The 144,179-nt window shown below is 46.1% G+C and overlaps 1 protein-coding gene across 1 annotated transcript; it reads right to left on the reverse strand.

The window, feature by feature from the left end:
- Positions 1-123,592: 123,592 nt before the first annotated feature.
- On the reverse strand, positions 123,593-124,757 carry LOC124696257. Its single transcript, XM_047229010.1, has one exon. It carries the CDS (start codon positions 124,543-124,545, stop codon positions 124,012-124,014), a length of 534 nt encoding a protein of 177 aa, XP_047084966.1. The 5' UTR covers positions 124,546-124,757; the 3' UTR covers positions 123,593-124,011.
- Between the last annotated feature and the right edge of the window lie 19,422 nt (positions 124,758-144,179).

The following is a 144,179-nucleotide window of genomic DNA, read 5'->3' on the forward strand; positions in this document are numbered from 1 at the left end:
TTTGTTGAATTATGTGAAATGCAAAAGTATAAGGATGTAGATGGTGACATTATAAAATTAAAATTGTTTCCTTTCTCACTAAGAGGAAGAGCTAAAGATTGGTTGCTATCTCTGCCTAAGAATAGTATTGATTCATGGACTAAATGTAAGGATGCTTTTATTAGTAGATATTATCCTCCTGCTAAAATTATATCTTTGAGAAGTAGCATAATGAATTTTAAACAATTGGATAATGAGCATGTTGCCCAAGCATGGGAAAGAATGAAATCTTTGGTTAAAAATTGCCCAACCCATGGACTGACTACTTGGATGATCATCCAAACCTTTTATGCAGGACTGAATTTTTTTTCGCAGAACCTATTGGATTCAGCTGCTGGAGGTACTTTTATGTCCATTACTTTAGGCGCCGCAACAAAGCTTCTTGATAATATGATGATTAATTACTCTGAATGGCACACGGAAAGAGCTCCACAAGGTAAGAAGGTAAATTCTGTCGAAGAAACCTCCTCCTTGAGTGATAAGATTGATGCTATTATGTCTATGCTTGTGAATGGTAGATCAAATTTTGATCCTAATAATGTTCCGTTAGCTTCATTGGTTGCCCAAGAAGAACATGTTGATGTGAACTTCATTAAAAGTAATAATTTCAACAACAATGCTTATCAGAACAATTCTAGTAACAACTATAGGCCATATCCTTATAATAATGGTAACGGTTATGGTAATTCTTACGGGAATTCTTACAAAAATAATAGGAATACACCCCCTGGACTTGAAGCCATGCTTAAAGAATTTATTAGTACACAAACTGCTTTTAACAAATCTGTTGAAGAAAAGGTTGGGAAAATTGATATACTTGCTTCTAAAGTCGATAGTCTTGATGCTGATGTTGATCTTTTGAAATCGAAAGTTATTCCTAATGAAAATAAATATATTAAGTCATTTTCTACAGCAAACGCCATCCAAATTAGAATTAATGAGAATATAAGATTGATGGCCGAATTGCATGCTAGGTGGGAGAAAGAAGAAAATGCTAAAGATAACAATGTAGCTAAAGTTTGGACTATTACCACCACTAGCAATGCTAATGCTTCACATGTTGCTACACCTCCTACTATTAATGGTAAAATAATTGGTGTTGGCAATGTTTCCACTTCTAATGCAAAGCCTGCAAAACTGCCGGAACCTGCTAAAACCGCTCGAAACCGCTCGTGATAAAACTCGCTGAAATTTTTTCTAATGTTGGGGATAATGATCCCATTGCTTTAGATCATAATGGTTTAGATTTTGATGATTGTCACATCTCTGAAGTTATAAAGTTCTTACAAAAAATTGCTAAAAGTCCTAATGCTAGTGCTATAAATTTGGCCTTTACAAAACATATTACAAATGCTCTCATAAAAGCTAGAGAAGAGAAACTAAATCGGGAAACTTCTATTCCTAGGAAGTTAGAGGATGGTTGGGAGCCCATCATTAAGATGAAGGTCAATGACTTTGATTGTAATGCTTTATGTAATCTTGGTGCAAGTATTTCTGTTATGCCTAGGAAAATCTATAATATGCTTGACTTGCCACCATTGAAAAATTGTTATTTGGATGTTAATCTTGCTGATAATTCTACAAAGAAACCTTTGGGGAGGATTGATAATGTTCGCATTACGGTTAACAATAACCTTGTCCCCGTTGATTTTGTTGTCTTGGATATTGAATGCAATGCATCTTGTCCCATTATATTGGGAAGACCGTTTCTTCGAACTGTTGGTGCTATTATTGATATGAAGGAAGGTAATATTAAATATCAATTTCCTCTCAAGAAAGGTATGGAACAATTCCCTAGAAAGAGAATGAAGTTACCTTTCGATTCTATCATTAGAACAAATTATGATGTTGATGCTTCGTCTCTTGATGTTAATTGATACACACTTCCTGCGCCTAGCTGAAAGGCGTTAAAGAAAAGCGCTTATGGGAGACAACCCATGATTTTACTACAGTACTTTTGTTTTATATTTGAGTCAGGGGCGGAGATGGGCCTGGTGCTACCGGTGCTGTAGCACCGGTCCAGCCCAATATACCAATGGAGCAGATATGAGGTAATCAGGGAAAAAAACTTGCTGCCTGTTAGCTTAGCACCATCTAGCCCATCCTAGCACCACCTGGCCGCTGGCCCATCTAGCACTGCTGGCCCATTCGGAAGCTCAGCAGTCAGCACGATCTGATCGATCGATCGATCGAAACTCTCAGACGAGAGACGACCAGACCAGTCGCGGTTCGTCTCCTCTACCCATCTGTGCGCCTCAATGCCTCATCGCTTCGTTTATTCTCCATTGCGGCGCTGCCCTAGGCGACAGGCAGTCTTGTCCTCTTGAGGCCTTCACCTCAAGCGATTCTCGGCAGGGGACGTCACCTAATCAACGACAGGACAGACCACAGTCCGGCTTCCACAATTTGCAACTTGCAAGTTCCGGTTGTTGAAGAAGCGAAGATCTGCTCGTTCTTGATTGTCTGCTACTTGCAATGTGAGATTTGCATCCCCTTATTCTTTAATGGATATGTAAATTTAAGTTTGATTTTCTGATTGTCCATGTCTAACTATACTGTGTTAAATAATTAGTTCAATTTCTACTTTTCTAGGATGGAGAAATATTATCCAAAAAAAGATGCCTCAACCTCTGGTACGCATTTAGAGACACAAAAAAGAGTTCGCATTGAGCTTGATATGGATGATATAGTTGCTGATCCAGGGCTTCGAAAATCAATTTATGAGTTTGATCCGAACATTAGAGATGAAGCTAAAAGAGCATATTTGTCTATGGGTCCGTGTAAACCGCGTGAGCATGCTTTTCCACGGAAATTGCAAGGGGGTCAGATGAGGGGCTTTATAAAAACATGGTTTGACAGATTTGATTGGTTAGAATATAGTGTGGAAAAAAAAGCAGCCTTTTGCTTTTATTGTTATCTCTTTAAACCTGCAAGGATCGGCAATTGGGAAAATGATACATTCACTAAAGATGGTTCTGTTAATTGGAGAAGGGCAATTGAAACTTTCAATGCTCATGTTGGAGGGCCTGATAGTGCTCACAACAAGGCAAGGAAGTGTGCCGCTGATTTCAAAAATCAGAGAAAAGTGTGGCATATGTGTGGTCAGAGAAAAGCACAGAGAAAGAGGAGAAATATAAAGCTCGCTTGACTATTGTTTTAGGTATTGTAAGGTTTCTTATTTTGCAAGCTCTTGCTTTTCGTGGACATGATGAATCCTCAAGCTCAACCAATAGGGGCAACTTTCTAGAGATGTTGGAATGGTACAAAAATAAAGATCCCAAAGCTGCAAGTGTTCTTGGTGTAAATGCCCCCAAGAATTGTCAAATGATTGCTCCTGAAATACAAAAAGATTTAGTGAAAGCTTGTGCACATGAGACAAGGAATGTAATTATTTCTGAACTAAAAGGGCGTCTTTTTGCTGTGCTTGTTGACGAGTCTCGTGATAAATCAATAAAAGAGCAAATGGCGGTGATTTTGAGGTATGTACCAACGTTTATATTGATGTTTTAGTTCTTCCTTGTTATCAAATATCACTCACTGATTTTTTCCATGAAGGTATGTCAATGGTAAAGGTGAAGTGATTGAGAGGTTTCTCGGGATTAAGCACGTTCCTGATACTACATCATCTTCTCTTAAGATAGCCTTGGATGCTATGTTTATCAAACATGGTTTGTCTATTTCTCAGTTGCGAGGGAAAGGATACGATGGAGCCTCAAATATGAGAGGTCAGTTTCATGGGTTGCAAAGACGCATATTGGATGAAAATCCATATGCCTTTTACATACATTGTTTCGCTCACCAATTGCAACTAGTGGTTGTTTCTGTTGCCAAGTGTTGCACTTCTGTTGAGGATTTCTTCAATAATTGCACTATGCTTGTAACTACTGTTGGTGCTTCCTCTAAGAGAAAAGATCAGCTTCTCCAAGACCATCATGACAAACTTGTGGAGCAGTTGGAGACCGGTGAAATTTTTCCAGGAAGAGAAAAAAACCAAGCCACTAGTCTTGCAAGGCCAGGTGACACAAGGTGGGGTACTCATCACAAAACTTTGGCTCGTCTTCAACTAATGTGGACCTCTGTATTGGAGGTACTAGAAAATATTTGTGAAGACGGAGAGAGCGAGCAAAGAACCAAAGCATCTGGTTTGATAGAAAGGATGGAACACTTTGAATTTGTTCTTATAATGCATCTTATGATTAGAGTCTTGGGGAAGACCCAAGAATTGTCACAATGCTTACAAAGGAAAAATCAGAATATTGTTCGTGCTATTGGATTGATTGGATCAGTATTGCAGAATATGAATGACATGAGGGAAAATGGTTGGGAAGAGATATTTGAAGAAGTGAAGATCTTTTGTGTTGGTAGGAAAATTATTGTGCCAAATATGGATGATACAATACCACTCAGAGGACGATCAAGGGGTCGTGGAGCAAAGTTAGTAAGTTACTATCATCATTTTCATCATGGAATTTTCAATGTTGTACTTGATCAGATTCTAGTTGAGTTAAACCATCGCTTTGCTGAAAAATCAACTCAGTTGTTGAGATGTACTGCTTGTCTTGATCCTAAGAATTCTTTTGCGAACTTTGATGGAGACAAATTAATTGAACTTGCCAAGATATATGCTGCTGATTTCTCAGAATATGAGTGTGTTACCTTAAGGGATCAACTTGCCACATTTGTTGTTGACGTGAGAAGTGACGAAGAGTTCTCAAGGTGCAATGATCTTGGCAATCTTGCTATAAAGATAGTTCAAACTGATAGACACACATGCTACCCATTGGTGTATCGCCTCATTGAACTTGCTTTGATTTTGCCGGTTGCCACCGCAACAGTTGAGCGGGCTTTCTCGGCTATGAATATTATCAAGACCGAGTTGAGGAATAAGATGAATGATGAATGGGTGGATCATAGCATGGTGTGTTACATTGAGCGAGGAATTTTTGCGGACATTGAAGATGACACCATTTTGCAGCGGTTTCATGGTTATAATAACCGTTCATGCCAATTACCCAAAGCCATTAATATGACTTAGCGAGTTACTGGTATGCCATCTATTATTGAGTTCAGCTTAAATATCATTTCTCGTTCATATTCATGATGTTTGTTCTACATATATGCAAATTGATGTCTTAAGTTCATAGTTCACGAACCATGGCGATGATGTGTCAACCATGATGATATCTCAACGTCATGATGGTATTCTACAGAGGATGCATTTATTTATATTTTTTTATTAGTTACTCAATTAGCTACTTATATGTTTTGTCTAGAATAACAATATACTTTTACTATGGAGATATTTCGTTGCAACAAAGAAGATTTTTTTTGCAATTAGTTAGCACCCCCCTTTCTGCGTTTCTGGCTCCGCCACTGATTTGAGTCTTGGAAGTTGTTACTACTGTAGCAACCTCTCCTTATCTTAATTTTTCTGCATTGTTGTGCCAAGTCTTTGATAGTAAGGTTCATACTAGATTTGGATTGCTGCGCAGAAACAGATTTCTTGCTGTCACGAATTTGAGCAGTAGGCTCTGTAGGTAACTCAGAAAATTCTGCCAATTTACGTGAGTGATCCTCAGATATGTACGCAACTTTCATTCAATTTGAGCATTTTCATCTGAGCAAGTCTGGTGCACCTAAAAAATTCGTCTTTACGGACTGTTCTGTTTTGACAGATTCTGCCTTTTATTTCACATTGCCTGTTTTGCTATGTTTGATGGATTTCTTTATTCCATTAACTTTCAGTAGCTTTGTGCAATGTCCAGAAGTGTTAAGAATGATTATGTCACCTCTGAACATGTGAATTTTGATTATGCACTAACCCTCTAATGAGTTGTTTTGAGTTTTGTGTGGAGGAAGTTTTCAAGGATCAAGAGAGGAGGATGATACAATATGATCAAGGAGAGTGAAAGCTCTAAGCTTGGGGATGCCCCGGTGGTTCATCCCTGCATATTTCAAGAAGACTCAAGCATCTAAGCTTGGGGATGCCCAAGGCATCCCCTTCTTCATCGACAACATTATCAGGTTCCTCTAGTGAAACTATATTTTTATTCCATCACATCTTATGTGCTTTACTTGGAGCGTATGTATGTTTTTATTTTTGTTTTTTTTGAATAAAGTTGGATCCTAGCATTCATTGTGTGGGAGGGAGACACGCTCCGCTGTTGCATATGGATAAATATGTCCTTAGGCTTTACTCCTAATGTTCATGGCGAAGGTTAAAACTGCTTCGTTAATTGTTATATGGCTGGAAACGGGAAATGCTACATGTGGTAATTGGTAGAATGTCTTGAATAATTTGATACTTGGCAATTTTTGTACTCATAAGGATCATGTTTAAGCTCTTGCATCATATACTTTGCGCCTATTAATGAAGAAATACATAGAGCTTTCTAAAATTTGGTTTGCATGATTGGTCTCTCTAAGGTCTAGATATTTTCTAGTAAGGGTCGAACAACAAGGAAGACGGTGTAGAGTCTTATAATGCTTGCAATATGTTTTTATGTGAGTTTTGTTGTACCGGTTCATACTTGTGTTTGTTTCAAATAACCTTGCTAGCCTAAGCCTTGTATTGAGAGGGATTACTTCTCGTGCATCCAAATCCTTGAGCCAAAAACTATGCCATTTGTGTCCACCATACCTACCTACTACATGGTATTTCTCCGCCATTCCAAAGTAAATTGCTTGAGTGCTACATTTAAATTTCTATCCTTTCTCTTTGCAATATATAGCTCATGGTACAAATAGCCTAAAAACTATTGTGGTATTGAATATGTACTTATGTATCTTATTTCTTATTAAGTTGCTTGTTGTGCGATAACCATGTTCCTGGGGACGCCATCAACTACCCTTGGTTGAATATCATGTGAGTTGCTATGCATGTTCATCTTGTCTGAAGTAAGGGTGATTTATCATGAGTTGAATGGTTTGAGCATGCATATTGTTAGAGAAGAACATTGGGCTGCTAACTAAAGCCATGATCCATGGTGGAAGTTTCAGTTTTGGACAACAATCCTCAATCTCTTATGAGAATATTATTTGTTGTTGAATGCTTATGCATTAAAGAGGAGTCCATTATCTGTTGTCTATGTTGTCCCGGTATGGATTTCTAAGTTGAGAATAATCAAAAGCGAGAAATCCAATGTGAGCTTTCTCCTTAGACCTTTGTACAGGCGGCATAGAGGTACCCCTTTGTGATACTTGGTTAAAACATATGTATTGCGATGATAATCCATGTAAATCCGAGCTAATTAGGACAAGGTGCGGGCACTATTGGTAATCTATGCATGAGGCTTGCAACTTGTAGGATATAATTTACATAATGCATATGCTTTATTACTACCGTTGACAAAATTGTTTCTTGTTTTCAAAATAAAATCTCTAGCACAAATATAGCATTCGATGCTTCCCTCTGCGAAGGGCCATTCTTATACTTTTATGTTGAGTCAGTTCACCTACTTCCTTCCATCTCAAGAAGCAAACACTTGTGTTAACTGTGCATTGATTCCTACATACTTGCATATTTGCACTTATTATATTACTTTATGTTGACAATATCCATGAGATATACATGTTACAAGTTGAAAGCAACCGCTGAAACTTAATCTTCCTTTGTGTTGCTTCAATGCCTTTACTATGAATTTATTGCTTTATGAGTTAACTCTTATGCAAGACTTATTGATGCTTGTCTTGAAAGTACTATTCATGAAAAGTCTTTGCTATATGATTCAGTTGTCTACTCATTGTCTTTACCATTGATTCGAATCGCTGCATTCATTACATGTGCTTACAATAGTATTGATCAAGATTATGATGGCATGTCACTTCAGAAATTATCTTTGTTATCGTTTACCTACTCGGGACGAGTAGGAACTAAGCTTGGGGATGCTTGATACGTCTCAAACGTATCTATAATTTCTTATGTTCCATGCTATGTTATTGACAATACCTACATGTTTTATACATACTTTATGTCATATTTATGCATTTTCCGGCACTAACCTATTAACGAGATGCCGAAGAGCCAGTTGCTGTTTTCTGCTGTTTTTGGTTTCAGAAATCCTAGTAAGGAAATGTTCTCGGAATTGGACGAAATCAACGCCCAGGATCTTATTTTTTCACGAAGCTTCCGAAGTCCGGAGGAGATACGAAGTGGGGCGACGAGGCGCCCACACAACGAGGCGGCGCGGCCAGGCCTGGGGCCGCGCGGCCCTAGCGTGTGGGGCCCTCGTGGCGCCCCCTGACCTACCCTTCCGCCTACTTAAGCCTTCGTCGATAATAGTTCCAGTACCGAGAGCCACGATATGGAAAACCTTCCAGAGACGCCGCCGCCAATCCCATCTCGGGGGATTCATGAGATCGCCTCCGGCACCCTGCCGGAGAGGGGAATCATCTCCCGGAGGACTCTTCACCGCCATGGTCGCCTCCGGAGTGATGTGTGAGTAGTTCACCCCTGGACTATGGGTCCATAGCAGTAGCTAGATGGTCGTCTTCTTCTAATTGTGCTATCATTGTTGGATCTTGTGAGCTGCCTAACATGATGAAGATCATCTATTTGTAATGCTACATGTTGCGTTTGTTGGGATCCGATGAATATTGAATGCTATGTTATGATGATTATCAATCTATCATCTATGTGTTGTTTATGAGCTTGCATGCTCTCCGTTATTAGTAGAGGCTCTGGCCAAGTCGTTACTTGTAACTCCAAGAGGGAGTATTTATGCTCGATAGTGGGTTCATGTCTCCATTAAATCTGGGGGAGTGACAACAACCCCTAAGGTTGTGGATGTGTTGTTGCCACTAGGGATAAAACAGCAATGCTATGTCTAAGGATGTATTTGTTGATTACATTACGCACCATACTTAATGCAATTGTGTGTTGTTTGCAACTTAATACTGGAGGGGGTTCGGATGATAACCTGAAGGTGGACTTTTTAGGCATAGATGCATGCTGGATAGCGGGCTATGTACTTTGTCGTAATGCCCAATTTAATTTCACACTACTCATCATAACATGTATGTGCATGGTCATGCCCTCTTTATTTGTCAATTGCCCAACTGTAATTTGTTCACCCAACATGCTATTTATCTTACGGAGAGACACCACTAGTGAACTGTGGACCCCGGTCCATTCTTTTACATCGAATACAATCTACTGCAATACTCGTTTTACTGTTTTCTGCAAACATCATCATCCACACTATACATCTAATCCTTTGTTACAGCAAGCCGGTGAGATTGACAACCTCACTGTTAAGTTGGGGCAAAGTATCTTGGTCGTGTTGTGCAGGTTCCACGTTGGCGCCGGAATCCCTGGTGTTGCGCCGCACTACACTCCGCCGCCATCAACCTTCAACGTGCTTCATGACTCCTACTGGTTCGATAACCTTGGTTTCTTACTGAGGGAAAAACTTGCCGATGTACGCATCATACCTTCCTCTTGGGGTTCCCAACGGACGTGTGCTTTACCATCACAAGTAGCTAGCATCAGGTGGACGAATCACTGGAACAAGTCAAGCAACTTAGGAAGCACTGGGAGGACAAGATCATCGAGGCTCAACAGGAGGCTAATAGAATCAGGCGAGAAGTTGTAACTCCTCGCAAAATCACCCTCGCAACTCCCACCGAGCAACAGCCATTCACAACTCCAAAGGATAATATGAAGAAGGCTGTGGAGATCTTGAAAAAGAAGGACGAGGAGATCGACATCAACTACGTCCAGACGCTCGTTGCTTCAGCAATGAAGCAGCAGAGCAAGGCAGATACTTCGCGCAGGTTGAAATCCAACCCGGATCTTTGCATGTCTACCGCACAGAAGGACGCCTACGAAAATCGCCATCGCGATAATGAATCGCGGACCGGATCCTCGGAACGCAGAAGAAAAACCAGAGAACACCCAAATCCAATCCCTGTACCATCAAAGACACCTCCGTCAGATCCCAAGAAGGGAAAGGATGCGATGTACACTGGCAGAGACAAGTACCGAAATCCATCACCTCCGCCCAACGGTTACCCGCGTCCTCCGCCTCCCCGCCACCGTAGTCCAACCGGAAACCCCAGGCCCCACGGGCCTGGTGGAATCAATATCCGCGACAATGTGCCTCCTCCGAGGAATAGGAACAGGGAGCGTACGCTGGAACCTCGCCGGAGCCGGATCAATGATCGCGAGCCCGAGCCCAGGAGGAGTCGGAACGACGAACGCGAACCAGAGCCCCGCCGAAGCCGGAACGACGAAGGTAGCCAGCACCAAGGTGAGGGCAGCCACCGAAGCCGGAGTCAGCATCGCGACGGGCGAGGAGAATCAGAAGGTGGAAGAAAGAGGTCGCATCGGTGCCCTCGCAGATCTCCCTCCCCACCACCCAGCGGTGGAGGCGGAGGTGGAGGCGGAGGTGGTGGCCGGAGATCTCGCTCAAGCTCAAAATCCCCCCGCAATGGCTCACGTGATGCGCGGGAACGTCTCAATGAGTACAGAACTGACTACATCGGCCCAAAGTGCTTTGGTAGGATTATTCGAGAGGAACCAAAGCTAAGGATGAACCTCAAGCTACCCGGAAACCTGAAGCATTACGATGGCACCGAAAGGCCGGTGACAAGGTATCAACTTGTCAATGCATACGGATTGTAGACTAGGGTTTAGTTGGAAGTAGAGGGCAAGTAGATCTCGAAGGTTTCAGCCGAAAAGTACTCGACGATTATGAAACTAGGGTTTGTCAACAATGATTCGATGATTTCTGCGTCCCTCGACTCCCCCTTATATAGGAGGCGGAGCCGAGGGATTCGTGCCGTACAAGTTACAGAGTCCGGGAAGGTTTCTAACTCATCCCGCAAGATTACAAAATAAGACTTTCTATTACAACTCTAGCTTTCCTTAATAATATCTTGGGCTTCCGAATCTTCTTATTCTTCGGGTAGTGGGCCTTCAGTAAACCCCGGGTACTATCTTCGGCAGGCCCATTTGGGATGCCTATGTCAGTAGCCCCCGAGATTTTGCTTGAATCGCAGAGTTAAGGAAAATCTCCACTGTTTATTTTTATTCGACAACTTCAACTTTTCTATATTTCTTCTCATAAACTTCTATATTGTACAGGGATAATGGTAGTTGGGGCTAGTTCATCTGACGGATCAGGTACTAGTTAACTGCTCTCGTGGCAATCCGCAAAAACCTACTTCAAGATCATGTCCCCGGACATGACCTCGGGATACTGGTGTAAACTTCGACAGGTGCCGCTTAAGGTCTTACCATTCTGTCGAGTCCCAGTAAAATTTATCGGGTACCTAACGCGTCCGTTAGGATTTTTCTTCGTATCTGTTGATACGGATAAAAGTAACGAGCGCAGTCTTCGGCGATGCCACGCCCGGCGGAACGGATCCGGGGTCTTACCTTCGCAAATTTGCGGCATTCAGAAATTGATCGCAACTTTGGCGTTCTGAGAATATATTGTCGAGTGCTTTTTCGGCTGTTGGAATGGCACATTTTATCGAGTCAAAGATGACTTTATATTGCTCTCCCGATGGGAGTATATGCAGAGTTATTTATAACTCGAAATATACTCTTTTGCTCTGCTATCTTTCTTTTTGCTCTTTCATTCTTTTCTCGTCTTCTTTCTTCTCTCTTTTTTTTATGATTTCATCGGGCACGCGAGCAGCGTTCCCGATGGGAGTAGCCCCCGAGGCTACAGCCAAGGACTTGTGCTTGGTTGTAGGCTCCACGCCTTATGCCGCTATTTTTTCTTTTTATCTCCCGAAGTTTTATAATTCCTCGGGTGCGCGAACAGCGCTCCCGATGGGAGTAGCCCCGAGGCTATGAGCAAATATTTTGTATTTGATCATAGGCTCACGCCATTTCTATTTTGTCTTTCTGGATCTTTTTTCTTTTTTCCAAAGTAGCCCCCGAGCATTTGATCAAAAACTTGTATTTGATCAAAGGCTCAGCATTATTTTTCCATGTCGCCTTTTACGAAATTGTAGAGTCGAATTTCTTCCTCTGCCAAGGTGACGTTATTGCTGACGATAGCCACGATTGCGATCCGAAAATCGCGAGAAGCCTTCTCCCACTGCCTTGCGGGCCCAATTGATCCACTATCTTGACACGTCGTGCAAGTGGGGGACACACGTCCTCCGCTTTTTCTGGCGCACGTACCGTAACTTCCCCAACGTTGAATTACTTTTTTACCCTTGTTGCCACGTGGCTATCATCTGCCACACATTTTCCTTATCCAACGGTCCGCCGGTTCACCGCACCCCTATATAAGATCGTCTTCTTCCTCCTCGAGCACTTCCGCTCGCGCCGTCCTCCTGCTCTCCTCTGCAAACCTCCTCCTGCGATCCACAGCCACCTAAGCTCCTCGTCTTCAAGCTGTGAACCTTGCGCCATTGTTGATGCCACCGCGTCGATTGACGAGGCACAGCACGCCGGAGTCCTCCATGGCCGCGGTGGATCTGGGGGCGGCGGAGTGGGAAAGATCGAAGATTTCCACCCAGGACATCAACATGCTGAAGAAGCTGGGGATCAGCAAGAAACCCAAGGCACTGTGCTTCCCCAGTGAAGAGAGCTACCCAACCCCTCCAATGGGGTACCGGGTTAGTTTTGTCGACCACCTCATCCGCGGCCTTTCCGCCCCCATTCATCCTTTTCTCCGCGGACTGCTTCTTATCTACGGTCTGCAACTCCACCACCTCACGCCAAACTTGATTCTTCATATCTCCATTTTCATCACCCTTTGCGAGGCCTTCCTTGGCGTCCAGCCTAACTGGGCGCTATGGAAGCGCATTTTCTTCTGTCGCCGTAATGGCTCTCCCAATGTCTCCTATAATATAGGCGGCGTTGTAATTTCTGTTCGGTCCACTGTCGACTACTTTGACGTTAAACTCCCTGACTCAATTCAAGGATGGCGCAAGAAGTGGTTGTACATTCAGGAGGAGAACCACGGATGTGCTGAGGACAACATCCCTCCTTTTGATGGCGCCGAGAAAATCTTTCGCCGCCACTCCTGGGACGCAGAGGCTACCGAAGAAGAAAAGGCGTCGACAGAAACCTTGATGGCTCGCATCCATGAGTTGCAAAATACTCGCGGCAAAGAGCTATCGGGTATCCAAATCACTGCATTCTTTCTTAGGACTAGAGTGCAGCCACTCCAAATCACTGGAAATATGCTGGCGAGAAGGACGCAGATCGGCTGTCGGTGGATTTGGAGGTCAAAGACTTGGAAAAACTTGTCCGAAAAATCTCGTCTCTCAGCAAAAAAGATCCTGTTCCTTCTTCTTGTCATGTAAAACCATTTAGCGCCGCCAATCCACTTCCCAAGGTAATCTTTGTCGATTGTTTTGTTATTGCTTTGCTATCTTTATTGTAACTCCTTTTCTGACATATTCCCCTGTTTTATTTTTGTTTTGTACAGAATCATCCAGACCTTGTCTCGCTTCCTCCTCTTCCTGAAGGTGGAGAAGTCGAAGAAAGGGCCATTGTCCCTGATGACAACCAAGAGGCTCCCTCTTTTGTGAATGAACCCGTGGATTCTCTAAAATCTGCGGGTTCTTCTGAAAAGACGGTGCTTCGAAGGTACCTGCATCGAGCGCAATCTCCTCCTCCTGCTGTTTCTCCAAGGAACAAATGGAAGAGGAATGATGTCGAAGATTCCGGCACCTCCAAAGCCAAAGAAGTTGATCCTTCACGTCAGAAGGCAACTTATGATCCCTATCTTGAATCCCTCGTCAGCTCGTAAGTCACTTTCATTCCCCCTCATTTCTGTACTCGAAGATTTTTGTCTCATCTTGCTTTTTATGCTGTTGATCTTTAATCACAGTGATGATGAGGAAGAAGTACCAACTCTTGACGTGGCTCCTCGAACGAGCATGTCACATACTTTAATTGTTTCGGAGACGCCAGTTGAGGGAGAAGAATCCTCGCCTCCTCAACAAAACGTCGTCACCACCACTCCTCCTTCAAGCCCTGTTGCTCCTTCACCAAAAAGGACAAGGGTTGAAACGATCGTGGAGCCTGCCCCTCAGTTGGGTAGCTCTTCTAATCCGCTCTTAGATGATGTAAGTTTTTTGACTTTCTTGCCAGTATCTATATTTCCTCTGTTTGCTTCTTTATGCCTTCATATTTTTCTTGTACCGATGTTTTCTTTCTTTGTTCTTCTTTGACAGCCCATGATCAAAGAGCTTGTTCGCATTGGATCCCAATTCATTGGGTATCGTGAATATGCCGAGCAGGACTGAAGGTAACAACTTTTTTGCTGCCATTGTTTCTAATCTTCTTGCTCCTATTTTTGTCGCAATTTTGACGGTTCTTTTTTATTTTGACAGAGAAACTTGCAGAGGCCAACAAGCTTGCCGACACTCTTGCTCGGAAACTGGAGCAAAGTGAAACGGCTCGCAAGAAAGCCGAACTTGATGCTAGCCAAGCCAAGGCAGAGGCTGATGAGGCCAAGGCAAAAGCTGCTAGTGTCGAAGAACTGCAGAAAAAACTTGAGGATGCTGAAGCTGCTTTAAACGAGCACAAAGCCGCATAGGCTACTCGTGAAAAGGGAATCCTCAAGCGCTTGAACACACAAAATCGTCGCTTCCTCAGTAACTTTGTCAATCCCTTCTATTTTCCTTAGGACTTGCCTTCTTTTGTTTTTGCTTGCTGTTGACTAACATATATTTTCTATGGCAGGTCAAACAAGCCAAGAGTTTGATCTTGAGAATCCCACCAATGATCCTCTGCTTGACGCACTTTCTTATATGGAGTTTCATGGCAAGAAATTCGCGAAGGCGTGGTGAATGCGGACGCAGGATTGTCGAAACTGTTCCCCTACTTCTTCCCCAAGAAAGAGGAGCCCAAGACTTTCCTTGCCCTTGCCAAGGACTTCAATCCACCGGAGGATCTTGGACTGAAGATGCGCCAGGAGAACATGAAGATCGCTGTTGAGAGCACTGTCGCCTTGGTCGCTGACAGCCAGCAAACTGTTGACTGGATGAAGGTTGGCGACACTGAGCAGATAGAGCAAACAAAATGGCGATCGTTGATCAAGGCAGCCAAGCCCAACACGAAGAAAATCCTGGCCTATCTCGGGATCAAGCCATCTGCAACTCCTAGCTCATCAAGGCCGGAGGTCTAGTTGAATGCCTTTTCTCTTTCTTTCCTTTGCTTTCTCTATTCTTTTGCTGTTGTCGCCATTTTAGCTTTGGTGACAATTATCCTGTTAGTCTTTGGAGAACTTCTTTTGTAATGTCCATGTAAACTTTCCAGAAATCAATGAAATTCTTCTTGGCACTATCATTGATCCTGGGACTTTCTTTTCCAGTTAATATTTGATAACTATTCGACCAACCCTTGCTCTGCCGATGCTTCACCTGCTTCTTCCTTCTCGAAGAAAATGCTAGTCGATGATAATCCCCTCGAAGGTTCTTCAAGCAAACATTTGTCGGAAAATTTGCAAGAACTTCGACAACAACTTCAATCCATGAAGAAACAAACTCTGGCAATGATGGAACAATCTCGAAAAGCATCTGAAAAAGAGAAACTTACTCTCCAACAAGCCAAAGAAGCTATGGCTGCCAAGGATGCTGCTGTGTTGGAGGCTAAGGCAGCCACTACTCGAGAAAATAGCATGCTCGAGCTGATGTCTGAAGCTAGCTGCTTGATACGCGTACAGCACGCGTCCGTTGGGAACCCCAAGAGGAAGGTGTGATGCGTACAGCGGCAAGTTTTCCCTCAGTATGAAACCAAGGTTTAATCGAACCAGTAGGAGCCAAGAAGCACGTTGAAGGTTGATGGCGGCGAGATGTAGTGCGGCGCAACACCACGGATTCCAGTGCCAACGTGGAACCTGCACAACACAAACCAAGTACTTTGCCCCAACGAAACAGCGAGGTTGTCAATCTCACCGGCTTGCTGTAACAAAGGATTAGATGTATAGTTTGGATGATGATTGTTTGCAGAAAATAGTAGAACAGTATTGCAGTTGATTGTATTTCAGTAAAGAGAATTGGACCGGGGTCCACGAGTTCACTAGAGGTGTCTCTCCCATAAGATAAACAGCATGTTGGGTGAACAAATTACAGTTGGGCAATTGACAAATAAAGAGGGCATGACCATGCACATACATATTATGATGAGTATTGTGAGATTTAATTGGGCATTACGACAAAGTACATAGACCGCAATCCAGCATGCATCTATGCCTAAAAAGTCCACCTTCAGGTTATCATCCGAACCCCCTCCAGTATTAAGTTGCTAACAACAAACAATTGCATTAAGTATTGCGCGTAATGTAATCAGTAACTACATCCTCGAACATAGCACCAATGTTTTATCCCTAGTGGCAACAGCACATCCATAATCTTAGAGGTTTCTGTCACTCCCGGATTCACGGAGACATGAACCCACTATCGAGCATAAATACTCCCTCTTGGAGTTACAAGCATCTACTTGGCCGGAGCATCTACTAGTAACGGAGAGCATGCAAGATCATAAACAACACATAGACATGAATTGATAATCAACATAACAAGTATTCTCTATTCATCGGATCCCAACAAACGCAACATATAGAATTACAGATAGATGATCTTGATCATGTTCGGCAGCTCACAAGACCCGACAATTAAGCACAATGGGGAGAAGACAACCATCTAGCTACTGCTATGGACCCATAGTCCAGGGGTAGACTACTCACACATCACTCCGGGAGGCGACCATGGCGGCGTAGAGTCCTCCGGGAGATGATTCCCCTCTCCGGCGAGGTGCCGGAGGCGATCTCTCGAATCCCCCGAGATGGGATTGGCGGCGGCGGCGTCTGCGGAAGGTTTTCCGTATCGTGGCTCTCGGTGCTGGGGGTTTCGCGACGAAGGCTATTTGTAGGCGGAAGGGCAGGTCGGGGGCCACACGAGGGGCCCACACTATAGGTCGGCGCGGCCAGGGCTTGGGCCGCGCCGCCCTATAGTCTGGCCACCTCGTGGCCCCACTTCGTCTCCTCTTCGGTCTTCTGGAAGCTTCGTGGCAAAATAGGACACTGGGCATTGATTTCGTCCAATTCCGAGAATATTTCTTTACTAGGATTTCTGAAACAAAAAACAGCAGAAAACAGCAACTGGCACTTCGGCATCTTGTTAATAGGTTAGTTCCAGAAAATGCACGAATATGACATAAAGTGTGCATAAAACATGTAGATAACATCAATAATGTGGCATGGAACATAAGAAATTATCGATACGTTGGAGACGTATCAGCATCCCTAAGCTTAGTTCCTGCTCATCCCGAGCAGGTAAACAATAAACAAAGATAATTTCTGGAGTGACATGCCATCATAACCTTGATCATACTATTTGTAAAGCATATGTAGTGAATGCAGCGATCAAAACAATGTATATGACATGAGTAAAAAAGTGAATCATATAGCAAAGACTTTTCATGAATAGTACTTCAAGACAAGCATCAATAAGTCTTGCATAAGAGTTAACTCATAAAGCAATAATTCATAGTAAAAGCATTGAAGCAAAACAAAGGAAGATTAAGTTTCAGCGGTTGCTTTCAACTTGTAACATGTATATCTCATGGATATTGTCAACATAGAGTAATATAATAAGTGCAATATGAAAGTATGTAGGAATCAATGCACAGTTCACACAAGTGTTTGCTTCTTGAGATGGAGAGAAATAGGTGAAATGACTCAACATAAAAGTAAAAGAATGGTCCTTCAAAGAGGAAAGCATCGATTGCTATATTTGTGCTAGAGCTTTGATTTTGAAAACAAGAAACAATTTTGTCAACGGTAGTAATAAAGCATATGTATCATGTAAATTATATCTTACAAGTTGCAAGCCTCATGCATAGTATACTAATAGTGCCCGCACCTAGTCCTAATTAGCTTGGACTACCGGGATCATCGCAATGCACATGTTTTAACCAAGTGTCACAAAGGGGTACCTCTATGCCGCCTGTACAAAGGTCTAAGGAGAAAGCTCGCATTGGATTTCTCGCTATTGATTATTCTCAACTTAGACATCCATACCGGGACAACATAGACAACGAGATAATGGACTCCTCTTTTATGCATAAGCATGTAGCAACAATTAATTTTCTCATTTGAGATTGAGGATATATGTCCAAAGCTGGAACTTCCACCATGGATCATGGCTTTAGTTAGCGGCCCAATGTTCTTCTCTAACAATATGCATGCTCTAACCATAAGGTGGTAGATCTCCCTTACTTCAGACAAGACGAACATGCATAGCAACTCACATGATATTCAACAAAGAGTAGTTGATGGCGTCCCCAGTGAACATGGTTATCGCACAACAAGCAACTTAATCTTTACTATTAAATTCGTATCCGTTGGTACGTACGTCGTGCAGTTTTCAGGTCAATCGGTCGTACGTCCTGGCTAGCCAAATCATCTTCGGTCTCGTTCGATCCAAAGTTAACAAAGCTTGGTGTCCAATTAACGGTCCATCGTGTCTTCTAAATATTTGGTCCCGGCCCAATTAAGAGCTGGCGCCTAACGCATGAGCTTATACCGTCTCGTTCTCGAGTTGGAGTGGATTTGATATAGCAGGTGTCAGCAACAGATTGAATCCCATATTTCCAATTGTCCGACGAGGGTCCGTGTGTGTCGAAAATGCGTCTGCTAGCGCTCCAGCGGGACGACGCTTAGTGACCGGGTCGTCCGCAGCGACGCAAACACGATCCAAAAATGCGTAAGATTTGCGTCTCTGCGGATGCTGCGCGGACGCTGACGGACGCCACAGTGACCGCTCGCTTTTCCACCGGGCCCGCCTGACAGTGCATCGTTTCACGGGCATCGTTCCCGCGTACGCCATCGACTCCGACACGTGGCGCACCTGGCACCAGACCGAGAAGGATTCGAGGAGAATGGCGGGCTTCCTCGGCAACAGGGACTTCTCCTTCGACCATCTACCAGCGCCTCATCGTCGAACACGGCAGTCGCCGGCGTCTGCACAGGATGACGACAACGAGGAGGAGTACAACGAGGCACTGACCTACCACAACGAGGAGGCCAAGGACGACAACAACGACTATGTCGCCTGCATTTTCCAGGAATGAAAGTTGGTCATGGCGGAGAGCCGGAAGTTCGACCCGGAGGAGATAACAGATGACGAGATCGCGAGGCTCGGCGTCATCGTCTCGGAGGTTTAAACATGCAAAGCATACTGTCAATTCATCATTTTTTTTAAAATTGTTTAAGTTATTGTTGTTTCGCGGCAACGCGCGGGCATAGTGCTAGTAAGAGATAAAGTGCATAAGTACATATTCAATACCACAATAGTTTTTAAGCTATTTGTCCCATGAGCTATATATTGTAAAGGTGGAGAATGGAAATTTAAAGGTAGCACTCAAGCAATTTACTTTGGAATGGCGGAGAAATACCATGTAGTAGGTAGGTATGGTGGACACAAATGGCATAGTAGTTGGCTCAAGTATTTTGGATGCATGAGAAGTATTCCCTCTCGATACAAGGTTTAGGCTAGCAAGGCTATTTGAAACAAACACAAGGATGAACCGGTGCAGCAAAACTCACATAAAAGACATATTGTAAACATTATAAGACTCTACACCGTCTTCCTTGTTGTTCAAACTCAATACTAGAAATTATCTAGACCTTTAGAGAGACCAAATATGCAAACCAAATTTTAGCATGCTCTATGTATTTCTTCATTTAATAAGTGCAAAGTATATGATGCAAGAGCTTAGACATGAGCACAACAATTGCCAAGTATCACATTATCCAAGACATTATAGCAAGTTACTACATGTATCATTTTCCAATTCCAACCATATAACAATTTAAAGAAGAAGAAACTTCGCCATGAATACTATGAGTAGAGCCTAAGGACATACTTGTCCATGTGCTACAGCGAAGCGTGTCTCTCTCCCACAAAGTGAATGCTAGGATCCATTTTATTCAAACAAAACAAAAATAAAAACAAACCGACGCTCCAAGCAAAGCACATAAGCTGTGATGGAATAAAAATATAGTTTCAGGGGAGGAACCTGATAATATTGTCGATGAAGAAGGGGATGCCTTGGGCATCCCCAAGCTTAGATGCTTGAGTCTTCTTGATATATGCAGGGGTGAACCACCGGGGCATCACCAAGCTTAGAGCTTTCACTCTCCTTGATCATGTTGTATCATCTCCCTCTCTTGATCCTTGAAAACTTCCTCCACACCAAACTTAGAACAACTCATTAGAGGGTTAGTGCACAATCAAAATATACATGTTCAGAGGTGACATAATCATTCTTAACACTTCTGGACATTGCACAAAGCTACTGAAAGTCAATGGAATCGAAATATCCATCGAACATAACAAAACTGGCAATGCGAAATAAAAGGCAGAATCTGTCAAAAACAGAACAGTTCGTATTGACGAATTTATCGAGGCACCAGACTTGCTCAAATGAAAATGCTCAAATTGAATGAAAGTTGCGTACATATCTGAGGATCACTCACGTAAATTGGCATAATTTTCTGAGTTACCTACAGAGAATTTTGCCCAGATTCGTGACAGCAAAGAAATCTGTTTCTGCGCAGTAATCCAAATCTAGTATGAACTTTTCTATCAACGACTTTACTTGGCACAATAAAACACTAAACTAAGATAAGGAGAGGTTGCTACAGTAGTAAACAACTTCCAAGACACAAAATAAAAACAAAGTACTGTAGTAAAAACATGGGTTGTCTCCCATAAGCGCTTTTCTTTAACGCCTTTCAGCTAAGCGCAGAAAGTGTGTATCAAGTATTATCAAGAGACAAAGTGTCAACATCATAATTTGTTCTAATAATAGAATCAAAAGGTAACTTCATTCTCTTTCTAGGGAAGTGTTCCATACCTTTCTTGAGAGGAAATTGATATTTTATATTACCTTCCTTCATATCAATGATAGCACCAACGGTTCGAAGAAAAGGTCTTCCCAATATAATGGGACAAGATGCATTGCATTCAATATCCAAGACAACAAAATCAACGGGGACAAGGTTATTGTTAACGGTAATGCGAACATTGTCAACTTTCCCCAAAGGTTTCTTTGTAGAATGATCAGCAAGATTAACATCCAAATAACAATTTTTCGGCGGTGGCAAGTCAAGCATATTATAGATTTTCTTAGGCATAACAGAAATACTTGCACCAAGATCACATAAAGCATTACAATCAAAATCTTTAATCTTCATCTTAATGATGGGCTCCCAACCATCCTCTAGCTTTCTAGGAATAGAAGCTTCGCGCTCTAGTTTCTCTTCTCTAGCTTTTATGAGAGCATTTGTAATATGTTGCATGAAAGCCAAATTTATAGCACTAGCATTAGGACTTTTAGCAAGTTTTTGTAAGAACTTTATAACTTCAGAGATGTGGCAATCATCAAAATTCAAACCATTATAATCTAAAGCAATGGGATCATCATCCCCAATGTTGGAAAAAATTTCAGCAGTTTTATCACAGGCAGTTTCAGCAGTTTTAGCAGTTTCAGGCAGTTTCTCGCGCTTTGCATTAGAAGTGGAAACATTGCCAACACCAATTATTTTACCATTAATAGTAGGAGGTGCAGCAACATGTGTAGCATTAGCATTACTAGTGGTGGTGATAGTCCAAACTTTAGCTATATTATCTTCTTTTTCATTTTCTTCTCTTTCCCACCTAGCACGCAATTCGGCCATCAATCTTATATTCTCATTAATTCTAAATTGGATGGCATTTGCTGTAGTAAAAATTTTATTATGATGATTTTCATTAGGCATAACTTTCGATTTCAAAAGATCAACATCAGCAGCAAGACTATCGACTTTAGAAGCAAGTATATCAATTTTCCCAAGCTTTTCTTCAACAGATTTGTTAAAAGCAGTTTGTGTACTAATAAATTCTTTAAGCATGGCTTCAAGTCCAGGGGGTGAATTCCTATTATTGTTGTAAGAATTCCCATAAGAATTACCATAGCCGTTGCCATTATTATAAGGATATGGCCTATAGTTGTTACTAGAATTGTTCCGGTAAGCATTATTGTTGAAACTATCATTTTTAATGAAGTTTACATCAACATGTTCTTCTTGTGCAACCAATGAAGCTAACGGAACATTATTAGGATCAACATTTGTCCTATCATTCACAAGCATAGACATAATAGCATCAATCTTATCACTCAAGGAAGAGGTTTCTTCGACAGAATTTACCTTCTTACCTTGTGGAGCTCTTTCCGTGTGCCATTCAGAGTAGTTGATCATCATATTATCAAGAATCTTTGTTGCTTCACCAAGAGTGATGGACATAAAGGTACCTCCAGCAGCTGAATCCAATAGGTTCCGCGAAGAAAAATTCAGTCCTGCATAAAAGGTTTGGATGATCATCCAAGTAGTCAGTCCATGGGTTGGGCAATTTTTAACAAAAGATTTCATTCTTTCCCATGCTTGTGCAACATGTTCAGTAGCCAATTGTTTAAAATTCATTATGCTACTCCTCAAAGATATAATTTTAGCAGGGGGATAATATCTACCAATAAAAGCATCCTTGCATTTAGTCCATGAATCAATACTATTCTTAGGCGGAGATAGCAACCAATCTTTAGCTCTTCCTCTTAATGAGAAAGGGAACAATTTTAATTTTATAATGTCACCATCTACATCTTTATATTTTTGCATTTCACATAGTTCAATAAAATTATTAAGATGGGCAGCGACATCATCGGAACTAACACCGAGAAAATTGCTCTCGCATAACAAGATTCGAGTAAAGCGAGGTTTAATTTCAAAGAATGCTGCTGTAGTAGCGAGGTGGAGCAATAGGTGTGCATAAGAAATCATTATTATTTGTGGTTGTGAAGTCACACAACTTAGTATTTTCAGGAGTACCCATTTTAGCAATAGTAAATAAAGCAAACTAGATAAAGTAAATGCAAGTAACTAATTTTTTTGTGTTTTTGATATAGCAAACAAGATAGCAAATAAAGTAAAACTAGCAACTAATTTTTTTGTATTTTGATTTAGTGCAGCAAACAAAGTAGTAAATAAAACTAAGCAAGACAAAAACAAAGTAAAGAGATTGGGATGTGGAGACTCCCCTTGCAGCGTGTCTTGATCTCCCCGGCAACGGCGCCAGAAAAAAGCTGCTTGATACGCGTACAGCACGCGTCCGTTGGGAACCCCAAGAGGAAGGTGTGATGCGTACAGCGGCAAGTTTTCCCTCAGTATGAAACCAAGGTTTAATCGAACCAGTAGGAGCCAAGAAGCACGTTGAAGGTTGATGGCGGCGAGATGTAGTGCGGCGCAACACCGGGGATTCCGGCGCCAACGTGGAACCTGCACAACACAAACCAAGTACTTTGCCCCAACGAAACAGCGAGGTTGTCAATCTCACCGGCTTGCTGTAACAAAGGATTAGATGTATAGTGTGGATGATGATTGTTTGCGAGAAAACGGTAGAACAGTATTGCGGTTGATTGTATTTCGATAAAGAGAATTGGACCGGGGTCCACGAGTTCACTAGAGGTGTCTCTCCCATAAGATAAACAGCATGTTGGGTGAACAAATTACAGTTGGGCAATTGACAAATAAAGAGGGCATGACCATGCACATACATATTATGATGAGTATTGTGAGATTTAATTGGGCATTACGACAAAGTACATAGACCGCTATCCAGCATGCATCTATGCCTAAAAAGTCCACCTTCGAGGTTATCATCCGAACCCCCTCCAGTATTAAGTTGCTAACAACAGACAATTGCATTAAGTATTGCATGTAATGTAATCAGTAACTACATCCTCGAACATAGCACCAATGTTTTATCCCTAGTGGCAACAGCACATCCATAATCTTAGAGGTTTCTGTCACTCCCCCAGATTCACGGAGACATGAACCCACTATCGAGCATAAATACTCCCTCTTGGAGTTACAAGCATCTACTTGGCCAGAGCATCTACTAGTAACGGAGAGCATGCAAGATCATAAACAACACATAGACATGAATTGATAATCAACATAACAAGTATTCTCTATTCATCGGATCCCAACAAACGCAACATATAGAATTACAGATAGATGATCTTGATCATGTTCGGCAGCTCACAAGACCCGACAATTAAGCACAATGGGGAGAAGACAACCATCTAGCTACTGCTATGGACCCATAGTCCAGGGGTAGACTACTCACACATCACTCCGGAGGCGACCATGGCGGCGTAGAGTCCTCCGGGAGATGATTCCCCTCTCCGGCAGGGTGCCGGAGGCGATCTCCGGAATCCCCCGAGATGGGATTGGCGGCGGCGGCGTCTCTGGAAGGTTTTCCGTATCGTGGCTCTCGGTACTGGGGGTTTTGCGACGAAGGCTATTTGTAGGCGGAAGGGCAGGTCAGGGGGCCACACGAGGGGCCCACACTATAGGTCGGCGCGGCCAGGGCTTGGGCCGCGCCGCCCTATAGTCTGGCCACCTCGTGGCCCCACTTCGTCTCCTCTTCGGTCTTCCGGAAGCTTCGTGGCAAAATAGGACCCCGGGCGTTGATTTCGTCCAATTCCGAGAATATTTCTTTACTAGGATTTCTGAAACCAAAAACAGCAGAAAACGACAGCTGGCACTTCGGCATCTTGTTAATAGGTTAGTTCCCAGAAAATGCACGAATATGACATAAAGTGTGCATAAAACATGTAGATAACATCAATAATGTGGCATGGAACATAAGAAATTATCGATACGTCGGAGACGTATCACTAGCTACAGATATGTTAGGTGTTGTGAAGTGTATATGTGAATTGCCTAGCCCTTTCCATTAGTTCGGACTTTTGATTCAAGTGGCTAGTGCATGAAGCTTAACATGGTATCAGAGCCCCAGGTCTCGAGTTCAAATCCTGGTTTTCGCAATTAAGCCTAAAAATTGCTGTTGCCCCCCTCTTTAGCCACCGCTGTGTTTCGGTGTGCTCTTCTTCTTTTCACGTGTTGACTCTCTTCTCCCGTCACACGCGAGTGGGGGTGTTGTGAAGTGTACAAGTAGATTGCCTAGCCCTTTCCATCAGTTCGGACTTTTGGTTCAAGTGGCTAGTGCATGAAGCTTAACATTAGGTACGTTTTTCCAACCTCGTACTGGCTCTTTTTTGCTTTACTGTGCCTCCCCTTAAATTTCTTACCTTGTCGCTTAATAGGCTCAGTTCTTGATGCTGCCGCCGAAGACCAAAGAGTCAACGAGAGAACGAATCTTCTCGTCAATCTTTACCTTAACCATGGGTGTCTGTTCTGGGCCACCCCTGAACGAACCCAGCAAATTGTCAGGTTCCAAGATCGTGCTTGTCAGGTGCGCGAATTTCTCAATTTTTGCACGACAACGTTAACCCTTGTTTACAAGACTTTATTTCCTCAAAATGAAGTTCCCAAAACTCTTCCTGAGTTGCTGGAGACATTTAGAGATGCTCCCCGCATCCATAATTTTGTGCGAGCTCAATTGACTGCTGGAGCAAGGTTCGCCATGATTATGATAAACATTTGCCATCCAAAGTTAGACCTGATGAAGATTGTTGCTGATTGCCTGGCCAAGAAATCGCGGCGAAAAAATGATATTGACACAATCAATGAGATGGTAACTCCTGTGGCCGAGTCGATGATAGATGAGCTTCTTCGGATGGACTCAGAGTTCTTCGTCAAGGGGTCCTATGCTGAACATAAGACAACCAGAGGCTTGTCCATAGATAGTATTTTAGGCTTTGGTCGAGTTGTACTATATTGCAAGACATTGTGTCTGTATCTTTTTTGATTTCTTTTTTATTTCCAAAGAGATTTGTTGTATATTGTAAGGTGATCTATATTGTTGGAGCCCCCGAGCCTCTGGCTAGAGTTTGTACTGTTTTGCTATCTCGAAGATTTTTCCTCTTGTCGTAAGAAGATGTCTTTATTTTTCCATTGATAAGTTGCGAGGTTTTCAGACCAAAGCAATGAGTATACTATATTTATAACTTGTTAACTTCCGATGTTATATTTGGCGAGGTATTATTGTACCAAGGCGAAATATTTCGGTAAGCCTAATTTATCTATATTGTACTTATTTTGAGATTTGAAGGCGTTAAGCCCCCGAGCGTATCGAAGAATAAGAAGTATATCTCCACTATCTTTATTATATTGCAGCACCGCGAGCCCGCCTCATTAAAAACCTTTCCGGCCCCACTCGGTGCCCCGAAAAGGAAAAGAGTGCGTCTGAAAACTCGCGGGCGTTTCAGTACATTGAATTTTTACAGAGGAGGACTATATTTCAACTCTAGGCGTAGAATCGCCTGAGCTGCGCCATGTTCCAGGGGTTTTTCTCGGGAGCCCCTGTCTTCTTGTCCTTGATCCTGTATGCTCCTCCGTCGATGACTTCCGTGACAACGTAAGGCCCCAACCATGGTGATTCGAGCTTCTCAGTACTTTTTTGATTTAACCTTAGGACCAAATCCCCGACCTGGAAAGATCTGGGCCTTAACCGTCGACTGTGGTAGTTTTTGAGGTCCTGCTGGTATTTGGTGACTCGTGAAAGTACTTCGTCTCGAGCTTCGTCGAGTGCGTCCATATCATCCTCCCGAGCTTTTCGTGATGTTTCTTCGTCATACTCTGCTACTCTTGGAGAATCATGCTCTATTTCAATTGGTAATACTGCTTCAGCTCCGTGGACGAGAAAAAACGGAGTTTCTTATGTCGCCGTATTTGGTGTTGTTCGGATACTCCACAAAACACTTGGCAATTCCTCTGGCCAGGTATGTCTAGCCTTTTCAAGTGGTCCTAGCAGGCGCTTCTTGAGGCCGTTGCAGATGATACCATTGGCTTTCTCGACTTGGCCGTTGGTTTGCGGGTGCCCAAGCGACGCAAAGTGCAATTTAATGCCTACTTCGCGCGGTACTCCTTGAATTCCTTGGACGTAAAGTTTGACCCGTTATCTGTAACAATGCTATGAGGCACTCCAAACCGAAAAACGAGGCCTTTCACAAACTTTATTGCTGACGCTGCATCTGGTGAATTTATTGGCTTCGCTTCTACCCACTTGGTGAATTTGTCGACAGCGACCAAGAGGTACTCATATCCTCCTGGCGAAGCTTTGTGCAACTTGCCCACCATATCAAGTCCCCATTGGGCAAAGGGCCACGACAATGGTATTGGTGTTAATTCTGCCGCTGGAGAGTGAGCTTTTGCGGCAAATCTTTGGCACGCGTCGCAGGTTCGTACTATTTCCTTGGCATCCTCGATTGCTGTCAACCAATAGAATCCTGCCCAAAAAACCTTGGCTGCAATAGCTCGACTACTTGCGTGGTGGCCACATATTCCTTCGTGTACATCCTTCAGAATTATTCTTCCTTCTTCGGGTGTGACACACCTTTGCAGGACGCCTGAAATGCTTCGCTTGTATAACTCCCCTTTGATCACTGTGAAAGCTTTGGATCGTCGAATAACTCGCCTTGCCTCAACTGGATCATCGGGTATTTCTTTCCTGAGGATATATGATATATGTGCTTGCATCCAAGGAACTTCTACCATCATCACAAGCTCTTGGTCCTCTTCGTCCTCCGTGGTTTCTTTGAGGGGTGCCGAAGTTTTTCCTTCCTTTGCTTTTTTCTGCACCTTTTTCGGCTTCGTGGATCTTTCCGCTATTTCTTCCCAAAATACTCCTGGCGGGATTGGGAGACACTGTGACCCGATGTTTGCGAGAACGTCGGCTTCATCATTACTCAATCTACTGATGTGATTTACCTCGCACCCATCAAACAGCTTCTCGAGCTCATTGTACACCTCTTTGTATGCCATCATGCTATCATTGACTGCGTCACATTGGTTCATAACTTGCTGAGCCACCAATTGTGAGTCGCCAAAGATTTTTAATCAAGTTGCACCGCAAGCTTTCGCCATCTTCATCCCGTGTATGAGGGCTTCATATTCTGCTTCATTGTTGGATGCGTTAGGGAACGTCATCCGAAGGACGTATTTTAACTTGTCGCCTTCAGGTGATATAAGTACCACTCCTGCGCCAGCTCCTTCTACTCTCTTGGACCCATCGAAGTTCATGGTCCAAGTTCTCGACAAATCTGGGGGTCCCGTGTTTTGCAGCTCCATCCACTCTGCAATGAAATGCGGCAGAACTTGCGACTTGATTGCTTTTCTTTTTTCATACGTGATGTCCCGAGGGGAAAGTTCTATGCCCCAAAGGGAGACACGCCCTGTAGCTTCTGGATTGTTCAGTATATTTGAAAGTGGTGCTTCGTTGACTACTATTATCGAGTGTGCCGAAAAATAGTGGCGCAACTTCCTTGCCATTGCAATCACTCCATATGCTAGTTTCTGGTACTGCGGGTACCGCTGTTTGGAAGGCGATAAAACTTCACTGATGAAATATACCGGCCTTTGCACTCCATGGAGTTTTCCTTCTTCTTCTCTTTCAACAACTAGCACCGTGCTAACCACTTGGGGCGTGGCTGTGATGTACAGCAGGAGAGTTTCCTTTTCCTTCAGCGCCACCAAGATTGGTGGTGTCGAGATTGTGCGCTTCAGATCCTCGAAAGCTCTGTCAGCCTCTTCGTTCCACTGGAATTTCTCTCCTTGCTTTATCAGAGCGTAAAATGGTAACGCTTTTTCTCCCATCCTGGCGACGAATCTACTCAAAGCTGCGACTCGCCCAGTTAGCTACTGTATTTCTTTCAATTTCATTGGTTTCCTCATTGTTACGATAGCTTGTATTTTGTCGGGATTTGCTTCAATCCCTCTTGCTGAAACTAGAAACCCCAGAAGTTCTCCTGCTAGGACACCGAAAGAACACTTCGTCGGGTTCAGCTTGAGGCAGAATTTGTCGAGGTTGTCAAAGGTTTCCTTGAGATCCTCGATCAGCGTCGCCCCCTTTTTTGACGTTATGATGACATCGTCGATGTATACTTGCACATTTTTCCCAATCTGTGTTGCCAAACACTTCTGCATCATCCTCTGATATGTTGCTCCCGCGTTTTTCAGACCAAAGGGCATTGTTCTGTAGCAAAACACGCCATAAGGTGTGATGAACGCTATCTTTACTTCATCTTCTTCTTTCAATCTGATCTGGTTGTAACCAGAATATGCGTCCAGGAAGGAAAGACGTTCACATCCAGCCGTGGAGTCGATAATTTGATCGATCCTCGGGAGGGGAAAGTGATCCTTTGGACAATGTTTATTGAGACACGTAAAGTCGACGCACATGCGAAGGACCTTAGTGTTTTTCTTCGGCACCAACACAGGATTTGCTACCCATGTGGCTTCTGTGTGCAGCTCCTTGATAAAACCAGCTTCTCGTAGTCGATCGATTTCTGACAGCATAGCCTTGCGGTTTGGTTCCGAAAAATGCCGCAGAGGTTGTTTGATTGGTCTCGCTAGTGGATCCAAGTTTAAGTGGTGCTCGGCAAGTTCCCTGGGTACTCCTGGCATGTCAGCTGGACACCATGCGAAGATTTTCCAGTTCTCACGGAGGAACTCGACGAGCGCGTTTTCCTATGCGAGGTCCATGTCGTTTGCGATGGACGTCGTCTTTTTCGGGTCTGTCGGGTGAATCTGAACCTCCTTAGAATTTTTCTCAGTATTGAAAGTTGATTCTTTATTTGGCCTTCCAACGTCGGGCAGCACGTCGTAGTCAGTCATACTCTTTGACGCCAAATACTCAGCTTGCATCCCAAAAGTTTTCTATATCCGATGAAAATCCTTGTCGCACTTATCGGCTAAGGCGAAGCTTCCTTTGACTGTGATTGGTCCCTTAGGTCCAGGCATCCTCCACAACAGGTATGTATAATGTGGTACTGCCATAAATCTAGCATATGTTGGTCGTCCCAACAAAGCGTGATACTGCGACGGAAAATCCACGACTTCAAACTCCAGCTTCTCGATTCTATAATTCTCTCGGGTTCCAAACTGAACGTCGAGATTAATCTTCCCCAGTGGATAACTTGGTTTCTCCGGTGTGATACCATGGAATCTCGTGTCTGTTGGCTTCAAGTTTGCTAAGGATATATTCATCTTCCTCAATGTATCTGCATACATAAGGTTTAAGCTGCTGCCGCCATCTATGAACACTCGAGAGACATCAAATCCCGCAATGACCGCTGGTAAAATAAGTGCTGACTGCCCTGGTCGAGGAACTTGCTGCGGATGATCTGCTATGGTGAAGCCAATATCTTGCCCTGACCAATTAAGATACTCGACTGTTGGTGGAGGCATTTTTTCTGCCATGAACACCTGTCGCGAGATTACTTTCTGAGCCCTATTGGATGGCCTTCCCTTCTGAATCATCGACACCGCTCCGTTGGAGTTAGGATCAACGTAAGGTGGTGGTGGAGGTGCTGCCGCTATTCTGAGCTGATGTCGATTGTCTTCCGTAATCGCGGGAGGAGGTGGCAAGTGAATCTCGCTCCTGGGTTCTCGAGGATTTCTCTGTGCTGCTCGAGCGTTAGCATGCTCTGCCCACCTTAACATTGCCTGGAAATTGCGGCAATCTTTCTGCAGATGTCATGACTGTCTTTTCCCGTTGCTATCGAGGAAAAAGTGCATCTGACACGGCCCATTCATCATCTCTTCAGGAGAGACGAAAGGCCTCGGGAACCTAGGCCCGCTATTTTGCCTGTTGTTTCGAGAGTCATCTCTGTTGTCGCCTCGCTGCTCATTGCTTCTCTGATAATCATCTCTGTTGTTTCCTCCGGTGTTTGCTCGAAAGCCTGCCAAAATTTGTCCTGGGGCATCATAGCTCGGGTACTACCGAGGAAATCGTCGCCTCGGTTGATAATTTCGGCCACGGTCCTCTTCTGGCGACCTGTGCTGTTTGTTGTGAACAGCATCTTCTCCATCTGCCTATCTGTTTGCTATTTCCATTAACGCGGATACTGTCTTTGGGTTGGTCCTCCCCAAGTCTTTGACAAAATCTCCACGCCTGATTCCTGCGACAAATGCATCTATCGCTCTCTCGTCAGATATATTTTCTGTCGAGTTTTTGATGATGTTCCACCTTTGGATATATTTTCTCATTGGCTCGTCTGGCTTTTATCGGCATGCTCTCAACTCCTCTAATGACGCAGGTTTCTTGCACGTGGACCGGAAGTTCTTAACGAACACATCCTCGAAGCTTTCCCAGCTGTCGATAGATCCTGGGGGGAGTTTCTTTATCCAAGATCGCGCGGCTCCACTCAAATGCACTTGGATGCTTTGCATAGCTGTTGCTCTGGTTCCTCCTGTGAGCTTCACCGTCTCGAGATAATCAACTAGCCAATCCTCTGGATCTTGAAGGCCGTCAAATTTTTTGAAATTATCAGGCAACTTGAATCCCGAAGGTACTCGAGTTTTCCGCACTCTCCTCGTGAAGCACGGCAACCCACACATATCCTCGTCGTTTAACTCTGGGGACTGCCGATGTTCCCTTCTGCTTTGTCGCGCTCTGTTGACCCTTGCTTGTGCTGCCGTATCTCTTGCTCCACTTGGTCCTTCAGGAGCTGCTGCTGTTGCTGCCGCAGGTCGTGGACTATTTTGCCTTGCTGTTCCTTCGGGAGGTGTTGATACAAACGCAGTCCCCATGGCTCCAACTCCTGCTATCGCCATGTTGTACAGTGTTTCCCTTGGATCTCCTGGAGGTGGTTTAGATGCGAGGATAAAAGCATGTGTCACCATATACCCAGCCTCTGGTGTCTTAGGGATGATGTTTCCTCTTGTGTCTATTGACATAAAAGACATGTCGAGGTTTTGAACCAGGTGCTCTCTTTCTGCTTCGGGTATGTGTTGTAACCTTGATCTTGCTCTGTTCCGAGCCTCTCTGTGGCTATCACCCGAAGTTCTAGATTGTCGACTCAGCTCTGCCCTTCTCCTACTGGATGCAGAAGCTGCCTCCTGATGACCCACAAGTATAGGGGGTGTATCGTAGTATTTTCGATAAGTAAGAATGTCGATCCCAACGAGGAGCAGAAGGTGTTGACAAGCAGTTTCGATGAAGGATTCACTGTAAATGCTCACGGACAAGTATTCGGGGGTTTTGATGTAACAGTTGAATAAAGTACGAGTAAGTAAAGTGCGAGAGTAACAATTGCAGTGAGTGGCCCAATCCTTTTTAGCACAAAGGACAAGCCGGTTTGTTTACTTATAATGACCAAACGTTCTCGAGGACACATGGGATTTTAGTCTAGTGCTTTCGCTACATACGGCTAAATAATCTTCATTGTTATGATAAGTGTTGTGTGGGTGAACCTATGCTAATGTACCGCCCTTCCTAGGACTAATACATACTTGTGATTATACCCCTTGCAAGCATCCGCAACTACAAGAAAGTAATTAAGATAAATCTAACCACAGCCTTAAACTGCGAGATCCTGCGATCCCTCCTGCATCGATATACCAACGGGGTTTAGGTTTCGTCACTCCGGCAACCCCGCAATTGGCAAACGAATACAAGATGCATTCCCCTAGGCCCATAAATGGTGAAGTGTCATGTAGTCGACGTTCACATGACACCACTAGAAGAATAACACCACAACTTAAATATCATACCATTGAATATTACTCAACCATAGTTCACTACTAACATTTAGACTTCACCCATGTCCTCAAGAACTAAACGAACTACTCACGAGACATCATATGGAACATGATCAGAGGTGATATGATGATGAATAACAATCTGAACATAAACTTGGTTCAATGGTTTCACTCAATAGCATCAACAACAAGTAGAGATCGATACCAGGAGAGTTTCCCTATCAAACAATCAAGATCAAACCCAAATTGCTACGGCGGTGACGGTGTCCAGCGGTGGAGACGGCGGTGATGATGGTGGAGATGATGATGATGGTGATGGAGATGATGTCCAGCTTGATGACGGTGACGATGGCGTCGATTTCCCCCTCCCGGAGGGAATTTCCCCGGCGGATTCCTGCCCGCCGGAGAGCTCTTTTCTCTCTGGTGTTCTCCGCCCCGCAGAGGCGGCTGTAACTCTTCGCGAGGTACCCTCTCTGGCTTAGGTTTTCGGGACGAAGGATTTCGCGAAGAAAAGGAGGCGAAAGGGGCTGTGGGGCCCCCACACCACATGGTGGCGCGGCCGGGCCATGGGCCGCGCCGCCCTATGGTGTGGGCCCACCCTGGGTCCAGGCTGGCTCCTCCTTCGGCTTCCTTCGTCATCTTGAAAAATAGGATTTTTGGTATAATTTCCTTCCACAGTTGATCTTCCGAAATATTGCGTTCGACGGTGCTTTTTCCAGCGAGAATCCTGGCTCCGGTGCTTGATCCTCCAATAATGATGAAACATGCAAAATAGATGAAATAACATAAGTATTGTGTCCCAATATGAAATATATCAATGAATAACAGACAAATTATGATATAAAATAGTGATGCAAATTGGACGTATCAACTCCCCCAAGCTTAGACTTCGCTTGTCCCCAAGCGAAACTGAGCTCGATAAACAGGACCACATGTTTATGGAGTGAAGAGTCGATAAATAAAATACGGACAAGAAGCATCATATTCATTCGCACAAGACATTATAGTGGACAACTTCCTCTTACAACTCAACTTGAAACAAGTATAAGGTAATCACAAACAAAGGTGCATAAGAAATCATAATTGGTGATGGCAAACTTCGTTCTTGGTCAGAGAACAATTAACAGATTATACTTATCTCATTGAGCAGCGCTCTCATGTTAAAGTTTATAAGGCACAACTTGCATACTCAATCATAAAGGTCCCTTCATGATCATTGATAACTTGCAAAGCTATATTCATTCAGATAAAACTTGTACTAAACTAGGAAGAATAAAAGACATGATGAAGCAAATCACAATATAATGGTTTGATCACAACTACTCAAATGCTTGCTTGAGATGGAGGGAAATAGGTTTACTTGACTCAAGCATAAAGTAAAAGACAGGCCCTTCGCAGAGGAAGCGAGGATTAAATCATGTGCTAGAGCTTTTTTCAGTTTTGAAATCATATAAAGAGAATAAAAGTAACATTTTGAGAGGTGTTTGTTGTTGTCAACGACTGGTAGCGGGTACTCTAACCCCCTTGCCAGACAACCTTCAAAGAGCGGCTCCCATTTTATTTTTATTTTGTGTGGCACTCCTTCCAACCTTTCTTTCACAAACCATGGCTAACCGAATCCTCGGGTGCCTGCCAACAATCTCATACCATGAAGGAGTGCCTTTTTATTTTAGTTTTATTATGATGATGACACTCCCCCCCAACCTTTGCTTACACAAGCCATGGCTAACCGAATCCTTCGGGTGCCGTCCATCAATCACATACCATGGAGGAGTGCCTTTTTAGTTTAATTAATTTGGGACCAGGAATCCCATTGCCGACTCTTTTTGCAAAATTATTGGATAAGCGGATGAAGCCACTAGTCCATTGGTGAAAGTTGCCCAACAAGATTGAAAGATAAAACACCACATACTTCCTCATGAGCTATGAAACATTGACACAAATAAGAGATACTAAGTTTTTAATTGTTTAAAGGTAGCACATGAAGTATTTACTTGGAATGGCAGAAAATACCATGTAGTAGGTAGGTATGGTGGACACAAATGGCATAGGTTTGGGCTAAGGTTTGGATGCACGAGAAGTATTCCCTCTCGGTACGAGGTCTTTGGCTAGCAAGGTTAATTAGCAAGCATAAGAGTCGAGGGAAACAAACAAATATACATGTGATAGAAACAATCATGCATCTTCCTTGTAAGCACAAACAGTTTTAACTTCAGAATAAAAAGCTATGAGCTAACAAGAAAGAAAGACAATGAAACATCTACATGTATTTCTCTTTTCTACTTAAACCTCAAAGTGTTGTTGCTATTGACCAATGCTAAGTTTGCCAAAACCAAATAGATTTATTCAATGCTCCCAAAGTGATACCAATACTAACAACAAGGTAAATCATATGATAGAGATTGCAAACTAGAATAAGATGTGCAATATGTAAATGATAAGACTTCTCATTAATATTCCATAACGATAACTCACACCAAGGGATACATAGATAACCAACTAAAGGAGAGATACTTCCAAACCGCAACCCATCTTATATGATAACTTCCCTACTCATGATATGACACTACTTGACAATAAAAAGTAAAAGGTAGTGATGATGTGATACCGCGGCACTCCCCAAGCTTGGAACAAACCAAGGGGATGCCAATACCGATGATGAATTACTCCTTCGGCGATGGTGGTGATGAATTCCTGACAAGCTTCTCAATAAGCTCCTGAAGCTCATCAATCCTGTATGTGAGATTGCGAATCATCTCTGAATTGTGCTCGACGCGGTTAAGGAGTCTGTCCGACGGCGAGTCCCAGCTCTTGGAGTTATTTCCCCACTCTTCAGCCTCAGGCTCCTTCCCTCCTGCAGTGTTAGAACGATCTATATCCCACTGGCTAGGCAATGCTGCCTTTGGAGTCCCTTCAATTTGATTATTGAAAATTAGATTGTGGAAGGGATGGTGAATGCCTGATAGAGATGTTTTCGGAGCTAGGTAATGACGTGGAACCGCTCCTCCAGTGCGAATTCTTGCGCTCTTGTTTGCACTAAAAGGGTTGTCCACCACCTTGATGCTTGCGATGGTAGCACGCGGGTGTGCGCGCGAATCTTCCTCCACCTCTTCTTCATCCTCTTCCTTGACGTCCTTGTCTTCCTCTTTCCACCCAAGATCTCGATCATCTTCATCCGGAAACTCCTTGCCCTTGTTCTTGGAGACCATGGTGCTTCTAAACTGAAAACAGATCCTGGCAGAAACAGCTCGAAACAAAACACGTCGAGAAAACGATATACGGACCTCCAGGGGTCCGGGGGATTATATAGCAAATATTTTCACGACAAAAGGAAAGTACCAGATCGAACCAGAGTCGGAAAGGGGCGACGAGGCGGCCGTACCATAGGTCGGCGCGGGCCCAGAGTCGGGCCGCGCCGCCCTATGGTGGCCCCCTCGTGCGTCCTTTCCACTCCGTTTCGAACTCGTAATTTTTCATATTTTCCAAAAACAGCAAAAATATTGTTCGGAAAGTAAATTGTGTACTTTTCATTACCAGTACTGTTACCTATTCAAAGTTGAGTTCTGGCGGACTGTCAATTTTCCCTTTGATGAAAGCCTCCGGTGTTTCCACTTGAATAATATCAACATCAACATTATAAGAATCACCCGAGATATAATGCTTGAGTCTTTGTCCATTCACCACTTGCGTAGCATTGCCTTGGAGAGAGCTAATTTTGATTGCTCCTGAATGATACACCTCCTCGACGACATATGGTCCTTCCCATTTCGAGAGTAATTTCCCTGCAAAGAATCTGAGACGAGACCGATACAATAGGACTTTATCCCCAATATTAAATTCTCTTTTGATAATCCTTCTATCATGCCATTTTTTAACTTTCTCTTTAAAGAGTTTAGCATTTTCATAAGCTTCACTTCTCCATTCATCTAGAGAACTTAATTGCAACAACCTCTTATCACCGGCAAGTTTAGGATCTTTATTTAATTCTCTAACAGCCCAATAAGCTTTGTGCTCTAGTTCTAAAGGTAAATGACAAGCTTTCCCATAAACCATTTTATAAGGTGACATTCCCATGGGATTTTTATAAGCAGTTCTAGAAGCCCATAGTGCATCCTTCAATTTACTAGCCCAATTCTTTCTAGTTTTATTAACGGTCTTTCCCAAAATAGATTTAATCTCTCTATTTGATAATTCCACTTGACCACTAGTTTGAGGATGATAAGCGGAAGCAATTCTATGATTAATACCATACTTAGCAAGAGTTTTTCTAAAACCTCCATGAATAAAATGAGAACCTCCATCAGTCATAATATATCTAGGCACTCCAAATCTAGGAAAAATAATGTCTAAAAGCATTCTTAAAGAGGTCTCACCATCAGCACTTTTTGTAGGTATGGCTTCCACCCATTTAGTAACATAATCAACGAGCAACAAGTATGTGAGTGTTACCTTCGAAGACGGAAAAGGTCCCATGAAGTCAAATCCCCAACAATCAAACGGTTCAATAACAAGAGTATAATTCATAGGCATTTCATTACGTCTGGAGATATTACCAACCCTTTGGCATTCATCACAAGATAAAATAAACTTCCTTGCATCTTTGAAGAGAGTTGGCCAATAAAAACCTGATTGTAGAACCTTTTGCGCGGTTCTTTCTCCGGCGTGATGTCCTCCATAAGCACTACCATGACATTTACTCAATATCTCTTGTTGTTCATATTCGGGAACACACCTTCGCATAATACCATCCACTCCTTCTTTATATAAGTGTGGGTCATCCCGAAATAATGCCTCAAGTCATAAAAGAATTTCCTCCTTTGCTTGAGCTGAAAAGGTTGGAGGCAAGTACTTGGAAACAATAAAGTTAGCATAATCAGCATACCAAGGACTGTCCCGCGAGCTCACCTTTATTGCAGCCAATTGTTCATTTGGAAAACTATCATTAACAGGAACAGGATCATAAACAATATTTTCCAATCTAGACAAATTATCAGCAACAGGATTATCAGCACCTTTCCTATCTACAATATGTAAATCAAATTCTTGCAAAAGAAGTACCCATCTAATAAGCCTCGGCTTAGCATCTTTCTTTGTCATAAGGTATCTAATTGCAGCATGATCAGTATGAATAGTAACTTTTGAATCAACAATATAAGATCTAAATTTATCGCAAGCAAATACTACAGCAAATAATTCTTTTTCAGTTGTAGCATGATTTCTTTGAGCAGCATCAAGAGTTTTACTAGCATAATGAATAACGTTCAGTTTTTTATCTACTCGCTGTCCAAGAACAGCGCCTACAGCAAAATCACTAGCATCACACATAATTTCAAATGGTAAATTCCAATCAGGAGGTTCAACTATAGGAGCAGCTTGTTAAGGCTTTCTTTAGAGTTTCAAAAGCTTCCTTACAATCATCATCAAAAACAAATGGTACATCTTTTTGAAGAAGATTGGTAAGAGGTTTTGAAATCTTGGAGAAATCTTTAATAAATCTCCTATAAAACCCAGCATGACCAAGAACACTACGAATACCTTTAACATCCCTAGGATAGGGCATCTTCTCAATTGCTTCAACTTTAGCTCTATCAACTTCAATACCTCTCTCGGAAATTTTATGTCCCAATACAATTCCTTCATTAACCATAAAGTGGCATTTCTCCCAATTAAGAACAAGGTTAGTTTCTTCACATCTCTCATTCCTTACCACTTCCTTCATCTTCGGAATTAGACGACGCTGAGGTTCAACAACGAAGCTTTGCATCATCTTCCATATTAATAGCATGTTGGCAAATAGAAGGAGAAATCCCTTTCAAATCATCAAGAGTGTAGCCAATAGCGCCTCGGTGCTTCTTCAATATTTCCAATAACCTTTCTTCCTCAATCTCCGAAAGCTTAGAACTAATAATAACAGGATATATTTTCTTATCATCAATATGAGCATATTTAAGATTATCGAGCAAAGGCTTTAATTCAAAAACAGGATCTTCCTTTGGTGGCGGTGTTGTACCCAAATCTTCCACCGGTAAATCATGCTTGAGAATAGGTTGGCGAAGAAAAATTTCCTCAAGCTCATCTCTTTCTTTCCTAAAAACTTCACTCTCGCTATCCTCCAAATGTTGCTGCAAAGGATTGTTAGGAACAAGAACAATAGATGCACACTGTTCAATTTAAAATCATCACTAGGCAAATCAGCTTTATAAGGAGTTTTGGTAAATTTAGAGAAGTTAAACTCATAAGATTCACCAGCAAATTTAGTCAAAATTTTCTCTTTCTTGCAATCTATAATAGCTCCACAAGTATTTAGAAAAGGTCTACCAAAAATAATAGGACAATAATCACTAGCAGCGAAACCAAGTACCAAAAAGTCAGCAGGATATTTAATCTTACCGCATAAAACTTCCACATCTCGAACAATACCAATTGGAGAAATAGTTTCTCTATTAGCCAGCTGAATAACCACATCAATATCTTCAAGTTCACAAGAATCAATTTCGTGCATAATCTCCGTGTAAAGCTCATAAGGAATAGCACTAACACTTGCACCAATATCACATAATCCATAATAGCAATGATCACCAATTCTAACAGATAGCATAGGAACACTAGCTTGTTTGGGTTTATTGGGATGTGAAACAATATTAGAAGCATCTTCACAGAAAATAATATGACCATCCTCCACATTTTCAGTCACAAGATCTTTAACTATTGCAACAGCAGGTTCAACTTTTATTTGTTCTTCAGGTTCTACGGGTTTCTTTTCACTTTTATGAACCGCACTATTTATAACAGAGTACTCCTTCATTTTAGCAGGGAAAGGTGTTTTTTCAATATAAGCTTCGGGAATAACATGATCGGCGAGCTTCAACTACAACGCATTTATTAATAGATGAATCAATTTTATCTTTATACGGTTCATGATACTTATCAAAATTCTTCTTTGGCAATTCATAATGAGAGGCAAAAGCTTTAAAAAGATTTGCAAAGCAACTTGAGAATCAAGACCATATGTAGCACTCATATTACGAAATTTATCGAGTATCCATAAAAGCTTCAATGCATTTATAATCATAAATTATACATGATTCTCTATCCTTGTCGTTCTCCCAACCTTCGGTATTTTCTTGGATCCGATCAAGAAGGTCCCTTTTAAACTCTTCTTTGTTGCGTGTAAATGATCCGGAACAAGAAGTATCCGAGCAAGGTCTTGTCTTGAAAAGAAAGTCTTGCATAGAAATTATCAATAATAACATTACCAGGAAGCTCATGAATGGGGCATTTGAGCATTAAAGACTTCAATCTCCCCCAAGCTTGGGCAATACTCTCTCCATCATGAGGCCAAAAATTATATATGCGATTCCGATCCTTGTGAATTTCACTTGGAGGATAGAACTTAGAATAAAACCGGGGCACAATATCGTTCCATTCAAGAGAATCCCCATTATCCAGTAATTTATACCAATGTGCCGCTTTACCAGACAGCGATAAAGAGAATAGTTTCTTCCTCACTTCATCCATAGCAATACCTGCACACTTGAATAAACCGCATAATTCATGTAAGAACAATAAATGATCTCCAGGGTGGACAGTTCCATCCCCTTCGTAGCGGTTATCCATAACGCGTTCAATAATTTTCATAGGTATTTTATATGGTATCACTTCCTCACCTGGCGCCTCATCCACTACCGTTGCAGTAGTAGTAGATTTCCCAAATAAAAATTGAAGAGAAGATCTCTCCATAATGACTTATAGCAAGCGAGCAGAAATAAAATCAGCACAAACGAGTAAAGGTTTTCCTTACCAATTCCACTTACCAATAGCGCTTCACTCCCCGGCAACGGCGCCAGAAAATAGTCTTGATGACCCACAAGTATAGGGGGTGTATCGTAGTATTTTCGATAAGTAAGAATGTCGATCCCAACGAGGAGCAGAAGGTGTTGACAAGCGGTTTCGATGAAGGATTCACTGTAAATGCTCACAGACAAGTATTCAGGGGGTTTTGATGTAACGAGTTGAATAAAGTACGAGTAAGTAAAGTGCGAGAGTAACAATTGCAGCGAGTGGCCCAATCCTTTTTAGCACAAAGGACAAGCCGGTTTGTTTACTTATAATGACCAAACGTTCTCGAGGACACATGGGATTTTAGTCTAGTGCTTTCGCTACATACGGCTAAATAATCTTCATTGTTATGATAAGTGTTGTGTGGGTGAACCTATGCTAATGTACCGCCCTTCCTAGGACTAATACATACTTGTGATTATACCCCTTGCAAGCATCCGCAACTACAAGAAAGTAATTAAGATAAATCTAACCACAACCTTAAACTGCGAGATCCTCGCGATCCCTCCTGCATCGATATACCAACGGGGGTTTAGGTTTCTGTCACTCCGGCAACCCCGCAATTGGCAAACGAATACAAGATGCATTCCCCTAGGCCCATAAATGGTGAAGTGTCATGTAGTCGACGTTCACATGACACCACTAGAAGAATAACACCACAACTTAAATATCATACCATTGAATATTACTCAACCATAGTTCACTACTAACATTTAGACTTCACCCATGTCCTCAAGAACTAAACGAACTACTCACGAGACATCATATGGAACATGATCAGAGGTGATATGATGATGAATAACAATCTGAACATAAACTTGGTTCAATGGTTTCACTCAATAGCATCAACAACAAGTAGAGATCGATAACGGGAGAGTTTCCCCTATCAAACAATCAAGATCAAACCCAAATTGCTACGGTGGTGACGGTGTCCAGCGGTGGAGACGGCGGTGATGATGGTGGAGATGATGATGATGGTGATGGAGATGATGTCCAGCTTGATGATGGTGACGATGGCGTCGATTTCCCCTCCCGAGGGGAATTTCCCGGCGGATTCCTGCCCGCCGGAGAGCTCTTTCTCTCTCGGTGTTCTCCGCCCCGCGGAGGCGGCTGTAACTCTTCGCGAGGTACCCTCTCGTGGCTTAGGTTTTCGGGACGAAGGATTTCGCGAAGAAAAGGAGGCGAAAGGGGCTGTGGGGCCCCCACACCACATGGTGGCGCGGCCGGGCCATGGGCCGCGCCGCCCTATGGTGTGGGCCCACCCCTGGGTCCAGACTGGCTCCTCCTTCGGCTTCCTTCGTCATCTTGAAAAATAGGATTTTTGGTATAATTTCCTTCCACAAGTTGATCTTCCGAAATATTGCGTTCCGACGGTGCTTTTTCCAGCGAGATCCCGGCTCCGGTTCTTGATCCTCCAATAATGATGAAACATGCAAAATAGATGAAATAACATAAGTATTGTGTCCCAATATGAAATATATCAATGAATAACAGCAAATTATGATATAAAATAGTGATGCAAATTGGACGTATCACCTCCTTTCTTCTGTTTAACTCAGCTGTCTGTTTTTCCAATTCCCTTGCAGCTCGTGCGAGCCTATATTGATATGCTTGTAATTCCTCTGGCGTGGCTGTGGTGGCCATTGGTTCTGAGCCGTCGATAGCTCTCGCGGCTCTATCCCATGCTGCTTGCGGGAGTCGAACTCTGTGTCATGGCTGTGGCCCGACGTATTTATTGCCCAGGCCTCGTCACAGATCGGAGGGATCGACGTATGGATTTCCCAGATCGTCGAAAGCCTCAGATGTTTCCTCTTGGTCATGGCTTGGCTCTCCAATGACATAAATCTGATGATATTTTCTATTCAGATCTATGTTGGGTTTGGTGACACCATCGTTAAGATTGGTGAGGACCTTGCCCACTATAGTAGATTTGTCGATGAAGTCGTAACTGTCGACACTGCTTGAGCCATCGCTTATATATGAGTCCGCAGATGACTCAAACGACATGTCGCTGAAGATCTTGGCGAGTTTCTCTCTTGCCCTGGTGCTGATGTAGCGTGACGACGAAGTTTCTTCTTCTCCTGATTCGGTTGACGATGTATAGCTTGAAAAATCGGAATCGACCGCCGACGATCCCGACGAAATCGGAATTTCGACACGATACGATCCTTCTTTCTCGACGCGAAAGTGAAACCTTCCGAACGTCATCTCCATAGGCTCCGCTAGATACGCATATGCATCCAAACGGGAGGGTGGGTGAGGAACAAAATCAACAGAACCAGTAGCGATCTATTTACCTCGATCCATTACGTTGCTTGCGATTGATGAAGTCGATGGTTTTGCGGTTGATGAAGTCGATGATCTTGAACGTGCCATCGAGACCAGATCCTTGACGCCTCTAGTTCCCACAGACGGCGCCAATTGACAAGGTATCAACTTGTCAATGCCTACGGATTGTAGACTAGGGTTTAGTTGGAAGTAGAGGGCAAGTAGATCTCGAAGGTTTCAGCCGAAAAGTACTCGACGATTATGAAACTAGGGTTTGTCAACAATGATTCGATGATTTCTGCGTCCCTCGACTCCCCCTTATATAGGAGGCGGAGCCGAGGGATTCGTGCCGTACAAGTTACGAGTCCGGGAAGGTTTCTAACTCATCCCGCAAGATTACAAAATAAGACTTTCTATTACAACTCTAGCTTTCCTTAATAATATCTTGGGCTTCCGAATCTTCTTATTCTTCGGGTAGTGGGCCTTCAGTAAACCCCGGGTACTATCTTCGGCAGGCCCATTTGGGATGCCTATGTCAGCCGGATACCTGGATTGAGGATTACTACAATGCAGTAACCTTTGCCGGAGGGACCCCTAACATTGCCTGTAGCATGCTCCAGCTGTACCTTGTAGGCCCAGCCCGGATCTGGCTCAGTGACCTCGAGAAGAACTCTATCTTTTGCTGGTTTGACCTGGAGAACGCCTTCAAAAAACACTTCAGGGGCACCTTCAAAAGACCTGCCACAACAAGCGATCTACATGCATGTATCCAGAAGAAGGGTGAAACATCAAGGAACTTCCTCACTCGATGGCTAGCAACCAGGAACGAGTGTGAGAATGTTGATCACACTACAACTATGCACGCCTTTATAGGTGGATTACAGAGGGGAGGATTGCTGCTGCACAAGCTCACTTGCTTGGCTAACGCAAACAAACTGACTTTGGATGACATGATCTCCATTGCCAGCGATCATACTGCCGCCGATGATTACGCGGGCGGAGATCTCGCAGCTACAGCAATACCCCTGCATCAGCAAAAGAAGAACCGTGATAACGGTAACAGCAGCGGTAGCAAGCGGAAGAATCCCCCCGATGACCAAAAAAGTGGCTGATCCGACATGGTCGCCATGGCTTTCCAACGCGGAGGTCAAGGAGGCGGAAGAGGCGGAGCCGGCAGGGGCCAGCAACGTGGTGACGAGGTCACCGCGGCCGGATCCCGCGCTGCCCAAACTTACGAGGAGTACAGAGACATGCGCTGCCTGGCCCATTTGGATCCGGTTACGGGGAAGTCCACTCACACTAACCGCAACTGCAAGTGGGTCAATGATCTCAAAGCTGACCCGGAAGCAGGATACAAGCGAGCCCGGAAGCACCGCCCACGCGGCAAAGGAGGCAAGGGCAAGAACAAGGACAAGGAGGAAGACAGTTCTGAGGCGATGGATGAGGATGACGCTTCGCCCGATCCCAAAGAAGGATCCGCAGCTAAAATCAACCCCTTCAACAAAAAGAGTGTAGGTGCATGATACGTCCAAAACGTATCTACTTTCCCAAACACTTTTGCTATTGTTTTGCCTCTAATTTGTGTATTTTGGATACAACTAACACGGACTAACGCTGTTTTCAGCAGAATTGCTCTGGTGTCTCATTTTTGTACAGAAATCTAACTTTCAGGAAAATCCCCGGAATTTATGTCGAAGGTCTTATTTTTCCAGAAGAATTACGGAGCCAGAAGGGCAAGCCAGGTGGAGGCCTGAGGCCCCCACACACTAGGCCGGCGCGGCCCAGGAGGGGGCACGCCGCCCTACTGTGTGGCCTCCTCGGCTGGCCTCCGACGCCCTCCTCTGGACTACTTAAGGGGTTTCGACCTAAAAACACGAGACGAGAAGTCGAAGTCGCCAGAAACCCTCCAGAACGCCGCCACATCGCGAAACTCCGTCTCGGGACCAGAAACTCCGTTCTGGCACTCCGCCGGGATGGGGAATTGGAGGAGATCATCGCCATCATCACCACCGACGCCTCTCCATCGACCGGCAATGTTTCCCCCATCCATGTGTGAGTAATTCCCCCGCTGTAGGCTGAAGGGGATGGTAGGGATTGGATGAGATTGGTCATGTAATAGCATAAGATTGTTAGGGCATAGTGCCTAGTGTCCGTAATCGGTACTTTGATGATATTGTTGCAACTTGTTGTGCTTAATGCTTGTTACTAGGGCCCGAGTGCCATGATCTCAGATCTGAACATGTTATTGTTTCATGATGATATGCATTGTTTTATGATCTTACCTGCAAGTTGTATACACATGTCGCTGTCCGGCACCCGAGGCCCCAAAGTGACAAAAATTGGGACAACCGGAGGGGAAGGCGGTGATGTGAGGATCACATGTGTTCACGGAGTGTTAATGCTTTGCTCCGGTACTTTATTAAAAGGAGTACCTTAATATCCAGTAGATTCCCTAGAGGCCCGGCTGCCACCGGCTGGTAGGACAAAAGATGTTGTGCAAGTTTCTCATTGCGAGCACGTACGACTATATGCGGAACACATGCCTATGGATTGCTTAGTACTTGGATACCATTTTATTACTATCTGCAAATGCCCTGCTTTGATTGTTACATGAGTTTCTCTCATCCATGCAACGCCCGTCATCCATCCCTGTGCCTACAGTATTTTAATCCTGTTGTTTACTATAATCACTACTGCTGTCTTTGTTACACTGCTGTTGATATTTCACTACTGCTACTGCTATAAAACTGTTACTACTGATAAACTCTTGCGAGCAAGTCTGTTTCCAGTGCAGCTGAATTGACAACTCCGATGTTAAGGCTTTCAAGTATTCTTTGTCTCCCCTTGTGTCGAATCAATAAATTGGGTTTTACTTCCCGCGAAGACTCGTTGCGATCCCCTATACTTGTGGGTCATCAAGACTATTTTCACGGCGCCGTTGCCGGGGAGCATAGATTTATTTGGAAGTTCACTTGGATTGATATTGTTCGCTGCAAATTCTCCATCATGGGTAAATCTCGCGATCCTAAAGTCGCCATATTACCATCCACTACAATAAAAGGTACAACTCTGAGTATCTCTGCTGCTCTTGATTCACCATCTGTGACAAGTCAACTTGTTTCACCACCGCAAGCTTCACTTGCTGGTACTTCTACTGAATCTGAAAATTCTCATAATATTGATGATGTTTCTGCTGTGCTTGATGATAGTGGTTCATTGGGATCTTTTCTAGATGCTACAATTGCTAGGTCTAGACAAATTGAAAATGCTGAAACTCCTAATGAAAATGCTTGCTACACCTGTTAATTCACCTGAGTCTGTTGATTATTCTAGTGATGATCCTGATGAGGATTATGTGGAGCTTAATGATGATTTTATTGATAAATGCAATGCTATTACTGATGCAAGAAAAATTAAAAAGTTTCTCGCACAACATACTGTTAGATATAAGCTATCTCCTGATCCTAAATTTGCCACATCTCCTATAAACATTAAGGATAAAGATTATGATTTTTCTCTTGATCTATCTCATATAGCTATTATTGAGAAAACACCCTTTTGTGGTACTGAAAAAGAAAGTGATGTAGAACATATAAATGAACTTTCTTCTATGAGTAGCTTGTTTTCTGATGATGTCAAGTTGCGCACATATTTTGTAGCTAAAATTTTTCCTTTCTCATTAAAGGATGATGCTAAAACTTGGTATAACAGTTTGCCTCCTGGTTCTATTAATAGTCCAGGTGATTTGCTTGATGTTTTCTTTCGGAAATACTTTCCTGCTAGTGCTCAACATGCTGCTTTACAAAAAATTTACAGCTTCGACCAGGAAGATGGAGAGAAATTGCCAGAAGCTTGGGCAAGATTTTGCTCTCTTATCAGAGCTCGACCTGGACATGATTTGGAAAAGCATGATTTACTTGATATATTCTATAGTGGACTAACCGTTGAGTCTAGAGCATATTTGGATAGTTGTGCTTGGTTGTGTTTTCGGAAAAGAACTCCGGACGAAGTCGAAGAATTATTGGCTAAAATAGGCCGAATCATGATGATTGGACTACACACGAACCAACTCCGACGCCAATATTGAAGAAGAGGGGTTTAATTAAATTAAATGATGAAGATATGAGGGAAGCCAAGAAATCTCTTAAGGAGAAAGGTATTAAATACGAAGATGTGAAGAATTTACCCCCCATAGAAGATTTATGCAAGATAATTCCCCCTTCATCCATGATTGAGGTAAACTCTGTTCAACGCTTTACTAGGGAAGATATTCCGTATTCAAAACCTCCTTCTCAATGCTTAGATGAGTTTGATAATATATTGTTAAGCAAGAAAATTTTAATATGAGAGTAGAGAATCATCTAATGGAAAATTCTCAAGCTATTAGTAATTTGCATGATATTGTGGAGAGAACCTCCAATGATGTTAAGATGCTTGTTAAACATTTTCAAATGGTTCAAACTCAAATTGATCAACTCACTAAAGTGCAAAATGACTTGTTAAAAAATAATTCTAAAGAGAAACATGCTTATGAAGTAACAACTAGAGGCGGTGTCTCTACCCAGGATCCTCTATATCCTGAAGGGCATCCCAAAAGAGTTGAACAAGATTCTCAACGAACTGAACCTAGTGCTCCTTCTAAGAAAAAGAAGAAGAAACATAAAAATGTTGTAGAATCCTCTGAACCTGTTAATGATCCTAATAGTATTTCTATTTCTGATGCTGAAACTGAAAGTGGTAATGAACATGATAAAGATAATGATAAGGATGATGCTTCTGATAAACAAGAAGTTGAAGATGAACCTGAAAAGCGTGCTAAAAATAAAAAGTATACTAAAGAAGATTTTATTGCTAAGAAACATGGTAATGAAAGGGAACCTTGGGTGCATAAGCAAATGCCTTTTCTTGCTAAGAAACTAAAATCAAAGGAAGAAGAACATTATAATAAATTTTGCGATTGGATGAAACCTTTATTCTTGCAAATCCCTTTGACTGATGCAATTAAATTGCCTCCTTATTCAAAGTATATGAAAGATATTGTCTCTAACAAAAGGAAAATTCCTAATGAGGAGATTTCCACTATGCTTGCTAATTACTCTTTCAATGGCAAAGTTCCAAAGAAGTTGGGTGACCCAGGTATACCGACTATTCCTTGTTCGATTAAGAATAACTATGTTAGAACTGCTCTATGTGATTTGGGAGCCGGTGTTAGTGTTATGCCTTTTTCTCTTTATAAGAGACTTTATTTAGATAAGTTGATACCTACTGATATATCTTTGCAAATGGCTGATAAATCTACTGCTATTCCTGTTGGTATATGTGAGGATGTTCCTGTTCAAGTTACTAATAAGTGCTTGATATTAACTGATTTTGTTGTGTTGGAAATGCTCGAAGATGATAATATGTCTATTATTTTTGGGAGACCTTTTGTTAACACCGCAGGGGCTGTTATTGATTGCAATAAAGGAAAAGTTACTTTCAATGTCGATGACAAGGAGCATACCGTTTATTTTCCCAAGAGGATTGATAAAGTATGTGGAGTTAATACCATTTCTAATGTGAGAACTATCAAAGTGGGAACTATTGATTGTCCTATATATGAGCCTAAAGAAGGATATCAAAATCTTATGATTGGATCCATATCAATACAATTCAAGGTAACATGATTGATTTGAGGTTTATTTCTTCTTATGCTATGTAAAATTTATTTGGTGGCAAGACTTGATCAACCTTGTTAACAAATACTTTTTGTATGCATAGAGGAGGTAAACAACATTTCTTTCCTACTCCACTTGTTCTACTTGTTGTAGCACTTTTGTTTTGTAAAGTTCTTTAGTCAATTATAGTTTTCAAAATCTTTTTCTGCCTAGTAATAATAAATTTAATACCCAGAAATGTGCATTTTTCAAAGTTTTCAAAAATTCACAAAAACTATACCGTTGGTCCTATTTTTCGAAGACGCACCTGGGAGCACCTGGGGATGACCAGTGGGGCACCCCAGGGTGGCACCCCATAGGCCGGCGCGGCCAGCAGGGGGGGCACGCCACCCTGGCGTGTGGGCCCCTCCTTGCCCCACTACTTCATCTTTTCCTCTCACTCTCTTCTCTCTCCCAAAAAAAACTCGCACCAGCTTTCTCTCACTCGCGTTTCTGCTCAAGAGCTCAAGATTTCTCGATCTCTTTGCTCAGCCTAGATTTCTGTCTGAAATTTGGCACATTTGCTCTCCGGTATGTGACTCCTCCGATTATCCAAGTAGAATTTTATTTGGTTGAGTATATCTTGAATATTTTGCTGCTGTAGGTAACATGTTTAGTGAGCTTGCATGCTTGTTCTAAGTTGTAGAAACTAGTTTTGATGCATGATTAGTACCCTAGCAAGTTCCTATAGTAGTTTCCCTCAATTATATGTCACCAAATCAAATTTTATATTGATTGTTGAAAATTTCAGAAAATGGAGTGGAATAGGCATCAACTAAACCAACAAGAATTGGAGGTGCAACAAGTCATGAGAGTTAACCACGAAGAGGGAGTATACCCCTCTTACTACCCATGCACAGATTTCATGAGAAGTGCAGGAATCTTGCGAGATGTTCAGAATCTAATTTCTCGTGTAGGGTTGGATGATTTTGTTGTTGGAGAACCATGCCAATATGCAAAATTGACTATGTCTGTTGTGCAGGATTTTGAATTCAATTGGTCGCAATCTAACCCCATGGTTTGGTACAAAATTTATAATAAAACTGTCAACTTGCCATTCGATGATTTTTGTGCAGCAATTAGAGTGCCGCAATGGGGATCATGCGAGAAGATAAGGGGATCGCCGCAAGAGCTCTTGAACCTCTTCGAGATGATTTGTCATGGAAGAAGCTTCTCAGAGGATGGTGGTAAAATCAGTAGCATTCAACTCCCAGCTATTCGCTACTTTGCTTATTTCATTACTAAGTGCGTTCTTGCTAGAAAGAATGCAAGTAAATTATCTGTCCAGGATTTAGCTTTTCTAGCTGCTGCATTGCAAGGTAATAAGACCTATAATTTGGGTGCTTTGATAGCCTATAGACTTGCTACTAACCGTGAGAAGGGCGGAATTTGTGGAGGTCTCATCGCCTCTCGTTTATTAGCTATGCATGGTGTAGAACCTCACCATCTTGATATTCAGCTTCCCATAGAGAAACTTGACATAGTATCCATGATTAAACATGAATTTGTTTCTGATTCATCTAATTTGGGTAACCTGTCTTACAAGATAACATTTTACAAGAAAACTTGGAGAACAACTAAGAAAACTGAAAAACTATTAGGATTGCCTGCACCTGTTCTATTTAACCTTGATTCCAGGGAGGATTGGTCAGTCACGGAAGGTGCACTGAATGCATACATAGAGGGAGGAGGCCATCATGCAAGAGACAACACGGAGGAGGCCGAGGAACACCTCGACTCGTCATCCGATGCAGCAAGCTCTTCGCATCAACATTTTGGGCATGTGGAGCCTTCACCCTTTTCTTCTGCACCGGGACCTTATTATGACTACGCCATGTATGATCCACCGGAGTGGAACAGCGACCCTCGCTGGGGTTGATCTCCACTTAGGCCAAAAGCCTAAGCTTGGGGGGAGGTATACCGGCATCACTCATTCTTTGCATATTATGGTTGCTGGATACTTGTATATACTTGTTTAGCCTCTTTGAGTGGTTTTCTAATAAGAGGGAGATGATATTTGGGGAGGTGCTGCCTGAAAACAGATTCTGGACTGATACCAAAAAAATTCTCAAAAACAGCCAGAACATTATTTTGCGAAGCCAATTTTTTTCCATGTTCCCCAGGTTGTTATCTAACTTTCATTAGCTGAACACTTTTCGAGCTGAGCAGCGTAAGAATTTCTTAAAAATCGATTACTGTACTGCTGTCAAGTTTGATGAATTCCTGCTGCTTTGTGTTTATGTGACTTTTCTAGTTTTCATTTTCTTGTTTTTGCTTTGTTTCTTTCCTAAAACACAAAAAAGACCAAAAATATTTCTGTTGTTTCTCTTCACCATTTTCTTATTTTGGTTTCTTGCATTTATTTTGCTTTATTTGCTATCGTTGGTTTGCTATAAGAAAATCCAAAAAGATTTTGCTTTGTTTGCTTGTTTCCTTTTGTTCTTGTTTACAATTCGAAAACACCAAAAATATTTTCTGTTCTTCTTTGGTTTTGTAAAGTTCATTTTGGAGTTCAATGGTCTTTGGTGTCTGGAGCGTGGTTTTCATTCCATATTATTCAAGCTACACAAGTGAAAGGCAATAATGACGATCTACGACAATTCGACTGTGGTGAGAGGCTGGTATGAACTCTATTTGTTTTCATTTTTGTACATATACTCATCCATGTGAGCATGCTTAGTTGGTTCATGTGAGGTATATGTCATTTAAGAAAGTCTAGTAGTTCATGATCTCTCATGTTTAGCTCCAATTTATTAATATGAGTAGCATGTTATGGATGTTTGCTTGCATTGTTTTATTCATGAATAGGTATGACATTGTGGTATCCTCCTCTGAATAATTCATTTGAATCGACTTGGCACATGCTCGCGCATGCATATGACTGAACAAAAGTCAATTAAGCCTCAATGATTTACTTTGCCTCAGAGTTCTTGTATCACTTTTATGCCTCCGTTAATTTATTTTGCCGCAAGCATGATTATGACAGTGACTGCTCTCTTGATTTGTCGCTCCCCAGTCTATTGCTAGCCTTCACTTGTACTGAGCGGGAACGCTGCTCGTGCTTCCAAACTCCTAAAAACCAAGTTATTCCAAAGTGTCCACCATAAATACCTATGCATGGCATTTCAAACCATTCCAAGTAAATTCTCATGCGCTACCTTTAAACATTCAAAATGCTTCTCAATTTGTGTTAATGTTTTATAGCTCATGAGGAAGTATGTGGTGTTTATCTTTCAACCTTGTCATTTACTTTTGACGGACTTTCATAATAAGAGCTGGCAACGGGGTGCCCAGCCCCAATTAATAACTTCATTAATAATTCTCTTCACATGTTTTGCTCTGATTCATCAGTAAGCAACTTAATTTTGCAAATAGACACTCCTCCATGGTATGAGATTGATGGAAGGCACCCGAGGATTCGGTTAGCCATGGCTTGTGTAAGCAAAGGTTGGGGGAGTGTCACTCATAATAAAAACTAAAGTACATGTGTAAACAAAAGAGAAGAGGGATGATCTACCTTGCTTGGTAGAAATAACGTCCTTCATGGGAGCCGCTCTTGAAAGTCTGGTTGGCGAGGTAGTTGGTGTACCCATTACCATTCGTTGACAACAACAAACACCTCTCAAAATAATTTGACTCCTGTTTTAAAAATGAAAAGCTCTGGCGCATGTTAATCCCTGCTTCCCTCTGCGAAGGGTCAATCTTTTACTTTTATGTTGTGTCACCATCCTTTCTTTGAGCACTTTCTTGAGAGCACAACTGTCATTCTTAGTATAATATGCTTGTCCCAAAATATGATTGACTGTGGTATAACCTTGATGCTTTTATCTTTGATTATCTCTATTTCTAGTCTTTCCATGAACTTCAGAGGTGCCTGAGCATTTATGTTTTGCTGATTCAAATACGGGCAAGCGAGATACCACTTTATCATACCCTTTTATGAACATTGCAATCCTGCTGATAGACATGGTTCATGATGCTTATTATTAATTTGTTGGTACCTTTCCATGATTGAAATAGCTATTGGATGATCTTATTTGCATGTATCTTATTATGAATTGCCTAAGTACTAGCCCATATCATGAGAATATTTACATCATATGAACAAATGTGTTCGTGAAAGTTCTTTTATCGCACTCAGTTGTTAACTGAATTGCTTGAGGACAAGCAATAAGCTAAGCTTGGGGGAGTTGATACGTCCAAAACGTATCTACTTTCCTGAACACTTTTGCTATTGTTTTGCCTCTAATTTGTGTATTTTGGATACAACTAACACGGACTAACGCTGTTTTCAGCAGAATTGCTCTGGTGTCTCGTTTTTGTGCAGAAATTCAACTTTCAGGAAAATCCCCAGAATTTATGTCGAAGGTCTTATTTTTCCAGAAGAATTACGGAGCCAGAAGGGCAAGCCAGGTGGAGGCCCGAGGCCCCCACACACTAGGCTGGCGCGGTCCACGAGGGGGCGCGCCGCCCTACTGTGTGGCCTCCTCGGCTGGCCTCCGACGCCCTCCTCTGGACTACTTAAGGGGTTTCGACCTAAAAACACGAGACGAGAAGTCGAAGTCGCCAGAAACCCTCCAGAACGCCGCCACATCGCGAAACTCCGTCTCGGGACCAGAAACTCCGTTTTGGCACTCCGCCGGGACGGGGAATTGGAGGAGATCATCGCCATCATCACCACCGACGCCTCTCCATCGACCAGCAATGTTTCCCCCATCCATGTGTGAGTAATTCCCCCGCTGTAGGCTGAAGGGGATGGTAGGGATTGGATGAGATTGGTCATGTAATAGCATAAGATTGTTAGGGCATAGTGCCTAGTGTCCGTAATCGGTACTTTTATGATATTGTTGCAACTTTTTGTGCTTAATGCTTGTCACTAGGGCCCGAGTGCCATGATCTCAGATCTGAACATGTTATTGTTTCATGATGATATGCATTGTTTTATGATCTTACCTGCAAGTTGTATACACATGTCGCTGTCCGGAACCCGAGGCCCCAAAGTGACAGAAATTGGGATAACCGGAGGGGAAGGCGGTGATGTGAGGATCACATGTGTTCACGGAGTGTTAATGCTTTGCTCCGGTACTTTATTAAAAGGAGTACCTTAATATCCAGTAGATTCCCTAGAGGCCCGGCTGCCACCGGCTGGTAGGACAAAAGATGTTGTGCAAGTTTCTCATTGCGAGCACGTACGACTATATGTGGAACACATGCCTATGGATTGCTTAGTACTTGGATACCGTTTTATTACTATCTGCAAATGCCCTGCTTTGATTGTTACATGAGTTTCTCTCATCCATGCAACGCCCGTCATCCATCCCTGTGCCTACAGTATTTTAATCCTGTTGTTTACTATAATCACTATTGCTGTCTTTGTTACACTGCTTGTTGATATTTCACTACGCTACTGCTATAAAACTGTTACTACTGATAAACTCTTGCGAGCAAGTCTGTTTCCAGGTGCAGCTGAATTGACAACTCCGCTGTTAAGGCTTTCAAGTATTCTTTGTCTCCCCTTGTGTCGAATCAATAAATTGGGTTTTTCTTCCCACGAAGACTGTTGCGATCCCCTATACTTGTGGGTCATCAGTGCATACCACACCTTTCTCGGAACCCCAACAGTCCGCGCTAGCAAATCAGCTATCCGGATCCTGAACGCCACAGTTCCGGTTGTGCCGCGGTATGTCAGGTGGTCGGAAACTCCGTGTACGTTTGATAGGCAGGATCACCCTGCTATCATTCCGAAAGCGTGCTACGCCTTGGTAGTGAGTCCCCGCATCGACGGATATGACTTCTCCAAGTGCCTCATGGACGGCGGAGCTAGCTTGACCATCATGTACCTGGAGACTCAGGAGCGGATGAACCTTACCAAGGAGCAGCTTAAGCACAGCACCACTGAATTTCATGGTGTAGTTCCAGGTAAAAAGGCGAATTCCCTTGGCAGCATCAGGCTTCCCGTGGCCTTCGGCGATATCCATAATTTCCGCGAAGAGATGATCATGTTTGAAGTCGTGCCCTTCAAGAGCTCCTACCACGTCATCTTCGGCAGGCCCGCCTACCACAAGTTTCACGCAAGAGCATGCTACATCTACAACAAGCTCAAGATTCCGGGTCCTAACGGTATGATCACCGTATCCGGAGACTACCAGAAAGCTCGGGAGTGCGAGATAGGCGAAGCTACCTTTGCAGAGTCTGTGATATCTGGAGAGGAGATGCGAGGCTATAGAGCCACGGTGGATCCAACAGAAATGCAGACCACCAAGAAGTAGATCTCCGAACAGAAAAACTCGTTCAAGGCCGCGATAGAGACCAAGAAAATCGACTTCAAGCAAGGAGATTCCACTAAACAGGTCTCGGTCGGAGCCAACATGGACCCCAAATAGGAAGACGCGCTCGTCGAGTTCCTCCGCGCTAAGATGGACATCTTCGCATGGCAGCCTTCTGACATGTCTGGAGTACCAAGGGAACTCACCGAGCACTACCTTAACATAAATCCGGGGGCTAAACCGCTGAAGCAAGCTATGCGACGCTCTGGAGATAAGAAGCACCGCGCCATAGGAATGGAATTAGCAAAGTTACTAGAGGCAGGTTTTGTAGTAGAAGTTATCCATACTGATTGGGTCGCAAACCCCGTCCTTGTACCCAAAAAGAATTCTGAAATACTAAGAATGTGCATCGATTACTCCGGCTTGAATAAGCATTGTCCGAAGGATCCGTTCCCCTTGCCTCGCATTGACCAAGTCATTGATTCGACGGCTGGGGCGGAACTTCTGTGTTTTCTTGACGCATATTCCGGGTATCACAAGATCAGGATGAAGAAGTCCGATCAAAAGGCGACCTCGTTCATCACCCCGTTTGGCACTTACTGCTATGTTACCATGCCTTTTGGTTTGAAAAACGCAGGTGCCACCTACCAACGTACGATGCAGCGGTGCTTGAAGGACCAAATTGGCCGGAACGTACACGCCTACGTCGACGACATAGCGGTCATGACCCGGAAAGGATCCGACTTGATCAGCGACCTCACAGAAACCTTTCAGAACCTCTGACGGTACAAGATGATGTTGAATCCACTGAAGTGCGTCTTTGGCGTCCTAGCCGGAAAACTCCTTGGCTTCATAGTCTCTCATAGGGGCATTGAAGTTAACCCGGAAAAAATCAAGGCAATCTTGTGCATAAAAAGACCAACTTGTCTGAAAGATGTGCAACGACTAACTGGTTGTGTTGCAGCAATCAGTAGGTTTGTTAGCCGTCTTGGCGAGAAGGCGCTACCCCTGTACAAGCTGCTGAAGAAAACAGACAATTTTGTCTGGGACAAAGCGGCCGTTGCAACACTCAAAGGGTTCAAGGAAATACTCACCTCCCCACCTATCCTAGGAGCTCCAGAAGAGTCAGAGCATATGCTCCTTTACCTGGCAGCTACCAATAGAGTCATCAGTCTCGTCATCGTCGTGGAGCGAAAGGAAGAAGGTCACGAGTATGGAGTCCAAAGGCCAGTCTATTACATTAGCGAGGTACTGACGGAATCCAAACAAAGATATCCTCACTTTCAAAAGCTAGCCTATGGCTTATTCCTAGGTAGCAGGAAGCTGAGGCACTACTTCCAGGAGCATCCAGTAACAGTCGTGAGCAAGGCCCCGCTCAACGATTCTCAACAACGCTGACGCAACATGACGCACAACAAAATGGGGCATTGAATTATATGCCTTCGACATCAATTACAAAGCCAGGACTGCGATCAAGTCCCAGATTTTGGCAGATTTTGTCGCAGATTTCACAAAATCTCCGGATGCAAATTTGGAGCCGGAACCAGAAACATGGGTTATGCACTTCGATGGATCCAAACAGCATCAAGGCTCACGAGCCGGAGTCACCCTGAAGTCCCCTAACGGAGAAGAACTGCAGTACGTTCTGCAGATTCACTTCGAAGCTACAAATAACATGGCGGAATACGAGGCTCTACTACACGGTCTGCGCATAGCTAAGGAAATTGGGATAAGCACATTATTTGCTGTGGAGATTCCGACCTGGTGGCACAACAAGTAGCTGGAACCTGGAACGCCAGAAACTCCGTCATGGCGGCTTATAGAGACGAAGTTGACGAGATCGCCAAATGTTTCCTCGGATACGAAGTCAAGTACGTCAGGAGAGACGATAACACTGCGGCAGACATGCTATCCAAGCTCGGATCCGGCAGAAAACCAATTCCGCCTAGTATTTTCCTGGAGCACCTACGGATACCCTCAGTGAAGGGCGCTAACCCGGAAAACCCGGATCTGGCAGTATCTCCGGCTAAGGAAGTGATGGCTATCATTCCGGCCTGGACACAGCCGTTCCTGGACTACCTCATTGATCAGAAGCTGCCAGAGGACGAGGTCCTCGCACGACAGATCATCAGACAAGCAAGATCCTACATAATTGATGGACAGCTCTACAAACAAAGTGCAACTGGGGTGTTTCTTAAATGCGTCTCCAATCAAGACGACATTGAAATCCTTAGGGAAATCCATCTAGGGGATTGCGGGCATCATGCCACCCCCAGGTCCCTCGTTGCAAAAGCTTTTCCGCTTGGATTTTACTGGCTCACAGCTAAAGAAGATGCCGATAAGCTGGTAAAAACTTGCCGAGGTTGTCAGTACTATGCTACTCAACCAAACGCTCCAGCCCAAGAGCTGAAGACCATCCCTATCACCTGTCCATTTGCGGTCTGGGGGCTCGATATGGTTGGAAAGTTAAAGAAATCATCTCCTGGCGGTTTTGAGTACCTCTTGGTCGCTGTTGACAAGTTCAGTAAGTGGATCGAAGCAAAGCCAGTGAGAAAAGCTGATGGTGCTACGGCACTAAAATTTGTCTGCAACCTCATTGTGAGATACGGCATCCCACACAGCATAATCACAGATAATGGCACGAATTTCGCACAAGGAGAATTGAAGGATTATTGCCATGACATGGGGATCCGACTTGACCTCGCTTCTGTAGCTCATCCACAATCCAATGGCCAGGTTTAAAGACCCAACGGTCTCATACTATCCGGAATTAAACCACGCCTTGAAGAGCCACTGCGACGCGCAGCTGAAGCTTGGGCTGATGAGTTGGACTCTGTTCTATGGAGTATACGAACTACCCCTAACAGGTCAACTGGATTTACTCCGTTCTTTCTGGTATACGAATCCGAAGTCGTGCTCCCCTCCGATATCATCCACGATTCACCACGAGTCTCTGCCTGCAATGAAGAAACTGGTGACGAGGCCAGACAGCTATCTGTGGACCTGATCGAAGAAGCTCGGAACCAAGCTGACCAACGTTCCACCATCTACTAGCAGAAACTCAGACGCTATCATAGCCATCGAGTTCGGAACCGCTCGTTCATGGCATGAGACTTGGTCCTCCGCCTACGCCAGGTGAAAGATCACAAGTTGCAATCTCCATGGGAAGGACCCTTTGTCATTAGCAAAGTGCTTCATAACGGATCGTACTACCTTGTTGATTTCCGGGAGCTAAAGGATAGACCTGCTAATTGGTACCGGAAACGCAAGCGAGAGGATCCGGGTGACATCTATGACGAGACAGATCGTCCCTGGAATATTGCACAACTACGTCCTTTCCACACTTAGAAATTTTTTCGAGTTACATACTCTGTAATAGTTATACATGATCAATGAAATAAAGCATTTGGTTCACTCTTTGAGTCTTTTACCTCCTTTACTTGTTCATTTTTAGATCGTGTATGTTTTCCGACTAAAACCGCGGAGCTGGATATTTCCGCATAGGCGTGTATGAAAGTTGTGATTTTCAAAATCATCCTTTAGGATGTAAGCTTAAGTTTTCTGGTGGAAAAATATTTCGTTGCGAACTCATGGATTCCTGGTAACGACTTCCGGCACCTAGGCTGGGGGCTTGTTTCCGCGGTTATTGACGGATTCATTGGGCTTCGTCGCCGCAGGCGATCGTTTCCGGCTAAAGGTTTTCTGGCTCGTGGAAGGTCAAGTGAGCAAGCCGGAATATTTGGAAACTAGCATTTGCTTTCTTAACAAACGAAACATGCATTCATAAGTTAAAGGATCGCAGGATAAGTTTCCGCCCACATGCACAACTGTTTCGTCCCTAGCTACTTAAAAATACTTAAGTCTTATTACAAACCCACTCCGGGGACAAAATGATACATCTGTTTTGTTTGCTCAACAGGGTTCACTCGGAGGACTGATCCTCATCTGAAGCAACGTACGCAGAGCCATTGCCGTAATTGTCACCGGAACCCTCTTTGGAAGCGCTTGACCCGGAACCTTCCTCGTCGCCTTCCTCGGTACCTTCTTCTTCCTCATCCTCCGCATCAGAGAAACCCTCGGAAAGATCGTGCTTGTTATACCAGAACGAGTGGTTAACTCGTCCAATAAACAGTCGATCGTATCCTTGGGTCTCCGCGAGAACGGCTCTCATGTTGGTGCCCTTGGGAGTTCCGCGCGCAACATCCGCAAAATTCATGGTTGGGAAATGCGCTTTGCACGTCGCCAACACAAGGGAAGCAACTCCGCGGGCGGAAGACTCCTGCCAATCCTTGATGAATTCCGGCACCTGCCGCATCAGCTTAGACATGGTGTCGATCACCGTGGTTTTGGCTCTCTTCAGGGACAGCGCTTTGGCAACTCCGCGACATGCTTCGAAGAGGTCATCGATTGAGTTCCGCGCTTCATCATACGCTTCAGTCCTTTTGAGGGTTGAATCTTTGGTCCATTCAAAGCCAAGACTCACTGCAAAAAGCACGGTCAGTTTCTTCCGCGGACAAAGCAAAGTATAAGGAAGACGGAGGTAAACAAAAAGGTCCTTACGGAAAATCATCTTGTCAACAGCCTCCGCTCCGCCTCAAGACTCTTATTCTTCGCCGCCAAGGTATGGACCTGATGTCTACGGGTGCTTCTATTCTTGTAGACAGTGTTGGGCCTCCAAGAGCAGAGGTTTGTAGAACAGCAGAAAGTTTCCCTTAAGTGGATCACCCAAGGTTTATCGAACTCAGGGAGGAAGAGGTCAAAGATATCCCTCTCATGCAACCCTGCAACCACAAAGCAAGAAGTCTCTTGTGTCCCCAACACACCTAATACACTTGCCAGATGTATAGGTGCACTAGTTCGGCGAAGAGATAGTGAAATACAGGTGGTATGAATATATATGAGCAGTAGTAACGGCACCAGAAAATAGCTTGATGCTACAATTGGCGTGTGATTGATGGTGGGAATATTGCAGGCAGTACAGATGCAGTAGAACAGTAAATAAGCAGCGATTTCAGTATTTGGGAACAAGGCCTAGGGATTATACTTTCACTAGTGGACACTCTCAACATTGATCACATAACAAAATAGATAAATGCTATACTCTACACTCTCTTGTTGGATGATGAACACCACTAATTGTGTAGGATTACACGAACCCTCAATGCCGGAGTTAACAAGCTCCACAATATTCGATATTCATGTTTAAATAACCTTAGAGTGCATGATAGATCATTGCAATTACACCAAGTACTAACATAGCATGCACCTTGTCACCATCACACTATGAAGGAGGCATAGATCACATCAATACTATCATAGCAATAATTAACTTCATAATCTACAAGAGATTACAATCATAACCTACGCCAAGTACTACACGATGCACACACTGTCACCATTACACCGTGGAGGAGGAATAGACTACTTTAATAACATCACTAGAGTAGCACATAGATTAATAGTGATACAAAACTCATATGAATCTCAATCATGTAAGGCAGCTCATGAGATCATTGTATTGAAGTACATAGGAGAGAGATTAACCACATAGCTACCGGTACAGCCCTTAGCCTCGATGGAGAACTACTCCCTCCTCATGGGAGACAGCAGCGGTGATGAAGATGGCGGTGGAGATGGCAGCGATGTCGATGGAGAAGCCTTCGGGGGCACTTCCCCGTCCCGGCGGCGTGCCGGAGCGGAGACTCATGTCCCCCGGATCTTGGCTTCGCGATGGCGGCGGCTACGGAAGGTTTCTCGTACCGTGGCTTTTTCCGTATCGAAGATTTAGTTCAGGGACCTTTATATAGGCGAAGAGGCGGAGTCGGAAGGTCGACGAGGCGACGACACAACAGGGGGGCGCGGCCCACCCCCTGGCCGCGCCAGCCTGGTGTCTGGGGCCCCCAGGGCTCCCCTCTGGCGGCTCTTGGGTGTTCTGGAAGCTTCGTGGGATTTTAAGATCTTGGGCGTTGATTTCGTCCAATTCCGAGAATATTTCCTTACTAGGATTTCTGAAACCAAAAACAGCAGAAAACAGGAATTGGCACTTCGGCATCTCGTCAATAGGTTAGTTCCGGAAAATACATAAAATCATCATAAAGTGTGAACAAAACATGTAGGTATTGTCATAAAACAAGCATGGAACATAAGAAATGATCGATACGTTGGAGACGTATCAGGGCCCTTTGCTGGCTCTTCTTAAGCTTATCAGCAAGATCTGCCAGTTCCTGAGTATGCTTCTCCAAGAGCTCCTTCTTCTTCGTGGTTTCCTTCTCGGAGGACTCTTTTAGGAAGTTCTTGAGAGACTCATTCTCAGCTTCCAAAACTTGGATCTTGGCGGAGAGGGCGTCGATGGACGGGCGCTTGGCAATTTCATCTGTAAGGCAGAAATCCACACAATTATACACTGATTGTTCATGATAAGACACGCGAGCAACTCAGAGCTCGTACCTTCGTAATTCTTAACGCGGGTCTCCAGGAGTGATAAGGCTTTCTGGCTATTTGCGGCGTTCTGGCGCAGCCCTTCAATCTCTGTCATTTGCTCCAGCATATGGATACGCAAATCTTCGTGCAGTTTCCGCGTGTTCTGAGAAGCAGGCAGTAGTTAGCCGGAAATTCAAAATTACAGGGGCGACGAAGTTTAAATCCTTAGATAGAGAAAATTCTAAATTTCCGCTAAGGTGCGCATTTAAAAGCATTGGCTCACACATGTTCTCGGAAAAATGTCCAACCCAATGATTGGGGGCTAGTGTTACCTGGCGCACGTTCTTGTGCTTGGTGAAGAAAATCTTGAGATCACTTTCCAGTTCGTCCAGTTCTTGCTCTTCCGTGTTCGCAGGCCCCCACACTTGGTCCATCATGGCAGAAATCTCCGCGTGGCGCAGTGAGAGGGGGACTTTTTGCAGAATCGGAAAGAGATGAGGGTGAGTCTGGGCGTGCTAGTGGCACGACTTAGGAGCAACTTCTTAACTTCATCAGTCAGAGCTTCAGCTGAGGTAACTGTAGGCTGATCAGGCGGAGGGGCAGAGCGAGGACGCGCCCTTGCCGGAATCACCTTTGCCAGATTCGGCAGTTGGATCCTCTGGGAGATCATCAAGGTTGATGACATCCTTGGGATCTGGCTTGGCGGTGGAAGAGGCCTTGGGTGGAACCTCCACTTCCGATGTGACGGGCACAGAAGCCGGAGATGGCTTCGCTTTCTTCTTGGGGATCTTGGGGGGCTGGCTTGCGGAGCTTTTGTTGGAAAATAAAACAACAATAACATTAGCATATGTTGATTCACAGTAGCAAAAGAGTTTTCATACGGAAATCAAGTGCTTACTCGGATGATCTAAAAAACTGGTGGATGTTGGGTTGAGCTCGGTTGCTGGTGTCGATGAGCTTGAGGCGCTTCTTCTCCGCCTCCGCCTTTCGCGTAGCCGCGGTGCTAGGCACTTCGCGGGCACGTTTAACGGCTGGGCTGGAGGAAGCAACCCTTTTCCTCTTAGAGGGACGCGGAGCTTTGGGAACTTCCGCGTCGGACGCGACCTCTGGGTCGGTGTTACCCGAGTGAGGGACTCGGAGGAGAGTTCTGAGATCGTTCTCCTCGAGGGCCTCGAGCTAATTAATCCAGCCAACACTTAGACAAATTTAGGAAAAGACTGAAAAAGGAATCACTAGTTGAGTCAAGGAAACATACCGCGGTCCCGGAGCCGTTGGTATGAATATCCATATTGCACACGTGAATCCGAAGATCACGCAGAATCTTGATCAGGAGTCGGATCCGCTTGTCGATGGCGTCAGCGGAAAGGTTGTCCTTGGAGGCGCGCATAGGATCGTCGCGCCCCGTGTACTGGAACATCAGGCGGTCCCGATGCTGAAGGGGTTGGATCCGCTTTGAGAACCAGGACATTGTTAGGTCCTTCCCTGACAGACCATCTTCTGACAGTTTGCCAATCCGCCTAACTGCGCGGGTCAGAAGAGGTGACTCGGAGAGATGAGGACATTGTGTCCAGGCCGGAGTCTCGCTGGCGGGGCCATTCTTGAAGGCTGGCAACACTCTCGTGCTCACCGGGTCGGAAACGTCCTTCAAATAGAAGAAGCCTCCGGACCAGTATCGCGCGGATTCGTGGCGGTCGGTGGGAGGATAGACACGGCCGGGGCGGAGCATGAATGTGATTGTCCCGCAGGTGGCCAACTCGGAAGTTTGAGGAATCTTCTCCTTTTTGACTGAGAAGAAGTACTGAAAAAGGGAAAGTTCTGGGGTTACTCGGAGGTGGCCTTCACACAGAGTCACATGGTTGCTGATGGCCAGGATGCTATTCGGAGATATGTTGTGCGGGTGGTGTCGAGGGTACTCCTCGGCAATGCCCTCCGATTGGGGCTTAGGGTTGACGGAATCCTGCAAGCTGACACGAGACATCGGTTCACAGACAAGCGGGGAGAGCGATTTACCCAGGTTTGGGGCCCTCGATGAGGTAAAACCCTTACGTCCTGCCTGTCTGTTCTTGATTATGAAGATAATGGGTTACAATGGGGTGCCGAATAGTTCGGCTGAGATCTCGTCGAGAGGCTAAGTGATGCGGCAACCTAGCTCTAGACTTTTTGGTGGCTAAGGCTGCTAAGATTGATTGTGTCCCTCGGCAGCCCCTCTCCTAGCCTTTATATAGGAGGCCAGGTCTCAAGAAGTCTAACCGAGTACGACTAGGTTTACAGTAGTTTTGAATCTAATCCTTCCTTGTTCGGCTGCGTCCTTGTCTTGCCCGTCAAGGATTCCTCTGGTGCGCCGCCCAGGTGGCCCATCTCACCTCCAAGTGTCTTCATGGGCCTCCAATTAGTCAATACATGATAGGGCAATGTCGGTTACTGTTGCCTGCGAAAACCCACTGGCGAGCAGCGACGGGCAACACGGAGAGCCGGGAGGCTCCCAGGACTGCTGGTGGGTCCTGGTCCCTCGGGCGACGGCCCGCAATGCTCCGGCACACGTCCTAGCTGGTGCAAGGGCGTGCCACCGACCTATACCTGGTCGGGAAGGTGATGAGTTGCTTCGATTAATTTCCGCATGGCGGACACGTAAACATTAAATACGAGCCTCGATCGGCTCTCAGGTTATCCTGTGAATCGGCTCAAGGAGCCGATCCACCCATGATTCGTATTGGATCTACCATAACATGGTGGTCCTGCTTGATCAATACTAAGCTAAAACGATCTACAACGATTTAGGGTTTTCACCACATAACCGGAACGTCCTACGCGTAGTTGAGCCTGGCAGATGCGAAAGATAACAGAAAACCAGCCCTAGAAAAGGCCTAAAAACCAACATGGAGTTGATTCCCGGAACGTCCCTTCTAGGATCAGCAAACCGTACCTTACGCACTACTGGATCATTCAACCCGTTTGCAAGGCCTAACCATATGGATATCAAACTAATCCTTGAAGAACTAGGAACAACCGTAACAGATCGAATCTACTAAATAAAGATTAAGCAAGATGCTGCCCTTGCACCTAAGATGGGTGCAAGGGCAGCTAGATATCTAGGGGTAGCATAACTAAGCAAATACGTCGAGAAAGTACCAATGCTAGCCCTAACATATCTATGATAACGGTGTTGCTCGCCATCAAAAAGGCTTCAGCACGAGCAACACAAACAACGAATAAACAAGATGCTGCTCAGATCGCAAGATGCGATCTGGGCAGCATGGCGCTTACCCGGAAGAAACCCTCGAAACAAGGGGTGGCGATGCGCCTAGATTGGTTTGTTGTGAACGTGATCGTCCTCCTTTCTCAATAACCCTAGATACATATTTATAGTCTGTAGACTTTCTAACTTGGGAATAAACCCAACCGTGTACGAGCTAAACTCTATCTCTTAATTCTAACCGACACATAACCTACCATAATTTACAGATACACAGGCAATCTAGCCCAAACTCTTATACAAGGCCGATTCATGAATATTTTCCGTGCATATTCTCTAAGCCCATCTCAATCACGGCCCATCTCCGGACTTGGTTAAAATCTGGTGATAACACATGCCCCCTGGTTTTGGCAATGATAATTCCAAAACCACCCTGTTTTTCTTCGTAGGGTCATGTCGTGGCAGAGCAGAACCGTCACAGTATCCGTCATTATGATGCCTTGCCTTCTCAACTTCTCTGCACGATTTGACAGTTTTTTGGCACCACTTCCTCGGAAACCGCCGCAGCATTAAATTTCCACTATATCCCCTTTATTTAACCGCACCGAGCAGTTCGCCTCTTCATCCTCTTCCTCATTAGCAGTCGAAAAGCCCTCTCCTCTACAACCATGTCTTCCTCTTCCTCCTCTGCCTCATCGGGTCTCTCTTTCCAGTCCTCCTCCTCCAGCGAGCCGATACCAGAGTACAACCAAATGGCGCAATACGAGAAGGAGGCTCCCGAGCATTGGGACGAGAGGGAGTGGGACTTCACCGTCAGGGTGAACGACGACCTACCCCTGACCGCCATTGGGTCAGACGACGACCTATCCCTGACCGACGGGGAGGCGGACCTCCAGTTCCTCGTCGATGGGGAATTGGAGGCGGAGAGCGAGGACGACCTCTTCTCCTGGGCCAGCTTCACCTCCTACGACGAGGAGGAGGAAGAGGAGGATGACGCCTCCTCCGACGAGCCGCCGGCGAAACGCTTCCGCGCCGGGTCGGAGGACGACGACGACGACAATGATGAAGAGGAAGAAGCTCCTGCCGAGGGCTACGGCAGCAGCGACGAGGAGCTCGCCGGCAGCAGCGCCGACGGCAGCTACGACGGCGACGACGAGGGCAGCGATGGCCCATAGATTAGCATCTACTAGTATAGGACTAGTAGTAGTAGATTGGTCAGTGGACCTTTCTTTTGTTCTTCCTTTTGCTGAGCAATCGGCTCTTCTCTGTAAAAAAACCCCCTTTATTAATGAAGAAAGTTCCGATGTCAATTTCTGCCGATTGTCAAAGCAAGTCAACGCGCAAAGAGACAATGGCAGCGCATCGGCCTTCGCCATAAAACGCTAGTAAGGCCAAACTTAGTTGCCTGTTCAAACGGTAACCTGCGACCCTTGTCTGAAGGAGTAAACTCAGATCCCCAAACCGCCGCTCGAACAGATCCAATTCACGGCCACGCGACTCTCAGATCTCAACCGCGCCAATTCAACTCCGCAGTAAATCCAATGGCGGAATCATCCAACGCCAACGCTACGGTCTCTGGCCTGAAGGTAATCCTCAACCGCTCCTCGCCATCCGAGCATGGTATTAGAATTAACAGCAAACACCTGAATTAATGCCTCATTCCGTTATTAATTTTAGGTTTCAGACATTCTGCTGCCGCATCCTTCTCTTCCAAATTCTCTCTGTCTTGGCCCTCGTTCTACCGAGAGTCCTACCCATTTGATTTCTTGCGAGGCCAATAGGATTCCCTTTGTCAACCAGAACTTAGATCTAACTTCCTGGGCCGACTGCTTACGAGCCTGGCCTAATCCTCCAGAAGATTGGGTGTCATGGTACAGTAGAGTATCTAAAACTCACCAAGCCACATGGGAAACCACAGGAATAGCCGATGCTTTATCCTTATCACTGTCTCCCCTTGAGAAATATGAAAACCTTCTGAAAACCATCGGCTACTTTTGGTCTGATGCTCTGAACTGCTTCATGTTTGGCCACGGCCCCATGACACCAACTCTGCTAGATGTGGCCATGATCACTGGTCTAGACATTGCATCCCCAAGCCCTTCTGCTTTTATGCTGCCAAAGGTTCCTTTTACACTCTCCTCCAAAACAGAGTGTACAAATTGGGGTGCCTACCTTAGACGCCACATGAAAACCAAAGGCCCTGTAACAGAGAAATAACACACGGCCTTCCTGAATTTCTGGTTGGAACACTTCATCTTCTGTGGCCCTTCACTTGCTCCAACCAAGAACTATCTTTCCTTGGCCTATGAACTTGCCAGAGGTACCCAACTTGGCATCGGCAAACTATTCCTTGGACAGGTCTATCGATATCTCCAACTGATGTTTGTCAACCTGTTCTCCCAAAAGACAGTCAAAACAGGAGGTCCTTGGTGGTTTATTCAGTTATGGGCGCAGCTGTATTTTCAAAACCAGATCCCAAATTTTCCACCTTTGGCCACTTGCACCTTCCCAGATGCTAATGGGAAGCAGATCCGATGCACTAGCTACGGCCAAGCTCTATATAGCCTTCCAGGCAGTAAACTGATCCCCAGGGAAGCATCAGAGTGGTTCAGGATTTTCTTCCAAGGCCTGGACAACCCTCTGTTCTTTCCTTACACTGAATCTGGAAATTTTGAAAATCCAGTCTCCTTCAGGATAGATAGCTTTGCCGATGACCCCAGCACTCGGCACTTGTATTCGATGATGATCCGTCCTTGCTTCCTTCCAGTTGGCATGAGCACCTCAAACAGGATCATCAAACCTGGTTATGAGTCTTATCAGCCGGTCGTAGTAGCCCGACAGTTTGGTCTTGGGCAGGTGTCTCCACACTTCTTCCTCCACCACCTGATAGAGAGCAGAGCTGAGTTGCCTAATGTCCTTACTGGCCAGAGGTGTTACTCTTTCTTTGATGCTCTGGCCATCCCAATCCCTCACAACCTCTCTTTCACCTCATCAACTGACGGTTTTGAGGCCTGGTGGTCTATGTGGAAGACTCATGCCTTCAGAAGAGCTCTGGGACCGTTGCTGAAGCAACTTGATACTGAATATGATATCCCTGCAGAACAGGTACCACCACTCACAAATTTTCTTGCAGCGGCTCACAATGATTTTTTGTAACCTTGCTCTGTCTCTTTGCAGCAACAAGATGGTCCAGAACCTGCACATGATGACGGCTCCCCCTTCAAATTCCTCCCACCAGCTCCGGTGGTCCTTTTCTGCAAAAGCTCTCCTCCTCTGAAGAAGGTTGTGATGCAGAGCCAGCCGATTTCACCCAAATCGGCTCCTAAGAGTAAAGTGTCTTCTGGGCCAGCTGCCCCCCGAGCCTCAACCCAGGCGAGAACAGCAGTGAGGAAAGTAGCTGCCAGGAAGACCTTGAAGCGCCAAACCCCTACTCCAGCTCAAGAAAGTTTGCACGTAAGCTGATCCATGCCTTGGCTGATTTCATTTAACGTTATGGACATGCTTGTGCTTACTAAATCTTCTTCTACAGGCCTCCACTGAAGACAACTCCAGCGAGGAAACCCACTCTAGTCGAGGGAATTCGAGTTCGGGCCACTCTGTGAAAATCACCATGCAGAGCCAGCCAGATTTGCCACCATCGGCTTCGAAGAAAAGGTCAGTTACTGAACTTGTTGCTCCCCAGGCTCCAACCAAAGTACGCACAAAGAGCCGATGCATCAAGAGAGCTCGAAAGGAACCGCAAGCCCCTGTATCAAATCAAGAAGCTTCAAATGTAATTACTCTCCATACTCCCCTCGGCTCATATTCCATGCTGACCCATCACTGCTCGCGTTGGCTAACCACTTCCTTTGCAGACTGATGACACCTCTAGTGGGGAAGTTGAAGAGGTACTGATGCCATCCGCCACCTTGGACCTAACCACCTCTAAGAGTGTAGCTGACAAGGTTGCCAACTTGGCGCAGCCCATAGCAGAAACACAAGAGCCGATCATCTCATCATCGGCTGTCCTCTGGTCTTAGGAGAGGTACACTCCTCTCCCTTGGCTCTACCCTTCTCTTTTGCTACATACTGACGCTGTTCTTGTTGTTTGTCAGGGTTACGACCTCTCAAGCTTGCTAGTGTTCGACCCTGAATCCATCGAACCAGCTACTTCTAGGGCAAGTGAAGAGCCAGGACCCAGCGCTACCCATGGTAAACTCCAGCGTCTCAAAGCCCTGCTCTCCTCCTCAATTGAGACATTGGTTGAAAACCCCGAGGAAGTGAAGAGCATTCTTGAAGACGTCCAGCTCCATCTCCCAGTGCCGTTGCAGGTGAAGCTCTGGCCAGTGGTGACTCTGTCTGTCTTCAGGTCAAGGGTGAAGTCGGCTCATCAGAGAATCGACCTACGCCACGCCCAGCTTCCGTTGAAAGCCGATATTGCAGACAAATGTCAGCGGCTTAATGAGAAAAAGTCAGCCTTGGACGCCAAAACTGACACCTCTGTCAGCACTGCTGAACTTGAGGCCTTGCGAAAGGAGTTGGAGGACCTTGAAGAGAGGGTCCGGGCAACCAAACAGCTCATCCATGATAAGGAAGCCCACATTGCACGCTCCCAAGAGGAAGCAGAAGGCCTCAAAGCTGAACTGAAGACTGATCTGGCCGAGATACGTGCCCTGAACAGACAGCTGGTGACAGGCAAGGACGAAGATGATGAGGCCGAGATCGCCGAGGTGGATCATGTCCGTGCTGACGTGCTTCATGCCCTCGAGGCATTCCTTCAGTAGAGCTTCTCCATGTAATCTGGTAACTGCTCAGTTGAGGTTGTACCTCTAGATTCGATGGCTGTGCATCGGCTTTTTAGTCTGAAGTCGATGTCTGTGCATCGGCTGTACTTGTGTCTTGCTATTTTTGCATATTTTTCTAAAGTCGATGTCTGTGCATCGGCTGTGATTTGTATGTACATTTACATTTTTTTTACTGGCCGATTTTATGCATCGGCCCCCATATTTCACTGTCCGTCATCCCACATGCTTGGGAAATATTTCTTGAGATGTTGACCATTGATAGCTACTGGGAATTTGACACCGTCCAGCTGCTTGAGCATGTATGCATTACCCTTCAAAACTTGGTCGACTTTGTACGGCCCGTGCCAATTAGGAGACCATTTACCATACACTTTATCCTTAGTTCCTAATGGCAATACAGCTTCCCATACTAGATCACCAACGTGGAACTCCTTTGGTCTCACCTTCTTATTATATGCGCCAGCTACCTTGGCTTTGTTCTCTTTAATCTTCTCCAGCGACCAAAGTCTGAGTTCCGTTAGATCCTCAATACTATCACTCATCAGGGCTGCATATTCTTCAGTTGTTAGATCATTCTAAAACGTAACTCGTCTCGATCCAGCCGTAATTTCCCAAGGCAATACGGCTTCTTGTCCATAGACCAGATGGTATGGCGAGGTTTTTATAACTCCATGACATGACATGCGATAAGCCCATAAAGCTTCTGACAATACCTCATGCCAACGTCTAGGGTGCTCGTCAACTTTCCTCTTAATCAGCTTGATAAGGCTTTGGTTGGACGCTTCAGCTTGCCCATTTGCTTGAGCATAGTATGGAGACGATTGGATCAACTTGATTCCCATGTCGTCGTAGAACTTTCTGAACTCTTTAGAAATGAAGACCGAACCTCCATCGGTCGTGATGGTCTGGGGAATCCCGAATCTATGAATGACATGTTCTTTCACAAAATTGATAACATCTCCTGATTTCACTGACTTCATAGGGACGGCCTCCACCCATTTAGTGAAATAATCTGTAATGGCCAAAATCCACTCGTGGCCTTTGCTCGATGGAGGATGGATTTTGCCGATCATATCCATGCCCCAACCCCGAAATGGCCAAGGCTTGACGATGGGGTTCATTGCTGACGCGGGTACCATCTGAATTTTCCCAAACATCTGACACGCTTGACATCCTTTATAGTACCTAAAGCAGTCCTCAAGCATGGTGGGCCAGTAAAACCCTGATCGCCTGATCAGCCATTTCATCTTATGAGCCGATTGGTGAGTTCCACAGGGGCCTTCATGTACCTCGTGTAAGAGCCGATTCGACTCGGCTGGTCCCAGGCATTTGAGAAGTAACCCCTCCAGAGTCATGTAGAACATGTCATCTCCTATGAGGACATATTTCATGGCCTTGTATCTTATCCGTTTAGGTGCCCCCCGAGCTGGATCTTTCAAGTAATTGAAGATATCGGTGATGACCCACAAGTATAGGGGGTGTATCGTAGTTTCTTCGATAAGTAAGAATGTCGATCCCAACGAGGAGCAGAAGGTGTTGACAAGCAGTTTCGATGAAGGATTCACTGTAAATGCTCACAGACAAGTATTCAGGGGGTTTTGGTGTAACAGTTGAATAAAGTACGAGTAAGTAAAGTGCGAGAGTAACAATTGCAGCGAGTGGCCCAATCCTTTTTAGCACAAAGGACAAGCCGGTTTGTTTACTTATAATGACCAAACGTTCTCGAGGACACACGGGATTTTAGTCTAGTGCTTTCGCTACATACGGCTAAATAATCTTCATTGTTATGATAAGTGTTGTGTGGGTGAACCTATGCTAATGTACCGCCCTTCCTAGGACTAATACATACTTGTGATTATACCCCTTGCAAGCATCCGCAACTACAAGAAAGTAATTAAGAATAAATCTAACCACAGCCTTAAACTCTGAGATCCTGCGATCCCTCCTGCATCGATATACCAGCGGGGGTTTAGGTTTCTGTCACTCCGGCAACCCCGCAATTGGCAAACGAATACAAGATGCATTCCCCTAGGCCCATAAATGGTGAAGTGTCATGTAGTCGACGTTCACATGACACCACTAGAAGAATAACACCACAACTTAAATATCATACCATTGAATATTACTCAACCATAGTTCACTACTAACATTTAGACTTCACCCATGTCCTCAAGAACTAAACGAACTACTCATAAGACATCATATGGAACATGATCAGAGGTGATATGATGATGAATAACAATCTGAACATAAACTTGGTTCAATGGTTTCACTCAATAGCATCAACAACAAGTAGAGATCGATACCGGGAGAGTTTCCCCTATCAAACAATCAAGATCAAACCCAAATTGCTACGGCGGTGACGGTGTCCAGCGGTGGAGACGGCGGTGATGATGGTGGAGATGATGATGATGGTGATGGAGATGATGTCCAGCTCGATGACGGTGACGATGGCGTCGATTTCCCCCTCCGGAGGGAATTTCCCCGGCGGATTCCTGCCCGCCGGAGAGCTCTTTCTCTCTCGGTGTTCTCCGCCCCGCAGAGGCGGCTGTAACTCTTCGCGAGGTACCCTCTGTGGCTTAGGTTTTCGGGACGAAGGATTTCGCGAAGAAAAGGAGGCGAAAGGGGTCGTGGGCCCCCCAAACCACATGGCGGCGCGGCCAGGGCATGGGCCGCGCCGCCCTAGGGTGTGGGCCCACCTGGGTCCTCCTGGCTCCTCCTTCTGGCTTTCTTCGTCATCTTGAAAAATAGGATTTTTGGTATAATTTCCTTCCACGAGTTGATCTTCCGAAATATCGCGTTCGACGGTGCTTTTTCCGACGAGAATCCGACTCCGGTGCTTGATCCTCCAATAATGATGAAACATGCAAAATAGATGAAATAACATAAGTATTGTGTCCCAATATGAAATATATCAATGAATAACAGCAAATTATGATATAAAATAGTGATGCAAATTGGACGTATCAACTCCCCCAAGCTTAGACTTCGCTTGTCCCCAAGCGAAACTGAGCTCGATAGACAGGACCACATGTTTATGGAGTGAAGAGTCGATAAATAAAATACGGACAAGAAGCATCATATTCATTCACACAAGACATTATAGTAAACAACCTCTTATAACTCAACTTGAAACAAGTATAAGGTAATCACAAATAAAGGTGCATAAGAAATCATAATTGGTGATGGCAAACTTCGTTCTTGGTCGGAGAATAATTAACAGATTATATTTATCTCATTGAGCAAAGCTCTCATGTTAAAAGTTTATAAGGCACAACTTGCATACTCAATCATAATGGTCTCTTCATAATCATTGATAACGTGCAAAGCTATATTCATTCAGATAAAAATTGTACTAAACAAGGAAGAATAAAAGACATGATGAAGCAAATCACAATATAATGGTTTGATCACAACTACTCAAATGCTTGCTTGAGATGGAGGGAAATAGGTTTACTGACTCAACATAAAGTAAAAGACAGGCCCTTCGCAGAGGGAAGCAGGGATTAAATCATGTGCTAGAGCTTTTTTAGTTTTGCAATCATATAAAGAGAATAAAAGTAACATTTTGAGAGGTGTTTGTTGTTGTCAACGACTGGTAGCGGGTACTCTAACCCCCTTGCCAGACAACCTCCAAAGAGCGGCTCCCATATTATTTTCATTTTGTGTGGCACTCCTTCCAACCTTTTCTTTCACAAACCATGGCTAACCGAATCCTCGGGTGCCTGCCAACAATCTCATACCATGAAGGAGTGCCTTTTTATTTTAGTTTTATTATGATGATGACACTCCCCCAACCTTTGCTTACACAAGCCATGGCTAACCGAATCCTTCGGGTGCCGTCCATCAATCACATACCATGGAGGAGTGTCTATTTAGTTTAATTAATTTGGGACTGGGAATCCCATTGCCAGCTCTTTTTGCAAAATTATTGGATAAGCGGATGAAGCCACTAGTCCATTGGTGAAAGTTGCCCAACAAGATTGAAAGATAAAACACCACATACTTCCTCATGAGCTATAAAACATTAACACAAATAAGAGATACTAATTTTGAATTGTTTAAAGGTAGCACATGAAGTATTTACTTGGAATGGCAGAAAATACCATGTAGTAGGTAGGTATGGTGGACACAAATGACATAGGTTTGGGCTAAGGTTTGGATGCACGAGAAGTATTTCCTCTCAGTACAGGTCTTTGGCTAGCAAGGTTAATTAGCAAGCATAAGAGTTGAGGGAAACAAACAAATATACATGTGATAGAAACAATCATGCATCTTCCTTGTAAGCACAAACAATTTTAACTTCAGAATAATAAGCTATGAGCTAACAAGAAAGAAAGACATGAAACAACTACATGTATTTCTCTTTTCTACTTAAACCTCAAAGTGTTGTTGCTATTGACCAATGCTAAGTTTGCCAAAACCAAATAGATTTATTCAATGCTCCCAAAGTGATACCAATACTAACAACAAGGTAAATCATATGATAGAGATTGCAGACTAGAATAAGATGTGCAATATGTAAATGATAAGACTTCTCATTAATATTCCATAACGATAACTCACACCAAGGGATACATAGATAACCAACTAAAGGAGAGATACTTCCAACTGCAACCCATCTTATACGATAATGTCGTCGTGGTGAACGAGCAGATGCCATAGGATGGCTTAGATTGGGGCCGAATGGACGCTAGAGGATTCGGGGGAGGGTTTGCGATTAGATGGGAAGAACTTCCGGATGCTTTCCTCAAGAACACAACCAGAGGCCGGTATACAAGAAGAGAGACAAGAGGAAGAACTCTGTACTAGATCGCTAGCTTCATTGATCTCAACATGGTTACAAGTTCGATTGCCTAATCCTTCCTGTGGCCTCGCGCCTGTAAGAGGCAGTACCCCCTCTCCTTATATAGGGGAGAGGGTGGCTTACAGAACAAGAAACCCTAATGGCATCTTTGACTGGACAAACTACTTTACAAAGCTACTTTAATCACAGATGACGCCGGGGTCCTCTTTAATCGTGGCTGCCGATGTCCTCCGGCTTCTTTGAGCGTCATCCCTCTCTTTGGCGCCGTGGCTCGATTAAAGCCACTTTGCTTAGCTCATCCTTGTCTTCTTGCCCCGAAGAGAATCTTTGACCAGTCCTCGCCGACGGAGCCCTTCACTCCGGTATCTTCTTAACCGAGTTCTGGCATACCCCTTAAGGATGCCGGCTTGGCTTCACTTAGCCAAACTCCTACCTCTGTTCCGGTAAGAAAGTTAAACCGGTATCTCGATGGCTTAAACCATCCGGTTTGGCATGCCTTTGGCATACCGGGGTTATCCCCCAACATTAGTCCCCGAAGCTGGTATAGTCTGGAGGATTCTATCCTACAGACCATGCCAGGTTTTCATCTTTTTAAGATACCGGTTTAATCACTAATGCCTAGAGCTTGGTTCCGGCACCTTTACCCTTGTTCATTTTCTTCTCTTCGCAAGGCATGTTCCGGCATCTCTCTTTTCCGGTATCATGTGCCTTTACTCTTTCCTCGGCTAAGTCGAGAATATTTCGGGCCCCGCGCCTGTCAGTGACATGCGCACTGTTAACTGCCACGCTAGTGTCAGTTGTCACTTCGCTTCGACTCCCGCGCGGTCATTAAATGCCCCGCTGCGGATCCCACTACCCACTCGGGATCCCGTGTGCGCTCCCGTGTGGCCTCCCCTTTTCTCGCGTGTACCTCTTCGCCACGTGGCGGCCCAAGGCGCGAACCGTCGCGGGCCGCGAGGCGAACCGCCGCGGCCCAGCGGTTTTCAGCCCATCTTCTCTCTCCTTTATAAGCACAACCGCCCCTTCTTCTTCCTCTTCTTCGCATTCCTCATCCTTCGCGCACAGTGCTCCTCGCCTTTGCGCTTCCGCCGCTCTTCGTCCGCCGTCGCTCGCTCAAGCTCCGGCGCCCGGCGAACTCACGCCGTGCTTCCGCCGGACTTCGCTGCGCGGAAATCTTCAGCAGCACCTTCACCGCGCCCGCCGCATTCGCACTTTTTCGCAAGCTTCTCCGCCTCGCCGTCGACGGTGGTCGTTGGCGACCGCAGATCCTCTCCGTCGCCGGCGAAAGTCTTCCTCAGCGACCGCGCCACTCAAGGTTGGTAGCAATCTTACTTTGCTCGCCATCTGCTTGCTTTTCAGATCTTGGGTCTACGGTGTTCTTATTTCCTCTTTTTCTTTGGTTTTCTTCTTACTCGTAGATCTTCACGCGGGGTTCAAGAGTGGGATTTCTGTTTTTCCGCCTAGCCATCCAATGTCTGACGAGGAATCTTCCTCCGCATCTTCTTCTTCTTCTCTTTCCGTTAAGCGCCGTAGACAATCTCCCGGCGAATCCACGGCTTCAGATCCGATGGAGACCGATTCCGGCAACCAGCAGGAATCCGGTAGCCGCCAAGAGTCCGGTGGCCATCTAGAATCCGGTAGCTTTAGCCAAGCTTCCGGTAGCCAAGAAACGAGTAGCTCTGGCCAAGCCTCTAGTAGCTCTAGCCAATCTTCCGGCGCAGAGCCTTCCCCAATCACTCGCGGAGCCTGGATGGGCTCTAACGTTACTGAGTTTGAGATCGACTGGTTATACCGGTCTCGAAGGATTCCGGAAGGAGTCACTTGCCGGATTCCTGGTGACGAAATCGAACCGGACCCCGAACCCGGTGAACATGTTGTTTTCCTTGCTCACTTTGAGCGTGGCTTCGGCCTTCCTGCCTCCCCTTTTTTCCGGGAGTTTTTAGATTTTTACGAACTCCAACCTCACCACCTTCCTGGCAACGCCATCTTCTACCTTTCTTGCTATGCCACCTTCATGGAGGCCTATATCGGCATTCGTCCCACTCGTGAGACGTTTGCCCGCTTCTTTGTTTGCGGATTAATTCCGTCCGGGGCAAGGAGATCCCTAAGCCCAAGCCGCCCGTGGAGTGCGGATCTTGTATCGTTGGCTCCCGCCAAGGAGCACTTTCCTTAAGTTTTCCGGCCTCGAGTCCTGCCGCGCACGGCAAGGAACTTTCTTCTATGTGAAGAACAACGGCCGCGCCAATCTTATCGATCTTCCTCCATACCAAGCGGGGCCTCCTAGCAGAGCCAATTGGAGCTACAACCCAAGGACGGATCACGCTGAAACCAACCGGGTGGTGCGCTTCTTGGCCTCTTTGAAGAAGGAGACCAACATCTGCTCGGATGATATCATCCGCACCTTTATATCGCGCCGGGTGCTTCCTCTGAAGCGCCGCGTGCATAGGATGAGCGAGATGTACGGCCCCGGCGATCCTACCAAGATCACAGGCCGTCCCCTTAGCAAGAAAGATGTCGTTCGCAAGGCTAAGCAGATTTGCCAAACTGCTATGCCATTTGCCTGGGAATGGGGCCTCCTTCCCCTCAGCACTACTAACCCTCCGACTCAAGAAGTAAGAGATTACGCAATTGGGGTTGTTTTTTGCCGATAACTTTCTGCTTTTGTTAACTTTCCTTTTTTCGTGTTTCGAGGCCAAGGACCGCTCCCCCTCATCGAAGCAGAGCGACGAGGAATTTGCCGGAAGCGTGGCCTTGACTCCTTCGACCCAGATCCCTACATCTTCTGGAAGGATCTGAAGATGGGCAAGACTCCGGCCGCGCGCCTTGGCCGGGACCCGCCGGAGCCTACCGGGTCCTCCGATGACCTGACCATGCTCGAGGTACTTTCTTTTCCGGTTTCTTGTACTTTTCCGCTATCGCCCTCTTGCGAATTTTTCCTTAGCTAAGTTTAACTTACAGATCCACGAGCGCGCGCCGCCCCTGCGCGCTGAGGCCGGCCAGGAGTTTGTGGACAAACTCATGGCCCAAGGTCAAAAGAACAAGCAGCTGGCATCTAATGCTTGGTTCCAGCCGAGCCCCTCCCTCCAAGCGCTTCGGGACTGAGCCCTTGGGGAGAAGGAAGTGGGCGTGCGCCGCTACGGGCGCAAGGTGATGCCAACCGCTTCCGGGTGAGTTTTTATTTTCTTGCTTGCCTCTTTTGCCAAGTTCCTTTTCCGGTTGCTTTTCTCCAACCATCCTTCTTTCTTTCTTTCAGCCCCGCGCTCAAGCTTGGCTCAAAGCCATCGGGCTCACGAGGGTTCCGCAAGGACCTCAACCCCTCCTCCTCGCTCAAGCCCGGCACCATCCGTGCGTCACCTCTGCCTCCCTCTCGGGGGCACAACAAACTCGGGGCGTGCGGCCCCTTCATCATCAGATCACCGCACGGAGGAGGATCTTTCCTTTCTCCAAGAGAAACAAGACACCGGCGCCAGCAACATCGGCGCCGAAGAAGAAGAAGCTGCCGGGCGGGCGGAGCCTCCGGCTCCTCCCGTCCTTGAAAAGACGACACCTTCCGCGCCGGAATCTTCCGCGCCGGAAGGCTCCAAATCGGGTGACGCGCCTAGCGCTCCCCCTTCTCCACGAACTATCCTCATGCCACCGCCGGACGGTCCTCGCGCCAAACCCTCCGGGGCCGCTCCAAGCTGCGCCGCCGCCCAAGACTTCGGGGCCGCTCCTTCCGCGCGCCGCCGCCCAAGATTTCAAGCTCATTAAGGGGAAGGCGACGGCCTCCGCGCGCCCTTCCGGCGGCCAGCGGCCTCTGGTGCTGCATGTCTCCAAGGCCGCCGGGGATACCGCCACGAAGGCCACCGGTCTTCTTGGCCGTGTTACCGAGTTCCAACGCCAAGGCCGGGACTCGGGGCATCTCCTGCCCTACGCCCAAAAGTGGAACGCCGCGGACATGACTCCGGCGACCTGCGGTCCGCAGGCAGGACAGGCTGCCGGCACCCGACCTGTCGGGGACCGGTCTTCCGAGGAGCACTTCATGCGGCTTCGCGGCGCCGTGAAGGAGCTCGACAGCCGCGTGGTACGATGCCACGAACAATCTGATGGTATGTTCTACTAACTTTTTTCAATCTTTACCGGTTTCTTTGCTTCCATCTTGCTCTATCTTTTCTTTAGTTCATGCCGGTTTCTCTCTTGTCTATCTTCCCAGTCCCCGAGTTTTGTGGTGAGAGCGCAGCTTTTAGCGCAAAACTTATTTTCTAAAACTTAGCGTGAAACCGGCACTGCCAGTCCCCGAGTTTCGGGTTAAACACCTTGTTTTTAGCACACAACTTATCTCAGAAACGCGCAAAACCGGCACTGCCAGTCCCCGAGTTTCGGGTTGAGAACTTTGTTCTCAGCGCAAAACTTTATCTTAGAAATGCGCGAAACCCAGCAAGCACGTTCTTAGCCTTCGAAAGCATCCGCCGAGTTTCGGGTTAAGAACTTTGTTCTTAGCGCAAAACTTAACTCATTTCTTCTTCTTGAACAGCTCACGGCCGACGCTCGGAAGGCCCTCTTTGAGGAGCTCTTATGGGAGCATCGGGAGCTCGGCTGAGGCACACGATAAGTGCCAAGGTAAGTTTTTGTTCTACCGGCATCTTTCTTACCGGAAACCTTTTTTCCTCCTAACATCCGCAATTTCTGTTTAACAGTGATCCCGGAAGCTTCCATTGACGCTCTCAAGGAGCAGCTCGCCGCCGCCCAACGTATAACTTTTCTACTTTCTCCTGTTAACTTGGTTTCCTTTTCATATTTACTAGCATAACCTTGTTAACATCTTCTTTTCCGGGTTGCAGGGGAGAAAGACCAGCTCATCCGGCAGCATCAGGAGGAGCTGAGCGCCCACAAGACCAGCTACCAGGAGCTCAAGTCCCAGCTCATTCAGCTGGGGCTTGACCACGCCAAGGCCCTCAAAGCCGCTGAAGCTGATGCAGCGGCCAAGATGGACGAGGCTCTGGAGGACGCCAGCAACGCCACCGTTGTACTGCGAGCTGAGCTGGAGGAGCTGGCCAAGGCCCGGAAGGGTGCTGAGGAGAAGGCCGCGCGGCTGGAGGAGGAGCACAAGGAATGCAACCAGTTGATCCTGCAAACTGACACACTTGCCTACCGTGAGTCCTTTTCTTTTACATACTTTGACTACTGCATACGAGCCTTTTTTCTTCCGACCCCATTTTCTTTCCGTTATCTTTCCTTCCGGTCTCTTTTTCTTCCGGATTCTTTTCCTTCCGGCCTCTTTTTCTTCCGGATTCTTTTTCTTAGCCTTTTTCTTTCTTCGCACAGGCCTCTTTCCGGACTCCCAGAGGTACGCTGTCAAGAAGGTTGACGAGCACCGCACTGCCCAAGGCCAAGCGAATCTCGCCGTGCCATGGACGCCCTATGACCATCTGGTCGCGCTGAATGCGCGGGTGTCTCATATGCGCGCCATAGATCGCAATCTATCTGACATTCCTGATGTAGCTACCCAGCTCTTCAGGACCCTGTGGCCTCGGCGAAGAGGTGCCGGATACCTTCTCCCTCATCGCCGACCGTCTCAAGGGCGCCGGCGGGAGGATCCGCGAGTGGCGGTGCTCCGCTGCCCGTGCCTGGAGCGGATTCTGCCCTCCGCGTCGCTTGTTCCCGGTACCCGGAGCTCGACCTGGATGCCCTCACCGGAGTGCGCGAAGGCGCGGAAACCGATCTCGGACCCGATTCTCACCGCTAAGCGGCAGGATCGTGCGTACCATATCGCGGAGTACGCCGAAATGCGCACCTTCATCCCCCCCCTCCTGACGTCAAAGATTATCTTGATGAGGAGGAGGATGAAGCCGAGGAGGAGCCTCTAGACGACGCTGATGCTGGCGACGCTCCTCCGGAAGCTCCTGCTGCCTGATTACCTGCCTTAAAATTTACCCTGTCGTGCTGCTTGGCCCTGCGTGCCTTAAGACAATGTTCTGTTAAATTCTGCCCCGGGATGCCGGGGCTTATGATGTAAAACTTTAAGTCTGCTTGTGGTTGCCGTACAACATTTTATGCCGGTAAGTTATGCCGGTGTTAATTATCTTATGTTTACCTTAGCCTACTTGCTTTTGGTTTTGATTTTATCCTGCACTGCAAAGATTTCCAAATTGTTTCCGCATCCAATTTGATGCACACTTGGTTCTTTTGCCTTGGCTCTGCCTGCCTTCTCTGGGCGTTCTTTGGCGTATGAGCACAAGGTTCTTTCACCAAACAAGCATTTTCTTGAACTTAGAAATAATTTCGAAATTTTGCAAAAAACCGGTTAAACCGGGGTTAGTTAAATTTTCCGGATTGTTCTTTCCTGCTCTCCTCTTCGCAGTTCATGTGCTTATCTCCTACCGGTTTATCTTGCTTGCCATGAAGCCGGTTTGCGGACAGCAGCAGAGTCGAAGACTCCGGTAGGATTTAGCACACTACTAAACCGGAAAGAAAAAACATTCAATAAGCAACCGGTAAACTGAAAAAATAAACAAGTTACATGCAACCTTATTGGGGTAGTCCCCGAGATTCATTCAAGGTTCCGGCATCTTTTATTCATAGCATATAAGGTACAAAAAGGAACTTCTTACACCACCACTTCAAGAGTAGAAAGGACGCAACGAGCTACGTTCCATGGACGCTTGCTCTCCTCTCGGACTCTGTCCGCCTTTCCTTTCTTCCACTCTTGCGCATCGATCAAGTAGTACGCATCATTGTGAAGCACCTTGCTTACAATGAAGGGACCTTCCCATGGTGGCAAAAGCTTATGCCGGCCTTCAGTGCGCTGCACTAGGCGAAGCACAAGATCTCCTTCCCGGAAAACTCTCGGGTTAACCTTCCGGTTATGATAGCGTCTTAGGTTTTGCTGGTAAATGGCTGTTCTTGCCAAAGCCAGCTCTCTTGCTTCTTCTAGCAAGTCCACGTCATCTTCTCTGGCCTCTTTGACCTCTTGCTCAGTATAGAGCTGTACCCTTGGTGAATCATGAATGATGTCGGTCGGTATGACCGCTTCTGCTCCATAAACCATGAAGAAAGGAGTGTATCCGGTAGACCGGTTTGGAGTTGTTCTTATACTCCATAGTACTGATGGTAGCTCATCGAGCCAGCATCCCGGTGACTTTTCCACTGCATCAATGAGTCTAGGTTTGATACCGGAAAGTACCAAAGCATTCATTCTTTCCACTTGGCCATTGCCTTGTGGGTGTGCCACTGAGCACAAATCCAAACGGATGTTGTTGTCTTCACAGAACCTTTTGAACTCACCTTGAGCAAAGTTGATTCCATTGTCAGTGATGATGTTGTGGGGGTATCCATACCGCAAAATGACATCTTTTAAGAATTTCACCGCTGTGTGCCCATCACATTTTGCGATAGGTTTCACTTCTAGCCACTTGGTGAATTTATCCACCATAACCAAGATGTGAGTCATGCTGCTTCTTGCAGTTTTGAATGGGCCAACCATATCGAGGCACCAAACGGCAAACGGCCATGTTAATGGTATTGTCTTTAAACCGGACGCTGGGGTATGATTTTGCTTGGCGTACCTCTGGCAGCCGTTGCACTTTCTTACCAAATCCTCAGCGTTCTCCAAAGCAGTGGGCCAATAAAACCCATGCCGGAATACTTTTGCTACTAGCGCCCTTGATGAGGCATGATGCCCACATTCTCCTTGGTGAATTTCCTCGAGCATTTCTTTCCCTTCTTCCGGTTCCACACATCTTTGAAGGACACCGGTAACGCTTCTCTTGTACACCTCACCATTGATGAATGTGTAAGCTTTGGACCTTCTTTGTATCCTCCTTGATTCATTTTCGTCAGCCGGCAAGGTGCCGTTGATCAGGAATTCCTTAATAGGTTTAACCCATGACGGTGTCTCTCGAACCAAAAACACCGGTGCATCTATCTCCATGCTATCTACCAGCATCATTTCTTCCGGTATGGGTGCAACAGTCCCCGAGCTTGCCGGAGCAGTCCCCGAGCTTGCCGGAACAGTCCCTGAGTTTGCTACAGTCCCCGGGTTTCCTTCATCAATATCCATGGGTACTACATGTGATTCCGGTACGAAAATTGATTCCGATTCTGGACTTGGTTTGATCGATGGTACTCTTAAGTGAGCCAAAGCTATTCCGGGAGGAATTTCTTGCCTAGATGAGCCCAGCTTGGACAAAGCATCCGCGGCTTCATTTTCTCGCGCGTGGCACATGGTGAAACTCACAGCCTTCGAAGAATCCGGCAATCTTTTGCACGTGGAACCGGTACGAGGCCATGTTGGCATCTTTTGCATCCCAATCCCCGGAACACTGCTGTACCACAAGATCTGAATCTCCATAGCAAATGATCCGGTGCGCACCGATTTCTTTTGCGACCTTAAGCCCATGGATCAAAGCTTCATATTCAGCGACATTATTCGATGCCCTGAAATGCACTTGCAAAACATACCGGAGGTGATCCCCTTTTGGCGAGGTAAGCACCACACCAGCACCTAGACCCTCTTTGAGTTTGGATCCATCAAAGTGCATTTTCCAGTACTCTATCCTCTGATCTGGCGGTTTGTATTGCATCTCCGCCCAATCAACGAGGAAATCAGCCAAAGCACTGTGATTTTATGGCATCTCTTCTTTCATATACCGAGCACGTATGGTGATATCTCGGATTGCCCATTTTGCAATCCGACCGCTGGCGTCTTTGTTGCACATGATGTCGGAGATTGGTGCTTCACTCACCACCTTCATGGGGTGCTCCTCAAAGTAATGCTTGAGTTTTGTGGCGGCCATGTACACGCCATAAGTCATTTTTTGGAAGTGAGGGTAGTTTTGTTTTGAGAGGGAGAGCACCTCGCTCAGGTAGTATACCGGCCTCTGGACGGTTTTTCCTTCCTCTTCTCTTTCAACCACCACCACTACGCTCACAACCCGGTTTGTTGCCGCTATGTATAATAGCATAGGCTCTCTTTCTAAAGGTGAAGCCAGTATGGGTGCTGTGGCCAGCATTGCTTTTAGCTCTTTAAACGCTGCGTACGCTCGAGGGGTCCGGACGAACGTGTCGATTTTTTCATGAGAGCATATAGTGGCGAGCTTTTTCTCCCAACACTGCTTACGAACCGGCTCGGCGATGCCAAGCTTCCGGTAAACTTTTGCACATCTTTTAGCTCTCGAGGGACAGTCATTCTTTCTATTGCCCGGATTTTTACCGGATTGACTTCTATGCCCCGGCTTGATACCAGGAAACCGAGCAGCTTGCCGGCAGGGACACCAAAGGTGCACTTTGCCGGATTGAGTTTCATCCGGAACCGTCTTAGGTTGTCGAATGTTTGCCGGATGTCATCGATTAAGGTGTTTTTTACCTTAGTTTTTATCACAATGTCGTCCACATAGACTTGCACATTCTTTCCGATTTGATCAAACAAGCATTTTTGCATACAGCGCTGGTACGTTGCACCAGCGTTGCGCAACCCAAAAGGCATAGTGACATAGCAATAAGCCCCGTGCGGGGTAATGAACGCAGTTTTTATTTGATCTTCCTTTTTCAAGGGAATTTGGTGGAAACCGGAATACGCATCCAGGAAGGACAACAATTCACACCCAGCAGTTGAATCAATCACTTGATCGATTCGTGGCAGAGGAAAAGGGTCTCTTGGGCATGCCTTGTTTAGGTTGGTGTAGTCGATGCACATGCGCCACACCTTCGGAGCTTTTGCCTCCAGGTTCTCATCTTTCTTCTTTTCAACCATTACCGGATTGGCCAGCCACTCTGTGTGCGTGACCTCCACAATGAATCCGGCAACAAGCAGTTTGGTTACCTCTTCTCCTATGATTTTCCTTCTATCTTCAGCGAACCGGCGCAAGGGCTGTCGCACCGGCTTAGCATCTTTTCGGACGTTTAGAGAGTGCTCAGCCAGCTCCCTCGGAACACCCACCAAGTCATCAGTGGACCAGGCAAAGATATTCCGATTCTCACGGAGGAAGCTGACGAGCGCGCTTTCCTATGCCTCATTCATGCCGGCACCGATGCGAACGGTGCGCTCTGGGTAAGCCGGATCCAGCACAATGTCCTTTGTTTCATTTGTTGGCTTGAATGCCGGTGAGCCCAAGTTTCCACTCATTGCCGCTAAGCTCAACTGTGAGGACTGAGCCAGCGCAACAGCTGTTTGCATCCTCTTCTTTTCCTCCGCGATCACCAGCGATTCCGCTAGGTTTGATCCGGCGAGATGCGGTTTCCGGTGAGACTTTATAGTTTCCCACAACGATCAGCGGTCCACGAGGTGCCGGCATCTTCATCTTGAGGTAAGCCGTATGAGTTGTGGCCATGAAGGCTGCCAATGCCGGTCTCCCCAGTAATGCATGGTAGGGACTGTCTAGATCCACCACCTCAAACTCAACATTTTCAACCCGGCAATTGTCACGGCCTCCAAATGCTACGTCCACCCGAACTTTTCCTATCGGGGCGCAGGACAAACCCGGAACGATTCCGTGGAACGTTGTGCGCGTTGGCTGAATCATGTTTTCTGTTATGCCCAGCGTATGCATGGTATGCTTGTACATGATGTTTATGCTGCTGCCGTTATCTATCAGCACCTTGCTGAATTTTACTCGAGCTTGTGGCCCTTTCATGATTGGGTCCACAACAAGAGCATATCCACCCGGATTCGGCATGATTTTGGGGTGATCCTTAGATGACCAGGTAATTTCTTGATTGGACCACATCATGTATTTGGGAACTGCCGGCATCACGGCGTTTACCTCCATGGAGCGGCGATGCACACTTTGCCTGTCTGTTGGCTCAGTGACAAAAACAACACAGCACAGATGCGGGTCTTCGTAAACATTCCGGCCTAAAGGTGCCGGTGGAGGTGGTTGGTTATCGTTTTGCTCCACCCGGTTAACTTGCCGGATACTCGCTGCCGGTTTGGTTGTACCGGTAAGGCGTTTGCCCCGGTAAGCGGCGGTGGTGGCGGTAGCTGTTGTTGCCGCGGCATGTCTTGTGGTGGTTGTACATCTTTTACCGCTCCCTTTTGCATCAAGTACTTTGTCCGAGTACAATCCTTCGTCAGGTGGTTTGACGGGTGTGCCGGATTCGGTGTGTGCCACCGGCATGGTTGGTCCATGGCAGCTTCCATGGTGTATTTTGCGGGTTCTTGCCAGTTTCTTTTCTGGACCCAGGGTTTCTTTTCTACCCATTGTTTCTTAGGACCTGCCCACGGCTGCGATCCGGTTCTTTGCCTCTGACTGCCGCTGGCCTCTGAGTTTTCCTGCACATGACAGCAACTTGCTGCGGACCGTACCTTCGATCCGGAAAATCTTCCCTTCTTTTGTTATTCCGGTTATCCCGGTGTTGCTCTTGGCGTAGCTGTTCCGGCTCAGGTTGCACTGCCGGCTGCGTTGGGTCTCCCAACGCATAGCTATCCGCCACACGTATCATCTCTGCCAAAGTTGTCGGCATGTTCCGCTGCAGCTTTTGCCACAACGGTGAACCTCTTCTGCACCCACTGCTAAACCAAGCAATGGCCTGTGCCTCGATTACTCCTTCACAGGAGTTCCTCGTAGTGTTCCACCGGGCCAGATAATCCCGGTCTGTTTCGTTCGGGCGCTGTACGCACAGAGCAAGTTGCTGCGGCCTGTTTGGCCTCTGATAGGTGCTGCTGAAATTGCTCACAAAAGCTTCCTCAAAATCCAGCCAGCCATTTATACTTCCTGCCGGCAAGTTGTTTAGCCAGATTCTTGCCGGTCCAACCAAAAACGATGGTATGATTCTCACGGCCCAACGCCTGTTTCCTCCTCCTGCTACGGTTCCTCCACCGCCCGCGACGTATACCGCGGTCACGTAATCCGCGAGCCAATCTTCCGGCTTCGTAGTGCCATCGTATGTTTTTGTGTCACGGGGCAACATAAAGTTGCGTACTGGTGGTTTTTCTTTCATGATCCTTGGGCCAAAGCACTTTGGGCCTGGAGGACCTTCCTCCTCGATCATTTCTGACAAGTACACTCTATCCAGACGGTGCCTCGCATCCCGTTCCGGTAAGTATCTCTCTCCCAAGCGTTCTCCCAATGCGTTCCGGTATGCTGCCGGTCTTGCAGAATCAGCTTCATCATAACATTCCGGTACCGCGGCCCTTGCCTGCCGGTACCTCGGGGGATCTATTTCCTCCTCATCGTACGCTGCCTTTGCAGCTCGATAATTTTGCCCGGTCTCATATCTACCGGCATGATTGTTTCCGGCATAGCCTCCTTTGGCGTAGCCTCGTTCTGCCCCTTGGCTTTTTCTACCGGCATCATGTTGCCCGGCTTGTTGCTTTCCCAGGCAAGAACCGGATCGTACACGATCATCTCGCTCGCGCATTCACTTCTTTTTCCCTTCTTCTGTCCGGATGGGGGACGAAGCCTGCCCATGGGACTTGCTACCGGCATTCTTTGTTGAACGCGCGGATTTTGAGGCCGCGGCCTTGTTCAGCTTAGCCGGCTGCTCGGCGTTCGCCGCTCAATAGTTTCCAGCAGACTCTCTAACACGCTCTTGCTTGTTTTGCCAAAGCATCTCCGGAAGCGACTCGCATAGCTCTACTCGCAGCTTTAGCAGCTTTTATAGTTTTATCCGGGCTACTGTACTTAGGTTTTTCCACGATGCTAACAGATGCAGAGGTACTCTTGCCGGCATGAATCTCTTTGCGCAAATCCTGATCTAGGTTGCGAGCTTTTAGCCGGTTTTCCGGCATCCTGGCAGCATGCGCGCTAACGTAAGCAAAGCCATGGGCAGCGTTATACTCACGTACGGTTAGGTTCAGCTCGCGCTGCGCCCCGACGATGTCCTTGCCGCTCTCGAGCATCTTCGGCGCTGCGCCTCCGGCTCCGCCCTGAGCCGCTGCCGGGTCGATGTTCCGCGCGATGGGGGTGGCGAGGACGTTCATCGCCGCCCGGAGCGGTGTCTCCGGTGGTGCGGACGGTGCTCCCGCTGCGCTCGCGCCTCGCTCCGGCGGTGGCTTGGCTGCACGGGTCGAAACCGCACGCCCAGCGCCTTCACCCACAGCTTCTTTGCCGGCGTCGACCGCGCCTGCCATCATCACCTCCACGCTCCCTGGAGCGCGGCCTGCATGTAGCCATCTTGGCGGATCCGGCGCCACCAGCACCGGCGAGAGGCACTGGCGCACAGGAACGGTGCCGAAGTAGACGCGGTGGCTGCCGAACTCGATGATGCGGCCGTTCTTGGGGAAGATGCCGCCGTTGGCGAAGCAGCCCGCGTTGTCGTTGATGAAGTCCATGGCGTAGATGCGCTGCACCAACGCGGACACCGTGCGCCCGCCGGCGACCTCGAGGATGCCCGCCCGAATGTGAACTCCTTCAAGCGCCACTTCCAGCCCCACGGTGGGCACCAACTGTCGTCGTGGTGAACGAGCAGATGCCATAGGATGGCTTAGATTGGGGCCGAATGGACGCTAGAGGATTCGGGGGAGGGTTTGCGATTAGATGGGAAGAACTTCCGGATGCTTTCCTCAAGAACACAACCAGAGGCCGGTATACAAGAAGAGAGACAAGAGGAAGAACTATGTACTAGATCGCTAGCTTCATTGATCTCAACATGGTTACAAGTTCGATTGCCTAATCCTTCCTGTGGCCTCGCGCCTGTAAGAGGCAGTACCCCCTCTCCTTATATAGGGGAGAGGGTGGCTTACGAACAAGAAACCCTAATGGTATCTTTGATTGGACAAACTACTTTACAAAGCTACTTTAATCACGGATGACGCCGGGTCCTCTTTAATCGAGGCTGCCGATGTCCTCCGGCTTCTTTGAGTGTCATCCCTCTCTTTGGCGCCAGGGCTCTGATTAAAGCCACTTTGCTTAGCTCATCCTTGTCTTCTTGCCCTGAAGAGAATCTTTGACCAGTCCTGCCGACAGGCCCTTCACTCCGGTATCTTCTTTATCGGGTTCTGGCATACCCCTTAAGGATGCCGGCTTGGCTTCACTTAGCCAAACTCCTACCTCTGTTCCGGTAAGAAAGTTAAACCGGTATCTCGATGGCTTAAACCATCCGGTTTGGCATGCCTTTGGCATACCGGGGGTTATCCCCCCAATAGATAACTTCCCTACTCATGATACGACACTACTTGACAATAAAAGTAAAAGGTAGTGATAATGTGATACCGCGGCACTCCCCCAAGCTTGGAACAAACCAAGGGGATGCCAATACCGATGATGAATTACTCCTTCGGCGATGGTGGTGAAGAATTCCCGACAAGCTTCTCAATAAGCTCCCGAAGCTCATCAACCCCGTATATGAGATTGCGAATCATCTCCGAATTGTGCTCGACGCGGTTAAGGAGTCTGTCCGACGGCGAGTCCCAGCTCTTGGAGTTATTTCCCCACTCTTCAGCCTCAGGCTCCTTCTCTCCTGCAGTGTTAGAACGATCTATATCCCACTGACTAGGTAATGCTGCCTTTGGAGTCCCTTCGATTTGATTATTGAAAATTAGATTGTGGAAGGGATGGTGAATGCCTGATGGAGATGTTTTCGGAGCTAGGTAATGACGTGGAACCGCTCCTCCAGTGCGAATTCTTGCGCTCTTGTTTGCACTAAAAGGGTTGTCCACCACCTTGATGCTTGCGATGGTAGCACGCGGGTGTGCGCGCGAATCTTCCTCCACCTCTTCTTCATCCTCTTCCTTGACGTCCTTGTCTTCCTCTTTCCACCCAAGATCTCGATCATCTTCATCCGGAAGCTCCTTGCCCTTGTTCTTGGAGACCATGGTGCTTCTAAACTGAAAACAGATCCTGGGCGAAACAGCTCGAAACAAAACACGTCGAGAACACGATATACGGACCTCCAGGGGTCCGGGGGATTATATAGCAAAAATTTTCACAACAAAAGGAAAGTACCAGATCGAACCAGAGTCGGAAAGGGGCGACGGGGCGGCCAAACCATAGGGCGGCGCGGGCCCAGGTTAGGCCGCGCCGGCCTATGGTGGCGCCCCCTCGTGCGTCCTTTCCACTCCGTTTCGAACTCGTAATTTTTCATATTTTCCAAAAACAGCAAAAATATTGTTCGGAAAGTAAATTGCGAACTTTTCATTACCAAGCATCGTTACCTATTCAAAGTCGGGTTCACGCGGATCGTCAATTTGCCCTTTGATGAAAGCCTCCGGTGTTTCCACTTGAATAATATCAACATCAACATTATAAGAATCACCCGAGATATAATGCTTGAGTCTTTGTCCATTCACCACTTGCGTAGCGTTGCCTTGGAGAGAGCTAATTTTGATTGCTCCTGAACGATACACCTCCTCGACAACATACGGTCCTTCCCATTTCGAGAGTAATTTCCCGCAAAGAATCCGAGACGAGACCGATACAATAGGACTTTATCCCCAATATTAAATTCTCTTTTGATAATCCTTCTATCATGCCATTTTTTAACTTTCTCTTTAAAGAGTTTAGCATTTTCATAAGCTTCACTTCTCCATTCATCTAGAGAACTTAATTGCAACAACCTCTTATCACCGGCAAGTTTAGGATCTTTATTTAACTCTCTAACTGCCCAATAAGCTTTGTGCTCTAGTTCTAAAGGTAAATGACAAGCCTTCCCATAAACCATTTTATAAGGTGACATTCCCATGGGATTTTTATAAGCAGTTCTATAAGCCCATAGTGCATCCTTCAATTTACTAGCCCAATTCTTTCTAGTTTTATTAACGGTCTTTCCCAAAATAGATTTAATCTCTCTATTTGATAATTCTACTTGACCACTAGTTTGAGGATGATAAGCGGAAGCAATTCTATGATTAATACCATACCTAGCAAGAGTTTTTCTAAAACCTCCATGAATAAAATGAGAACCTCCATCAGTCATAATATATCTAGGCACTCCAAATCTAGGAAAAATAATATCTAAAAGCATTCTTAAAGAGGTCTCACCATCAAGCACTTTTTGTAGGTATAGCTTCCACCCATTTAGTAACATAATCAACAACGAACAAGTATATGAGTGTTACCTTCTGAAGAGGGAAAAGGTCCCATGAAGTCAAATCCCCAACAATCAAACGGTTCAATAACAAGAGTATAATTCATAGGCATTTCATTACGTCTGGAGATATTACCAACCCTTTGGCATTCATCACAAGATAATATAAACTTTCTCGCATCCTTGAAGAGAGTTGGCCAATAAAAACCTGATTGTAGAACCTTTTGCGCGGTTCTTTCTCCGGCGTGATGTCCTCCATAAGCACTACCATGACATTTACTCAATATCTCTTGTTGTTCATATTCGGGAACACATCTTCGCATAATACCATCCACTCCTTCTTTATATAAGTGTGGGTCATCCCGAAATAATGCCTCAAGTCATAAAAGAATTTCCTCCTTTGCCTGAGCTGAAAAGGTTGGAGGCAAGTACTTGGAAACAATAAAGTTAGCATAATCAGCATACCAAGGACTAGTCTCGCGAGCTCACCTTTATTACAGCCAATTGTTCATTTGGAAAACTATCATTAACGAGAACAGGATCATAAGCAATATTTTCCAATCTAGACAAATTATCAGCAACAGGATTATCGAGCACCTTTCCTATCTATAATATGTAAATCAAATTCTTGCAAAAGAAGTACCCATCTAATAAGCCTCGGCTTAGCATCTTTCTTTGTCATAAGGTATCTAATTGCAGGCATGATCAGTATGAATAGTAACTTTTGAATCAACAATATAAGATCTAAATTTATCACAAGCAAAGACTACAGCTAATAATTCTTTTTCAGTTGTAGCATAATTTCTTTGAGCAAGCATCAAGAGTTTTACTAGCATAATGAATAACATTCAGTTTTTTATCTACTCGCTGTCCAAGAACAACGCCTACAAAGAAAATCACTAGCATCACACATAATCTCAAAGGGTAAATTCCAATCGGGAGGTTCAACTATAGGAGCAGCTTGTTAAGGCTTTCTTAAGAGTTTCAAAAGCTTCCTTACAATCATCATCAAAAACAAATGGTACATCTTTTTGAAGAAGATTAGTAAGAGGCTTTGAAATCTTGGAGAAATCTTTAATAAATCTCCTATAAAACCCAACGATGACCAAGAACACTACGAATACCTTTAACATCCCTTGGATAGGGCATCTTCTCAATTGCTTCAACTTTAGCTCTATCAACTTCAATACCTCTCTCGAAATTTTATGTCCCAATACAATTCCTTCGTTAACCATAAAGTGGCATTTCTCCCAATTAAGAACAAGGTTAGTTTCTTCACATCTCTCGCAAAACTTTATCAAGGTTTCGCAAGCAACTATCAAAAGAATTCCCATAGACGGAAAAATCATCCATGAATACCTCTACAATACTTTCACAAAAACCATGAAAAATAGCAGACATGCATCTTTGAAAAGTAGCAGGAGCATTACATAAACCAAAAGGCATGCGTCTATAAGCATAAGTTCCATAGGGACAAGTAAAAGTGGTTTTCTCTTGATCTTTAGCTTTAACAGCAATTTGTGAAAACCCAGAATAACCATCAAGAAAGCAAAAATGAGTATTTTTAGACAATCTTTCAAGCATTTGATCAATAAATGGTAAAGGGTAATGATCTTTCTTAGTGACTTTATTAACTTTTCGAAAATCAATGCACATTCTATACCCTACAACTACTCTTTGAGGGATGAGCTCATCATTATCATTAGGCACAACAGTCATTCCTCCTTTCTTGGGAACGCAATGCACAGGACTAACCCATCTACTATCAGCAATAGGATATATAATACCTGCTTCAAGAAGTCTTAATACCTCATTCCTTACCACTTCCTTCATCTTCGGAATTAGACGAAGCTGATGTTCAACAACAGGCTTTGCATCATCTTCCATATTAATAGCATGTTGGCAAATAGATGGAGAAATCCCCTTCAAATCATCAAGAGTGTAGCCAATAGCTCCTCGGTGCTTCTTCAATATTTCCAATAACCTTTCTTCTTCAATCTCTGAAAGCTTAGAACTAATAATAACAGGATATATTTTCTTATCATCAATATGAGCATATTTAAGATTATCAGGCAAAGGCTTTAAATCAAAAACAGGATCTTCCTTTGGTGGCGGTGTTGTACCCAGATCTTCCACCGGTAAATCATGCTTGAGAATAGGTTGGCGAAGAAAAATTTCCTCAAGCTCATCTCTTTCTTTCCTAAAAACTTCACTCTCGCTATCCTCCAAATGTTGCTGCAAAGGATTATTAGGAACAAGAACAATAGATGCACACTGCTCCATTTTAAAATCATTACTAGGCAAATCAGCTTTATAAGGAGTTTTAGTAAATTTAGAGAAGTTAAACTCATAAGATTCACCAAGCAAATTTAGTCAAAATTTTCTCTTTCTTGCAATCTATAATAGCTCCACAAGTATTTAGAAAAGGTCTACCAAAAATAATAGGACAATAATCACTAGCAGCAGAACCAAGTACCAAAAAGTCAGCAGGATATTTAATCTTACCGCATAAAACGTCCACATCTCGAACAATACCAATTGGAGAAATAGTTTCTCTATTAGCCAGCTGAATAACCACATCAATATCTTCAAGTTCACACGAATCAATTTCGTGCATAATCTCCGTGTAAAGCTCATAAGGAATAGCACTAACGCTTGCACCAATATCACATAAACCATAATAGCAATGATCACCAATTCTAACAGATAGCATAGGAACACTAACTTGTTTGGGTTTATTAGGATGTGAAACAATATTAGAAGCATCTTCACAGAAAATAATATGACCATCCTCCACATTTTCAGTCACAAGATCTTTAACTATTGCAACAGCAGGTTCAACTTTTATTTGTTCTTCAGGTTCTACGGGTTTCTTTTCACTTTTATGAACCGCACTATTTATAACAGAGTACTCCTTCATTTTAGCAGGGAAAGGAGTTTTTTCAATATAAGCTTCAGGAATAACATGATCGGCAGCTTTCTACTACAACGCATTTATTAATAGATGAATCAATTTTATCTTTATAAGGTTCATGATACTTATCAAAATTCTTCTTTGGCAATTCATAATGAGAGGCAAAAGCTTTATAAAGATTTGCAAGCAACTTGAGAATCAAGACCATATGTAGCACTCATATTACGAAATTTATCAAGCATCCATAAAAGCTTCAATGCATTTATAATCATAAATTATACCCGATTCTCTATCCTTGTCGTTCTCCCAACCTTCAGTATTTTCTTGGATCCGATCAAGAAGGTCCCTTTTAAACTCTTCTTTGTTGCGTGTAAATGATCCGAACAAGAAGTATCCAAGCAAGGTCTTGTCTTGAAAAGAAAGTCTTGCATAGAAATTATCAATAATAACATTACCAGGAAGCTCATGAATGGGGCATTTGAGCATTAAAGACTTCAATCTCCCCAAGCTTGGGCAATACTCTCTCCATCATGAGGCCAAAAATTATATATGCGATTCCGATCCTTGTGAATTTCACTTGGAGGATAGAACTTAGAATAAAACCGGGGCACAATATCATTCCATTCAAGAGAATCCCCATTATCCAAGTAATTTATACCAATGCGCCGCCTTACCGGACAGCGATAAAGAGAATAGTTTCTTCCTCACTTCATCCATAGCAATACCTGCACATTTGAATAAACCGCATAATTCATGCAAAAACAGTAAATGATCACCAGGATGGACAGCTCCATCCCCTTCATAGCGGTTATCCATAACACGTTCAATAATTTTCATAGGTATTTTATATGGTATCACTTCCTCACCTGGCGCCTCATCCACTACCGTTGCAGTAGTAGTAGATTTCCCAAATAGAAATTGAAGAGAAGATCTCTCCATAATGACTTATAGCAGCAGGCGGAAATAAAATCAGCACAACAGTAAAGGTTTTCCTTACCAATTCCACTTACCAATAGCGCTTCACTCCCCGGCAACGGCGCCAGAAAATAGTCTTGATGACCCACAAGTATAGGGGGTGTATCATAGTATCTTCGATAAGTAAGAATGTCGATCCCAACGAGGAGCGGAAGGTGTTGACAAGCAGTTTCGATGAAGGATTCACTGTAAATGCTCACGAGACAAGTATCAGGGGGTTTTGGTGTAACAGTTGAATAAAGTACGAGTAAGTAAAGTGCGAGAGTAACAATTGCAGCGAGTGGCCCAATCCTTTTTAGCACAAAGGACAAGCCGGTTTGTTTACTTATAATGACCAAACGTTCTCGAGGACACACGGGATTTTAGTCTAGTGCTTTCGCTACATACGGCTAAATAATCTTCATTGTTATGATAAGTGTTGTGTGGGTGAACCTATGCTAATGTACCGCCCTTCCTAGGACTAATACATACTTGTGATTATACCCCTTGCAAGCATCCGCAACTACAAGAAAGTAATTAAGAATAAATCTAACCACAGCCTTAAACTCGCGAGATCCTCGCGATCCCTCCCGCATCGATATACCAGCGGGGTTTAGGTTTCGTCACTCCGGCAACCCCGCAATTGGCAAACGAATACAAGATGCATTCCCCTAGGCCCATAAATGGTGAAGTGTCATGTAGTCGACGTTCACATGACACCACTAGAAGAATAACACCACAACTTAAATATCATACCATTGAATATTACTCAACCATAGTTCACTACTAACATTTAGACTTCACCCATGTCCTCAAGAACTAAACGAACTACTCACAAGACATCATATGGAACATGATCAGAGGTGATATGATGATGAATAACAATCTGAACATAAACTTGGTTCAATGGTTTCACTCAATAGCATCAACAACAAGTAGAGATCGATACCGGGAGAGTTTCCCCTATCAAACAATCAAGATCAAACCCAAATTGCTACGGCGGTGATGGTGTCCAGCGGTGGAGACGGCGGTGATGATGGTGGAGATGATGATGATGGTGATGGAGATGATGTCCAGCTCGATGACGGTGACGATGGCGTCGATTTCCCCTCCCGGAGGGAATTTCCCCGGCGGATTCCTGCCCGCCGGAGAGCTCTTTTCTCTCTGGTGTTCTCCGCCCCGCAGAGGCGGCTGTAACTCTTCGCGAGGTACCCTCTGTGGCTTAGGTTTTCGGGACGAAGGATTTCGCGAAGAAAAGGAGGCGAAAGGGGTCGTGGGCCCCCCAAACCACATGGCGGCGCGGCCAGGGCATGGGCCGCGCCGCCCTAGGGTGTGGGCCCACCCTGGGTCCTCCTGGCTCCTCCTTCTGGCTTCCTTCGTCATCTTGAAAAATAGGATTTTTGGTGTAATTTCCTTCCACAGTTGATCTTCCGAAATATCGCGTTCTGACGGTGCTTTTTCCAGCAGAATCCTGACTCCGGTGCTTGATCCTCCAATAATGATGAAACATGCAAAATAGATGAAATAACATAAGTATTGTGTCCCAATATGAAATATATCAATGAATAACAGCAAATTATGATATAAAATAGTGATGCAAATTGGACGTATCAATCGGCTCCCCAGTCGTCCTGTTCCAGGAACTGCACCTGACCATCGGCTCCATCTGTTACGTCCTTATAGCCTGATACCATCTGTGCGAGATCGTTGGCCTCGGTATTTTGTGACCTTGGGATCCAATTGAAGTTTATGTATCTAAATTGTGCCATCAACTCACGACATTGCATCCATAATGGGAAGAGCGACTCGCTCTCACACTTGTATTCCTCCGTGAGTTGGGAAATCACCAATTTGGAGTCTCCAAAAAGCTCCACTGCTTCTGCACCGGCTTCCAATAGCAACTCCATTCCCTTGCGTATTGCTTCATACTCAGCAACATTGTTGGTGCAAGAGGTAGATAACCTGATGGAGAAAGAATATGTTGCTCCCCGGGGTGACACGAGTAGAATGCCGATGCCGCAACCATCGTCACAAACCGATCCATCGAAAAACATGGCCCATGCATGTACCGACAGGGCTGCTATATCAGTGTTAATTCGTTCGGCAATAAGATCGGCCAACGCTTGTCCCTTGACTGCCTTCGCAGGTTGATACCGGAGATCAAATTCCGATAATGCAAACATCCACTTACCGAGTCGGCCTTTCAGCACAGGAGCCGACAGCATATGTTTGACGACGTCTGACTTGCATATGATGATGATTTCTGCTGACAGCAAGACGTGACGAAGCTTGGTGCAGGTAAAAAACAGGCAGAGGCACACCTTCTCAATCTCAGGGTACCTCGTCTCTGCATCCAACATCCTTCTGCTGAGGTAGAAAGCGACTCTCTCTAGACCATCATAAACTTGCACCACCACTGAGGCGATGGAAGTGTCAGCTCATCGACAAGTAAATATAGAATCGTCTGTCTTGCTGGGGCGGAACCAACACAGGTGGCTTCGTTAGATACTCTTTAATTTCGTCAAACGCTCGCTGTTGCTCTGCCCCCCAGTAAAACTCCTCATCAGATTTAATTTTTACAAGTCCCATGAATGGCTCAATTCGCCCTGACAGATTAGAGATGAATCTTCTGACGGAGTTGATTTTGCCGATGAGAGACTGGAGTTCCTTCTTCGTGGTAGGTGGCTGCATTGTTTGCACTGCCTCCTGACTTTTCAAACCGATCTCAATTCCGCGTTCATGAACCAAGAAACCCAAGAATTGACCGGTTGTCACACCAAAGGCACACTTCTTTGGATTCATTCTTAGTCCAAATTTTCTAGTTCGGTCCAGGATGCGTCGCAAGTCTTCTAAGTGTCCTTCTAGTGAAACAGACTTGACTACCACGTCATCGATGTATATCTCCACCAACTTGCCGATCAGATCATGAAAGATGTAATTCATGGCTCTTTGGTATGTTGCGCTGGCATTCTTCAGTCCAAATGTCATGACTACGTACTCAAATAAGCCAACCGAACCTGGCACTCTGAATGCAGTCTTATGTATATCTTCTGGAGCCATGAAAATTTGGTTGTAACCGGCATTGCCATCCATGAAACTTAAAACCTTGTGACCAGTAGCTGCATTGATTAATGTTTCTGCCACTGGCATGGGATATTCATCCTTGGGAGTGGCTCTATTGAGATCCCGAAAATCTATGGTGACGCGCCATCGGCCGTCCTTTTTCTGCACAGGTACGATACTAGAAATCCACTCAGCATACCTGCATGGCCTGATGAACCCGGCGGTCAACATTTTCTCGATCTCTTTCTTGACTTCTTCCAAAATGTCGGCCTTCATCTGTCGTGCTCGCTGCTGAAACGGCCGAAATCCTTTCTTGAGAGGGAGCCGATGCTCAATGATGCTCCTGTCTAACCCAGGCATCTCTGTGTAATCCCATGCAAAGCAATCTGTGTATTCTTTCAACAGAGTTATCATCAGGCTCCTCAGATGCGGATCTAACTTTTTGCTGATAAAAGTTGGTCGTGGCTTATCCCCAGGACCAATGTCAATCTCTTCTAGCTCATCAGCTGATGTAAACCCATATCCTAGCTTTCCGTCGCCTACTAGATCAATGCTGAACACAGGCAAAACGTATGGAGAGGATAATTTGGGCCGATTGCTGGAATCGGCCCCCATTTTGATTGCATTGCTCAATGAAGGTTTACAACTTGTTCGTGCTCTACTACGGGAGGGAGTCTCCCTGCTAGGACTACGTGACATGTTTGAGGTTAGATCATTGCTTTTTATTTTTTGGGGCCGATCGCAGGGATCGGCCTTGCCACGTACGTCCATTGACTTTGCTCTTGCTACTCTGTCAGGCCGGTGGATAAGACCACCCTCACCCCGTTTTTTGTAACTTCGATACGCTCACAGCCGTCCAAACTGATTCCAGAGAGCGGCCCTTGGTCTTCCGCGTCCCAAATATTCATGCCAGCTATTGAGACCTCGACTGAGTCATCTGCATGGACGACCTCCACTTCATCCCCATCCCACTGTATCAGGCATTGGTGCATTGTGGATGGAATGCAGCAGTTGGCGTGAATCCAATCCCTTCCTAATAGGACAGCGTAGGTGCTTTTGCTGTCGACGATGAAGAACGCTGTAGGGATGGTTTTTCGGCCTACGGTTAGATCCACGTTCAGAACGCCCTGCGTCTCTGATGCTTGGCCGTTGAAGTCGCTTAGTGTGACGTTGGTTTTGATCAGATCTTCTGTGGAGCGTCCCAAACGTCGTAACATGGAGTACGGCATTGTATTGACTGCCGCTCCAGTGTCAACCAATATCTGACAGGCTGCCCATTGATGTAACCTTTTAGGTATAGGGCTTTTAGATGTTTGTAGCCTTTCTCCTGTGGCTTTTCAAAGATGACTGGCCGTGGGCCACAGTCAAACTGAGCTACCGACGCTTCCTCTGTTCTTGGAGCACAAAACTCCGCCGGAAGGATGAACACCATATTTGTGCCAGCCGATGTCTTCTCATCGGCTTTCATTTGCTTGGGGCGCCACTCTTTCTTCTGTGGACGACTCTCCTCGTCCAAAGTTTGCTGAATTTTCACGGCCAGATCGGGCCACGCTTTCCTCAACGTGTGCAGGTATTGCCTCTCGGCTTCCTCCAAGCTTCGTAGACGCTGAACCCTACGCTTTTGGGAGTGACTGAGTCCATCAGGGCACCACCTTGGCCGGTGGTATCTATCTTCTTCTTCTGATTCATCTTCTAACTCCTCGAGATCTTCCACCCGAGATGACTCAGCTTGCTTGTTCCGAGATGGGAGAGGCCCTAGAGGCCTAGACGTTTGAACACTGAAACGTCACTTGTGTCCTTCTTCTTCTGGCTACACTCTGGGCAGTTGTCGATCGTAGGCAATCGGCTCATTCCTGAATCCCAGCAATGCTTAAAGAAAGGACAATCCCAGTGTCTGTCCATGTCTTCTTGCTCTCTTGACTTTCCCTTAGCGCGGCGCTCATATCCTTCGTCGTCTCTATCATACCGACGATACTTTCTGTTGTTTGCGTCAGACCGACGATATCTTTCGTCGGTTGTGTCATACCGCCGGCATCGGTCATACTGATGCTCATATTTGTTAAGAAGATGCTCAGAGAGTGGTCGTTGATACCGCACGCTTCTCACTTGTTCCTTTGTGATGTACCGTTTGTCATCATATCGGGGCCGGTCACGTGGGCCGGCCTCCTCCTTGTCCTTGCCACGAGAACGACTGCTCTCTTCTTTATCTTTGCCAGGGTGGTATACAGGCCCTGCCATGTTAATATCGAACGAGAAACCTGGTGTTGCGGTCAAAACCCACCGGCGGGCAGCGACGGGCAACACAGTAGAGCCGGGAACAACCAAGGGCTTCGGCTGGCCCTGGTCCCTCTGAGCGACGGCCCGCAAAGCCTCTGGTACACACGTCCGATGCTGATGCAAGGGCGTGCCACCTGACCTATACCTGGTCAGGAAGGTGATGGAGATGCCTCGCTTAGTTTCCTGCATGGCATACACGTAAACATTAAATACGAGCCTCGATCGGCTCTCGGGTTATCCCGTGAATCGGCTCAAGGAGCCGATCCACCCATGATTCGTACGGGGTGCACGAATATATGGTGGTCCTGCTTGATCAAGATAAAGCTAATACAATCTACGACGATTTAGGGTTTTCACCGCATAATCGGATCATCCTACTCACGATTGGGCCTCGCGGCCACGCACGGTGATCGTAAGCCGATCCTAGATAGGGCCTAAAAACCAACACGAGGTTGATCCCCGGAACATCCTCGCCTAGGACTAGCCAGACGACACCCTACGTGCCGCTGGATCCTCCAACCCTTTGTAAGGCCTAACTATTGCAGATATTAAACTAATCCTTGTAGAACAAGGAGCAACCGTAATGGATCGGATCTACTAAATAATGATCAAGCGGGGTGCCGCCCCCACACCTAAGATAGGTGTGAGGGCGGCTAGACATGCAAGGGTTGCACTACGATAGCATGTTATACGAAGAACTATGCTAACCCTAACATATCTATGATAACTACGTTGCTCGCCATCAAAAAGGCTTCAGTACGAGCAACGCATGAACAACATGAAGCTTAGTCTGCCTAGATCGCAAGATGCGATCTAGGCAGCATGTTGCTTACCGGTAGAAACCCTCGAGACGAAGGAGTTGGCGATGCGCCGAGATTGATTTGTTGGTTGAACGTTGGTTGTTGTTTATTCCATAAACCCTAGATACATATTTATAGTCCAGGGGACTTTCTAACTTAGGCGTGCACCTAACCGTGCACGGGTAAAACTCTATCTAAGATACGATCTACTATATTACAGATATATGGAAAATCTAGCCCAACTTTGCATATAAGGCCGATCCACGTATTTCTTCTGTATATAATCTTTAAGCCCATCTTGATCGCGGCCCACCTCTGACATGGTCAAATTCTGGTGATAACACATGCCCCCCTGGTTTTGGAATTGATAATTCCAAAATCACTCTGTTCTTTCTTCGTCAGGTCATGTCATGGCAGAGCAGAACCGTCGCAGCATTCTTCATCATGGTGCCCTATCTTCTCAACTATTCCGCGTGATTCGACCGTTGTCTTTGGGCACCGCCTCCTCGGAAACTGCTGTGGCATTGAATTATAGCCCCTTTATTTAACCGCTCTGAGCAGTTTGCCACTTCATCACCTTGCTCTGTTCTGGCCATCGGCACCCAAAAAACCCCCAATCTCCCATAGCCATGTCTTCCTCTTCTTCCTCTTCCACCTCGTCGGTCTTCTCTGACTCCTCCTCATCCCGCGAGCCGACGCCGGAGTGGGGCTCGTTGGCGGCGCACGACATTCTCGCCCCAACGACGTGGGACAAGGAGGAACATGATTCCTCCATCTGGTCTGAGGACGACAAATCTCTGACCGACGGAGAGGGTGACCTTCAATTCCTCGTCGAAGGGGAAGAGGAGGCGGAGAGCGAGGATGACCGCTTCTCCTGGGACGATTTCACCTCCTCTGAGGAAGAGGCGGAGGAGGAGGACGACGACGACTCCCTCGAAGGTTACCCACCAGCGAAGCGCCTCCGCACCTGGTGGGACGACGACAGCGATGACGACGATGAGGAAGATGAGGCTCCCGTAGAAGGCTACGGAAGCTCTGATGAGGAGCCTCTCAGCAGCTGCGCCGGAGGCAGCGACGACGAGGGCAGCAACGGCCCCTAGATTAGGGATCAGTAGTAGTAGTTGGCTTTTGCCCTCCTCTTCCCTGAGCAATCGGCTCTTTCTTTGTAAGAAATCCCTCTATTAATGAAGAAAATGTCCCACCATTAATTTTGCTTCTTTGTCAACTTTGCCGATCGTCGAATGGAGTTGCCATACAGAGAGCTGATAGCAAAACATCGGCTCGCATTGTGATCTAAGGCCAAGCTGTTGCCTAAACACGCAGTCCAACAGGCCTCAATAGGCCTAATTCTCGTCCACACCATCAGATTTCTGGTCTAAACCGATTCCGTCAACTTGCTAATTTGAGCTTATTCCTCTAGAGTCGATATCAACGTATCGGCTTTGTTATTCTGAAGTCGATGCCCGTGCGTCGGCTGTTTTTGCATACTGTTATCTCCGTATGTTTTCTCAAGTCGATGTCCTGCGCATCGGCTAAAAAAAATTTTTTTTACTGGACGATTAAAGTCGGCCCCCACATCTTACTGCCCATCATCCCACATGCTTGGGAAATACTTCTTGAGGTGTTGACCATTGACAGCTACTGGGAACTTCTCGCCGTTCAATTCTTCCAACATGTATGCATTACCCTTCAAGGCCTGGACAACTTTGTACGGACCGTGCCAATTAGGAGACCATTTGCCATATGCCTTGTCCCTGGTTCCCAACGGCAACACAGCTTCCCATACTAGATCACCAATTTGAAACTCCTTTGGTCTAACTTTCTTATTGTAGGCACGAGCCACCCTGGCTTTGTTCTCCTTAATCTTCTCCAACGACCAAAGCCTAAGTTCACGTTGCGTCCTCAATAGTGTCACTCATCAAGGCTGCATATTCTTCAGCTGTCAGATCATTCTGAAACGTGACACGTCTTGATCCAGCCGTAATTTCCCAAGGTAATATGGCTTCCTGTCCATAGACAAGCTGGTACGGCGAAGTCTTTATAGCTCCATGGCATGACATGCGGTAGGCCCATAACGCTTCTGATAACTTCTCATGCCAATCCCTAGGGTTCTCGTCAATTTTCCTCTTGATCAGCTTGATCAGGCTCTGATTGGACGCTTCAGCTTGCCCATTAGCTTGAGCATAGTATGGAGATGATCGGATCAGTTTAATCCCCATGTCATCGCAGAACTTCCTGAATTCCTTAGAAACAAAGACCGAACCTCCATCGGTCGTGATAGTTTGGGGAATCCCGAACCTATGAATGACGTGTTCTTTCACAAACTTGATCACATCTTCTGATTTTACCTTCTTCATAGGGACGGCTTCCACCCACTTGGTGAAGTAATCTGTGATAACCAAAATCCATTCGTGTTTTTTGCTCGACGCCGGATGGATTTTGCCGATCATATCCATGCCCCATCCCTGAAACGGCCAAGGCTTGATGATGGGGTTCATCGCTGATGCTGGTACCATCTGAATCTTCCCGAACATCTGACACGCTTGGCACCCCTTGTAATAATTGAAGCAATCTTCAAGCATGGTGGGCCAATAAAACCCTGATCGTCTGATCAGCCACTTCATCTTATGAGCCGACTGATGCGTTCCACAGGCGCCTTCATGCACCTCATGTAAGAGCCGATTAGACTCAGTTGGTCCCAGGCACTTGAGTAGCAACCCTTCCAACGTCCTGTAGAACATGTCGTCTCCTATGAGGACATACTTCATGGCTTTGTATCTTATCCGTTTAGGTGCCCCCGAGCCGAATCTTTTAAGTAATTGAAGATTTCGGCTCTCCAATCATCCTGTTCCAGGAATTGTACCTGAACTTCTGACCCGTCAGCTGTATCTATGTAGCCTGACGCCATTTGTGCGAGATTGTTGGCCTCGGTATTTTGGGATCTTGGGACCCAATTAAAGTTGACGTACCGAAACTGTGTCATCAACTCACGGCATTCCATCCAATATGGGAAAAGCGATTCACTCTCGCACTTATATTCATCCGTGAGCTGGTTAATCACCAACTTGGAGTCTCCAAAAAGCTCTACTGCTTCTGCCCCGGCTTCCAGTAGTAACTCCATTCCCTTCCGTATTGCCTCATATTCTGCTACATTGTTGGTGCAAGGGGTAGATAACCTGATGGAGAAGGAGTATTCTGCCCCCCGAGGCGATACGAGCAGAATGCCGATGCCACAACCATCGTCGCAAGCCGATCCATCGAAGAACATAGCCCATGCACATATAGATAGTGCTGCTATATTGGTACTGATCCGTTCAGCGATAAGATCGGCCAATGCTTGTCCCTTGACTGCTTTCACAGGCTGATACCGGAGATCGAACTCTGACAACGCAAACATCCACTTACCAAGTCGGCCTTTCAAAACAGGGGCCGACAACATGTGCTTGACAACATCTGACTTGCATATGACGATGATCTCTGCCGTCGAAAGGATGTGATGAAGCTTGGTGCAGGTAAAGAACGAGCGAGAGGCAAAGTTTCTCGACCTCAGGATATCTTGTCTCCGCGTCCGAGCATCCTTCTGCCGAGGTAGAAAACGACCTTTTCAACGCCCTCGTAGAGTTGCACCACTACCGAAGCGATGGATGTGTCGGCTATCGACAAGTAGATGTAGAACGGCTCTGTCTTGCTTGGGGCGGAACTAGCACGAGCGGCGTCGTCGGATACCGCTTAATCTCATCAAACGCCTGTTGCTGTTCTGCCCCCCAGTGAAACTCGTCGTCAGATTTAGTTTTCACCAGCGCCATGAACGGCTCGATTCGCCCTAACAGATTAGAGATGAATCGTCGGACGAAATTGATTTTGCCGATGAGACGTTGGAGCTCCTTCTTCGTGGTTGGCGGCTGCATGGTGCGCACCGCCTCCTGACTTTTCAGGCCGATCTCAATTCCCCGTTCATGAACCAGGAAACCTAGGAATTGACCAGCCGTCACGCCAAAGGCACACTTCTTCGGATTCATTCTCAGTCCGAATTTCCGAGTTCGGTCTAGGACGCGCCGTAAATCATCCAAGTGTCCCTCCATGGAGACAGATTTGACTACTACGTCGTCGATATAGATCTCCACCAACTTTCCGATCAGATCATGAAATATATAATTCATGGCTCGTTGGTACGTTGCACCGACATTCTTCAACCCAAAGGTCATGACCACATATTCAAACAAGCCTACTGCCCCTGGCACTCTGAATGCGGTCTTGTGTATATCTTCCGGAGCCATGAAGATCTGGTTATAGCCGGCGTTGCCATCCATGAAGCTCAACACCTTGTGGCCAGCAACGGCATTTATCAACGTTTCTGCCACAGGCATCGGATACTCGTCCTTTGGAGTAGCTCTATTGAGATCTCGGAAATCGATGGCCACACGCCATCGGCCGTCCTTCTTCTCTACAGGAACGATACTAGAAATCCACTCAGCATACCTGCATGGCCTGATGAACCCGGCGGCCAACATCTTCTCGATCTCTTTCTTGACTTCTTCCAGAATTTCGGCCCTCATCTGACGTGCTCGTTGTTGGAACGGCCGAAATCCTTTCTTAAGGGGGAGCCGATGTTCAATGATGCTTCGGTCCAACCCAGGCATCTCCGTGTAATCCCATGCAAAGCAATCTGGGTATTCTTTTAACAGAGCTATCATCTGTCCCCTGAGCTGTGGATCTAACTTCTTGCTGATAAAAGTCGGTCGCGGCTTATCCCCAGGACCAATGTCGACTTCCTCTAGCTCATCAACCGATGTAAACCCATACCCTAGCTTTCCGTCCCCTGTGAGGTCGACGCCATATACTGGGAGAGCAGGTGGTACGGATAATACGGGCCGATCGCTAGAATCGGCTTCCATCTTGATCATCACCAGGATCTTTTGGCAGTGTCGGGGCCGATCGCGTGGAGCAGCTTCTTCCTTATCTTCGCTATGAGAGCAGCTTGCCCTCGTCTCTACCCTCATCAGGGCGGTGCCCCAGTTCTATCATGTTGATGTTGAACGAGTATCTTGGCTGGCACCTCCCAGGGTAAGTGTCGTCAACCCTGTCAACGGCGCACGACGGTGAATTAGGCACTTCTGGTGCCGCCAATGCGAATGACGACGGTGGACGGGACTGAAGTGGCACTTTTCCTTGGTACGTCCCGGGAGCTGGTTCTAATATAGAGTGCTGATACTTCATGACCTCCTTGATCATCCGAACGGCGACATGCTCCAAAGTATTCACCAGGCTCTCAGAATGGCGATGCAACGAGTGAGTCACCATGCCGCTAATCTCCTGGCGCACGGCCACGGTACGTTCTTCCGACGGGACGGATAGGTCCACTCCATCGAGCGCGCCTTCCGGTGAGAACCCCTTCCACCTGATACCATGTGAACGGGTTCTGTGATATGAGCCGATGAGGTCGGCTTCGAGGATGGCTTTGACCTCGTCATACTTCTTCTTGAGCTCGTCGGTCAGATCCTTGTACGTGACTGGAGTGCCGTCCGCCATCTCAGATGTAGATGGCGAGGTGGTTGATGTCGAAGCTCGTCCCACCGGGCGTGCCAGAATGTGTTGCGGTCAAAACCCACCGGCGGGCAGCGACGGGCAACACAGTAGAGCCGGGAACAACCAAGGGCTTCGGCTGGCCCTGGTCCCTCTGAGCGACGGCCCGCAAAGCCTGCGGTACACACGTCCGATGCTGATGCAAGGGCGTGCCACCCGACCTATACCCGGTCGGGGAAGGTGATGGAGATGCCTCGCTTAGTTTCCTGCATGGCATACACGTAAACATTAAATACGAGCCTCGATCGGCTCTCGAGGTTATCCTGTGAATCGGCTCAAGGAGCCGATCCACCCATGATTCGTACGGGGTGCACGAATATATGGTGGTCCCGCTTGATCAAGATAAAGCTAATACAATCTACGACGATTTAGGGTTTTCACCGCATAATCGGATCATCCTACTCACGATTGGGCCTCGCGGCCACGCACGGTGATCGTAAGCCGATCCTAGATAGGGCCTAAAAACCAACACGAGGTTGATCCCCGGAACATCCTGCCTAGGACTAGCGAACGACACCCTACGTGCCGCTGGATCCTCCAACCCTTTGTAAGGCCTAACTATTGCAGATATTAAACTAATCCTTGTAGAACAAGGAGCAACCGTAACGGATCGGATCTACTAAATAATGATCAAGCGGGGTGCCGCCCCACACCTAAGATAGGTGTGAGGGCGGCTAGACATGCAAGGGTTGCACTACGATAGCATGTTATACGAAGAACTATGCTAACCCTAACATATCTATGATAACTACGTTGCTCGCCATCAAAAAGGCTTCAGTACGAGCAACGCATGAACAACATGAAGCTTGTGCTGCCTAGATCGCAAGATGCGATCTAGGCAGCATGTTGCTTACCGGTAGAAACCCTCGAGACGAAGGAGTTGGCGATGCGCCGAGATTGATTTGTTGGTTGAACGTTGGTTGTTGTTTATTCCATAAACCCTAGATACATATTTATAGTCCAGGGGACTTTCTAACTTAGGCGTGCACCTAACCGTGCACGGGTAAAACTCTATCTAAGATACGATCTACTATATTACAGATATATGGAAAATCTAGCCCAACTTTGCATATAAGGCCGATCCACGTATTTCTTCTGTATATAATCTTTAAGCCCATCTTGATCGCGGCCCACCTCTGACATGGTCAAATTCTGGTGATAACACCTGGCTGACGCCTCGTGGGGTGACTGCACTCCACCATGTTGACGGCAGGAAACGGTTGCATATCTACTTTCATGGCATACTGACCAAAAATCAGACGGCCTTTTTCTATCGCCATTTGGATTTGCTGACACAACACTTTGCAGTCACCGGTGGTATGGGTGAACGAGTTATGCCACTTGCAGTACGGTCTTCCGTTCAGCTCTTGCACCGTAGGGATCTTGTGGCCTTCGGGTAACTTCAACTGTTTCTCCTTAAGCAGTAAATCAAATATCTGCTCAGCCTTGCTTACATCGAAGTCAAACCCTTTTGCAGGCCCTTGTGGCTTCACCCATTTGCAAGACACGGGGTTTGCCCCCCGAGCCCATTCAGCCACAGCTACTTCCTGGTCTTCTGCAGAGTCTTCAGCTTCTTCTGTCTCGACCAGGCTTATAGGGCGTTTGAATTTGTCTTGATACAATTCAGGGTGGCGCTGCTCATACAATGATAATTTCTGAACCATATGCGTCAGTGAAGTGTATTCTGCTTGGAAAGCCAGATCTTTGATCGGCGCCGCGAGGCCCAACACTGCCAGATCAACTGCTTCTTTTTCATGCAAACGAGCCGAATAACATCGGTTCCTAACAGTCCTAAAACGCTGAATGTATTCCGACACCGTTTCTCCACGCTTCTGTCGTACTTGCGCCAGATCGGCAATGCCAGCCTCGGTAGCTTCTGAGTGATATTGCATGTGAAACTGCTCTTCCAGCTGCTTCCACGTTCGAACTGAGTCTGGTGGCAACAAGGTGTACCACCCAAAGGCTGGTCCTGTGAGGGATTGTGCGAAAAACCTCACACGCAACTGGTCTGATGCTGAGATCATGCCCAACTGTGCCAAATATCGGCTCACATGCTCAATTGAACTGGAGCCTTCTGTTCCACTAAACTTTGAGAACTCAGGGAGCCGATACTTGGGCGGCAGTGGAATCAAATCATATTCGTTGGGGTACGGCTTGGCATAGCCGATTGCCCTCCTTTTCGGCACCATGCCGAACTGATCTCTCAAAATTGCACTGATTTGGTCCACTGTAGGAGCTGCAGGGGCCGAGCTTTGATGACTCGTTGCAGTGGCATATTTAGCTAGCCACGCCTGTTTATCGGCATCCACTCCAGTAATCCCTCCTGCTGCTCCAGAAACCCCTCCTGCTGCAATCTGGTTCGTGCGCGCCAAGTTATTGCAGTCTGGCACGTACGTGCACATGTATCCATGCGGGATTTCCTTAGGCGGTTCATGCACGAACTGGTAGTCACCAGCATCGCCTCCAATCTTGTAGACGACGTACGCCGGTGAGCCCGGCGGTTCTGGAGCTGCTAGCGAGAACGGCAGCTGCGGTCTGGTCTGGAACGGTATTTCTCCCTGGTGAGTCCCTAGGGTAGGTCCTGACGGGGAGTACTGATGCTTCATGATCTCCTGAACCACACGAACCGCAACGCGCTCGAAAGCGTTCACCAGGCTCTCAGAATGACGGTGTAGCGAATGAGCTACCATGTAGTTAACTTCCTGACGCAGAGCTCTGGTGCGTTCCTCTGAAGCGGTAGACAGATCCACCTTATCGAGGGCGCCTTCAGCTGAGAACCCTTTCCACCTAATGCCATGTGTACGGGTCCTTTCGAAAGAGCCGATGAGGTCGGCTTCGAAGAGAGCTTTAAGCTCATCGTATTTCTTCTTGTGCTCCTCTGTCAGATCTTCGTACGTAACCGGTGCGTCTGCCATCTCAGCTGCAGATGCTGACGCAGTTGTTGTAGATGTTGACGAAGTTGATGTAGAATGTCCCACCGGGCGTGCCAGAATGTGTTGCCTGCCAAAACCCACCGGCGAGCAGCGACGGGCAACACGGAGAGCCGGGAGGCTCCCAGGACTGCTGGTGGGTCCTGGTTCCTCAGGTGACGGCCCGCAATGCTCCGGCACACGTCCTAGCTGGTGCAAGGGCGTGCCACCTGACCTATACCTGGTCAGAAGGTGATGAGTTGCTTCGATTAATTTCCTGCATGGTAGACACGTAAACATTAAATACGAGCCTCGATCGGCTCTCAGGTTATCCTGTGAATCGTCTCAAGGAGCCGATCCACCCATGATTCGTATTGGATCTACGATAACATGGTGGTCCTGCTTGATCAATACTAAGCTAAAACGATCTACGAAGATTTAGGTTTTTCACCACATAACCGGAACGTCCTACACGTAGTTGAGCCTGGCAGATACGAAAGATAACAGAAAACCAGCCCTAGAAAAGGCCTAAAAACCAACATGGAGTTGATTCCCGGAACGTCCCTTCTAGGATCAGCAAACCGTACCTTACGCACTACTGGATCATTCAACCCGTTTGCAAGGCCTAACCATATGGATATCAAACTAATCCTTGAAGAACAAGGAACAACCATAACAGATCGAATCTACTAAATAAAGACTAAGCAAGATGATGCCCTTGCACCTAAGATGGGTGCAAGGGCAGCTAGATATCCAGGGGTAGCATAACTAAGCAAATACGTCGAGAAAGTACCAATGCTAGCCCTAACATATCTATGATAACGGTGTTTCTCGCCATAAAAAAGGCTTCAGCACGAGCAACACAAACAACGAATAAACAAGATGTTGCTCAGATCGCAAGATGCGATCTGGGCAGCATGGCGCTTACCCGGAAGAAACCCTCGAAACAAGGGGTGGCGATGCGCCTAGATTGGTTTGTTGTGAACGTGATCGTCCTCCTTTATCAATAACCCTAGATACATATTTATAGTCTGTAGACTTTCTAACTTGGGAATAAACCCAACCGTGTACGAGCTAAACTCTATCTCTTAATTCTAACCGACACGTAACCTACCATAATTTACAGATACACGGGCAATCTAGCCCAAACTCTTATACAAGGCCGATTCATGAATATTTTCCGTGCATATTCTCTAAGCCCATCTCAATCATGGCCCATCTCCGGACTTGGTTAAAATCTGGTGATAACTGTTACCCGAAGGGTAATGCCCACGTCAGTAGCCCCCGAGTGTCTAGCCGAACATTGTTCGGGTAGAGACTGAAGCATGTCTCCCTCTGATGTTCTTCTCCTTGATTGTTCTTGTTCATCTTGAATAAGCATCGTCTTCTTTTGTCGAGTGCGCGGCCAGCGCTCCCGATGGGAGTAGCCCCCGAGTCTAGGTACGGATGCTTGCAATCCGTGCGTAGACTCAAGTTGTACCACTCGAACATTCTTCTCTGCCGAAGTTTTCTGCAGGTCTTCATAGGTCATCCGATATATTTTCCGCTTGCAAGGGATGATGAGTAACGCGCCCAACTTTTGTTGGTTAAGTACCGATGGCAAAACAACGTTACCCTACACAGAATCAAGTCCCGGGCATGATCCTGGAGTGCAAAAAAGTTCTATCGGGTGCGCATCCAGCGCTCCCGATGGGAGTAGCCCCCGAGTCTGGGCACGGGTGCTTGCAACCGAGTACAGACTTGAGCTGAACAATCATTTTTTTCTCCATCTTTTTTCTTCGAATCCTCAATCTATCGGGTGCGCGTCAGCGCTCCCGATGGGAGTAGCCCCCGAGTCTAGGTACAGATGCTTCGCAATCTGTGCATAGACTCAAGTTCAACATCCAATATCTTTTTATTCCTTCGAGTGCTTCGAGCGTTCTTTACGATGTCATTGATGACATCTTACTGACATCTTGATTTTGACTGATAAGACGCGACCCGCTGGGCCCATCCTTTCTCTGTCTGGCCCCGTTTTCAAGCATTCTCCGCCCTTCTCGCTCAGTTACCAAGGCGTCTCCTCGATTCCCGCAACCATCAATCGGAAAAAGGTCCACTTGACGAACTGGCAGCAACGACACGTGCCCACGCAGTACTCCTCTTAAGATCTCCATAGGACGCAAATCCCTAATCTTCTCCCACATCTGCCTTTGCATCTTCTTGCCTTTCTTCTCCTTCTTCCTTCCGCAACTGCTGCGCCGCCACCACCGCTTTTCCAATCCTTTCCAGATCTCACAATGGTGAAGAAGAAGAGCCTTACTGCCGCCGGCAGCTCCACGACTAGTGGCGCCGCCGCCAAACCTTCCTCTACTCTTCTGAAGAAGAGTTCTTCAGACGCTCCTCCTCCAGCTCCGGCGCCGCCAGCGCCGCCAGGCTCAATAGCCAAACCGGGGGATTGGCTAGCGTCCTCCATCACGAAACGTGATGAGAAGAGGGCCCGAAGCCTTGGATTAGTCTCCTCTGACGAGGGGAACGTGATCCTTCCAGGTGCGATTTCTCGGCCCAATCCCCCTGCTGGTTTTACCGTAGTGTTCCTATCATTCTTGTATCGGGGTCTTTCGCTTCCTGCCCATGAATTCCTTCTTCGCCTTCTACGGACTTATGAGATTCAACTGTGGCAACTCACTCCCAACTCGGTCCTTCACGTTGCTGTGTTTATCACCCTCCGCGAGGCATTTTTGGGCATTGAGCCTCATTTCGGGTTGTGGAAGAAGATCTTCTATGTTAAGAGGTACAGCAGTAGCAATGGATCCTTTGTCATTGGAGGCGTAGGGTTTGTGGCTCGCTCGGAGGTTAACTATTTCAGTTTCCCAATGAGAGAATCTGTGCAAGGATGGAGACTGAAATGGTTTTATGTCAAGGATTCCTTGTCAACCGAGTCCCAGCTTCCTTGCTTTGCCGACGTCCTTGAAGTCAAGCCGAAAGAATCTTGGAAGAACATTCTTTCTCCCGACAAAAAGGCAGCAGCCGACAAATTATTCGCCAAATTTCTTCGAATCAAAGAGGCTGATGGTCAAACCATGATTGGCACAGAGGTAGCAGCGGTGTTCCTGAAACGTCGGGTCCAACCAGTCATGGCCAGAGTTTGTCCAATGTGGTTGTATACGGGTCCAAAAGATGAGACCAGGATAAATGTTGCTGAGATATCTGAAAAAGAATTGCTCGATGAAGTACGCCGCCTTACTCTCTTTAGTCAGGAAGACTCGATTCCACTGATATCTTCCTACACTCCTCTTGATGCTGATCATCCACTGTCAGAGGTAACTTTCCTTCTTATACTTTTATTACGCTGCTTCCTCTCAGTCGACATAATTTCCGCTGTTCTCATTCGCTTTTTTCCTTCGGCAGATCCCCATAGTTTCGGGTGACTTGCGTGATTCGCCAAATGATACTTCTGAGGGAAGAGGCTCCTCAATCCCTGTTGACTTTCATACTGTCGGGCCCACAAGCCCGGAGAGTGAACATAATGACCCGATAAATTCAGAAGCTGCCCGCACCAATCTTCCTTCCTCAGCCGACGACGCTTGTGACACAGAGGGATCAATGCGTGATGATGACGCTGATCGTGATACCTTTGTTAATGCAGCTGTGGAGGAGACCAGGGCTTCGCCTATGAAGAGATCGACCGGCGGCTTTGCCGATGAAGACGATCTCTTCGATATGTAAGCACCTCCTTTCTTGAAGTCATATTTTACCTTTTTATTTCTTGCATTCCTTTCATAACTTTTGTCAATCATGTCCCTTGCAGTGACGAAGGTTTCGTCAAGCCTCCGTCCAAGAAAGCCAAATCTGGCGCTGCTCCCCTAGACGTTGCTGCTTCCGAAGCTTCGGTTCCTAAGGCAGCCCCCGCGGCTCAGGTGTCGATAGCTTCCTCCCTTTCCAAGAGGAAAGATGCTCCTTCAACTGCTACCGCCAGGACTCCTCCTTCTGTAAGTCCTTTTCGATTACAACGTGAACTTTTCCTGATGTGTATCTTGCTTAATGATTCTTCATCGAATATTCTTTTCCCTTTAGGGCCTGCGAGGAGTTATCTCCTCTTTGGAGGCCTTCGCTTCTCAATTCACTTCTCTGGAGGCAGAGAAGGTTCGGCTGCAAAAGGAAGTTAAATCTTCCTCCTCGAAGCTGGACGGTGCAGTCAAGATAGCTGTCGAGGCCCGCCAAGAAATCGACTCCCTGAAGGAGGAACTGGGCAAGCTAAGGGAGAGGCTGAGAGAAGAGGAGGCAACCAGGCTGGCTGCCGAAGCTCGGGCGGCTGAAAAGGATGAACTCCTTCGTCAGTTTTCCTTGGCAATACTTGGTAATCTCCTTTGTACAACTCTGTCGATTATTGCGCTTGTGGGTTCGGCCCTTTGTCAATGACCTTTCCCATTTTACTCTCTTGTAGAAGCCGCCAACATCCCTGCCGATGCCTTGGACAAAATTCCAAACAATTCTCCGGCAAACGGCGTGTCGATGACTCTCGCCTCCCATCAGCTTACGCGGGAGCTTCTTGAAAAGGGGAGAGGTGTCATGCCACGGATGCACTCGATGATCTTCCCCAAGATCAGTCAAGACAAAACTCTGGGACAGCTGATCGACGCCTTCGCGGTTGACACCAAGGAGGTTATCGAGGTATTCAAACGTACTTCGCGTACCTATGGTGCCGTCCTTGCCTTCCAACTTATGATGGGTCACGGCTTTAAGGCCAACATTGAAGAAATGTCCAAGGAGCTGCCGAAAGAGGAGGATGGGCGGTTTGTCGATTTAAGCGCCTTCAAGGCGTCAGCCGTTAAATGTGCACGCCAGCTCCTCGAGTTGGTTTCATCAAGGAAGACATCGGCTGGCCCTAGTTTATCGACTCAGACCCAAGCCCTTTGATCTTTGTAACAAACTTTTCTTTTGACCTGATGTGAAACACTGTTACGCTGGATAACTTTCGTTTGTAATAAACATTGTGCTGGCAATGTTGCTAGCACACTCTTTGTTATGATATTGTCACTTGCATTCTCCCGATGGGAGTATCTCCCGATGTTGGTGCAAATCGGTTTGTCATGCTTTTGACACTGTTTCTTGCAGGCGTTCCCCGTGCCTGCATTTGTCGAAGAGTCTTCGAGTGCCTTTTCTGAAGATGATCGGATCCAACGTATGAAGGAACGGATCACGCAGTTGGAAAAGGACCTGCGCAGCACCTACGCCTTGGCTGCTATCATCAAGAAGAAGGGCGAGATTGCGGCTGACGTAGAGCGTTATGCTCTTACTAAACTTCATAAAGCCACTGAAAGTTTAAACTGTAAGTTCCCTGGTCCTTGCATTTATTGTTCTTCCGTAAAAAATGTAGTGCCTGATCTTCCGTTAATTGCTCTGCTAGTCATATCTTTGAACCATGCGGAAGAGAACAAGCGGATTCACGAGCGTGTACACGCATTAACCCAGTTATCATCAGCCGAAGAAATTTTCTGGCGGGATCAGTCGAAGGCTTCGGCTGTTGCACAATTTCAAGATCGGGTCCAACAGGTCCACCATTTCTTCGACAAGTGCTACAAAGCCCTGAGGGTAGTTTGGAGGACGATGTTTCCCTTGAACAGGGTTCCTCCTACACTACTAACTCTTATGTCAGAGTTTGGAAACACCAAGAAGATTCGGGACTTGGTGCGAGCTCAGGTCTTTGCAGGGGCCAGGTTTACACTTGCCCTTGTCATTGCGCGTTATCCTTCAGCGAATTTGCTGTCTATCGCCAACGCAACTGGTGATTTGGAGGCGCTGTATCCGAAGGTATTGCTGCCCGCCAATATGATTGTCGACAAGCTTGAGAAGGACTCAAAGGTACCTGAAGAAAAAGAGACTCCGCAAGGGTGACTTCAGGAATTAAAGTTGTTTTGTAAATAGATATTTTGGCTACTTGATCCAAGTGTTAGGATTGTTTAGCCGAGGCTTTTTATTTGGTAGATACATGTATATGTATTTTTACCGTGTTGATGCCGTTGGCAAATTTTGACGGAGCAAATCTTAATTGCTCGTATGTGTATTCGTTGGTCAGCAAATCTTTTGAGTGATCAGCTCGTGTTGCGGGTTTTGCTAATCCCGTTGTATGCGCAACTTTGCTTTCAACCGATGTATGCTTCGGCAGTCACTCCTGAATTTTTCGGGTGCAATGAGTCTGCCGATGAGCCCGTTGTTCTTTGATATTTCCATAAGTAAAATATCGAACGTGGGTTGTGTTCATGTGTACTTCCGGACTCTTGCTATTTACGGCGCTCGTAGAGGCATCTATAGCAGAGGGAATATTTGATGTCCTTGTGTACTTTGCATCCTGTAGCACTCGTAGAGGCTTTTTTCGGTGCACGATCCTTTGCCGCGTACTGTGTTGTACCATCGTTCACCACGGGGTGTGGGCAAGGTTTACAAAGATGCGGTTTAGGTGCCCTAGTCAACTGCAATGCTTTTCAAGGAATCAAAACTTAAGTTCTTATTAGTAATAAAAAAACGCGGGACTAAAGGGTGAAAAAAGGGAGAGCCCTGCTTGAAAAGGAAAGGGAAACTAAACACTAGTAGATTGCTTAAGCATCGAAGGGGTTCTTCTCATCTTCTGGCTTGTTCACCGTGTTGGTGTTTTTCGAAGCGTCGCTGATTTCACCAGGGGTCTGGGCAGCGATTGCCAGTGTCTTTCTGCCTCCTATGTCTTCTGCACCATCAACTGCCGAAGCTTTTGCTACCGAAGCTTGGGCTGCCGAAGTTTGTGCTGCCGAAGCTTCAAGGGCGAGGTCGGCTGGCTTCTTCTTTGCTCCTCTGATGCGTTCTTCTTCCTTATTATCGCGTGACGATGTCTTCGATGGAAGGTCAGTAATTTCCTGCCTCAGACCAAACTTAGCAGCAATCCTCTGAAAGTCCCGATCACAATTGTCCGAGCGTGAGAAACTTCCATAGACTGTAATGTTTGTCCCGTTGTTCCCAGGCATTTTCAGCTTAAGGTATGCGTAGTGCGGTACAGCCATGAACTTGGCATAAGCTGGTCTCCCGAGTATAGCGTGACACTGTGACTCCCAGTTCACGACTTCGAACTCAATTTTTTCCTTCCTGAAATTGTCGGGTTTGCCAAAGACGACGTTCAGGTAAACTTTGCCAAGAGAGTACGCCGGTGAAGTGGGGAGGATCCCATGAAAGCGTGTGTCTGATTCTTCTAGCATTCTCATGGTGATCCACATACTCTTAATTGTGTCGAGGAATATCAGATTTAGTCCACTTCCACCATCCATGAAGACTTTGCTCATCTTGAATCCTCCGACTTGCGCCTCGACTACTAGGGCAGCATGTCCTGGTTTTGGTATGGTCATCGGGTGGTCTGCTCGGCTGAACGTGATGTTCTGAGATGACCACGCGACATACTCAGGGATGTTCGCCATGATGCTTTCTGCCAGGTTGATTTCTCGAGTGAGCTTCTTCATTTCTCTTCTTGAAACATCTGTCCTGTGGATCATACTCATCTGCCCACGTGGTGGTGGGAATGCATCATTGGGTTGATGAGGTTGAGCCTGCTGGACCTAATGCTGCGGTGGAGGTGGTGGCGGTGGTGGCGGTGGTGGCGGTAGCTGTTGCTGGCCTGCCTGCTGGATGAGTTTGTGCATGGCAATGAACTGCCGACAGTCCCTGAGCAGGTGGCTTGACTTCGTTTTGCCGTCCTTGGAATTGGTATACGAGTGCAAGTAACAGGGAGCGTTGATCTGCTCAGCGTAGGGCAGTTCGAGAATCCTCTGTTGTCGTGGTTTATAGTTGCCACGGTTCCCAGAGTTGTTCTGATTACCGTCCTGTCAATCATCTCGTCTGTCGTCATACCGATCGTCTTGCCGATCAGAATACCCTGCGGCTACCAGGTTGTTGTCGTCATAGCTGCGGTTCTTCCTTCTCTTGTTGCGATCCCTTCGACCACCCGAGCGTGCTTCAGCTGGTCATCGTCTTCGTCATCACTGCGCTGTCGCGGCTTTCGAACGTTGTCCTCACCATCAGCCCAGATGTTGGCGATTTCCATTAACTTGGTTATGGTTTTTGGCTTTTTGCGTCCGAGTTCTTCTATGTAGCTTTCACGTCGGATGCCGTCGCTGAAGGCGTCAATTGCTCTGTCGACAGATACGTCCTCTGCAGCGTTCAGGAGTTTGGTGAATCTCCCGATGTATGAGCGCATCGATTCCTTCTGCTTTTGCTGGCAATGCCATAACTCTTCGATCCCGACGGGCCTTTTGTACGTTGCTTGGAAGTTGGCAACGAAGGCCTCTACTAGGTCGTCCCATGATTTGATGGAACCCTTCGGCAGACCCCTTAACCAGGCTCGCGCTGAATTCTTTAGGTAAAGCTGCAAGCACTGCATTGCTGCTATCTGGTTCCCCTTTTGCAGAATCACAGTCTGCAGATAGTCGTCTATCCAGGACCTTGGCTCCTGCTGCCCATCGTATTTGGCAGCGTCAGTAGGGGTGGGTTTGAACTTTCTGGGAGGCATCGCCTCACGGATTTGTAGCTCAGACAGTCGGCTCCCCTAAGCTCGCCGTCGTTCTCCTGACTCTCATCCGAAGAGTCGCTGTCGTATTCCTCCCTGGCGGCACGTCGTCGTCTTGCTTTGTCGATCCTGCTCTGGGTGATCTCGTCCCGAGCATCTCTCGCATGATGCTTTGAGCCACTAGCCTGCAACGTGGTCTTTTCCTTTCTCGGGACCAGATTGTCTCCCAATATCGCGAGACTTTTTAGGGCACCCCGGTGGGCTTGAGCCATGGAACCTTCAGGGCGCTGATTGATGAGGTATGCAGCGAGGTTGGCGGTTGCTCCCGCGACGGTTTTTGGCCGTGGCATGCCCGCGGTGTCCGTGGTCATAAAGGACTTGGTCAGATTCGATGTTATTTCTCTAGCATTGTCTTCCGAGAGTCTGGACATTCTTGATCGATGTTTGCCTGCCCCGTGAGTGCTTCGAGAGGCGCTTCCTTGCGAGCCCCTTCGTCGTTCGCTGGATCGGTCTGCCGCAGATAAGCGTCTCTCGAGGGTGGCTTGTTCTTTGGATAGTCGTTCCCGATTTTTCTCCAATATGGAGCGGTAAGCATTGAGGGTGCCAACCGTGGTTCCTGCCGGGAGTTGCGTGTTGTTGAGCACGGCTGCCTTGGCTGCTGCCCATTCCTCCTCTGCGATGGTGTGGTCGCTGTTGTTGTTGCTGGCGCTGTTCTCAAAATTGGCTCGCCTGCTGGAACGGGGGGTGCGATCTCCGTCTCCCCTGTTAGCAACATAAACTTGGTGGGGCGCCGCTCTTCGGGTGACACCTCGAACGATGCTATCGACGTTGTCCTCTCCCGATGAATACTGGGCGTTGCAGATGAACGGTGTGTCGCTCGACCCCAGCTCGTGCCTGGTGTCACAGTTCAAGCAGTAGTACGAGGTTAGCTCCAAAGACGCGGGATTGTCGGATCCAACCGACATGGAAGATGCCGAACGGGGAGTCGAGGGCGCGGGCGAACTCGGTGAGCCTGTCAGGCCAACCGAAAGGTCGAGTGATGATGACGCGCTTGGGCTCGTCGATCTGGAGATGGGCGATTCTAGCAGCCGAAGGATTCCTTCCGAGTTGACGTTGTAGTGGACGCTCCTGAAGGTCATCTCCATGTTGCCTCGCAGATCGGAGAAGGTCGAGCGAGACGAGTCGTTGTGCGGGGTGAATTCATAGGAACCGAAACGAATCGGGCTTCCCAGATGAGGCGATGATGGTGTTGATGAAGTTGCCGATGACATGACGGGCTCCGCCGATGTCCGATCTTGTGCCGACAGGGTTCCCACAGACGGCGCAAATTGTCGAGGGTACTCCTCGGCAATGCCCTCCGATTGGGGCTTAGGGTTGACGGAATCCTGCAAGCTGACACGAGACATCGGTTCACAGACAAGCGGGGAGAGCGATTTACCCAGGTTCGGGGCCCTCGATGAGGTAAAACCCTTACGTCATGCCTGTCTGTTCTTGATTATGAAGATAATGGGTTACAATGGGGTGCTGAATAGTTCGGCTGAGATCTCGTTGCGAGGCTAAGTGCTGCGGCAACCTAGCTCTAGACTTTTTGGTGGCTAAGGCTGCTAAGATTGATTGTGTCCCTCGGCAGCCCCTCTCCTAGCCTTTATATAGGAGGCCAGGTCTCAAGAAGTCTAACCGAGTATGACTAGGTTTACAATAGTTTTGAATCTAATCCTTCCTTGTTCGGCTGCGTCCTTGTCTTGCCCGTCAAGGATTCCTCTGGTGCGCCGCCCAGGTGGCCCATCTCGCCTCCAAGTGTATTCATGGGCCTCCAATTAGTCAATACAGGATAGGGCAATGTCGGTTACCCGAAGGGTAATGCCCACGTCAGCTGGAGCCCATACGCCTTTAGAACTTCAGAGAAGAAGTCGCTAAGCGGAAAGGAGAAGCCACGCTCCACGAGCGCCTTGGTCACCACCATTTTTCCGGCTTCGGGAGCTGGATCCAATGAACCCGGAAGGGTCCGCCAGGACCTGGGTCTCAGGAAACCCTCCGCCTCGAGGTTGTTGAGCTCGATTTCTGTGGTGGTGCAAGGACACCATTTCCCCTTGGCTTCGCTGTCTCGTGTGCGAGCCTTAGATTTTTTAGCGGCTGTTTCTTCCGCCTTCTTTTCCATTTGTTCTGCCCCCGAAGTTTCCTCCGGGTTGGCAGACGTTCCCTCGATGTTCTTGCCGGAATCCTTGGAGGGTTCCAGCTGAACTGGGACGAAAGGGGGAGGGGCGGACGAAATGGGTGTCGCCATGATCGGCTCGGAGGTGGGAGGCAGAGTCGAAGAAGACATCTAAAGAGAAAAAAGCGAAGATAGCTAACTTAGTCGGATCCGAAATTGATACCCTATTTCATCCCTACCAACTACGGCGTGAAGGCGAAGCTTGAAGGCTTACCGGGAATGGCTTCCGCGGTGGTCGGTGTCGCCGGCGGCGAGGTTTTGCTGCGGTGGCTCGCTGAACTTAAGACCTCGAAGAACAGTGCACGGCGGTGAAGCGACTCCGGCGAACTTCCGGTGGACTCCGGTACGGCGGAGGAGGAGCTCGGAGGCGGCGTTGCGCGAGAGATGAAAAAAGGGGCGAATGGGGTGATTAGGGTGAACGGAGGATATTTATAGGCCGAGGGGAGAAGATTCGTGCTCCGCATCCTGTGGTCGGAACGCAAGCGTCGCGCCGTTGGATGAACGACACGTGTCAAAAACCCTAAGCGGTAAAAATGGCTAAGGATAAGTTACCGCTCAAATCGCCCGAAAATGGCGCCAAAATTGGCGGAACCATTTGAACTTTTCGAGGTTCCGGGTGGCAGTTTTAAAAGCTGTGAACTCTTGTCCAAGCAGGGGAGTAACCCAGAGACAAGCCATAATGATGCTGTCGATGGATGAAGTCCCACGAGATAAGGGTATTTTTCCAACTAAGAGTTGGGAAAGAAGAAAATATGAAGTTGGAGTTCTTCAAGTTTCTCCATGTTGCCAAGATTGCCGAAAAACGTGAAGCTTCAGCAAGGCGGAAACAAGAGATGAATCTCGGAGAAATCTGGGGGCTACTGTTGTGGGTATACTTCATGGGTGTACCATCGACAGTGCCTAGATCCGGCAAGCCCGGGTGGCCCATAGACGGTGATGTGGCATGTGGCCCATCAGGCGGCCCAGTTGCTGTTGATCATGAAGGATGAAGTTCAGCCCAGGATCAGGGAGCCGGATCCTAACCGACCTTCGGAGGAAGCCAGATCTGTGGAGGCCCATGAGGAACCCGGATCCAGTACGACGTAGATGGAAGGCGGATCCTTGACATACACGGCAAGACATTGTACCGTAGTTAGGCAACCTGTAATCCGGCTAGTACTCTCCATGTAAACCCTAGATCCGTGCACCTTTATAAGCCGGATCCCGGGAGCCCTAGAGGCACAACCACAACCATTGTAACAACGCGAAAGCGCCCAGATAATTCCAGACAAGCAGCAGTAGGCCCTGTCCTCGAGCAGGTGTTCCGAAGCTGGGTAAATCGCGTACCACCGTCCCGTGTGCTCTCCGTCCTATGGCCCCTACTTCTTCTCCCCCTCGTGAGGATACCTCCTCCGTGGTATTGTTGAATAGGCAATGACAGGGGCCCCACTTCTCAAGCTCGCCATGGTGGCGGGATCGGTGGGGATCCGCTTGATTCGGAGCCTCCTGTCGCTGGGAGGCTTGTTCTGCAGCGGAGGGCGCCACATCATGTTCTCCTCCCCTCTTCACCTAGCTGTGGTGGTCGGGGATGAGGGATCGTCTGCTGCTACCTCTTCTCTGTGTCGTAGCGTCTATGCTCCTATCCCCTTTGTTGGCCGGCCGTGGCGGCGAGGGGCTCGGTGTGTGGGTTGGATTCGCTGCGGCTGTTTGGTCTGGCGCTAACCCTCTGCTGCCCCCGAGAGGTGGCGGAGGAGTCGTGGAGTTGTTCGGCAAGGCCGCAACGACGTGGTGCCGCATGTTGCCTGGTTCGGACCTCGAAGCGCCACCCCCTAATAAGCTCATGGCCGGCTGGACCCTGGACCCTTGGTCTTGGATCACCGGTGACTCCCTCTCCGATCTCTCCTCAAGTGTCGTGGTGCACTGCCTCCTTTCTTTTGGCCTGCCTTGGTGGTGAGGGGAAGACTGGCTGCAACCCGCCTCGACCTTGGTGGAGTCTTCGGGCGAGAGATGTTGAGGGAGCCCCTTCTCCGAGAGCTATCATTTCGCCGGCAAGAGGGCTGGTGCTACCTGCTGCTATGGGGTGGAAGGGGTTCGCCTCCTACCCGGACTGGACGTGCGCGTGCTCCCCTGAGGGTGAGTTTCTTCTCCAGGCCACCATCATATGCCGGCCTCCTCCTGTCCGTGGCAGGTTCTGGGAGTTTGACAGCGGGACGCTCCTCCTCGGCGGCGTCATGTAAATGGTACGGATAATTTCCGCTCCGAATCCGCATATGTATCCATTTTTGAAGATATAGTATGCATTTTTAGAAATCCGCTGGATATGGATACGGATGCAGATAGTAATCAAGCGGATATCCGGCGGATACGGTAGAGCATATGGTATTGATATTATCCGACGGATATAGATTATCCGCCATTTTTTATAGATCATCCGCCATTTTTTGAAGATTATCCGAGGATCACAAAGAGGATAATCCGAGAAAATTAGCCCAACCCTAAATATTTAGACAATACAGTTAGTTCATCGGTCAAAATATGTATTATATTAGCACACAATTTGCTTTGTTGTACGAATAAGTGTGTACATTTAGCTATAGTCTATAATTACAAACATATTTTACATAAAAAATCATACTTCTATTTTTTATGTGTATATTTTCTTAATAATCCGCTTCCGATCCGAGTCCGGTCCGAATCCGGTCCATATCCGTAATCCGATATAATCCGCATCCGAATTCGCATCCGACCATTATCCGCTCCGATCCGAATCCGTTACAAAAATATGGTAAAGGATATGGTAAGAGCAATATCCGATCCGATCCGATCCGTTTACATCCCTATTGAAGATCCTACCCCTGCTTACCTCGTCCGCTGGGCCAGGAGTTGGAAGACCACCTTTTCGAGCCCGTCTTCGACAGCGAGAGCACGCCGTCAGATCGTCATGGCCATTAGGCCCATCAAGATGCCGGTGAAGGATTCCGGCAAATGTTTAACCTCCATTGGGAGGGCCCTTCTGAGGTCGGCTACCGCAGGTATCGTTGGCTCGGAGGCAAGTGGTTTCTCCTTGTGAGGGTATTTAAGCTACCGTTCCTAGTTTATAGGATCCGGTATCGAAATAGCCCCTGCCAGGGTCTACCTTGTGAGTCATCTTGACCGTGAGGAAATCTCAATCCGAGGCCTTGAACATCCTGTCACTAACCAGCAGCTCAAGGCAGGAGATTGGGATTTTTCAAGTTTACATTTAAGATGGCCAACTGAGTTTGTTCGCAAACGGTAGCCCCAGCTACGATCATCACCTCACTCTTGCCGAACCAAGTGTGGCCCAAAGTGGCACCTGCGGCCCCATCCACAGAAGAACCAACGGTATTTGCCCTTCCATATTTCCCCCCTGTATGGTCTGAGTTAGGGTCCTAGTCAACACGTGCTGGACTGCTGGTCCTAGCCATGTTTTCCCGGCAGAAGCTGATTCCAACTCCCTCGTACGTGTGGCCAACCAGCCCAGAACCAGACGGCGGCGTTGCGACAGCCGTTGTGCTTTCGCCGGCCGGAATGGGCGCCCGTGCGCCGCTGGGCTCCATTCCACGACTTCAGTTGCACGCCATCTCAAGGAATTGTCTGGGTCGCTGCCAGGTCAACATCCACCACTCGCCGTTCCGGGTCAGGGGCGCAACTTCCATACACACACAGTCGCAGGAGGGTGCACCCTGGTCATCGCAATGCAAAAACACACACACATAAAAAAGCTCTACTTCCTTGCTACAGGTTCCAGCCGCTGCCGCGTCCGGCGATCGAGCATGGACGGCACGATTCCTATAATTCTGATTCGGCACACAAGGATCTACTATCCCGGCTATATCTCACCCAATCGGATGAAGTTCAGTACGGTATCTATTTTGATCTGATATTGTACAGGGTACATTCGGTCAACGGAGTTTTCTATTCCCTGCAAAACAAAACAAAAATCCTTGTATCTGACCCGATCGAATGCACCGATTTAGTGCAGGCACGCACGGTCAACGGAGTTTTCTATCGAGTATGCGGTATTTAGAGGCGTACACGAAGGATTAGTATGCCATGTCCTTTGTTTTTTGGTTTGTCTGACCATCTCTTGCTTTTGTCGTTCCAGTCCTACACGTCTGTACGCATATTCCTCGTTGCTTTCGTCGTGGCCGTGGGTGCAGGTTTGCGTATACGAATCGCGTACGTATGATCTCAGCTCCACTACTTGTATGAAACCCCTCAGAATTCTGATATGCGTGAGTATATTTTTCATGCCCGGAAACCCTTTGTTCGAACTATGCTCACCAAGTTAAGCCATGGGGACAAAACATGCGCGTCACGGGACTATTCACTGCTAGTGTCGGCGCGGCGTACGTGTCGCAGTGTTGTGCTGCCGCAGGGCGGACCGACAGAATTGGGCGAGTATGGAAACGAAACTGGAATCGGTACAGACAAGATCACGTCGAGATGATGGATCACCGGCTAAAAATATCAAAAGCAGTTGAGACAAAGGAAAGAGGATTCAGACCGCCTAAAAAGCAGAATGACAAGAAAGATAAAGGCACAAGACTCACTGGATCGAGTAGCAAATAAGCAATTGGAACAGGAAATTGGCTCAGCTATCAGTGTTCGTATGCACATCCGTGTGCGTGTCATTATACAAACAATACTCTACGGAGTATGAACATCTCTTTTCTTTAGTATTTTGCATGATCCAAAGTTCATATATCCTTCCCACACTGACCTAATTAAACAGAGCTATTGTGTAATTCTTGAGTTCCAGGAAAAGCTTTTGTATAAGCTATGCTAAATACAATACAGGCACAACTTAATTTACATCATGCGCTTTGTCCTACGGAATGCAAAAAAAATTACAGGAGTATGCTTCTTCTTATGTATGGTCGGTCAATTACTTGATCTCGTATACACGGTCCCAAAATAACTTTGGGGGGAAACATCAAATCAAGCACAAGAATACTTGTACAAAACAGAGAAACCTAAAGAAAATCGACCGATACCCGAGAACCGAGAGAAACCCAAGCATAGTTTGCATGGGTGGTGGCCGTAGTCTGCCGGCGCGGCCAGTGGTGTACGATCAAAAGAACACCCACTTGGTCGACGATTTCTCCTTCATGGTGCTGGAATGGAAGAGCTCGCCGCCGCCGTCGCTGTCCCCTGTTCTCCGCCGCTTCTCCGACCCGACGAGCCTCGACAGGAACCTCCCGATCTTCTTCTTGCTGCTGCTGCTCTTCTTTTTCTTCTTCGCCTCGCCCTCCTTCCCCCTCGCGGCCTCGTCTTTCCTCCCTGCTGGTTTCTTGGATGAAGTCGGCATGAGCGGCTGCGAGAAGGCTGAGACGTTGACGAAGGAGGAGCCTCCGCCGGCGACGTGGACGGAGCTGACGTCGGCGGAGAGGGAGGCGGCGTGGTGGTTGGGCGGAGGGGAGCCGGTGAAGGAGTATGGCGAGGAGGTGCTGGCGGAGTCGTTGGAGGCCCGCGTCATGGTGGTGGTGGCGGAGGAGCTGGCGGAGAGGTGGGTTAGCCGGTCGCGGAGGCAGCCCGGGCACACGCCCTTGGACAGCCGGTGCTCAGGGTGCCGCCTGCACCGGTCCTCCCAGTCCGACCTCCGCATGTTCAGAGCTCCAATTCGATTGATACGCGCGCCTTCGTGTTGCTCTGTCGATCTCTGCGCGTTCTCCGTATAGACCGCTGCGTTGCTTCCGGAGACGAGTTCTGGCGGTGTTGATCCTGAGCTGGAGGTGGAGAGGGGAGATAAGAAGAGGGGGGAGACTGGAGGTCGACCAAGGGAGGTAGAAATGTCAGACTTGTTGCGAAAGGTGGAGGTGCACCGTGCCAGGTGGTACAGTTTTATTTGCGCGTCTATAGAAAAGGATGTCTTTGTTTTCATTTTTGTTTTTTTTCCTTTCCAATCGTTTTCCTACCGAGTGGAGTGTGATTTTGCTGTTGGAATTGTAGCATCAATACTCCCTCCCGACTAGAATTACCTGCAATCTTTTTTTTGTGAAAACATCCCCGTAAAATTCCCGACCAACTCCGCTCCTCCTCCGCCCCACTCCCTCGTCTTCTTCCCCGCGACGACCGCGGCGCTCTCGTCAACGGCGCTGACCCGACCACCCTGCACCTCCCCCTCCGTCCCACGCCCTTTCCCCTGCGCGCACGTCGCCGCCCTCTCCTTCTCTCGCGGCGCGAGGACTCTCTCCCTCTCTAGCATCGCTGCGCCCTCATCCTCTCGTGCCAACCGAGGTGGTGTTAAAAATAGAGATTTTCCTCCGGATCTCTCGCGGTGGCGCGGTGGCGCGGTGGCGGCAGCCCCGACGGAGCTCAAGTGGTGGTGTTGGTTGGGGGAGATCCAGTGCTGCTAGCTAGTGATGGAGCTCCAATCGGGTGGTGGGCTCCGACCGAGCTTGAGCTAAACATTGGGATTTTGCTTCGCATATGTCGCGGTGGTGGTGGTGGCGGCACGGCGGAGCTCAAATGGTGGTGGTGGCGGCTGAGCTCCAATCGCAGTGGTTGTGCTTGTGGCGGTGTCGGAGTTCTGGGACCTTAATTTGCTGTGGTGGTGGTGGCGGAGCTCAAGATTGAGGTCTGCGTGTTCTTAATTTGCTCACTTTTGCTGTTTTGCACTTACTCTGTAGGTAAACCATGAGCAGAATTTTCTTTGGATTCTGCATTTTTGTTTTTGTTTTCACCTGTGTCTAATCCCTGCAGACAGTCTCATGCTTCCAGTGATATCCACACTTGGAGTAATTCGGTAGCATGCTGCACAATCGAGTTTATAGGATGATCATGATTTTTTCTGTGAAAATGTATTCAAACCTTGTCCTTACTGCATATTGATGTGATAATATGAATGAGAATATGTGTTTTTAAGTTTTGGAACTTTAAAAGCAATTGTAGAGCCCATGTTGATATGCTACGGTGTGGAATGTTCTTACTGAACTAACTGAATAAGCAACGGACAGTTAACTATGGCTTGGACAAACTTGCACAATTTGAGTCAGATGCAAATACTTGGACTGAAACACACTCCAAAAGTTCTCGGACCTCACTAATTTTCTTTCTTCAGAAAACTTTGGAAAAATAACATGGCACAAATTTTATTCGGTGCTCAAATGTGTTGTATGCTCGAACTAGCATGTGTTTTATAAGCTAACTCAGCTAACCTCGGTCTAGAATTATATGTTGCATGGCGCCACCCTGCATTACCAAAACCCCTGCAGTACCAAAACCAGACCTTGCAAACTGGAAATGAAGCAGAGCTCAATTTCATAGTCGAACCAGACTCCCGTACCAGTTGAACTTTATCGAGTTTACTGGAGTACAATTGATGATGCTTATAACACTCAAATGCAAGCTAGAAAAATAGAAACCAATCAAAACTTCTATATTTACAGTGAATATTGTCGTCAGTTATTACATTAGAAAAACTGCCAAAGCTATCCTGGGTAACAACCTGTGAGTTTCTTACTCCAAATTATCTATTGTGCGCCAAGTGGAGAAAAGCAAAGGAAGATATGCTAAATCAGTTGTACAGCTCAATAAGGTTGGATGCCCATATTCTCTGTTTGCTCTGAGTTAAATATGTGTCCTGTTTTCATAAGCATATGGATGATGCTTTCAGTGTTACATTTACATAGAGAAAGATATCACAAATACTCCCTGACAGCGAGTACATCATGAAGTTTAGAATTCACTCTAATAGCCGAATGATGCGTTCTGATCCAAAGAATCTAGTCTCTTCACAAAGCATCTTCTTTGTGGAGCTATCATGCCCCTCATTAACCGCGATGAAATTTGATCTTGGGAAAAACTTTTCAAAGATGCAGCCTTTTGTTTCTTCACCTTAGTTTGATGTTTAGTAGCTTCCTCTTGCATATTTGAGACCCATGGAAAGCTGCCCTGCCTAACATAGAACAGAATGTATGCTTTGTGTCCTAGTGCACTCGTCTCACTAACGGAATCAACCTGCAACATAAGCGTGACTATAAATAGGTGAAATATCCGTGACATGAAAAGAAAGAACAACAGACTTTTGGCACTTACGAGTGAATCATTCATCAAGTACCAACTGGTTGGTGAAGAACGAATGGTGCACACATAGTGGCCAAAGTTTGGTAAGCCAGAATGCTCAACAACCCCATAAAGATCATATTTTAGGTCCTGGTGCATGTGAAAATACAAGGGAAACATCAAAATATGCTTAATGCATAAACCTAGAAGCAGAGAAGAGCACAAAAACACACCTCCTTCTCTGGATTATTGTGGAATAGCTTCAAGTCAAGTTCTGATGGGTATGCCACATGTTTGTCAATCTTCTCAATGGAATTATCAAGTGTGGTGAAGCGTTTAAGATGAAATGCAACAACATCTGGTGCTTTATCAATCACGAACCACTTTTCCTTACAAACTTGAGCATTGCAACTATCACAGGTTAGCTTTCTCTCTATTTTCTCTACCTTGGTAAAAGATTCCAGCACAGCAACAAGGTTATCAACCTGATCAATCTCCAAGCTAAGATCAAGGAAGGGTTCTAATATCTCCGAGCAGTGGCCACAATCATGGCATGTCAACTATACGAAGATAGTTGCATTAGTTGGAACACAAGTGCAAAGAGAACAAATCAGCAATGACAAAGTGGAGCTACCTGGCTCTTCAATCGACCTTCAAACACTTGCATGACAATAATTTTCTCATCAAATGTATTATCAAGGGTACACTTATGCAAATTATCTAGCAAGAAACGAAGGAACTCATGTGCATCCTCTTATTGTCCTGGTATAAAACCTAGATTTAATTCTGGCAAATCTTGTCAAGGAATAGAAAGATTTTATTTATCAATCTTTTTTAACATTTCTCATGTGCATCATCCAAAGTTAAGAGAAAACATAAACTCCACTCAAAGGATACTGCTTAAATCGTCTTTAAACCTTGTTGGCATTAAAACATACATGGGATTTCGTAGCCTATCCCTCATCCCTTTTCCGTTACCCCAATCATACATGACTGGAGTGTCAAGAAGCTTCGTGAGAGTTTGTCAGCCTCGTAGTTATTATATTCTTTCTCCACGCCCTCTATCAATTCCCGGATGTTGCTTGGTGCTAATGTATCGGTGAGAGACTGCAGAGACCTGAAGAAGCATAGATCTAGAACATTTAGGTCTGGATTATTTGGAGGTTCCTGCATCAACCTAATATCCAAATCAGTCTGTGCTACAGCCTGTCGAAATCCCTCATCATTTGGGAGGATGTGAGGTTTCGCATTGTCCTGCTGGATGTAGATTGTTCTTCCTACATCCTCATCAGGCCACTTGTCCTGGATGGCAGGAACCACTAGCTGGCAGAGGTAGTCCCTCATGACATCTCGGGTAACTTTCACTGATTTTACCTCTAGTGTCCCCTTTTCTCTGTTCTTACTCCTTTTTGCAGCCGGAGTTTCCTTTACAAATGCCCAAGTTCCGATCTTGTCATCAAACGTGACTACCCCGCCTGCACCATACCGTGGCCTGACAACCGCAGTTAAGAACATCACTTTGCCGATTTGGTTCTTGTTCTTCACTGTGCGCAAGGGTTTGGGTTCTTTGGGGTGTAGGTAGTACGTGTTTCTCTCCCTAGTGAGAATGAACCATTTCTCATCAATGTGGTCCCTGTCGTCCATAACTTTGAATGCTGGCTCGGGAGATAGCAAAGAATTCTCAGTGAGCATATCGACGCAGAATTGCATTCGCTGTATCTTGTTTGCTTCTGTCATTGCCGGCTTCAGGGTGTTAAGGAAATAAGGAATCATAAAGACATACAGATATTTGTCAAGGAAAGCAAGGTCATAGACTCATAGTGAAAACAAACATCAAGATGAACCATCAAGGCATGAACACAAGTTAGAGTGACATTTCTTTTGTCTAGATAGCTTAGGACTTTGGTGACATATATGCATGTATAGAGGAGGCATGTGCATGTTATTTAGCTCGCATCTTATGATTGCTAGTATTAAGTGAGAGTGATTCCTAGTATTACATGACAAGACTTTTTTTCACCCCGGAGCATATGCTCCTAGTTTATTGAAATGAGTTTTAAGCTCATTTCAAAATGTCAAACAAATTCAACAAAAAAATCACCCTATATCTCAATGTCTCGTAGAGTCGTTTGACGACGTGTTATGTGTAAAAAATACAAAATTCAGTGCTAAAAAAGCTCTTCACGAGACATTTGTTTATTCTACGCAGGATAAGAAAAGATGTCGGTTTTCCACGAACCTTAGCGTGGGAACATAGAATGTCGAGATGCTCGCACGTTCTTTATTTAGAATTTCTTGATATTTTAAAATATTTTCCCGCTAGCAGGAGTATATTCATCTAGGATCATAATTGGATTTCCTGTATTAAGTCGGAAATTGCATATGCTCCCTTTTAAGAGAAAACACGTTTTAAAATGTGAAAGAAAGTCTGGAAAAAGTTCCGTGCACACCCACATTGTACGTTCGCACGTTCTAGTTTCCCGGCAAACACACAATTTGTGCTCCATGTAAATAAAAAGACAAGAAAGTTATGTTGTGCAAACCATTATTTTTTGCATCGGACTTTATATTTTTTTTACGTAGGTCACAAGCAAATTCAGTTTCTCGTGAAACGATTCCGTGTGCACATATGTTTTCAAGATGTCCAAGGACATATTTCTTTTTGACATTTTCAAATGCGTTAAAATACATCTTAAATAAAGGGAGCATGTGCACCCTAGCACGAGTGTTTTGTCCGATTCTCTTGGGTACAAACGTTTTCAAACTTTCAGAGCGGGATATCAATATATATCAATATGTGATGACACTTGTTTTATTTTTTGAAACGGACTGATGGCACGTTAAGGTGGCTACATGAAGGTTCTATACATAATAAACCTGTCCTGTAAGAAGAAGAAATGTATGCGTTTCTCAGTTTCTCTCAATGACTTTACTCCCCGGCCTGTTGAGCCTTGACAAAATGGCTCTTTGACAGAATCAATCAACAGGTCATGGATCGCGACGAAATTAAAAGGAAATAAAGAAATAAACCAACCAGTAGTGCAATTAATTTGTGTCGGCAGTACTGAAAATAACACCTGGACTGAACTTTGCCACGACCGAAGAGCAGGTGGACCGTCTGATCTGACGCTTGGTAAACCTTGGTAAGTACACACGCAGTTTCGTTCTCACTGTCCCGGTTTGGTCTCTCTTCGTCACCTCGCGCGTGTGCCACACAAAAACAAAACATTCTTGGTTCTTGCCAGTGTTGACCGTAGCAAAAATAGAGTAAGATCAGATTTTAGTATGACGAGTCGAGGAGAGATAAGGTAGGAAGAGGTGCCTGCACGGCCCTTGCTCGGCGGTCAAAAGAAGCTGGCTTTGTTTTAGTGGCACGTCTCTTCCGGTGGGATTTGGTCGCGCTTTGCCTTCCTCTCCCACCTCAAGAAAGAAAAGAAACACATACAGTAAGCAAATGAAAGGTAAAGAAAGGAGAAAGAAAGTATCGTAGGGCTGTGTGGTCTAGCGGGAGACATCGCCGTGGCCCACGACGGCGACGGCTGGGCCCACGTGGGCTCCGTGGTGGACTGGGCCGGGGGTGTAGACCGGGACAAGGCCGGAGTGAGCGAGTGGTCACCACACGTGTGCGCGTGAGGCGACTGGTCAAATGCTGCGATTAAGGTTTGATGCGTACGTTCCCGCGTGCATGCGTCTCGCGCCGTAGCTCCACTGCTCCAGTCGCGCCGACGAGTACAGAGTAGTGTGGTTTTAGTCTACCGGCGGCGAGTGCACGTACGGTACGGGGCGGCGGCGACGTGTTCGGTGGACTGGGTCGCGTGCAACGCGTGGGTTCGGACTTTGGACCGTCGTCGCCAGCGGCGGCGAGTGCACGTACGGGCCGGGCTGTCGGTCGTCCCGTTCGTACGGTCACGCGGTGTCTCTCTGTTGAATAGATTCAAGTGTACAAGGATGCGTCCTGCGTATGCAGCAAAAACAACATCCCAAACTTCCTGGGCAAAGCAGCAGTTTTTTTTAATCAAAAGCCAAAAGCCTGACATTACATAAATAACGCTCTTAACGGCGACAGGATAGAAGGTGTTGAACCCATTTTACAAAGACACACCCACACACCCACACGAACTACCAATAAGGCTACAACCGAAACGCGAACAACTGTAACGATCCTTACGAAGACTACGCATAATTGGAAAAAAAAACTCGGACAACAATAGTGTTGGGCCAGAGCTCACCCAAGAGTGAGCCAACGAACACGGACGCCATCAAGAGAACTCCCCGACGACATTCACAAACCAACAGATAGCCAACGAACACGGACGCCATCAAGAGAAATCCCCGACCTCATCACTTATGTTCTCCATGTTAGCGCTAGTAGCTTGTCATGTTAACAGATAGAGATAAGAGAGTTGTTTCCTTGTTGTACACGACCTGATCGTTCTATAAGATCATGATTGATCCCCATTATCTCTCCATCTATTGTAACCTTTCTTGTATCTTGTCACGGTTGTTGTTGGCCTATATAATCAACACACAACCGATGGAAGTCCCCATCGTTCCACAATCAACCCTAGCGATCATATGGTATCATAGAAAACTTCCTAAACACATCTATGTGCCTCGTCCCATCATCTCTCGCCACCATGTCGAACCCCTTAGCCGATATCAATGTGAGCGAGAAGCTGACGAGATCAAACCATCTCCTATGGCAATCCCAGATTCTGCCCCCAATCCGTGGAGCCCGTCCCATGAGCTTCCTTGACAGCAAGACGGAGCCGCAGACGGAATACATCATCGCTGACAAGGACGGTAAGCCCTCCAAGGAGCCTAACCCTGCCTACGACGCATGGGTGGCCACGGACCAGCAGGTTCTCACCTTCCTGCTCGGTTCCCTCACGACAGACATCATCGTCTACGTCATCGGGATGGACACAGCGGCAGAGGTCTGGGGGGCAATCAAGGTCATGTTTGCCTCCCAATCCAGGATGCGGGTTTCCAACCTCCACGTCACCCTCACCAAGACCGGGAAGAAGAACATCAAGACAACGAGCTTCTACACCAGATGAAGGGCCACGCCGACGAGCTCACCGCAGCAGGCCAACCGATTGACGAGGAGGAGCTCGTTGAGTACCTTCTCGCAGGCATGGACGACACCTAAAACCCCCTCTTCTTTGTCACCGGCGTCAACTGTGGGGATGATCTCACCGTGAGCGATATGTGCGCCCAAGTCTGCTCCTACGACCGCCACATCGAGCTCCTCACCGACGACAGCATCAGCAGCGGCGCCTCTGTCAACTTAGCCTAGCGCGGACGCGGTGGACCGCGTGGACTTGGACATTATGGTGGAAGCAAAGGAGGCTGCAGCAACGACAACAACAACCGTTGCCACGGTCGTCGCGACGGTGGCGGCAGTGCATGCCGTGGAGGAGGCAGGAGCGGCAAGGACCGCGACCTCGTCACATGCCAAATATGTGGCAAACAAGGATACGAAGCATGGAATGCTGGCACCGCTACTCCAAAGATGACTAAGAAGAGGAGGAAAATGGCGCCAATGTTGTGTCCTGTAGAGTGGACACCAACTGGTATGGTGATACCGGTGCCACCGACCACATCACAGTGAAGCTCAATAAGCTCACCATGAAGGAGAAGTACACCGGACGCGAGCAGATCCATGCGGCGAATGGACAAGGTATGATCATTAGTCATGTCGGTCATGCAATTGTTTATACTCACTGATACGCGTGAAGCACACGTCCGTTGGGAACCCCAAGAGGAAGGTGTGATGTGTACAGCAGCAAGTTTTCCCTCAGTAAGAAACCAAGGTTATCGAACCGAAGAGGAGTCAAGGAGCACGTGAAGGTTGTTGGTGGCGGAGTGTAGTGCGGCGCAACACCGGGATTCCGGCGCCAACGTGGAACCTGCACAACACAATCAAAGTACTTTGCCCCAACGTAACAGTGAGGTTGTCAATCTCATCGGCTTGCTGTAAACAAAGGATTAGATGTATAGTGTGGAAGATGATGTTTGTTTGCGGAGAACAGTAAAGAACAAGTATTGCAGTAGATTGTATTTCAGATGTAAAGAATGGACCGGGGTCCACAGTTCACTAGTGGTGTCTCTCCCATAAGATAAATGGCATGTTGGGTGAACAAATTACAGTTGGGCAATTGATAAATAAAGAAGGCATAACAATGCACATACATATATCATGATGAGTACTATGAGATTTAATCAGGGCATTGCGACAAAGTACATAGACCGCTATCCAGCATGCATCTATGACTAAAAAGTCCACCTTCAGGTTATCATCCGAACCCCTTCCAGTATTAAGTTGCAAATAACAGACAATTGCATTAAGTATGGTGCGTAATGTAATCAACACAAATATCCTTAGACAAAGCATCGATGTTTTATCCCTAGTGGCAACAAGACATCCACAAACTTAGAACTTTCCGTCACTCGTCCCGCATTCAATGGAGGCATGAACCCACTATCGAGCATAAATACTCCCTCTTGGAGTCACAAGTATCAACTTGACCGGAGCCTCTACTAGCAACGGAGAGCATGCAAGAACATAAACAACATATATGATAGATTGATAATCAACTTGACATAGTATTCCATATTCATCGGATCCCAACAAACACAACATGTAGCATTACAAATAGATGATCTTGATCATGATAGGCAGCTCATAAGATCTAACATGATAGCACAATGAGGAGAAGACAACCATCTAGCTACTGCCATGGATCCATAGTCCAGGGGTGAACTACTCACACATCGATCCGGAGGCGATCATGGTGATGAAGAGACCTCCGGGAGATGATTCCCCTGTCGGGCAGGGTGCCGGAGGCGATCTCCTGAATCCCCCGAGATGGAATTGGCGGCGGCGGCGTCTCTGGAGGTTTTCCGTATCGTGGCTCTCGGTACAGGGGTTTTCGCGACGAAGGCTTTAAGTAGGCGGAAGGGCGGAGTCGGAGGGCTGACGGGGGCCCCACACCATAGGGCGGCGCGGGGTCCACCCTGGCCGCGCGGCCCTGTGGTGTCGGCGCCTCGTCGCCCCACTTCGTTTCCCTTTCGGTCTTCTGGAAGCTTCGTGGAAAAATAAGACCCTGGGCGTTGATTTCGTCCAATTCCGAGAATATTTCCTTTGTAGGATTTATGAAACCAAAAACAGCGAGAAAACAAGAATCGGCTCTTCGGCATCTCGTCAATAGGTTAGTGCCGGAAAATGCATAATAATGACATAAAGTGTGTATAAAACATGTGAGTATCATCATAAAAGTAGCATGGAACATAAAAAATTATAGATACGTTTGACTCACTCTAAATCCTTGCATCTTAAAAATGTTCTCCATGTTTTCCACACGCCACAAAAACATCGTGTTTCCGTTCATCACTTTACTAGAGATAACCATGTCTTCATTGAATTTCACCCATGGTGTTTTTATGTCAAGGATCAAGCAACGAAGAAAGTACTTCTTAAACTTAGATGCGTACGTGGTCTCTACCCGTTGATTTCTTCATCACCAATCAAGAATAAACAAATCTTCAGTGCCACTAAGCCTTTAGCTTCAAGATGGCATAGTCGCTTAGGATATCCTTCATTCCGAATAGTCGAACAAGTTCTTAGCAATTATGAACTTCCTTATTCAAATAACGCTAGTGTCGGGTCGGGTGGTGACTATTGTCAAAGATCCAAAATCCATTTACTTCCCTATGCAAAGTCTACTAGTGTGTCTACTTCTCCTTTGCAACTTGTGTTCTCCGATGTATGGGGACCTGCACCTAGCTTAGTAGGAAGAAACGCATACAATGTAAGCTTTATTGATGATTTTAGTAAATTTTCATGGATTTATCTCCTCAAGAAAAATAGATGTCTTCCAAGTATTTCATAATTTTCAGCAACTTGTTGAACGTAAATTTGATAGAAAAATACTTTGCATACAATCTGATTGGGGTGGAGAATATGAGCATCTTAACTCATTTTTTCAAAAAACGGCATTCAGCATCATGAATCATGTCCTCATGCTCATCAGCAAAATGGTTCAGCTGAACGCAAGCATCGCCACATTGTTGAAGTAGACCTAGATATTCTTGCCAATGCATCCATTCCACTCAAATTGTGGGATGAAGCCTTTGTGACCACCACATATCTTATTAATATGTTTTCTACTAAAGTCATCAACAATGAAACGCCAATGGAACGTCTTCTTAAAAAAACATCTGACTATGCATCACTTTGTATCTTTGGTTGTACTTGTTGGCCCAACCTTCGCCGATTCAATAAAAGAAAACTTGCCTTTCTCTCAAAGCAATGTGTTTTCCTTGGTTATACACACGTGCACAAGGGGGACAAGTGTCTAGATGTCACCTCTGGGCGAGTATATATATATATATATCTCGTGATGTTTTTTTTTATGAAACTGTGTTTCCATTTGCTAATCTTCACCCAAATGTTGGTGCTCTTCTTTGCAAAGAAATTCTCCTCCTTCCCGAGTCACTTCAAAATCATCCGGTGTCATCTCATGAGGGGGAACAACTTTGCACTGATCTAACACCTAATGCTTCCTTGATACCTGTTGTCCCTAGTGCTCCTCTGGTACACCTCGAAGCAGCATAAAATTTCGTCCAAAACGGTGAATAAATGAGGCAGAGGCAACATACAAGAACTGGAACTTCAGGCGTTAGGCACGAGGCAGATCCGTCTCGGATCACAAAAACCTCAGACGACAGAGGCGAATCTACACCGGGATCCACGAGCGCGTCAGGCGGGCAAGGCGATTTTCCTCGGATGCATGCACGCCACTCGCCAAACGCCACGTCGTGTGGCCCAGACGCGGTGTCCCTGTCTCGGTGGGCCGCACGAGCAGGAGACAACGACGAATCTCCCGCTGGCGCCTTGGGTCGAGCCTCCAGCGACGCGCGCGACAAGATGCGGAGCGCACCGAGATCATCACACGATGCGCGCGGGAACGGCTCCCCGGCAGGATCTTCTGCGGCCTCTGGACACCAGGAGGGGACCGGATCAGGCGGATCTTCTGCACCAAGCCCGTGTGCAGTTGATCCTGTAGATGTCATCCACACGACAATGTCTAAAACTGGTAATGCTAAACCGAAAGTTTATAAGAATGGTACTGTTAGATATGGCTTATCCTTCTTAGCTAATGAACCTGAGAATCTTCGAGTAGCATTACAAGATAAAAATCTGAAACTAGCTATGGATGATGAGTATAAGTCTTTAGTAGACAACAATACATGGCACTTAGTACCTTATAAATTTGGTAGCAATTTGATAGATTGCAAATGGTTCTATAGGATAAAATAGAAAGGCTGATGGTACTATAGATAGATATAAAGCTAGATTATTAGCATGAGGTTTTAAACAACGATATGGCATAGATTATGAGGATACGTTTAGTTCTGATGTTAAAGCTGCTACTATCAGACTTGTTCTAGCTATTTCATTTTTAAAAGGATGTAGTTTGAGGCAACTAGATGTGAAGAATGTGTTTCTCCATGGTGTTCTGAAAGAAGAGATCTATATGAAGCAGCCACCTGATTATGAGAATCCAAAAGCACCTCATCATGTGTGCAAGCTTGACAATTCACTCTATGTACTCAAATAGGCACCAAGAGCATGGTTCTCCAAGCTAAGTTCAAAACTACAAGAACTTGGTTTTCTAGCATCCACGGTAGACACGTCATTGTTCATATATAACAAGTCAGGTATCATTATTTTTGTGCTAGTATATCTTGATAATATCATAGTTACTAGCTCCTCCAACAAGGCCCGTACTTCACTCCTTCAAGATCTTGGTTCAACATTTGCACCAAAGGATCTTGGTGACTTGCATTCTTGGGAATTGAGGTCAAAAGGTATAATCATGGTATTGTATTTACTCAAGATAAACATGCTTCAGATTTTCTCAACGGGGTTGGCGGGGTGCAAAACCTTGCCGACACCGTTATCAGCATCAGAAAAACTCTCTGTCACGAAAGGAGAACTTCTTGGACCAGAAGATAGCACAAGGTATAGAAATATTGTTGGAGCACTGCAGTACTTGACACTTACTAGACCAAACATTGCCTTCTCTGTCAACAAGGTATGCCAGTTTCTTCATGCACCTACTACTGTACACTGGACAACTGTTAAAAGAATTTTGAGGTATGTCGGTTGAATAGTAAATCTTGGGCTAACCTTCAGAATATCATCCTCTACTTTGGTGAGTTCCTTCTCAGATGTTGATTGGGTTGGTTGTGTAGATGACAGGAGATCTACATGAGGTTTTGTTGTATATTTTGGGCCTAACTTGATTTTTTGGAGTGCTAGAAAACAAGCTAAAATTTTAAGGTCAAGCACAGAAGCTGAATGCAAATCTCTAGCAAATGGTACAGCCGAAGTTATATGGGTTGAATCTCTATTGGGAGAACTTGGAATCCAAAAAGATCAAACCTCATGTTTGTGGTGTGACAATATGGGTGCACCATATCTCTCTGCTAATCCTATATTTCATGCTAGAACTAACCACATTGAAATTAATTTTCACTTTGTAAGAGAAAGAGTAGCAAGCAAACAGCTAGAGATAAGATTTATTCCATCCAAGGATCAGGTGGCAGATGGCTTCACGAAAGCCTTACCAGCACGGAAGTTTCAAGAATTCAAACACAATCTCAACCTCAAGAAGGCTGTGATTGAGGAGGGGTGTTAACAATAGTAGCTTGTCACGTTAAACAGATAGAGATAAGAGAGTTGTTTCCTTGTTGTACACGACCTGATCGTTCTATAAGATCAGGATCGATCCCCCTTATCTCTCCATCTGTTGTAACCTTCCTTGTATCTTTCCGTGGCTGTTGTTGGCATATATAATCAACACACAACCAATGGAAGTCCCCATCGTTCGACAATCAACCCTAGCGATCATACTCCAATGCTGTGGCTGCTTCACTTTTTTAAGAAAACTTGAACAACCGTATCATTTGGATTTCCTAGTCATGGATAAGACTTTCACCGTGTGACACACGCAGCTAGAGAATAATCTCAAATCAACACAAACCATGGATCCAACACTAAGCAGGGTCAAAAACACATAGGTTAGTACCTTTGGTAATGTAGCATGCTAAGCATAGGACTGATTAGAACTCAGTGGAAAAATAGCAGTCCATCAGAAAATCTTAAACTATATGTCCGGAATGCTCTTGTATTGTTCAATGCCCATGTACATTCTGCCTAACATCTAAGTTTATTTAAAACTTGAAAAAGTGTTTCCATTTGTTGAGTCTAATTAGTGCTGATGGTCTGTAGATATAAGATGTCAGTATCACTTGCATGCAAGCAACTGAAGTTACCTTCAACTGGGTTTGCTGCAGAAATAACACTGCATCGATCAGCTTGCAGGGTGGGTTTGCTGCAGAAATAACAAGTGATACTTCTTCGCTCCATGCCTTCAAGAATAATCACCCTGGAAAAATCCGAACAATAAGATATTATTATTTGATACTGCAGAGAGTTAAATTCAACATTGAACGTGTATTTCATGCCTATCTTCATTGTTCACCTTACCGAATTCATCCAACAAGCATGCACGTTCTGTCACCAAGAGCCAATGCACTTCCCTGAAGTGCCGTTCCTTGTGAACTGCTGTAGTGAGTTTTTTTTTTAAACAGAAGGCCACTCGGTCTGGCTTTATATATAAAGCCCTACAGCTGTAGTGAGTCGAACAGCTGACAGTCCTTTTAATTGCGTATACAGCTCCAGGGCCTGTTTTCTTAACATGCGTGCACGAAAACTGTTAGTGGACTTCTCCTAAAAGGGACTGATAAAATAATTTCATTTTATTCCTGCGCTTTCCAGAAGATTGACGTTTTTGGTAATTCCAACATATTTTCACAGAGAAAAATACTTCAACCACGAAAAGGACAAAAAAAAAGCATACCCAGACAAAAAAGCGGTAACATGTACCACATAGGGGAAAACAAATATTGCAGTTGTTGGTGTTTTGGGCTACTTACTTGCTCATTACAGAGGGTAAAAAATACAGTACCAATGTACTACCTCTGTCCATAAATAAACGTCTGAATTTTGTCTAAATCTGCATGTATCTAGATGCTATTTAGTGTGTAGATACAATCAAATTTAGATAAACCTTAGATATCTATTTATAGACGGAGGGAGTAGGATGAATCCCACTGTCCAAGGTAGCTAATTGTTGCAAATTCGATCATAGAGGAAGCCTGTTAGATCTTGAAGCCAGCACATTATTTGGATACAACCATGCAATCATGAAATGGCTTGATGAGAACTTGAATAACATACTTGTACATTGATGAAGAGGCTGATATAGTAAAAACTTAATCCCAACCAAAAGATTAGAGCATGCGGAGAAAGGAGTACTTCGATATACCAGCGGACTAAACCTTTGGCATGCGGCAGCTCCTTTGTTCCCCGATTCAGCGTCACCACTAAACCCTACAAATAACCCCAAATCAGTAAAGAATCAATCAACCACAAGATAATATGCGTACAGGAAACTGAAACAAAGACTGAAAAATAAAAACCACTAGCAAACACAGGGCACAGGTGGAAGAGGGAAACCGATTTTACTCTCCAGCATTCGTGTCGCCTTCGCTTCGTAGAGAACCAGAGTTTTGCACCAAAGTGCAGGGCGGCGACATCCCGTTGATGTCGCTTTATCTCGCGCGATTGGTTTTTGTAGGAGAGTGGCACAGGTGAGCCAAAGTGCAGGGCGGCGACATCCCCTCCCCCATGGGAAGCGAATGCATCGTGGAAGCTATCGCCGCCTGCGTGCGAAGGGTTGCTAGGTGTGACCGTGAGAGAGATCATGTCATCGTGGTGGGCGTTGCCCAGAGGCTACATGCGACCTCGAAGCCCACGACGTATCGATGTGGTTAGACATATAAGCCCACAACAGAGTAACTACGCCTATACGGGCATATAAACAGGGGGTGTTGTACGCCGACCTGGTCGGCGCGGACCAGGCGCCGCACACCCCCCAGGCGGGTTGTTGGGCCGGGCCAACACATTCCCACTCTTGTTATTTTTGTTTTTTTTTTGCTTTTTCGTTTTTTCTGTTTAATTTTTCTTTTTACGTTTTTTAAAAGATGATTCCTTTTAGACCCGATTTTTTAAAATTATTTTAGTTTTTTCGAAATTTAAATATTTTCAAAATTTGAACATTTTTCAGGTTGGAACAATTTTCAAATTGGAACAAATTTTAAATTAGAACAAAATTTAAATTGGAAAAAATATTTTTCAAAAAAAATATTATTTTTTATATGTGAACAATTTTCGAATTTGAACAATTTTTATACTTGAACAATTTTCGAATTTGAACAATTTTTATGCTTGAACAATTTTCGCATTTGAACAATTTTATACTTGAACAATTTTCGAATTTGAATTTTTCTCAAATTTTTTTAGTTAGAACATTTTATATTTAAAAATATATGTAAATTTAAAAAATTAAATCTTAAAAACGAAAACAGAAACAGAAATGAAAAAACAGAAATGGAAAAAGATACAGAAATGGAAGAAAAAAACAGAACAGAAAAATGACTCAGAAAAAAAAGCGGCTAACTGGCCCAACACCCGAACTGGACCAGCCCGTACCGCGCGGGGAGTGTGCGGCGCGCGGTACGCGCCGACCTGGTCGGTGTATAGAAAATCCGTATAAACAGGCCACCTTTACATTTTCTTCAGCGTAGATCGAGGCCACGAGCCAACAAATTGCGGGCCATTCCAGTGCTTCTAGTTTCAGCGTGGATCGAGGCCACGACCCAGCAAATGCTAGATGACAGCCTGCTGTTTTTTAAAGCAAATGGTGAGGGTGCAAATGAAATCTCGGAGTCTTTGGATTTATATTGTAAAGCCTCGGGTCAAAGGATAAATTTGGACAAGTCATCTATATTCTTCAGCAAGGGATGCCCAAATTTAGTCCTGCAAGAAGTGAAAGGCATACTGAATGTGCCTAATGAAAGCCTTAGCGAGAAGTATTTGGGAATGCCTACGGATGTAGGTAAATCAAAAAATGGAGCCTTCAAATATTTGAAAGACCGAGTGTGGAGTAAAGTGCAAGGATGGATGGAGATGATACTTTCAGCGGGAGGAAAGGAAGTACTCATTAAAGCCGTGGCACAAGCTATCCCTATTTATTCAATGGCATGTTTTAAGCTCCCCGTGGTTTATGCCAACATATTGATGCCTTAATCAGAAGTTTTGGTGGGGAAGCAAGGCAGAGAGCGTAAAACTGCGTGGATCTCGTGGGAGGAAATGACGAAGCCAAAATACATGGGTGGTTTAGGATTCCGAGATACTGAATTATTTAACCTTGCACTTTTAGCACGCCAAGCCTGGCGGATTCTTCAAGTGCCGACTTCCCTTAGTGCTAGGATCGTCAAGGCTGTGTACTTTCCTAATGTTGATTTCCTGGATGCCGAACTTGGGACTCATCCGTCACAGATATGGCGTGCTATTATGGAAGGAAAGGAGTCACTCTCGCTTGGTTTGATCCGACGGATCGGTGATGGGAGAACAACAAAAATATGGACTCAAAATTGGTTACCGAGAGATGAGATGATGAGACCAATAGCTTGTCGGGTTACCGATCCACCACAGCTTGGTAAGTGAACTTATTGATGCAACCTCCGCATCATGGGACAAGGAGAAAGTCCAAAGCAATGTTTTGTCGTAGTGGATAGCGATATAATTTTTGGTATGCCTCTTTGTACTCGACCAGTGAGCGATTTTTGGGCATGGAATTTTGACAAGCGAGGTATTTTTACGGTAAGATCTGCTTACCGGTTGCTTGTGGAGATAAAGAAAAGGAGAGAAGCATGGCTAGATGGACGTTCATCTTCCTCAAATGATAATGCAGATTCTAAAAGCTGGACACGTATGTGGAAGGTAAATGTTCCCTCAAAAATCAAAGTGTTTTTATGGCGTCTGGCTAAGCAATCGCTCCCCACATATGATCTTTTGCATCACAGAAACATGTCCAACACAAGCTCATGCTCACTATGTGGAAGGATAGACTCTTGGCGTCATTCCCTTATTGAATGCCCTATGGCACGATGTGTATGGGCTTTATCTGATGAAGAGACTTTTGAGCATATGTGTGCAACTTCTGAACCTAGTGCAAAGTGCTGGATTTTTTCTATGATGGAGACCTTGTCTACGGATGAGTTTGTTAAGGTCCTTGTTACTTTATGGGCGATTTGGACCGCACGCAGAAAGGCCATCCATGAGGGGGAGTTTCAAAGCCCTTTGTCCACACATTATTTTGTCCGCAGGTTCCTGGATGATCTCTCTTTGATGCCGAAACCAGTCCTTAATTCTAGTGCTCCAGTTCAACATGTACCTGCGCGTAGATGGATACCACCTTCCGAAAACCAAATCAAGGCTAATGTTGATGGAGCAGTTTCAAGGAACAATACTGTTGGAGCTGTTGCTGTTATCTATCGGGATAGTAATGGTTTATATGTTGGATCTTCGGCAATCGTTTTCCCGGGTATGACGGATCCTGCGACTCTCGAAGCGCTGGCTTGTCGTGAGGCGCTGGCACCGCGGCGCATCTCTTGCTTAGCCGAGTTGTTGTGGCTAGTGATTGTAAGCAAGTTGTTACTGACATAGCTGATGGCATGGGAGGGAAGTATGCACCAATTGTGAGAGAGATTTCAATGCTCAGCTCCGATTTTGAAGAGGTTGTGTTCAAGTTTGAAAGTAGAAAATCAAATGTTGAAGCTCATAATTTAGCTCGTTTTGCTTTATCGTTAGGACAGGGGCGCCACATGTGGCTTCTTGAACCCCATGATACTGTTTTAATACCTGTAACTTTGAACGTTGATCAATAAAGCGTGGAAGTTATTCTCAAAAAAAAAAAAAAAAGGCTAAGAAGTCGCTACAAGGAAACGACTCCCTGGCGCGCGCGCGCCAGGAAGCAGTGGTTTCGCTGAAGGAAGCTTAGAGTGGGCTCGGCCCGTTAACACGTAGTTGTTCGTTCGGGAGTTCGGACTGAACGGGGCGGAGGCGTGGTGGACTGGTGGCGTGCGGTGCTTCCGCTCAAAAAAAGAAAGGTCGCGTGAGGTGCTGGGAAAGCTAAAACTCAGCGGATGCATAATGGCTTCATCATTGCGTGTCGTTCGCGAGGTTCGCTCCGATTTCCACGTTGGCTATGTTCCATCGTTCTTTCACCTAGCTGTTCGTTCTTTGTTTCAAGTTTTTATTGTTTTTTCCTTTTTCTAGGTTTTTTGAATTATTTTTATTCGTTTCATATGTATGTATTTCTCTTGTATCTTATTATTTTTACTTTATTATAAATACATTTTTTACTTTATTATTTGTGACACACTTTTATCTCTTGTGATGTTATTTTTTCGCCACATGATTTTTCTTCTCGGACACTATATTTGTGTCCACCGTGTAGATGAAAATTTGGTTCTTCGGCTGTTATTCTTTTGTTCCATGTGTTTGCAAGATTTCTTTCTTGCAAGATTTTCTGTTCCCTATATAAACAATATTTGTTCTTCGATAGACTTTTTCATGTGTTGAAATTTTTTCTTTCGCTAACATGATTTTTTGTTTCCATGAGATTTTGTGGTCCATGTGCCGACGAGATTGTTTCCTCACACTCTATTTTGTTTTTGTTTTGATAGCTTTTTGTGTTTTCTGTCAAGGTTGTTGTTCCCTATCGGTTAGGATGTTGTTCCCCTCTATCTAAGTTGTTTCCATGTGTCATGTTGTTCCTCTTCATCGAGGTTGTTGTTCTCTTTTGTCTAGGTTCTTGTTCCCCTCCGTTTAGGATCTTGTTCCCCACCATCATCGCTATTGTTTCCTTTCGTCTAGGATGTTGTTCCTCACATCTAGGTTATTGTTCCCCTTCGTCCAGATTGTTGTTCCTCTTCGTCCAGACTGTTGTTCCCCTACGTTCAGGTTGTTGTTCCCCTCCGCTCAGGTTGTTGTTCCCCTCCGTCCAGACTATTGTTCCCCTCCATGAGGTTGTTGTTCCCCTCCGTCCAGGCTCTTGTTCCCCGCTATCATCGATGTTGTTCCCTTCCATCGAGTTTGTTGTTCCTCTTTGTCTAGGTTCTTGTTCCCCACCATCATCGATGTTGTTCCCTTTCGTCTGGGTGTTGTTCCCCACCGTTTAGGTTATTGTTCCCCTCCGTCGAGGCTATTGTTTCCCTCTATTCACGATGTTGTTCCCCTTTTTTCTAGGTTCT

This window comes from Lolium rigidum, chromosome 3 (assembly GCF_022539505.1).
Source record: "Lolium rigidum isolate FL_2022 chromosome 3, APGP_CSIRO_Lrig_0.1, whole genome shotgun sequence".
NCBI lineage: Eukaryota > Viridiplantae > Streptophyta > Magnoliopsida > Poales > Poaceae > Lolium > Lolium rigidum.

Coding starts and splice junctions, on each gene's coding strand:
- LOC124696257 (XM_047229010.1), bottom strand. CDS start 124,545: ATGCGGAGGTCGGACTGGGAGGACCGGTGCAGGCGGCACCCTGAGCAC.